Source organism: Sceloporus undulatus, chromosome 4 (assembly GCF_019175285.1).
Source record: "Sceloporus undulatus isolate JIND9_A2432 ecotype Alabama chromosome 4, SceUnd_v1.1, whole genome shotgun sequence".
NCBI classification, from domain to species: Eukaryota; Metazoa; Chordata; class Lepidosauria; order Squamata; family Phrynosomatidae; genus Sceloporus; species Sceloporus undulatus.
The window spans coordinates 62,156,552-62,267,952 of NC_056525.1; the positions used below are offsets into that span (position 1 = coordinate 62,156,552).

The following is a 111,401-nucleotide window of genomic DNA, read 5'->3' on the forward strand; positions in this document are numbered from 1 at the left end:
CCCCCCCGGCTTCGGCCCCCCGGTTGTCTGAGGGACACCAACCCGGCCCCCGGCTCAAAAAGGTTGCCTACCCCTGATATAGACATGCTGCATCATTATGTGAAAAGCACCACTGGCCACTAATCTTGCATGTCAGTTTGCACCAATGAGAGAATATGCAAACTAGAAAAGGACCCTGTACTATATAGCACCATCAGTGGTGATCAGAACATTGCCTGAATGAGCTGATTTATCCCCTCTACACTGCACCAGTGCACAGCACTGGCTGGTCCCTGGTGGCAAAACTTAAGAAAAGATCTTGGCATCAAAGTCTCTTATTTGGTCTGCACCTAGTACATTTTTTATATATACCTTAAAGATATGTGTTTTCATCAGCACAAATAATCTGTCCACTGATGAAAAATATACATTCATTCTGATCACAGTTGCTGTGGCCAGTTTGTCACATTCTGGTGGCAAGCCTCTCTGTACTTAGCTAGACCGGTCTTCAGATGGTGGGCATTAGTCCAACACCAGGTTCATACTTGAAGCTTGATCTGCCAAAGGTTGAGTCTGCCTGCATAGCCTTCAAAAGGCCAGGGTCATCTCATATCCACACCACAATTAGGTGGCAGAGTAGGACTTTGTAGAGGGTTACTGATGTAACTCTTTTTGTTATTGTGCGCCTTCAAGTCACTTCTGACTTATGGTAACCCTAAAATGAATCTTCTGTCTGTGAGCTGCTTTGGGTCCCCTTCCATGGTGGCCCATAGCCACCAATGATAATATTTTAAAGCTCTGTTAGTGACAGCACAAGCTTTGTGCAATATCTTATCTATTACGAACTGTTGTGCTTCTAGTTTTTGTTAACTCCTTTCTCTCTTTTTCAGGTTCAGTACATGAAAAATAACCATTTGGGAGGCATTATGATTTGGGCACTTGACCTAGATGATTTTTCAGGTTCTTTCTGCAATGAGGGAAAATACCCTCTTCTTGGAGCTGTAAAAAAAGAGCTGGATAAAGAAGAGCCCATTTCTGTAAAATAATAATCTTGAATATTAAGAGAACCTTCAGGATACAAGGAATCTTTATGTTTGTATTGTAGGAAATGAATAGAAATAACCAAATTGCCATATTGGAAGCATGATGACGGTTCCATGTTTCTTAAATGCTATAAAACAGACAACTATGGTTAATTTTGTGTGATTCTGTGATTAATATGGTTCTATCCTTACTCATTCGGTGTAATGGACTGAAGGCATTAATTCCTCCTACCACTTCCTGTGCTGCTGCATTCTTTTGTCTGGGTTTCTGGGTTTGGTTTATTATTATTATTATTATTATTATTATTATTATTGAAGATGTTTCATTGTGATCACACGCTAGATATTAGGCTGCATGTATTGGTTTTTAAATATATACCTAATGGTTTCAATGCCTTTTTGAAATGGGTTTTGTTTCCTTGACTGGGAAATTACATTTATGCATGTATGTTTTGTGGTGAGGGACTGAGCAGAGAAGTGGAGAAGAATGATTGCAGAAGCATGCATCACCAAATTGGCCTCATAGCATTACTGCAGTGAAGGTGTGATAGTAATTGTTTCCATGCTGGTATGATTCCACATGCTTAAATGATGTGATTGCTGCAAGACAACAAGCTGGTGTGATAAAGCCCTAATTATTTCCCTATGTAGATCATAGCAAGTTTTTATATGAAAAAAACTTCTAGAGAGGAGGACGTCGGTGCAGTTCTAGATCAAATAGTTAGATTTCCTACATGCCATTATCCTGTCATACTTTGGTGACATAATGAGAAGACACAACTCACTGGAAAAGTCAATAATGCAAGGAGAGGTGGAGGACAGCAGAAAGAAGGTTGCATACTAGATGGTTAGACAATCAAGGAGGCCACAGCTCTGAGCCTGCAGGGCCTAAACAGAGCAGATGAAGATAGTGAGGCCTGGAGATGTCTCACTCATGGAGTCACCATGAGTTGAAATCGACTTGAAGGCAGTTAACAGCAACACCTAAAACTTACCCTACAAATGCTTTAAAAAAAAAAAGCTCCACAGTGAGAGTTTTACATTTAACCCCAAGATAAATCCAACAAAAATGGTAACAAGATAATGTGTAGTTCAGCCAACCTGTTGGGTACAGAGCAAACCCATGTTGATGATCTTAAATACTCAGAGGAAGTTCATATAACAAAATCAAAACAGACAGACACTGGAAAGAGGTAAGAAAGCGGTTCTAACAAAATGCTTAAACAGCAGAATCATCACATAATGCCAACTAATCAGGCACCATACATATGAGACATAAAACCAAGGTCTTTGCTCTGAGTGATACAAAACCAGTTTTCCTAACTGGAAAGCCCCACAGGGCTAGTGCTATTTGATGTGGTAAAAAGGAATATTTTGTTTAAAAATGTAGTTAAAGATTTCCCATACCTTGGATGAAACATTGATCAAAACAGAGACTACAGTCAAGAAATCAAAAGAAGACTAGGAATGTGAAGGACAGCTATGAAAGAACTAGACAAGATCCTAAAATGTAAAGAAATACAGCTGAACACAAAGTTAGAATTCTCCAAGCAGGATTCCCCATCACTGTGTACAGATGTGAGAAGAATTTGTAAGTTCCTTTACAGAAGTGGCTGGATATTTTTGTCCATTGTGGCCATATTCAGTTTCCAAAGCAGAGTTGCACATGGCTGTGCATTGAGTGTAGCTGTGCATGCACCTTGCACATTGATGTGCAATATCTGTGCAAGCACATTAAGCATGGGTATGTGTTGTACATGCCTATCTAATTATATATTCAGTTGTGCAACATTTCCATTTCTTAAGGAGAACTAAAAACTGCTTACTAACTCTGTGAGCATAAAGTTATACTTCACCTCCTCAGTGTGTCATTTCAGCCATAACAGAGTGTGGTTTTAAGAGAGATCTCAGTTTAAAAATAACTTGCTTTATATATTCTGGACAATCATAGCATCTATCAAGGAATGACAAAGATGATGGGAGATTCCAACAAAGAAGGCATATAGAGAGGAAAAACTGCAGTAACCTACAATAAAACCTAACAAAAAAAAAAAACAACAACAATTTGACCTTTGGAATCCTGGGTACATGATAAAATGTATCATTTTTCTTTGGGAGAGAAGAGAAAATAGGATTAGGCTAAAGAATATGATAACTGCAGTCGTTTTAAAGCTTTCACAAACCAGAGCTCCACTTGAAAACCGATTATTGGAAACTATTTCCAGGCTTTAAAAAAAAATAGAAAACCAGTATTAAATCTTTTAATTAAAAGTAGTATATATTTGTCATAAAACATTCAGAAATTGTACAAAATTTTTCCTTTATTTGTATTTTACCTACATTCTATGTGAGTTTTACTCACATTTTTTTAATTCAAATTCTGCTTAGGATCTAGAAAAAATGATACCAAGAAATAGATTCACTCAAAGTAATTACAATGTGTGTACATGTACAGAGTGGCAATAGTGACTGCCAGAGAGCACAGGTGCTTGCCTAGCCAGAGGTGATGCTGAGGCAGCCCTGGAATAATTGGGCTGATACGGCTAAATTTCACAATAGGCAAAAAATAAAGAAACTACAGACTAGTCAGCCCAACCTCAATATCAGGAAAAATGTTAGAAGAGATTATACAAAAGTCTCCCTGCAAGTATCTTGATGAAAATGTAGGGATCAGTAGGAGACAACATGGGTTAGTCAAGAACAAATCCTGCTAAACTAGTCTTTCAAATGGGTCACTAGTTTATTAGTTAGTGGGGATGCCATAGATGTAATTTATCTGAATTTCAGCAAAGCATTTGACAACGTCCCCCATAATGTTTTGATTTGCAAGCTGATTAATGTGGCATAGATGGGAATTCTGTCAGATGGATCCATAACTGGTTAGAAAACCATACGCAATGAATCATCATCAAAGGCTGCACTTCAAATTTCAAGGAGGTCTAGAGTGGAGTGCCTCACATTCTATACTAGAGCCATTATTGTTCAACATTTTTATCAGTGACTTTGATGTCAGGCTGGAAGGAATCTAGCACACTTAAAGAAAGGAACAGAATTCAGAAGGACCTAGATAAACAAGAAACTTGGGTAGAAATTATTGAAATGAAAATGCAATAGAAACAACTTCAAAATTCTGCATTTAGACCACAAAACTACAAAAACCAAATCCACTGGTATTGGATGGGGCCAGGATCAGCTAAAAGGACCTTGGGATTATTGCTGAATATAAATTGAACATGAGCTGCAGCAGAAAAGGTGAATGCTATTTTAGCTTGCATTAATAGAAGCATAGTTTCCAAATCAAGAGAAATAATAGTCCCACTATATCAGGGGTAGGCAACCTTTTTAAGCCGGGGGCCAGGTTGGTGTCCCCAAGACAACGGGGGAGGGGGCAATAAATAAATAAATAAATAAATAAATAAATAAATAATATAGGACAACATTTTCAAATGTAGGACACATTTTTCTAAAATGGAGGACATGCCAAAAAAATTGATGATTTTTTTAAAATGTTAATATAAATGCATGTTTCTTAGGCATTATTCCTAGACAGATGGCAGAAATGTACTTCCCTTTCTGGCCAACCCCCCTCCTCCCATTCCAAACAGCACATTTCAGCATTGAACATGGCTTTACTTAACATGGCAATCTCTTGCATATTTCAGAGGCTTATTGCATAACCAAACTCTTTGGGTTTCACACTGAACATGGGTTCACATGGTTATGCATATTTAACATGTCAAGGTGGTCTCACAAGAAGTGATTTGCCCTCGGGTTCAAATGTACTTCTCAGAAGTGTGTACTTGGTCAAGGAACTGTGGTTTTTCTTTACTGCGCATGAGTTTGTAAAAATCATAGCAACTTACATTGACCGTGCCTCTGAAGCTGGCTCATATCAATATCACCATCACCATTCTCCTCCTCCTGCTCCTCTTCTTCTTCTTCTTCCTTCTCCTCTTCTTCCTCCGCCTTCCTCCCTCCTCCTCCTGCTCCTTCCTTCCTTCCTCCCTCCTCCTCCTCTTCCTTCCTTCCTCCCTCCTCCTCCCCGCACGCCTGCACGAGAGGCCCGAGGCCCCACGCGCCTGCGCACAGGGCCTTCGCCCCCCCTTGCCCGCTGCCAAAGGCCCCACACACTTCCGCGAGAGGCCAAAGGCCTTGCGGGGCCTTTGACGGCGGCAAATCAGCAACAGGACCGAGCAGATGCTGCGACCCGCATGCGACCCGCAGGCCATAGATTGCCGACTCCTGCACTATATTCTACATTGGTTAGGCCTCATCTGGAGTACTGCATTCAGGTCTGGGTTTCAAAAATGGATATGAACAAGCTGGAGCAGGTTCAGAAAAGGGCAACAAGGATAAAAAGAGGTACGGAGAAGAAAATATATAAAGAAAGGTTGAAGGAGTTATGTTTAGTTTGGTAAAGAGAAGACGGAAGGCTGACATGATGGCACTACAGAGAAGAGGCGGGAGGCCTGTTCTCTGCTGCCCTGGAGGACCAGCTCTAATGGTTTGAAGTTATAGGAGAGCAGATTTTGATTGAACATTAGAAGGAACTTCTTGACAGTAAAAGTGGTTCAGCAATGGAACCAGTTGACTACAAAGGTGGTGAAGTCTCCTCTGGATGTCTTCAAAAAGAGGCTGGACAGCGATCTGCTGAGGATACTTTAGCTGAAGATCCTGTATTGAGCAGGAGGTTGGACTATATGATGGCCTTTGAGGCCCCTTCCAACTCTATGATTCTATCTGTTTTATCCCACCAGCAGAGAAAACCAGGAAATGCCTGAAGTTTATCATACAACATTTCCTGGTTTTCTCTAGTTTAAGTCTCATTTAAATCCCGTTTGCCTGCTAGTGTGATAAAGCAGTATGTGTCTATGGGAGGTCACCCCTAATTCACAGTGGGAGTTCAGCATCCATCATTGCCTCAAAATCATTCTATTAATTCCTTAAATTGGTTGTCACAAACTTAAATAGTATATCAAGAAGGAGAATGAGAAAGCAAATTGACTTGAACAGATTATTAATATCTTTTCTAAATAGCTGTTATCTCTCATTTCCCAGTTTTGGCTCACATATCCATACATTTGCTTCCAATGTCATTTTTTCCCTGTCATTATAAGATACAGTTCCACCCCTGTAATTACATAATTAAACACCTTATGTTTGTCTTCCTTATCTAATGCCCAATATCTCTGGTAAATTTCAAGTGGGAGAGTATAACATTGATTTAGGAGCTGGGGTGCCTAAATCATGGGGGAGGGGGTCTACATGTGCCTGTTAGTCCCAAACTTCAGAAGACTAGGAAGGTATGAAGATCATATTTCAAGGTGAAGATGGCTGCCAGAGGAGATATCTATTTTAATTTTGTCTACATATTAACTTTCTATTTAACTTTTGGGATGAGGGCATTTGAAGTCACACTTCTTAAGCAGGAGGTGGGCTTAGAAGGAAACTTATAAAAGGGAAATAAAGAGTGAATCAAAGTAGTACACAGGTACCAAAATGGGCAAACTACTCCTTCTGACTGGTGAGTATGAAGGGTTCATCTATGCTGTGACAAGAACTTCTTGGACTTCCCTCTGTCCATATGTTGTCCTGTCACTTCTATTATAAGCTAGGTGGATCTCAGATTCTCTCATTTAAAAAAAAAAATTCTAAATATTTTTATTCTAAAAATAATTCTAAATGTTACTTGACTACAATGGGTCTCCAATGATAATGTCTCTAAAATCTGTGTGTCATTCCAGGCAAGGTTTTCATCACGTTGTCCTAGGAGTTTATCAAACGGGAGGAATTTCTCTTAAATTCGAATGAAAAGAAAGTGGCACCAGAACGCATTCACTTAAAGTCGCTAGTTTAGTGCAATTACGTGAATGCACATTGCATTTGAACCAGCTTCCCATTGCCAGAAAATAGCATGCCATGGCCTGAATTTGCATGTGGCATTCTATCACACAATAACATGAAACCACTTGATTGCGTTCGGACTGACTTCCCATTGCCTGAATTTGAATGTAGTGAGTTATCACGCAATAACGTTAAACCCCATGATTGCGTTCAGATTGCCATTGGATTATACCTCCAATTTCCCTTGTCTGATAAACTCCTTACTTTGTTCAAATGATGCCTTCTCACTGTTTCCTCTGTTCTTCTTTCCACATCAATGTGGAATTGCTGCAAAATGTCTCTTAATTGACAGTCCTTCAACAAATGGAATAGCCACACGTTGCTCTTACATAGCAAAGATAATAGTTTGGGCTTATTACAGTGTACACATTTTAATTTAGGCCAATGGAAGAGATGAGATGATAGATTCTGCCAGGCAACTTCTACCAGCAATCTGTTAATCACAGCAATAACTATTATGATAAATTAAGGCAATCCATGGATAATTTCAAACACTGAAGCGATCTATAGCAAAACATTATACACCTGAACTGGATTACTAAAAATTCTTTTCTCCAAAAGAACAGTTTACTTCTGTGACAAAGTCAATCCATTGTTTCTAGTTTGGATGACTGCAGAATGAAGACATTTGTTTATTTATTTATTTATGACTCATAATGGATTTTTCCCCCCACAGGTCTGGCTTTCCTGCTGCACCTGCAGCTGGGTAAGTTCTAGCCTAATCCCCCTTTTTATTATATTCCAAAAGAAAAAAAATAACACCTAACAGCTTCTTTTCTCAACACTAGTTCATTACAAGCTTGTGTTGACTGACGTTATACCTCCTCATATGCAGGTGCATCTACCAATATTGTCTGTTATTTCACCAACTGGTGCCAGTACAGACCTGGAATTGCGCGTTACATGCCTGAAGATCTTGACCCATGCCTATGTACTCACGTCATCTATGCATTTGCTGGCATGACTAACAACCAGATCCAGACCATTGAACCGAATGATGTGGCTCTCTATGATGGCATCAATGGACTCAAAAGCTAGTAAGAATATTCTGTGCATTTAGATGCGATATTGAAAACAATGCCAAAGTCCAGAGAACACTGGGCATTTCTTAAGTAGCCCTGAAAACAATGGGTGTTGTTTTAACTGTATGTTAAAATCTGAATGATTTTCATGAGACATAATAATAATAATAATAATAATAATAATAATAATAATAATAATTTATATTTCCCACCTCTCCCTGCAGATCGAGGCAGGATTACAACCAGATAAAATACAGTCATCAATACCAATAAGCAATACAATTATAATCAACAATAATAATTCAAACAAAAACCCTAACCCTCCCACAATACAATAATAAAATTAATAGTAAAAATTCTCATCTGATCGTGACTTAGGCCCATCTGATTTTTTTTATGGATTTTCCATTCTGTTTTAATATGCTTTGGTTTTCATCACACATTAAGAGCACTGAAACATATGTGATACAAGAAGTATATGAAATCAAAGTCACTTTCAGGTAGGCTTATATACATAGTTTCATTCTTGAGAGGACACCTTTTTAAAATATTCTAAAAAATTTGCAAGAGGTATGGTTGTTCCTCTAATTTCTGCCCTATTGTGCAACTCTGAAATTATATCAGACCTCCTTTAGTATTTGTCACTTTTAGCTAAAAGCCTAAAAATACTTTTAGGACAGACATTTTCATTATTTCATAAAAATAGATCAGTCACACATGGCAGTTTATAGATGACTCAGAGTTTTTAATGACATATCAAATTTTCTCCCCACAGCAATCCTGATCTAAAAACCTTGCTCTCTGTTGGAGGCTGGAACTTTGGTACCCAAAAGTAAGATTTTCTTTTACAAGCATTCTAAATGCCTTCCCATTTAGCATATTCTCTAAACTTGTCATCTTTCCATGTCCTATAATTTATGCATCAACCAAAGCAAGTTTCAATCTCTTTTACACCCTTGAATGGATCATGCTTCAAAATATAACTATATCTATATCTATATTTATCTTTCTATTTATCTCTCTATATATAAACAGGAGATAGATATATTTCATATATGTCATATATATGTCTCTCCAGATGTTGTCAGACTTTGGCTTCCATCAGCCCTAGACAACATAGCCAATTATGGGGAATTTGGGGAGTTGTGGTCCAACAACATCTGGAGGGCTGCAGCCCTAGAGTGGATCACGAAGTAGTAGAAAATCTGTAAACCACTCATTTCATCATTTCTGAGTCTCCACTTTGCTTTACCACATAGGTTTTCTAACATGGTTTCCAGTGCTCAGAACCGCCAGACCTTTATTCAGTCTGCCATCTCCTTCTTACGCAAATATGGCTTTGATGGGTTGGATATTGACTGGGAGTACCCTGGCAACCGTGGCAGCCCTGCTGATACCCAACAACTTTTCACTGTCTTGCTCCAGGTTGGCTTTGATAATATGCTCTCTAGATGACTGGTATAGTCTCCAAGCAATGGAGTGAGTTGTGCACCAGATTATTTCTAGGGTTTATAAAAGTTCCATTTGAGGAAGAACAATTTACAGCATTTCCCAGCTAGCACTGGCCGTAAGCCATGTTGACTTGAGGCAACAGAATCAACAGCACAAGTAAAATAAATACCCTGTGTCTTTAAAGATATTTCTTTTTTTCATTTCTCCCCAATTCCAATAACCTTAATCTCCCCTACTAGAAATGCCATAAAAATGGAGAGATTCATGGTTTGGAAAAATGATAGTGAAAGCTGCAAAATAATATAATTATTAGCAGGATTCCATCCATCCATTGTTTTGATGGCACTGTTTTTTCTTCTTGTGACAATTCACTGCTTCCAATAACAGGAGATGTATGAAGCTTTTGAACAGGAGGCTTCTCAAACCAACAAGCCCAGACTGTTGATCTCTGCAGCTGTGTCTGCTGGTGTGGGCACCATTGAAACTGCATACCAGATCCCACAGATGTCTAAGTAAGTTGTACATCAGCACTTTAGCCTTTTGGAAATAAGAGGTTATTCACATATAAAAAGACACTAGGACAAGATGGCTTATTATAGCAATTGCACTTTATAACATGGTACTTTTGCCACAGCTCTCCTCTCTCTGATATGAAATAAACTGAGAGCTCCTTAGTTTTGTCAGTGTGAGTTGTACAGCATATAAATTTAAAAATTACTATATACGAATGAGGAATAGAAGAGAAAAACCCTGATTCTCCTCTGAGAGAAGCAGCAATGTTAAGTCAACATACTAAATGCTTAAATATTAGAATGAAACTCAAAGTTCTTCTATTGAATAAGAAAAGAATTTGCCAGGATAATATATTTTATTGTTTTGGTTCATGACTTCCTCAGGTACATGGACCTGATTAATGTGATGACCTATGATCTCAGAGGATCCTGGGAAGGTTTCACTGGTGAAAACAGTCCTCTGTATGCAGGGCCTGAAGACCAGGGCTCCTATATTTATTTCAATGTGGTAAGTGACTATACAAAAGCAAAAGATTTGGGGGTTCTTTTGACCTTCAGCCATACACATTTGTTCAATTGGTGAATAGGTAGTTTAGAGCATTTTTCTGACCATTCCACTCATGTTCCTTCCTCCAGGACTATGCTATGAACTACTGGAAAAAGAATGGTGCACCAGCTGAAAAACTGATGGTAGGATTTGGAGCCTATGCCCGCACTTTCACCCTCAGCAACCCTTCGAACCATGGCCTGGATGCCCCAACTTCTGGACCAGGTCAAGCTGGTGCCTACACTCAAGCAGCTGGAACACTGGCATATTTTGAGGTAAAACTGGTTTTCTTGTCAATAAGATCCTAAACATATGCCTGTTCATATTGAGATCCTGACCATATAGATATATAGTTGCAATATATTGAACCTCTGGTATTTTCTAACTAACTTTCTATATACTGTTTTCTCCTAGAAATTATCATTATAATTCCAAATTCTTCTCTATTGTTTGAGGGTTTTTTTAAGGTGGGTATTTATTTTTCAATTAAAAATATACTTATTTGCATTCTCTGGTAGGAAGGAAAAATAGCCACTTTTGATATGTTGATATAAGTTGCTGCTTTTAGCTGATGGCTGGATAGGATTTGTGTGTTTGTGAATGTCTTTTTCCCCTCTAATACACTTCTTAAATTCTTTGTGGTTTGATGGTTCTTTGCCATCCACAGTAGGGTCATCCTGCCATTTTTAACAAGGGAGGTAAGATCAACAAACCAATAATCCAATTAGGTTTATCAAGCCTTATGTAGCCAGATCTTATATGTGTTCTTTCATTGGTTTAACAAGGTATATTCCCCCCCCCCATAGGTCTGTACCTTCTTGAAGGATGGTGCCACTGTAGTATGGAATGCTCCCCAAAAAGTGCCTTATGCCTATAAAGGAAATCAATGGATAGGCTATGACAACCCTAAGAGTTTTGCCATCAAGGTAAGCTTTTTTCTTGCCTCCCTTTTGTGTCTTTACTCATGGCTACAGCACCAGCACCAGGGATTACAGCACCAGCACAACAGAACTTCCCCATCTTCTCCTTCCCTCTTCCATGCAGTTCTTGGAGCTGCCCCAAAATCTGTTGCAGGCTATTTCTCAGCCCTCCTAAACAGGCTTTTTGGTGTACATGGAAGATCTGAAAGAATAGCTCTCCCACCTCTCACTTCCATTTAAGCATGCTGCCACAGATGAAAACATCCAGTATTGGTTGCTTCCCATGAAGGAAGGGTTCTTTTTAAGACTGAACTAATAGTGTGTGTATGTATATACATGCCTTCAAGTCACCTGCTGACTTATGGTGACTCCATGAATTCCATATGTTTTTCTTAGGCAAGGATTACTTAGAGATAGTTTTGCCAGTTCCTTTCTCCAAAATGTAGCCTACAGCATCTGGTATTTGTATTCACTGTTTTTTGTGTACATTTACAGTAGGGCCAACAAGGGAATACACAGATACATGTTGGGGAGGGGGATCTCCCATGGTGTATGTATGTATGAATGTATTTATTTATTACTTCTTTTGTCCATCCTTCCACTATCAAATGGTACTCAAGTAGCAGAGATAATATCCATTTATTGTGTTCTTGCATGCAAGAGGGAAGAATTTCATGTTTAAAATGTTCCCCACATGGGTGAGATTACATGAGGTTCTTTTATTTGCAAAAAAATGTTGTGGAGTCTGAGCAAAAAACATATTGTGGAGGGGGAAATCATGTGCATTGTACAGACGTCCCAGCACTTTTTGTGCAAAAATACCCTTACTTTTTTGTAAATGTCTTTTGCACACACACAAACATTCTAGAAATGAGAAAAATTGCATGAAGGTTGCCAGATTTATTTTTTGGTTGGGGGTCTCAGTGTGCCAAAACATTATTTTGTCTCTGGAACAATAATATTTGTGAGTATCACGACACAACTTCATTACACAACTTGAAAAACAAAGCCACTCACTTTAAATCTTTATAATAATCAAAACAATTTTAAAATTTCAAAGGCAAAAACTATATATTCACATCATCCTCCCTCTCTAATCACATACACACACATGCCGGGGTATGTATATGTGTCTGTGTGCTAATTGATCATAAATAAAACCACTAGTGTTTGCCATTTTTAACAGACTTTGTTTGACCTCAATAGTATCAACATACAGTAAACATCAATTGACTACTTGAAACCATCCTTCTGTCTCATTAATTTCTGGATTGGATTCCTGATCAGGTGGAATTGCAGCTATGATTAGATGGTGGGAAACACATTGTCTTAGTATGAAGAACAACAGCTCCGATATTTTTTTCTGGAATCTTTCACAATATTCTACTTTATTATTTAACTTTCAGGCTCAGTGGCTGCTGGAGAACAACTTTGGTGGAGCCATGGTATGGGCTATTGATTTGGATGATTTCACTGGCGCATTCTGTGGGGAAGGCAAATATCCTCTAATGAATTCCTTGAAATCTGCACTGGGAATTACCACACCAAGTAAGTAACACATTGCAGGTGGCCAGATGAAGCAAAGTACAGTATCTGACAAAGATGGAATATCTGACTCTTCATGACATAAATGAAATATATCCAGCCTCCTAGCTTGTGCACATTTTTACTCTTTCAGATGCACTTCTTTTGTGATAATTTTGTATCAAGGGGTAATTTATCCCAATACAAACACTAGTTTCAGATGGGAGACTTTCATCAGGAGTTCATTTCCTCACAACTACCTGCTACAATCCTACTAATTTTCTCACACACCCCTGCTAGTGATATTTGACTTTTTTTTATAAACCTGTATGTTAAATATGCACTAAATATCCCATTCAGATTGGTCCTAAGCATTAGTATGAGAAATCCCAACAGTTTAATTAAATACATTTTTATTTGGCATGTAAAAGAAAAAAAGGGGCGAGTCAAATGTACACACACAAACGCACACAAATACATCAAAATATACACAACACACACACAAAATTTAGTTTGGGACAACAAACTCCCCTACTGTCTCCCTCTCTCCTATTGAAAAGACTTCCCACTTCTCTCTAAATATGACTTACAACTATCTCTTATCTTCTCCTTGAATCTTCATTACATTCTCTTACTAATCAAAGTTAATCACTACCAATAATTTATATTTCATATATATATATATATATATATATATATGTTTAGTTTAACTTGGGTTGGCTCTACTTACTATCAAACTCCATAGTACTGATGACTCCCCTTGTTTATTTTATAGACTCCATGAAAGGTTTCCATATTTTCAGAAAGTATTCCATTGGGTTCCTTTTTATTAAATTTGTTAACTTGTCTAAATGAGCCAATCATCTCTAACCACTCAGCACATGTCAGAATGTTATTAGTTTTCCATAAATCCCACTAATTTTAAATTCAGCTCAAGCATAGATGTAATTAATGCTTGTCTCTTGCCACTTAATTCTTTGCTGCAATTCATTTTTCTCTGGGTTTGCACCTTCTGCTTTGCCAAGAATGATAACCCCCACTATCCATTTTCTCATTTTCTTACATTCTCATTACTGTGAGCCTCCCTGCAGAATATTCCAACAAACTACTACTTCAAGCACTGATTTCTAGAGGTGCATCCATCCTGCAGAAACAATCCAGTTTGACACTACTTTACAATCCACTTTGACACCATGGCCCAATGCTATAGAATTCTGGTAATTGTAGTTTATTGTGGCACCAGAGCATAGCAATTCCATATGAAGCAGCCATGTGAGGTAAGTGATGTCAGACTGCTACAATTGTGTAGTGTGGATACATCCCAAATACCAAAGTGAATCCACTGACTTTCTGACATGAGGGTCACCAGTCTTTGCCATTTCTGGAGCTGCATCCACACTGCAGAAATAATCCTGGTTGACATAACTTTAACTACCATGGCTCAATGCAGATACAACCACAGTCTTGTACCAGGTGGTGAGGCTTGGGTCCTCTCAGGAAAGCATAATCCTTATGAGAAAGGAAATGTTCTAACTATATTTTCTTCTTTCTTCCAGACTGCAAGGTGCCAACAACAACCCTTGGGACCAATGCTAATGGTCAGCCTGCCCAGGCTCCAACTGCAGCCCCATCTTCTGGTGGCAGTGGGAGCTCAGGTGGCAGTGGTGGCAGCAGTGGTGGCAACTTCTGCAATGGCAAATCCAGTGGCCTCTACTCAGATCCTACCAATAAGAATGCTTTCTACCACTGTGTGAATGGACAGACCTACCTCCAATACTGTCAGAGTGGCCTTGTATTCGACTCAAGCTGTTCCTGCTGCAACTGGGCATGAAGAAAACAGCCACCAAGTACACATGCATGTACTCCACTGGAGTAAAGGAGAAAGCAATTTTTCAGCATCATAAATAAAGTTGTGCTGCATTCAACCCAAGTCTCTCTGTGGGGTTTTTTCCCCCTATCTATCTGTCTGTCTATCTATCTATCTATCTACATTCGTCCCTCCACATTTGCTGGGATTAGGTGCACAGGTCCCCCATGAATGTGGAAAAACACAAATAACAAAAACACTATGTTTTTACTTGAGGGAACACCTCTCTGGGAATCTCTAGGTCCTCCAGTGCAACTCTGTGGTCAACAGCTGCCAGATATTGACCACAGAATTGCGCTGGAAGAGCTACAAATGCCAAGTGGCGTGTTCTCTCTAGGAATCACTGGGTCCTTCAGTGGGACTTTTAGTTAAAGTTTACCATAGAGTTGCGCTGGAGAACCTAAATATTCCTAGAGAGAACATATGAATAAAATCCATGAATAATCGAATCCGCAAAAGTCAAAGCCGCAAATGTAGAGGGATGAGTGTATCTATCTCAAGAAATTCTGTTCAGTATCTTTCATATTAAATTGAATTTCTCAGTCACCTTTTCTGGCTATAATATAAAAACCACACAGGTCTCCATTCACCCATCTCAGGGATATCCAGATCTAATCACTGTCATTGTTAAAACCATCAACCAGTCCAGAATCTCATTGCTAATTCCTGGACAGGTCATTCAGTCTTTGTTACCTGGCCAGATAGACCATCACCTAGGCTAGTTTTAAGGTATAAATACAGTTTCAGAACCTAACCTCTGTGCACACAATACACATACAGTTCTCCCACCAAAAAGACAAATATCTCCAAGAGCAAAAGCAGCCTAAAAACACACTAGAAGCTAATATAACTCCACTGAGGCTATTGTACTTCATATATTGCATGAGACAACATTTGATAATGGCTAATATCTTATATTGCTTCAACATAGTGAACATATCTGCTAGTGGAGTTATATTATGCCACTCTGATACTGAATACCAAGGTAACAAAAATATGTGGCTCAATCATCAGTGTGCATGCCTGACAATCCATTGTGTAATCGCAGTGCCCAATGTGCAAAGGCATAGAGGCAATGCACATTCACACACTGCCCAATGTACTTTAGTAATGCTCACATGCAAAAGCATGATCAATGCTTATGTATGCAGCTCTGCTTACATCACCATCAGAAGGATATAACTGTTGTGCACTGTCCCAAAACACAATATATGCCAGTATATGTCACAAACAGGATGCTGACCAATGGGAAGTAAAAAAGGGAGAAGGGAAAGAAGAAGCCACTACCCTGAGTTTTCAAGGTCTGAGCAGTGCTGTTAACAATAGGATATCTTGGAGAAATAATCCAGTCTGAGACCACTTTATCTGTCCTAGCTCAGTCCTAGGGAATCCTGGGAATTGTAGTTTATTGTGGCACCAGATCTCTCTGACAAAGAAGGCTAAATGTCTTGCAAAACTACAGTTTCCAGAATTCGCTAGCATTGAGTCAAGGCAGTTAAAGTGGTCTCAAGATGGATTTTTTCTGCAGTGCATTTTGGACCTCTGTTAATAGGATCAGCTTAACTCAAAGCCAACTTGACAGGACATGACAGCAACAAGGCCAACAAGTTGTGATAGCATCAAAAAGCCACAAAACAGAGATAGCTTTATTGGACCAACCAAAAATGCACAAAATACATTATGCAAGCTTTTGAGGCTCCACCAGCTTCTTCATCAGGCAAAGGTGTAAAATAATACAGAAGAAGAAAAAAATGAAAATGTTAGGGTCACGGGCCTACATTTTGTCAAGATGTCACTTTTGCTGTTGTCAGTTAAGATGGTCTGGTGGGGTATCAATGCAGGCAGAGACCACTCCTCTCTTGGGCCATGTGGTATCTGGGAGAAAAGAGTTGTAAAATTTCAACTCTATTAGCAAAAGGAAAAGTAACTTCCCTTAAGATCCATACTAGAGTTTCTGTCCTGGGTGAGGCTACACAGGATAATAAGTGTTAATGACAACATTGATAACAAGTGTTAATGACTATTCTTGTGTGAAGTGGAAAATGGATAAAAAGAAACAACAAACCAAGGAGAAATAATAACAGATGGAGGGGCTGAGCAGGAAGAAAAGGAAGAAGTGTATAAAACCTACAAAAACCTTGAAAATCCAATACAGAATCACTGTCTTCAAGAAAATAACACCTTTCTTATTTGTTTATTTTTGTTTGTTTGTTTGTTTGTTTGTTTGTTGTGTGCCTTCAAGTAATTTCTGATTTATGGCAACCCTAAGATGAACCTATCATAGGGATTTCATGGCAAGTTTCAAAATTCAAAACAGTTACAATCATCTAAAAAGAGCATTAAACCACATAAAATATACATAAGCTAAAAGGCATAACCATAAAAGCCACCCCCACAAAATCCATCCTGGTATAATGACATATAAATGCCTGTTTAAATAAAAATATCTTAGCTTACCAACAAAAAGCAAGCAGGAAGGGGGGCCCACCTAGCCTCCTGTGGAAGAGGGTTCCGGAGGGTGGGAGCAGCCACCAAGAAGGCTCTCTCTCATGTCCTTACCAAGGGAGCCTGTGATCTTGGCAGGACTGAAAGAAAGCCTTCCCTCAAAGTTCTTAGTGTTTTGGCAGGTTCATATGGAAAGATACTGTTCTTCAAATAATCTGAACCTAAGACATATAGGGCTTTATAGGTCATAACCAAAATTTTGAATTGTGCCCAGAAACAAACCGGTAGCCAGTAAAGCTGTTTCAACAAGAGAGTTATATGCTCCCTATAATTGGCATTGGTCAGCATTCTGGCCCCATTAAAGTTTCCGAACAGTTTCCAAAGGCAGTTGTACACAGAGTGTATTACAGTAGTCCAAACAAGATGCAATCAAGGCATGTATCACTGTAGCCAAATACAGTGGTTCCTCGGGATACGAAATACCCAGGTTACGAAATTTCCGGGATACGAAAAAATCCCATAGGAAATAATTGTTCCGGGTTACGAATGTTTTTTCGGGTTACGAAAAAAATTTTGGTGCTTTTCGGCGCTATTTCACACGAAATCGCAGCTTTTCCCCATTAGCGCCTATGGGTTTTCGGCTTACGAAGGCTTTTCGGGTTACGAAAGCGGCCGCGGAACGAATTAATTTCGTAACCCGAGGCACCACTGTATGACATCTCAAGAGATGAGCGCATCTGGCACACTAGTTTTAACTGTGCAAATGCACACCTGGCCACTGCTGAAACCACACTGGCTCTCCAGTGAGTGTTGGTGTATTTGAGTGTCTGACTAGGACACTGGGAGACCAGAGTTTGAATCTCTGCATGGCCATGGAAATCCACTGGGTGACCTTGGGCAAGTCACACTCTCAGCCTGAGAGGAAGGCAAAGATAAGTTAATAACACATAGGTAAATCCATGAAACTTACTGGGTGACCTTGGGAAAGTCACATGCTCTCAGCCCCAGGGGAAAGCAATGGCAAACCTATTCTAAAAAAATCTTGCCAAGAAAGCCCCATGATAGGTTCTCCTTAGGGGCGACATATGTTGGAAACAATTTGAAGGTACACAACAACAAAAATCCATTGATTCAATGGATTTACTCTAGTCAGAAATAATAGCAGGATTCAGGCTAGTGGAATTAATGTTGCTGTGTCAAATATCTCACATTTCTTCACCTTTTAGATTATAATCTTTTTACCTGTTTTTTTTAGATTGGGAGGGACAGATGGGGAAGTGCCCATATGGCCTAGCAAGGATAGGAATATGCACCTCTCCTTCTGCCTTTTTTCTTATCCCTTGAGCTCTCAGTGCCAGCCACTAAGCACATGTACAAGCTTCCAATTTACTACCAGGCACATTCACCATGGTAATAGTAGGTGCCCCCTATATGTCCTTATCTTATCCAGCCCTGTTGTCCTTCTTGCTCCATCACAACCCAGTGGCTGGCACTACATCTGAAAAACAAAAACATATATTTGAGAACTGATAGAATGGTAGTTGGCACTTGGAAGCTGCCAGTTTATGAGATTTCAAATTTGATACCTTTTAAAAATCAAATAAAGGCATGCTAATATACCTAAGAAATTAGAATTTCAAAAGTTGAGGCAAATATTTAATGAGAATTTCAATGGGAAATTAAACTGTGTGTCTAGGTTATAATTTATACATTTTGACTCAGCACATCCCACATGCAGATCAATTATTTACTTTTTGCTGAGCCTTGAACATTGCAATGGATAGGTCAGTGCTTTAATTATAAGAACCTGAAGCCAAATGATTGAAGAACAGGTATCTAAATGCTATTTACTAAGGCTAGACCAGAGAGGCACCCTGTATTCCAGACAAAAGATGCAGGATTTATTTTTATTTTTTTTAGAAATCAAGTAAATATTCATTCCAAATCTATGTTTTATTCTCTATAAATCAGAATAGGACTTAGGTCCAGAACGCACCACATAAATCATCCAGTTGGAGACTGCTTTAACTGCCCTGGCTCAGTGGTTAGGGAATCCTGAGAATTGTAGTTCTGTGAGACATTTTCTGTCAGAGTGTTCTGGTGCCACAATAAACAACATTTCCCAGGATTCCCTAGCACTGAGCCAGGGCAGTTAAAGTGGTCTCCAACTGGATTATTTATGCAATGTGTTTTGGACCTTAGTTGTCCATTGGGAACAGGTGTCAGCAACTTATGAGCTTCCAGATGCTGCTGAATTGTGGTTCCCTTCATTCTTCACCACTGGCTCTTCTGGCTAAGGGTGTCCAATAAGTTCCCCAGATCTTTTACTGTCCCTTCATGTCAAAGCCAGAAGAACATATATCCTCACTTCTTTCTGAACAATTCTAGTCTTTCAGAAAGCACAGATTGTTGGGAGAAATAACTGACGACCTAGCTAGATGGGTTATATAACAAATTATTTATTCTCCATCTGTAAGCATGATAAAAATGTGAATTGGTATGGCAAACACACTGTCCTGACTTCTATATGTCAGCACAGAATTAAAAGAGCAATAGAATTATAATCTATATTCACAATCTAGTCTGCCAGGAGTCTAACTCCACTGGTAAAACAAAAGTATTGATAAGAATGTTTTCTTGAGTTCAGGTTTTCCATGGCTCTGTACCTGTACTGGAATTCATTGTGTGCTGCTAATTTTAGGTGAATGTCACAACTATCAGATGTCTTTGGTCACAAGGCACCAAAATGGTAAAAGGGCAAATGTGGGGTATAAAAGTAACTTAGGAATAGTGTAGAATCAGTACAGAGGCAAAGATGGCCAAGTTGATCTTGCTTACCGGTAAGTATCAATATGATTCTCATATAATTGACTATGTTTCTTCTGTTGGTTCATTCTGCAATGTAGGGTCACTAGTATTTCATAAATGCTTTAGTATTTAAAAGAGAATTAGTCCTAATTAACTCAATGGAATAATCTCCCCCACCAAAAAAAGAGGGTGAAATCTGCTTTACCGTACAATCAACCACATTGGCTGGCAATGTTCTCTATAAATCAGAATAGGACAATGAAATTTATCCTCACTCTTTTATGGTTTTTGCTGATTGCATAATCTTATAAAACTAGTAACCTTGCTTCTTTCCTCTTGTTTTGTATTGCAGTAAGAAAATGTTTATTCTTTAAATTCTTTCAAAGGAAAGATTATTTCCAGTACTTTGAAAACTTAAAATCTTTTAGATTTGCATCTCACTGTACTGAACCTTTTCTCTTCAGCTCTCTGCTCAATGAATTTCAAGACTGTTGGGTTTTTTTAAAAATCCATTAATAATTCTTAGCAAAAAAAAAAGCCAGTGTGATCTATGGCTATCTTTAGCCATAGCACTGTAGAATCAAATAATTATTCCTGTTCCAAATAGAATCCACAAGCTACTTCTCAATTTCTTTTTTAAAAAATTCCTATTCTAGATGTTCATTCAAAATGCTTTCATCCAAAATCATGAGCAGTAAACCATGGTACATTTTTGCCAATGGTCATGGCAGGGAGCAATGCCTCTCCCCACTCCATCCTGCAGCCACCTGCACATATGAAAAACTTGTTCCAACAGGCTAGGAAATCCTCCAGAAGAGACTGTCAACACTACAGGGTTCCCAGTGCTACTGTTTTTCATGTGAGATTGAATGTAGACCCATGATTGAAATGAACCAGATAATTTAATGGGCCAATTTTAAGTGAATTTCTTTATACTTCCACTTTGCTATAACTTAGAGCCCATACATTAGGGCTGCATCTACACTGCAGAATTAAGGCAGTTTGACACTGCTTTAATTGTCATGACTCAATGCTATCGAATTCTGGGGTTTGTAGCTTTGTGAGATATTTAGCCTTCACCATCAGAGAGTTCTGATGCTACAACAAGCTACAAATCTCACAATTCCATTACAGTTAAAGCGGTATCTGCAGTGTAGCAGTAGCCTATGGCTGGCATCCTATCAGAATGGCACAGTACAGACCGCCAAAAAACAGCGGTCTGCTGGCACCTGTTTTTCCTCCGCAGGGAAGCTGCAGCCGCCAAACCACACGGCTACCCTGCAGAGGAAAAAGAACCCACAAAAAGCATGTTCTTCTTCCTCTGCGCCAGTTACATCGCTAGTGAGCCAATGGCATACTCATGACATAACTGGCAAGGTGCAACGTGTGGATGCTATGCGTCCATTACATCATAATGGCGGTGCCCGTGTACACAGGGCACCGCCATTATTGCGCTACCAGTATGTGCTAAGGTTAGTGACTGTGCGGTTGCCACGCGGTCCTGTAACCCTAGCATGGCACTTTAGCGCCATGTGTACTGCACCTTAGTTCCCAATTAGAGAAAACCTAACAATCAATTGTTGAATAGTAAGTAAACACATAGGTTAATCCCACCGGTTGAATAGATCTACTCCAGTCATAACAACCAGATGTAGGTTTGTGTTATTATTAATATGCCTACATAGATTAATGTACACATAACAGATTAAATTCAGTGGGCTTACTTCAAGAAGAGTGGACATACTGAATCAATTGCTGAATGTTTTAAGTTTACACTTAAATTCCATGACAGGAATAGATTTACTTTATTTCAGACTAGCAATTGGAATTAGGCCTATTCTATATTGTCAGGGGTGGGAACATTATTAACACAATTTACTAATAACATTCTTTTTCTTTATAGGTCTGGTACTCCTGCTCAATGCACAAATAGGTATGAAGTTCAGTTCTTAGAATATATGTAACTCTTTGGCCAAGTTTTGGGTGGGGGTGATATATCAGTCAAATATACTTGGTATTATTGCCTTTGCTTTGTAAGAAGGGGTGGAGTCATAGTGGTAGAGCAGATATTTTGTATGCAGAAGGTCTTCATCTAACTTAATCCCTGGTTTTAAAAATTCAGGTAGCAGCCACAGATGGGAATGGTACCTACTTGAAGCTAGGAAAGCCACTGCCAGTCAGAGTAGAGTGGTAATGCTGGTCAGAGCAGTGTAGTTAATGGTGGATTAGAAAGCTAACAGTAGCTTTCTGTGGGCCTGTAATAATAAATTGTAAAGTAATGGTTATAACAGGCATAAGTGTAGCTGTTATTCCTCTTTTTGCAATTCAAAATGCCTAACTATTCTTGATAAAACACAACTCTTAAATTGATTTCAAATTTTAATAAGCATCTATAACAGGAAATCAACAAAATAGTTAAAGTGGTATGTGTGTAAATATATTGGGAATATTAGTAAACATATTTATAAAATCAAGTGTAGTCATTTCTTTCAATATTGCAACATAGCCTCACTCAAAACAGTAAAATAAAGGTTTAGCTCTCCCCAAATTATTTGGGTAGTTGAGGCAGAAAATCTTGCAAGCACAATTTTTCCTCCCTGGCAGTCAAAAATACAACCTTGTTTTTTTCATGATATCCCAAAACCACTGCCTGAGGCTCTTCCATCCCTCTGTCTGATGTCAGGGCTGCATATATAAGAACACTGAAAGATACAGAAGTAATGATATTTTCAAGCATTCTGTGGCTTATGGGCCACAGCTACCTTCATTATTTTTGCAGCCTCTACCCCCACCCTACCAAACATGCCCCGATTTTTTCAAAAAAATATCAAAGGCCCGAGATAGATGGGCTGAAAGGGGCATGGCGGCGGCAATACTAGGGTTCCGGACCACACAGCAACCACACGGTCCAGAACCCTAGTATGTAATAGTGATGGCCTGATGGTGGGCATCCCGTCCGCACAGCCACTGCCATTTTTACATAACAGACGCATAGTGTCTGCACGTCATAGCGCGTCCATTATGTCACGAGTGAACCATTTGCTGCTAATTTTAGGTGAATGTCACAACCATCAGATGTCTTTGGCGCACTCATGACATAACCTGGGTGTGGTAAAAGAACCTGGAAAAACCGGGTTCTTTTAACTCCAGAGGGACGTTGCGTGGTCTAGCGGCTGCGGCATCCCTCTGGAGTTAGGGTCTTTTTTCTGCCCTGGAAGCTTCCAAGAATTGTGATTTTGTAATATAAGGCATCATCTCCCAAACCCTTATAAAATCTGGGAGTAAATTTCCAACTACTTCAGGATTTCACTATTCATCATTTTGGTACATTTCAGGGGCTACTGCAGTTCACAGTGCTTCTATAGGCAAAAAAAGGCCCTTGGACCTTCTGAAATTGTCCACCCCAATCTGAAATGGTTACTCTTCCTTCCATATATGCCAGAGATGGCTCTGCTTCTCTGCCTACTGTAATGCCTTACAAAATCTGCAGTACACATATAGGGGTAACTGTACTGGCCATACAACAAAACAAAACAGTGACATCTTTATTGGGCCACCCAAAATACACAAAGTACATGATGCAAGCTTTTGAAGCTCCACTGGGTTTTCATCAGGCAAAGGTGTTAAAAATCAAACAATTTTGGAGCCACAGGCCTACATTTTGTCAAGCTCTTGTTATAGCTGTTCTCTGTTAAGATGATACAGAGGGATATCCATGTAGGCAGAGGCCATTCCTCTTTTTTGGCCATGTGGGCTCTGGGAGACAAAGAGTTGTAAAGTCCAGGAAATAAAATTTAAACTACATTAACAACACAAAAAGGAGCCTCCTTTGAGATCCAGGTTGTCTCTGTCCTGTGCTAGGCTACCCATCCTCTTCTTTGGAGGAGAACATTGAATTTCTCAAAACATTTCTTCTACCATGTTTGCTAAGACTTGGTTTACACATTCACACTCTTCAAATAACTAAATAAAATACAGTATATTCCAAGATCTTCTACCAGCCCTTCTTCCTGGCCTAATTATATTTCAAGATTCATTATAAAGTCTCCATTGTCTTTTTTTCTTTTTTTCTTTTCTGCTTTCTTTTTATTTATTTTTTATTTTTATAGGTTCTGCCTATGTGCTATCATGCTACTTCACCAACTGGGGCCAATACAGACCAGGCCTTGGGCGCTATAAGCCTGACAATATTGACCCTTGCCTGTGTACTCACCTGATCTATGCCTTTGCTGGGATGCGTAACAATGAGATTGCAACCATTGAGTGGAATGATGTCACCCTCTACAAATCTTTCAATGGCTTGAAAAACCAGTAAGTGTCTATGAATAAGAGATACCCCTTTCTCCATTCTGTTTCTTCTAACATGCTAGTAAGTCACTTTTCAAAGCAAGTGTTCAGTTAAATCTATGCTCAGCCAAATTAATGGGAACAGGAACAATATTGCTCTCTGGACAGAAGCTGGGTAAAATTGCTCTTGAATTCCCATGATGACTATTCCAGAATTTTATAGTATGGGTTGTTGTGTTACTTGAATCCATATTTTCAATGTGCTTTGCTAGGAAAATAGATTTCATACTAGTCAGAGCTTGAAGGTTTAGGACTCATGACATATGTACAAAGTAATAAGGAAGCAGATTATCAGAAATGAGATACAGGTGGCTGTCCGTAGCGAGCCAGAAGTTGTTAATGAGAACTGAAGTCACTCAAATCTGATACCATTTTGACCAAAGGAATAAGAATTTCTTCATATCTGTGCAACTTGAACATTAGTTGCTCAAGACAGATTATCTGTTGGCCTTGAAAACCAGGAACAGGAAATAATTCATTCTTGAATAATTAATAAATTGCCATAGGAATATGCTTCAAGATTATGAAAGCAGTCATTATCTGATTTGCAGTTACATGTGCCATAGAGACTAGAATTCATCTGTGTAATCTCTTCCATTATAGGAACGGAGAACTGAAGACTCTTCTGGCAATTGGAGGCTGGAACTTTGGAACAGCACCGTAAGTTTGAAGCATTCCCTTAGTCCCCCATCCCATCATTACTAGCAAAAATGCAGGCAAAAAGTAGGCCACTCTCTTAAATCTACCCATTATAACCATATTTCAGATTCACCGCAATGGTTTCCACTCCTGAGAACCGCCAGACCTTCATCAATTCTGTCATCACATTCTTGCGTCAATATGGTTTTGATGGACTGGACTTTGACTGGGAGTACCCTGGCTCTAGAGGCAGCACTCCTCAAGATAAGTCCCTCTTTACAGTCCTGGTTAAGGTAAAGTAACTGTCTATTTCTTATTTCCCCCAGGGCCTGAGCTCCAGAGCCACTGAGAATGGGCTCAGGCCCTGTTTGAAAAACAAATGTCCTGGCAGCTGGTACCCACAACCAACACCTTCCCCCAAACATGTCAATTGTTGACCCACAATCAAAAGTTGCCCCCTTCCATGTCTGGTACCCCTTGATAGACCTATTTGGGCCAGCTGGAGACATAGGAGTTAGTAAAGAATTGGAAGAGCTACTCATCCAGGCCCTGGAGTTGGAGGAACTGCATGTATTTACATATGTATGCATATTCTTTGTACAGCCCCTTAAACAAGGCCATAAAATATCCATAAGCTGAATCTCAGTAGGGATTTACTCATTAACTCTGATTTTTCAGCATCTTGAGATGCTCACTGAGACTTGAATTGCCACTGCAGTTTTTGTTTTTTTTCCCCAAAAAAACTTCTGTGAACAGGTGACAGCCCTAAACATTATTTTGGAACTTATGGTTTAGGTTAGAGTTTTGCTGTCACAAAGAACTTTGCTTGTTTCCTTTGCTTGTTCTATAAAGGAGAGAGAAACAAAGGCAGGATCCAACATGGATCCCAATAACAGAATTGCTTCCACCAATGGAATTGTGGAGGGAGTAATCCTGCCTTCCCAGGTTCACACAGTGTGTGTGTGTGTGTGTGTGCGCGCGCACACACACACACACACACTCAACTCCTTTCCAGGCAAGCATTCTCTGAAGACAACAGCCAGAGATGCTGGCGAAACATCAGGAATAAACTCTTCTAGAACATGGCCACATAGCCTAAAAACCCCACCAAAAAAAAAAAAATCCCCCCTTTCCTTGCAGTCCCTTCTGCACTCTCAAACCTTGTTCTGGAGGGCTGGGTAATCCCCTGGAGGAAGTGACATGGAGGGCCGCTGGGGTGTGGGGAGAAAGTCTTATTGCATTAGTAGTCAGACACTATCAGAACATTGAATTCGGGGCAATGAAAACAGTACATAAACCTTTCACTTAAACTTAAGTAAGTACAGATCTATGTTAAACAGAAATAATTAAAAATAACTTAGTGTTGTTTTTATTTTACCATACAATAATCAAATATCACTGTATTTCTCAAATAAACAGGAATATTCTGAGTACGGTGGCACTTTTATTTTGCCTACAACTGATAGGGAGATCATCAGTAAAGGATCCTAGAGCAGTAAAACCAACTTGCTCAGAATATCGGCATTAACAAGAGTTCTGAGTTCTCCCTTATTATCTTGTAGGAAATGTTGGAAGCCTTTGAGCAGGAAGCCCAGAAAACAAACCAACCCAGGCTAATGGTCACTGCTGCTGTTGCTGCTGGACTTTCCAATATTGAGTCCGGCTACCAAATTCCTGAGCTTGGCCAGTAAGTACAGTGATTTCAAATTTTAAATGCTCTGCCTTTTAAATGTAACACTTGCCTTTTGTTATCTGCATGGATGAAGATCCAAAGACTCTGGGGATTAATGTACTATAAGACCACATAATGTATGCCATAATGGTTGCCAGTTGTACAATGTATGAGCAACAATGTAAAGCCAACCTGGTAAATCTGATCAATGTCTTGGTGAAATATTAAGTCAGCATTTGCATGGAGTCAGAAATAGTACTAGCACTAAGCTTTTCTTAAGAGTATAATTAAGGTTATAGTGTGCTTTGCAACCTGTGCCGATGTCCAGGGACACTGAAGGAAAGGATACAGGCACAACTACTATCTCCCATATTCACTAGTTTTAAAAGTCAGAGAAATATTGACAGTGCTATGGACATTAACTCTAAAGATGTAGAGTAAAAACTGTAGTGATCCCATGTGCAATACATAACCAAATATAGTCACAACAATCATCTCTGTTTTGATTAATAAGCTGAGCCTGTGAAAGACTTGCAGCGTGAAGCATGTATTTATGAGTCTAACTATACAGTAAGTCTAGAAACCAGGTCATGGCAGGATACGTTTTGGGGGGACATTGCAGAAGAGGAAATTCTGTACCTGCACATGTTGTCTCCTCATCCTGAATGCAAAACAGCAGCTGGAGAACTGAAAAGATGCAGCTGCATCCCCACCACCACCACTGATTGGCTACAGGAGTGCACTAGACATATTCCAGCTGCCCTTCTGCACATGAGGAAGAAGGAGCAGTCTTATACTAGGGGCAAAGATTGTTCCTCCATCATCAGTATACAGGAACAGCCAGAAAATGCCTAGGCACACTCCACATCTAGCAACCTGGGAGACAGCACTGCACCCTTTCAGTTCATCAGCTGCTATTCGACACATGGGGAGGATGTGGAGAAAATGAAAGGATCTCCTTTCCCTAGACAAAAGCATAAATAAACTGGCAGAGGCTTGACCAACATGCTTAGTGAATATCAGTCTAAATGATAATACAGTATGTATTGCCAGACTCAAAAGAGAATGTATGGTGGTTCTTTTTTTTTTAACAAATTTCGGGAGTTTGGTAAAAATAGTGGAAAAACAAAGAAGGATTACCCACTGAAGTTTGTTTCTGATCCCTGTATCTGCTATACAATTCCATGTATGAGACAGGGTGATTGCAATATATTTACTGCATGATCAGGCCTCATCTGGAACCACCTTTTGTAATGTGGGGTCTAAACAACTGGGTTTTCATACTAGCAGTCAAACAGTATGTAGGACACAAATGCATTTAATTGACCCACAGGTATTTGGACTATTTCCATGTGATGACCTATGACTTCCATGGATCCTGGGAAGGTTACACTGGAGAGAACAGCCCTCTGTACAGAGGTCCTGCTGATACTGGTGGCAATATCTACTTCAACATTGTAAGTATGAGGTGAAAGTATGCAACAGGATTCTTCAAAGCCTGTAATGATGTAACACTTGAAAAACTGAAGGCATTCAAAAATCAATATTCCACATAGGAAATAGAGTATAACACAAGTATGGCTTTTATAGGAGTATGCCATGAACTACTGGAAAAACCATGGTGCCCCAGCTGAGAAACTCATTGTTGGATTCCCAACTTATGGACACACCTTCATCCTCAGCAATCCATCCAATACTGCCATTGGTGCCCCCACATCTGGGCCTGGGCCTGCTGGACCTTACACAAGACAATCTGGCTTCTGGGCTTACTATGAGGTTAGTACATTTTTATTAATAATACAGAATCATATCTATTGAGACAACTAGCAATCAAAGTATTTTATTGATGATCCTTCAGAAACATTGTTTATTTTTGAGTGATTATTTATTAGTATATAAATCACTAATGAATTCCTCAGCATTGTTAAAGAAGATAAAATTGCTTTGCCACAGAAGATAACTTGATAAAGAGTTTTTGATTGAAAATTAGCCATCTGTGTCAACTGAGGATCATACATGGCATGGTAGAAATAGTATGCATCAGTTTCCTGTACACATGACAGCATGAAGGCAGTCCTTTGCACAGTTCAGAAAAGATGCAGTACAAGTGAATATCTGATGATTCCAAGATCAGCAGGTCAGCAGTTCAAGACCCAGGCACTGTGAGACAGAGTGAGCTCCCATCACTAGTCCCAGCTTCTGCCAACCTAGCAGTTTGAAAGCATGTAAAAGTGCAAGTAGATAAATAGGTACCACTTTGGTAGGAAGGTAACAGCGTTCTGTGCAGTCATACTAGCCACATGATGACAGAGTTGTCTTTGACAATGCTGGCTCTTCAGCTTAGTAATGGAGATGAGCACAGGCCCTACATCTGGACATGACTGGACAATCTTGGCAAGGGAAAACCTTTACCTTTTACCTTTAATATGGCTAATGCATGACAGTTTGGAGTAATGAGGAATTTAGAATAACTGAAGGTCACTACACAGTTAGCAAGGACTTGCTTGATTATAAAGCCCAGCCATATAACCATATAGACTTGTGCAGGAATATTTTTCAATTCACCCCATTGCACTACACAAATTGCATTATGAAATACTAACTGACAGGAGACCTTAGATGACTTAGAAGATCATCTTTTCATTTTGTTTTTGCCTCTTTCAGATCTGCACCTTCCTGAAAAATGGAGCTACACAAGCCTGGGATGGTCCTCAAGATGTGCCCTATGCCTACAAAGGGAATGAGTGGCTTGGGTATGACAACATCAAGAGTTTCAACATCAAGGTATGAGAGAAATGGTTGGTGAACTAACAATATGAAGTACTTTTCCCATTCTTCAGTGCAATATGGACTGAACTGAGCTTCTTTCTTTGCCTCTGCTAGGCTGAGTGGCTGAAGAAGAACAACTTTGCAGGTGCCATGGTTTGGTCCCTTGACTTGGATGACTTCACTGGCACTTTCTGCAACCAGGGCAAATACCCCCTGATCACCACCTTGAAGAATGCTCTTGGACTGCAGAGTGCAAGTAAGTAGCAGTGGTAGTGGTGGTGGTTGTCTCAGCAGCAGAAGCCCACAAAATGAGTATAATGACTAATATTTTAGAGATAAGTTTGTGGCTGGATAGACATCAGCATAAGCTTAGGCCACCTCTATTGCTTATTTTAAAATACATATTTCAACTCAAGGAAAAAGGTCAGTTGATGTTTAGCCTATTTAGACTATATCCATGTCAATGTGATACGTTTGAAGCTAATGTGGTATGTTTGAAACTGAACTTTAAAATAACTATTGAAGAAGTTGAACCTATTGCAGAGCTAGAGTTCAGCACTTTGGATAGATCCTTTAAAGTTTAAACTAAACCCTGAACTATTATGGCTACAGATGAGCTATGTTTGGCTGTGCAAAGATGGAATAGAATGACAAACCATAAGTCTTTGTAGTGAACAAAGTTAGAAATTCCCCATTCTGTATGTGTATGTATTTCAACTGAGTCGCAGCTGAGACCTTCGTCTATCTGCATAGAGGTGAATTAAGGTGGATTGTACTTTATGAAAAGGAGGAAAGCAAAATTAAGATAATCATGGTTGACCTTCTTTATAGCATGGTCCAAATACAAGCACTTAGAATTATCCATGTCAAGCCCAAAATGGCATAAAATCCTTATTTTAAAAGAAAAGAAAGGTCAAGTGCAACAGTGGTTATTTGAGAGAGGAATCATACTTTTCTGCTTCTCCGCCAGGTTGCAAAGCTCCTTCCCAGCCTTTTTCTCCACCATCCTCTGGAAGTGGCAGCGGAAGTTCTGGAGGTAGCCCAAGCAGCTCCGGAGGTAGCCCAAGCAGCTCCGGAGGTAGCCCAAGCAGCTCCGGTGGAAGCCCAAGCAGCTCTGGTGGGAGTGGATTCTGCGCTGGAAGAGCTGGAGGCCTTTATCCAGATCCAACCAATAAGAACAGCTTCTACCACTGTGTGAACGGAAGGACCTTCCTGCAGCATTGCCAGACCGGTCTTGTCTTTGACCCTAGCTGCGATTGTTGCAACTGGGCATGAAGAGATCAGGGTTAAATTCACTACCTACTCCTTCCTAATCTGACTCAAGATAACAAAATGAAATAAAATTAAGCAAAAAAAAAAACCAACCCTACATTTGTTTCCTCCATGTTCATGTACTTAGATAGCCTGAAGGCTTCTTGTCTGCCTTCCTTACCCATTGCTCCAATAGGTATTTATGATGTGGTTGGACATCTGATGACAAGACGGCTGTCCTACAATATTGCCCTGCACCTACAGTTTCCAGAAGCAGTCAAAAAAAGAGAATACACCATCCTGTGCAAGGTTAAACCAGCCCTGTAGTAATTTTCGTTTTTCTAGAGGACCACTAAGATAACATGGTCTTTAGCTTTAGGACCTCAGTGCAAGTCTACACTATATCATCTAGATTTAATGTGTTTTAATGAGACATCTTATACCTGTTGCCATTTTGTTTTCAGCACTACCACATCTTTATTAACACACATATACAGATACAAATATATACAGCTATAGGCTTAAATATCCTAAAGGCACCTGATCCTGTCTGATCTTGGAAGCTAAGCAGGTTCAAACCTGGTCAGTACTTGGATGGGAGACTATCAAAGAATGCCAGGTTCTGTAGGCTATATTTCAGAGGAAGGAACTAGCAAACCACTGAGTATTCCTTGCCTAAGAAAACCCTATGAAATTCATGGGGGTCATTGTAAGTCAACAATTTAAAGGTACATACACACCAAGAGAGATGTAACACATACCTTCCAACTGCCCCAGTTTGCCTTGTCCAATCCTCATTAATTCTCTGCCATCCAACTTTTTCAACAGATTTTAAAATGCCCCAGTTTCTCTCTCCTCCTCCCACTTTCCCTCTTTGTCCTCAGCTTACTCCAACTGCAGCAAACTGAATTAAAAATGCAAAAGTAATTTGAACTTAATTAAATCACTAGGAAGTAGAGAAGAGACAGGAGCAGAATCTTGCCCTTCCCAGTAGGCTCAGCAAAAGCAAACTACTGCAGCCTCTCCTAGCTTGTGAGTTCTTCCTCATTAATATATTTAGCCATCTTAACCACACTCTGATGTTGCTTGCCCAAACATATCCTGGTTTGCATGTGCAAAATGTTGGAGAGTAGGGTAACATACAAGGTAAAAGGACTTTTGTCAAATGTGCTTTGAAGCAGGGAAACTACTTTAAATACTCATCAAAAACTATAGGCTTTATTTTTACTGACTTTGTTGTTGATACACACACAAACACACATATGCAAAAAATATTACAAAAGAGAAAAACAGTTTGGTTTGTATGCCAGACATGGATCAGAACATTAGTTCTAACAGGCTGAACATGAAGATAAAGAAAGATGAAATTGGGTAAGTTAAGGGCTTGCTGTTATAATTACCTGGCTTCAGAATAAGAAGAACCCGAAGGACAACACTTCCTGATTGGTTACAAACAGTTAGATAAATGTTGGAAGCAGTGGATAACCTCAGATTTCACAACTTTAGTTCTAATAAATGGGGAGATAATCTCAAAACAATTAGGTACTACTGAAGATCAATTACCAAGAAGCAGCCCAAAAGATGTTATCCAGATGGTTCTGCTGGGCGTTTCATCTTTTACTCTTTGCGGCAATGATGGGAAGATCAAAGAGAATCTTGATTTTCATTAGGGACAAAGGAGCCACTTCAGCTGGGTTTCAAGGCTGAATTTAGAATGAGGAGCAATGATTTGGAGAGGGCATTTCCCCTCAGCTACCAGTTGAGAGCCATCTATCTTACTCGCCATTACCATGACCTCTAGTTAGCATTCAAACAATGTGTTGCCTCTTCTTTTGGTGGCAGGCAGGGAGTGTTAGAATGTCACAGCTATCACTGCAGTATTCCCTTGTACTTTCTTCCATACCTGGGAGAGTACAAAGCTGCTACCACTATGTCTGCCCACCACCCCCAAGTTAACTCTCTGTGCCTGTTTGTATTTCTTGCCACTATACACACTGACCCCAGAGAGAAAGCCATAAAAATCAGGCTTCTGCTAAAAAGTTTTTAAGAGGCCTCCTATATCTTTCTACTTGGTTTGGAAGTCTTGGCGGTAGCTTCATAATGTCTTGGGTTTTCCACTCAGCCCTCAAAGATGATAACTCATACAGAAATGACAAGCTCCCTGCACAGCCTCACAGGCCAAACCACTTGTCTGTAACATTGTGTTTTGATTCAACAGACACTTAACTAGAGGACATTTCTTTCTGGATACATAGGCCCTGTACAGACAGCCAAAATAAAGCTGCTTCTAGTCACTTTGGAGGTATGGTGTTTCAATTATGCATGCACCCTAAGAGTCTGGAAGCTGCACCAAAGCTGCACTCCAGTCCTTAGGACTGGAGCGTGGCTTTGGTTCGGCTGCCGGACTCTTAGGACGCATGTATCATTTAAACAGCATACCTCCAAAGTGACTTGAAGCAGCTTTATTTTGGCTGTCTGTAACAGGCCATAAAGCAAATGGTTGTCACTCGGAAAATAAGGGAGTCAGGTGATTTGAAGAAAGAAGTGGGGGACTGTCTCTTTAAAGATTGAATAAAACAAAAGATTACATAATAAAAATTTTGTTAAGGGCCACACATGATGTAATTGCATCATAGGAAATAAACAATGTGAAGTCGAAGGCTTTCATAGCCGGCACCCATAGTTTTTTGTGGATTTTTCGGGCTATGTGGCCATGTTCTAGAAGAGTTTCTTCCTGACGTTTCACTAGCATCTGTGGCTGGCATCTTCTGAGAATGCTTGCCTGGAAAAAGTGGGTATATATATACTGTGTGAGCCTGGGAATGCAAGTGATTTGCATGTGTATTGTTCTGTTGCTGATGGCAGGCCTCAGGCTGGGAGGCTAATGCAAAAGAGGATTAGTGTCTGCTAATTGGTGATCATTATCTGCTGGGAAAACCCCTGACTCTGAGTGGTTTCCAATTTGCATTTGCTGAGTCCTTATTTTGCTATTCCTCAGGACTGGTAGCCAATTTTTGTACACTTTAAGGGTTTCTTCTTTCTGGTTGAAATTATCCAGATGCTTGTGGATTTCAATGGCTTCCCTGGGCATCCTGACATGGTAGTTGTTGACATGGTCCAGAATTTCAGTGTTTTTAAACAGTATTTTATGCCCAGGATGGTTTGTGGCATGTTCTGCTACTGCTGATTTTTCTGGCTGACCCAGTCTGCAGTGTCTCTCGTGTTCCTTGATTCTTGTTTGCACACTGCGTTTGGTGGTCCCTATGTAGACTTGTCCTCAGCTGCATGGTATGCGGTAAACTACTGCGGCTGTGAGAGGGTCTCTCTGGTCCTTGGCTGAGCAAAGCATTTGCTGGATTTTCTTCATCAGTTTGTAAACCATTTAAAGGTTGTGCTTCCTCACCACTTTGCCTATTCTGTCTGTGACTCCTTTGATGTATGGTAAAAATACCTTCCCTTTTGGTGGCTACTTGTCTTCACTTCTCTGAGTTTTCCTGGGCCTGGCAGCCCTTCTGATGTCTGAGCTGGAATAACCATTAGCCTGAAGCACCAGTCCAGGTGCTTCAGTTTATCTTCTAAGAAGTGGGGTTCACAGATGCATTTTGCTCAGTCTACCAGTGTTTTGATTGTGCTTTTTTTTTTGTCCTGGGTGATGGTTGGAGTTCTTGTGCAGGTATCTGTCTGTATGTGTGGGTTTTTGGTATACTGTGTAACCCAAACATTGGTTCGGTTTGCAGATGACAAGGACATCCAAAAATGGCAGTGTTCCCCTTTTATGGCCCAACAGAAAAGCTGACCCCAAAGTCAGATTAAGACAGCTGGGGCCCTGGAGCAATTCCCCAAGTACCACACACCCCTGTTGCACATATGGGAGCTTCCTAGCAGTAGTGGTAGATAAATACAGAAATGAATAATAAAAATTAAAATGTTGTGCACAATAGTCAGGAACACAGAAAATCATCATGTGTAAACTTCCTTTTAGTACTTCAACTTCAGTGAAATTGATATCTTGATCCAATGCATGTGTACAAGAAACACATACTATAAAGAAACAGAAAATGATTGGAAAGGAAAATGAAGCAAGCTATACCTACATCAAGTGAGTGATCAGCCAATTGCATGAGCTTAGCCACTGATAATGTAGTTCTTGCTGGTACTCTTATCTCCACTTACTAAAGCTTCCCCCTTTTTAAAATTCTGTAAGATATTGATATGGACAGTGTGATGAAGTGTTATGAACTGTTTGTGAGAGTCATGTTACAAATAGCTGGAGTGATGACACAATCATATTCCTGCTTTTAGAATAATTTGGAAATAGCAAGCACAACATAGGGACCAGGCCATGCTGAATTATTCACCCCACTTGTTACATTCCCAAGATAAGAGAACTCAAAGGAACCTAGGAAAATAATTGACCTTCTCTCCACTTCTACCACTAAATCAACGGTTGGATAAATCATCCCCACCCCTACCCCACCCCCGCATATACACACAGAATTTTCTGGTACTTTCTAAAAGTATTAAGGGAAATAGATAAAGCATACAGCTAGGCAGCACTTCTCTGGCATTCACTCCAAGATAAAGAGCACACATGTCTAGAGACTATTATCCCATTGGAGTACAGCTGACATAGCTTAGGGAGCCCCTACAAAATAAGAGATGTCGTAAGCTTGCTCTCCCTTATTCTTTTTATTTATTCAACCCATCATAATCTACCATTGTATTGAATGAATGCTTGTGTTATTCTTACACACAAATGGTTTAGTTGCTTTCTTTTCACTTCAAATCTAGCTGGCAAGGCTCTGAGCATACCAAAAGATGGACATTACTCGTCATTTTTTACTTTTGAACAATACCTTGCTGGCTTCCTATATACTGAAAGACAAAACTTGTATTTCTTTCAGCCCTTATAATTCTAGATGTTGTTTGCTGAAAGAAAGAGATGAATAAATTATATCTTTTTAACTATTCCTCCAGTGTCAGTTAAAAACTCTCCACTCTGCCCCATGCATCTGAGGAAGTAGACCCAAGCCTATGAAAGCTCATCCTACCAGCTTCAACCTTTCATTTAGTCTCAAAGGTGCTATAAGATTCCTGTCAATGATTGACAGGCTGCACAGCATCAGTGGTTGTATCAGGTTGTGTTTTTACTACCCACTGTAAGTCCTGCCATTAGAGTGAGTGAAGCAGCTGCCTCACACTGGAGGACAGCAATGACACCCTACAGCTATTTCTCCAGAGACCTCTACCACACAAAAATGTCACTGTGCTCATATGACCAGTTCCCTAGCAAGAGACTAGTGCTACTCAGAGGTGAAAGGCCAATAGCTGGAAACAAAGAGAAAAAGGACTGAGAACCAATATCTGGTTTACAGTAACACACTATGTAAATGTTGGCATTTCAGCCTTACCTTATCTTAATGGGTGTGTATACAAACCATGATCTTGAAAACTGCAAGCACAGCAGAGGCCTATGTTGAAATTTATGGAGCCTTGAAAAGCAGATGCTTCTTGTTCACAATGAACTATTTGGTAGAGAGAGATGGGAATAGCTAGTATCAGGATAGAGTGCCCATATTTCTTCACCAGTTTTCCAACATAAATTTATACTTCTGGGTAGAGGAGTCCAGAAATCTCCTGTTCCTACACAATCTTGCAACCTTCATATTAAAGGCTTTTACAATCAGTCCAAGTGTACAGAAAGACAAGAGCATATGATATTGTCACCTGAGACTTTATTATTTTGGATAGCTGCAGATAAGGAAATCATATTTGTTTCTATTATTGTGTGCCTTGAAGTCATTTACAGTTTATGGCGACCTTAAGTCAAACCTGTTATGGGGTTTTCTTCAGAGGTGGTTTGCCATTGCCAAGTCCCATTAAAACAATGGGATAGTAAAATGGTGTCCATTACATAAAATGGCAAAATTAAGGAATTTGCTATTTGGAATTTATACTTCTAAAAAAATATTTTCAAGATGTACATGACACTCATAGCTTCCTCACACAGTAGTTTTCCCATCACATACAACCATAGTAAAATAAGTGAGTTCCCTGTATACAAAGGTCTGTCTTTTGTATATGTTTTATCTTCCTACACAATAATGACCAGAAAAGTTGTAGGAGTTCATCAGACCAGTCGATGTAGGTGCTGGTAATCTGAGAATTTATTAGAAGAGAGTATGGGGTGGGTATGGCAATATGAATCTGTTCTCCATCTCTTAATTGTATTGACATTCTGCTATTTCAATAAATAGCAGGACAACTAAGAGCCTTACTCTGAAGCAGTGCCACCTCATGGCATTAAAAGATCAGAGAACAAAAGGTTATCTCTTTTATTTTATTTTTTTTTTAATATGTAATAGCTTGATTTTAAATCAAAAGTTTAATTTGGGGATTAATTTATTTTTCCTTTAAATTAGCCACCTTGGTTTAATAAACTTGAATTAGAAAAAGAGACAAAATTGTATTACCAGGTTAAGAAATCTAATTACAATAACTTGGGATACATACAGATCTGGATCAAATTTCCCTTCTCTGATCATTTGCTAGGAATATATTTTTATTTGACTAATTTCCTTGGTAGATTTAGGTCCAAAACACACCACAGAAATAATCCAGTTTGAGGCCACGCTAACTGCTCTGGTTTAGTGCCAGGGAATTCTGGGAAATATGGTGTATTGTGACACCAGAGCTCTCTGACAGAGAAAGCTAAATGCCTCATAAAACTACAGTTCCCAGAATTCCCTAGCACTGAGCCAGGGCAGTTAAACTGGTTTCAAACTGGATTAGTTTTGTACCTTGGAAATCCAGCTCTTTTGTAAAGGAGACACAGGAAAGGGATTTTAGAGGAATTACCTTATTTCAGTATGTTTATATGCGCACGAGTGTAACACAGAGCTTAATCAGTAAACTTAATAAAAGATAAATTGTTCCCAAATGTCATTAAAAAATCTTCATAGTTTTAGCATAAAGATCTGCAAAGTTCAATATGGGTGCTACCTATAGGATGTGACTAGAGGACTTTTCAGATAATACTTGTTTTCTTAAGCCAGAGAATCAAAGAAGATCCATTTTAGAACATACATGTGGACATCTTATTTTGGGTGTTGTAAAAATGTGTCTGTCTCAGAACATCTGAACTGAGAGCAACTATCCAAAGTGCTGAAATGGTTCAGAGCCCTTCATAGCTCATTTTAAAATTTGGCTTAAAAAAACCCAGCAAATTCACTGTTCCACTGGTAAGAAAATCACCCACCACCACGGGATAGCACTGAATCACATGTTATTTGAGCACAGGACATTCTGTGATACAGTATACCATGATGCCCAAATGCCAGTGGTATTTTCTTGACTTTTCACATAAAACCATGCGACTACAGCTCCAGAAGAACATCTCTAGCAGATGGGAATGAACCATGGAATTACATTGTTTAGAATCCAAACCATGCTTGGCACACAGTCAAACTACTGTGGGGGGAAAACTACCTTAACTAACAGTTGAATATTATACCAGGTAATAAAATAATATTATTCCTTGAAAATCTTTTTCCTATATCTCTCTTAGCAGATTCTTTAGATTCACAAATTTAATAATCTCATAATTGATTGTGTATATACTTCTTGCCTATACTTCTCTCCTTTCTTTGTCTTTATTATTCAGATGCCAGCATCCCTTTGTATGAATTGTGTACGTACTCAAGACCACCACACACAGTTCAGCTATTGATTGTTTCTCTCACATCCCTCTGCAATCAAAAAAGCAAAAACAAGATGTATCCGTTCAAGTACCAGCTCATACAATATCTTCTGCCTTGTGTTTGAGACATGGACATGGAGACAGTGATCATTAGATTCAACATGATCAGATTAGCGTAGAAAACTGGATTTCCTAAAATTAGCAAAAATATCTCTTGCATTATTTTCAAGAACATTCCAGGGAAATGTTGTTATATTTTCAATTCTCATTAATCCCATGCATTTACCTGCAACATGAATTGGGTAAAAGTAAAGAGAAGACAACTGCAGGAGCATTGTCTGCTGAATGTGCTTGCAAAATCCTTTGCAGATCTTCATGCTAAAACTATTAAAGTTTTTAGGATATTTGAGTACAGGGCGAGAGTAAAGGGGCATACATTACATATTCATGACCTGTCCCAATATGCCAGACTTGTGTTTTTAGAACTGTTCAAATAACTTTATCAGAAGCACTTTTCTCCACTAACATACCTAATTCATATTCTTTGAAAAGCTATTTATATAGCAGTACAAATACTGTTAAAATAATTAGAAGCACAATAGACATTATCAGCTTCAGAAGGAACATGTACATTCCTAAAACAAATTTTATATTTATGAAGATATCATTTGAGCTGTATTATTTTCCATGGTGGGAAGCTTATACAGTATGAGAAAGAAAAAAATGTTATGGTACAAAAGCAAGGTGGAAATATCTATCTATTAATCCATTAACTACATTTGCTTTTCTTTTAATGTCTTATCTGCTTATCTTTTGAGATATGGAGCCATGTGGTTAAAGAAGGACATTCATTCTATAAAAGGCAGCAGATGACTGAGGAAGAACGGTACACGGATTAACCATGGCCAAGCTCATTCTCCTTACAGGTAAGTCTATAATACTTGATATTATTTGTTAATAATGTTCTAATTCATGTTTTTCATTAAGTGCTGCAATGAATATGCATGGCTTTGGATTTACCCAAAAAGGAAAAAAGTCCCTGGAAGTATCAAGACTTCCCAGTTCTTTTTGTTTTCATTTTACCTGCATATTCATGGCTTTGCATCTAAATACTTTCTTGAAATATCCTGGGTATGCTTCACCTCCACTCCCTCATATTCCCCCCCCTTTCCCAATAACATGTGTCATCTAGACTCTGGCAATGTTTCAGAATCTGACTTTTAACAATTTCCATTGAGACCTTCTTAATTATTATTCAAGAGTCATGGTGAGAGTGTTAAAGTGCTTTAGCAATATTACACTAGTTAAGCATTAGGATCTTTTTTTTCCCCCATTTATTTATTTATTTATTTGATATTGCAAGCATTCCTCTTTCCCTAGCTTGACATCTGTTGGTATCCTCAAAACAGTCACTATGTTTCTTGGTGGCAGCCATCTTAGCTAGTTCTGGAAGGCAGACATGGAGAGGCACATTTCATTTTGAGAAATATTGGGTTAATTTAAAGTGACATGGGGAGTGGGAATAACAAATCCTTGTAGATGCTGGGAGTTCCCTGGGGATACTTCAGGATGGCAAAAACATTGTGCATTTTATCAGAAAAAATAAAAATGAAATGAAAAGGATAACAACAAAAACAGAGACTTCTAGTTTTTACAGTCCATCGGGATGAGCCCTGAAAATTGTCTGAGACTGAGGCCACAATCTACAACCTTTAAATAAGTCCCAGTGAAACGTGCACAGAATTCTGATGTGAGTAAATATAAAAGGGTTTCCTAGATTCCCAAGAAGGTTCCACTGAGAGAAATAATTGATGCAGTCTTCCCAACTTGGTGCTCTCTAAAGGTGCCAGAATACTCCATTCATCTCCAGGTAGCACCAACATTGTTCATGCTGACTGGTGATGTTCCTGAACTTTTGTTCAATATATCTGAAGCTGGTTTAGAGAATGCAACTTGACAAAAGGACTATCAACAAATGAAGGGTCTAGAACTTGATTCTGAAGGGTTTGTCATGGAATCTTGCTCTATTTTAGTGTTTCCAGATCAAAATTCCAGAAGTCGGAGGGTCAGGTCAAGTTCTATTATCTAAAATAAGAAAATCCATTGTGTGGTATTATGTTCCTGGGTAACCATCAATTGTTTAAAATATGGAGCACCAGTAACTACAGTGGAGACTTACTTCTGAGTAAACACACACAGATTGGGCTGGGAACAAGTACTAAACTAGGAAGCACCAGTATGTCAGAAACATTTACCTACTAAAGTGGATGTTAGTTAGGGAAGCACTTCAAATAACTGAAACTTTCTTTTCTTTTATTTTATTCTCCCAGAGAGGACCCAAGGCAGCTCACAAATAAAATTCTAAAAATATATTACATACAATAAAACAGTTAAAATCTCATCTAAAAACAATATAGAATTACAAACATTAAAACCACACTAAAACCATGATACCCATCCTATATAGCAAATAGCCAAGCCACCCCATGATTCTACATTAAAAAATACAATTATACCTGGTTTCAGAACAAGTAAATGTTTCCTAAATTCTGCTACTTTAGACGATATATTACCGTATATACTCATGTATAAGTCAACCTCATGTATAAGTCAAGGACAATTTTTGAGGCCAAAATCATGGATTTTGATATGACCCATGGATAAATCGAGGGCATGTTACAAAAGATCTAAAGGGGGAAACAAAGCACCACTTCCCTCTCTACATCTCCCTCTTTGAACCTCTCTCAAGGGTCACAGTATCAGCATGGGGAAACAAGTCTGGGTGCATACATACATACACACACACACACACACACACACACACACACACACACACCTCTTTGCATCAGCATTTCCAGACCCATGGCTTGCAAAAAAAAGGGGCACCAACCTTGCTTTTTCCCTGCCTTTAGCCCCAGCATTTCCAGACTCATGGCTTGCAAAAAAAAAAGAGGACACCAGCCTTGCTTTCTCGCTGCCTCTAACCCCAGCATTTCCAGACTCATGGCTTGCAAAAAAAAGGGGCACCAACCTTGCTTTCTCCCTGCCTTCACCGCATTTCCACACTAGTGCTGGATGCTGGATTCTTTTTGCTTCAGTTTTTAGCCCTGGAGTCTGGCTTCATTTTGTTTCCCAACCTCTTTTGCCTTGTGCATCCTCTAAACCCCCTGCCCTCAAATTGTCAGGAAGCCACTTTATGCTGCCTGTGCGTTTCACCCCTCAGTCAATCTATTTTTTAAGTGCCTGTGTTTGTGTATTGTAATATATAGTACTTCTTAGATTCTGTGCTTCTGCTGATTTACATTGGGCTCAAGCAGATGAGTGGCTTTGAGCAGCCTCTGGCTGCTCCAGCCGTGAGCGGACCCCGATTGGCACAGGATCACAGCAGACAGATGTCGCAGTCCTGAGGCCAGCCGCTGCTGCAGTCCAGAATGGACTGCTGGCAAGGAGTGGTTTCTTTTCCATTCCTTTTGCAGCAGGGTTGGAGCCATGTTAGCCGGACTCAGCGCAGTTTCCAGCTGTTTCATGGGCATGTGTAATCTGCATGCCATGGCCTCAAATCAGCCCCAAAGCAGCACTTTTTGCCCATATGTTTCAGGCCTTAGTTTACACTGGTTTTATTTTCTTGTTCTTTAAAACTTCTTTTTTTAAAAAAAGGGTTTACATTATGTTTTATTGGATTTTTATATTGCACTGTTTTATTCTATGAGCAACCCAGAGAACATCAGCTTTTGGGTGGTACAAAAAAAGCTACACATAGTACATGTTGAGTCTCACGTATCTGAAATGCTTGGAACAGAAAGAGTTTGGGGTTTCAGACGGTCTATGAATACTAAACCCCAGTGGATATCAAGAGGCCACTGTCTGTATTGGGAATGTGTGGCAGCCAGAGTAGTGTAGTGGTCTGAGCACTGAACTCTGGAGTACAAAGCCAAAATATTCACTCAGTCATGGAAACCCACTGAATGACCTTGGGCAAGTCACAGTCTCTCAGCCTCAGAGGTAGGCAAAGGAAATTCTCTCTGTAAACAAATCTTGCCAAGAAAAGCAGATCACCATAAGTCAGAAACAACTTGAATGTACACAGTAACACATTTGGAACATATTATTTTTCTTGTGTAAAAATCTCAGGAATGTATTACAATCTTTCATAGATGATGTCTTTGAATATCATAATAATTCAAGACGATGCTAACTATTAAGTGTAAGCCATTTTGCTCATGCATGTGGGCCAATTCTTACTAGTTATACTACCAATTGCAGATCTATCTATAACCTATAATTCCTTCTAGGACAGAAATGAGCAACACATGGCCTTCCAGGTGCTATTGGGCTTAACCTCCTAACTCAATGGTGAGGCATGCTGGAAGTTGTAGTCCAATCACATCTAGAGTTCTAGGGTTATTTTTCCAGGTTGTCAGAGACAAGCATACCAGAAAAGGAGCTTCTGACAGATTTTTGTGTAGTAATATATGTCAAAGATCCATAATTTCCTTCACCATTCCCACTGCTGATGGAAACAATCAAGTAGCGCATACCAACACACTGCTTGGAATCACTGTAGAGCCCTGGCTTTCTGTAATGTCGGAAGTTGTCTGAACCTTGTTAGCATAAAACATACTTGGTTTCCAAATGTGTTTGTATGTCTTTCCCACTTAAGCCAACAGAACATGTATACTCTTTCCCATTTATTCAAAGGGTCATCTCCTTATGTATTTATTTATTTTTCTTTCTTTCTTTCTTTCTTTCTTTCTTTCATTTCATAGGTCTGGTGCTTTTGCTGAATGCTCAGCTGGGTAAGTAATGATTGGATAGATTATAAGCAAAGCAACTGGCTGATAAGGGAGGGTTGAGCACCTCCTATATAACTTTAAAGCTTCTATATAACTTTAATAGAGCTTTGTTGCTGGGAAGTAAACCAGAAGTCCTCAACCCCCCCCCCCCCAAATGATGATAATTGGTAAAATAATTCTGTACTGATTACTGGAAATATAGTACATAGATTATGCCAGCTCAGCCATGGAAACCAACTGGATGACCTTGAGTAAGTCACACACTCTCAGCCTCAGAAGATGGCAATGACAAACCCCCCCCAAAGAAACTTGCCAACACACCCTATGATAGGTTCACCTAAGGGTCACCATAAATCAGAAATGATTTGAAGGCACACAACAACAATCCTGCTGTTCCTTATGAGACTACTGACTAGTTAGTTGTATCATGTACTAAATTCGGTTAGCTCTTTCTGTCTGAATAAAAGCTATATCAAAATATATTGTTTCATTAACAAAGCTTGGTCTTCTATAGCTAGATTATATTATTATAGAATTTAGTCATCCGATCATACAATCTCCAGTCTGAGGATAATTGACAACAGCTCAGTGATTTCACATATAATGCTAAAGTAGTTGTGTGATTGCTTCACTACACAATTCAATCAACTTTGATGGAAGAAGCTTTTGTTAATATGCTTTTGATAGTTTTGCAGAAGTAATGAAAATATGAACTTGATTGAGAATTGAATACATGATAATTACTACTCCTTTCTATAGATCCAGAGAATCCATAGATCCACATTTCGGCACCCACATTTTACTTACTGAGCATGGCCATGTGCTATGTATCTGGAGCCATTTTGCTTAATCACTCTGGTTCACTGTAGAAACTAGAATCTTACTATTATCTTCACTTTTCTTTTGATCATAGGCTCTGCCTATCAGCTGACATGCTACTTTACCAACTGGGCCCAATATAGACCAGGCCTTGGACGCTTCAAGCCTGATAATATTGACCCATGCCTGTGTACACAACTAATCTATGCATTTGCTGGCATGAAGAATAATCAGATTGCCACCATTGAATGGAATGATGTGACCCTTTACCAATCTTTCAATGGACTGAAAAATCAGTAAGTACTTTGGTGACATTGAATTAGCCATGTTAGTCTGTAGAATAGTATGTAGAGAGATCTTGTAGCACCTTTGAGACTACCTAAAGAAAGAAGTTGGCAGCATGAGCTTTCATAGACTTAAGTCTACTTCCTCAGATGCATATGATGTTTAATGACAATTAGTTTCTGGTTTAGAATTCTTACAGCAATATCTGCAGGTCAGCTAACCAGAGTCTTTTAAAACTCCTTTACAGTTAGTAACTAAGGACTGTAGATTATATAGCAAGGCAGGCAACTATACAAACAAATCTGGAATGCATGAGGGAGCAAAAAAGGTTGTTCATATACGTCAAGACTGAAGAGGCATTGCGCCTTGAAACATTTTGGACTGCAATTCCCAACTATCCCTGCTGTTGTACCTATGTTTAAACTGACCCCAAAAGGGAGGGGGGACAAAATACATTGTAAATTGCCAGTGCCTGAGATAGAAATGCTTTTAATTTCTTATTAAGAAATTGAAAATGGAGGTGGTGGATAGGTCACTGTGAATAAAACCTTGCTGGAGATATCCATATAGAATATATGTGCTGGAATTCTCTTGATGACTTAAGTTTGCCTAATCAGTAATTGCATATGGGGTGGCAAATGTTTGTGTTACAGGGGTTATATATCTAAGTCCTTTTTGTACCACTGCACAAGAAGGTATACAGTACAGTACCTCCTTGCAACAGTGGGTTGTTTCCAATTACACAACAGAAGCCTGATGGCTCAAGTGTGCCTCTCACCCTTCTGCCTCAAACAGACACTTTGTGGCATTGGAAAAACTCCCTCTACATTTGTCATCCTCCTGGTAGCTCTTGCCCTTCCAGACCATTACTGTCCAGACCAAGACGATCAGCATAAGTACACTGGTAGAGCTTTATGCTCTGCCAGTATCAATGAGATAATTGACCATTGTGTGAAAAATGGCAGAATAAACATTTAAGAACCTGCTTCCCTTCCAAATCAAGGAGACATCATTATGAGGATGCTAAATCAAGAATTCAAAACTGAACTGAATCTCTTGTAATTTGATATTCACAGGAATGGACAACTAAAGACTCTCCTGGCTATCGGAGGATGGAATTTTGGAACAGCACCGTAAGCCTCATAACATTTTTCTTGGGAAGCCATCATAGAGGGCTTTGTCTCAAACTCTGGATCTGAATAATCATCACTGATGTTTGGGATTTGAAAGGAATGTTCTCAAAAGCCAGTTCAGTCATGGAAAAGGATGGTTTTCAGGTCCTGAATTTGTGGTTTGGCTCACTTCCTTGAAACTTGTAGAGCTATTAGCTCTTTGATATATGCATGTGGAAACTTGTATGCATAATTACCATTTTTAAGATAGTGAAGTCTCACTTTGGGACAGGGGGGGCTGAATCTGATGCTCCTTTGCAACCTATTGAGTGATGCATCATTTTTTCTTGGCGTGATATTTTACTGTTGCAGAGCAGAGTGGCATGAATGCTGTTTATAACTGTTTCTTCTAATTTTCCAATTCTCTCTGTTGTTTTGCCTAGATTCAACGCAATGGTTGCCACTTCTGCAACCCGCCAGACTTTTATCACCTCAGTCATCAAATTCCTTCGCGAGTATGAATTTGATGGTCTGGATTTTGACTGGGAGTATCCTGGTTCTCGAGGCAGCACTGCTCAGGATAGGGATCTCTTTACTGTTCTCGTTAAGGTAAACTGGTTAATCTGTCATCATAATTTTATACAGCATTACCATAAACTTAATAGCAGAAAAGTTTTAGACTAACCAAGTGCAAATAAATGCTTGTTACTTGCACCACATTAATTTACTTCCAGCAGCATTATTAAGTACAATGCATACATATGACAAGATGCATCAATAGATATTTAGATCAATGGATTCCAAGTTTTCCTGGAAAGACTCAGTTCTTCTCAGGCAGAATAGTAAGGATGAAGAATATGTGGCCCTCCAGAAATTGTACTGCAACTTTCATAGTCCCCATGATCTTAACATATAAGATCATAAAATGTAAACCTCTACCAACATTCACTATTGAATTTGTATTCAGGTAATACACAATCTTCATCTGTTCTGCTGCTATGAGATTTGCTGTATCATACATAAACAGGGGTTTCCACTCTCTAAACTGAGAGCAGGAAGATGGTATATGGTGGTACTGAGATATTTTATCCTTTACTACTTCTCTTTCATAGGAAATGCGGGAAGCTTTTGAACAGGAGGCCCAACAAACTAACAGACCCAGGTTGATGGTCACTGCTGCTGTGGCTGCTGGACTGTCCAACATTGAATCAGGCTATCAGATTCCACAGCTTGGCCAGTGAGTACTGTGACATCAGACAGACTTGGTTTTTATCAGTTGCTTAGAGCTCCTTTCCCCCTGCATCATAGGGGGAAATGGTTTTGCTGCAACAAAAATGAAATGGGACTTTCTTTCTTGCCTACACCTCTGCTGGTCAGAAAGAAACAAACCACTTTGAAGGAGATCTGAAAATAGTGTTTACTGAGAAGGAAGGAGGTGCTATAATAGCAGGCTTTACTTCTGCCTTTCTGCCTACTTATGTTTTTGTGGTTTTCTAACTTCCTAGGAGGTCTCCATAACAGTGTTGCTAAAACTCCCAGAAACCATAGCCATGATCACCACTTTTGAGAGTTGTAGTCCAAAAAAGCTTTTTTTTTCCAAGCGTAGCATAGGAGAGATGACCTATGAGACAGAACTTGGCATGAGGACAGTCCTAAAACAGCTATAGCCAACATATCCACAGAACTAAGATGAAAAGGAGTTCTAAGATGTGCTATTATTTTTATCGTTGCTATTACAACCCTTCCAAAACACTTCCTGACAGGCTATATTGCACAACACAGAATTTTACTAGCGGCCCAGAAATTTACTTTGTTCTAAGGATAACTCTCTCTTCTTAGCACTGCTTTGTGGGTAAGGGGGGGGGGTCTTGCTCCAAAAAAATGCATTAAGGATGGAAAGATAGGATATCTGTATAATGTATTCTGAACTGGCAGGAGCTATGCTTCTGGAAATATCTGTCCAGTCAGCAAGACCAGCCTTTTCCAGACTGACATTCTTGATTTGAGTTGGAGTTTGACAACCATCAACCTAGACAGTGTGGCCACATGGTGATGTGAACTGTCATCCAACATATCTGAAGGGTGCCAGATTGGAGAAATGCTGTAATAGACCCTCAGTGTTCCAGGCATTTCAGAGAACAAATTGCTCAGAAGTATGAGACAGAGGGAGAAGAGACATTTAAAACTATTCCCTGTAGAAGTGGAGGGCAACTGTTCCCAGGAGCACTGAAGAGTTCTACTTAATCTTTCCCTAGGAGACATGACACTAATAGAAGGCCTATTGCCTTCTGAATTGCACAGATATATTGACAAAATAAAAAAGGACATCTTCACCAGGGCTTGACAAGCTGTTTTAAAATTGCATAAACTATGCAATTGATCATCCCTTCTTTAAAGCAAGTACAGACTCCTTTATTGTGCAATTCTTTATGTAGGGTTGGAACAAACATGCCAATAACATTACCAGTTGATTGCACAGTTCCTTAACATGTGATACTCCTCTGAATACCTTGCTAAATATATTATTTCATTCACAACTGTTTATCAATAAATATGAAAAAAGAACATATTATATGTATGTAATGAGTGAGCAAAGAATGGGGAGGGGGTCAGTATCTCGTTTCACCATTGTATTTAAAAGAACTGCTTCAGAGATTACAACAGATACTCTTGTTCAAAACTGTGTGCTTGTCAAATTAGCAAACCTGGCATATATGAAGCAAACACTAAATCCCATCGTATCCCCCTATTATCCACAGGTATCTGGACTATTTCCATGTGATGACCTATGATTTCCATGGTTCTTGGGAGGGATACACAGGAGAGAACAGCCCCCTATACAAGGGTCCTGCTGACACTGGTGGCAACATCTACTTCAATGTTGTAAGTATATTTTTGATACTTGATCACTTATAGATGAATGAACATGCCTCAGAAAAGTGTAAGAACATAAGAGTCTTGCTGGATTAGACCAAATATCTCTCCAGTCCAGCATCCAGTTTCCCAAGTGGTCAACCAGATATCTTCCATCCATAGGTCCATGAAAAAATCCTTGTCACACTCTTTCATTTTCCTTATAGGACTATGCCATGAACTACTGGAAAAATAATGGTGCTCCAGCTGAAAAACTCATTGTTGGATTCCCAACATATGGACACACTTTCATCCTCAGTAACCCATCCAATACTGCTGTTGGTGCTCCAACATCTGGCCCTGGGCCTGCTGGACCTTACACAAGACAGTCTGGATTCTGGGCTTATTATGAGGTATGTGTTACATAGATATTATCATAATGTGTACTAAATTAGAAAAATTATAAACAAAATAAGGAATTGCAGCAATTATTAGCTGTCTCTGGCTTATAGTGTACATTGTAATAGGTTAACTATTATTAACTTTTACTATGGTGCAGTATTAGGTGTAAGAACTGTGGACAATATAAATCTTAGAAAAGTCCATATTTTTTCTATTTAGAGGCATCATATGAAATCTAAATCCATAGTGAAAAGTTTTAAAATTCCTCCCTGTAAAATAAAACCAATCTCACTACATATTTCTGATGCAGTCATTTCTGCATAGTCAATTACAGGTTCAAACAACAAATCATGGAACATTACTGGAATCTTTTGGTAGATATGAGCAGTTTAATTGAAAACTGAGCAGTTTTCACATTTAAAGGTTTAAGATGAATATATACATTCAAAAGAATGCAATTTCATGCCATTTTTGTTATTGAAAACCATTTCTAAATGGGTTTTGCCCTATCTCTGTGTTGGCTTGCCTAGCCACATGATGTATCTTAGTTACCATAAGAATAACTGTATGCCCTTCCTATTCTAGATCTGCACCTTCCTGAAGAATGGAGCCACCCAGGCTTGGGATGGTCCTCAAGATGTCCCTTATGCTTACCAAGGGAATGAGTGGCTTGGCTATGACAACATCAAGAGCTTCCAGATCAAGGTATGAAGAACATAGATACAAACTCAAGTATGCTTGCCTCTGTTTTTGCGGACTTGGAGTCTGCGTCCCACACCCATTTGTGGACGGCAAACAAAAGAGGATAAAATGGGGTGCGCACCACAAGGGTGCACCCCATTATTTTCAATGGGACTTAGATATCTGCGGGTCACCATTTTTGCAGGGGGCGGGGGAGGGGGACTGGAACAGATCCCCTGCAAATTGGGAGGGGCTACTGTTTATATACAACAATTAATTTTGGTGCACCAGAAATTCTTTTCCTGTTTCTTGGAGACTGATATTATTGTTTCTTCCTTCAAAGGCTGAATGGCTGAAACAGAACAACTTTGGAGGTGCTATGGTCTGGGCCCTTGACTTGGATGACTTCACTGGAACATTCTGCAACCAAGGCAAATACCCCTTGATCACCACCCTGAAGAATGCTCTTGGACTAGAAAGTACCAGTAAGTAGCAACAACAAAGAGTTTTCTTAAGCAAACTGCCATCATCCAATTGTAGTTTAACATGTGTATATGCTATGACAGTACAGCATGAACATTTCAAAACTTGATCATGTACAAATAACTCAAGCATGCAAACAGTGTCAAATACATCATGGGTTGCATTCTTCCCGTGGCATTTTCTCATTTATCAGTACATTGCTGACATCCTCTGAATCACAGTAGCTTGAATGTTGAGTCTGGATATAGATGCAGAAAATTTAATTTTGGCTTTAAATTCCCCAAATCCCCCAGACTGGATGGAGGGAAGGTCTGGGATCAGTAATGCAAAAAAGTAACTTCTTCAAACTCTGTACAGAAGCCTATGCTTAGTTATAAAAGTTACCGATTGATTTGGGATAGTAAGTATTTCCCTATATAATTTTTCATACCTAATTAATGAAGAGATAATAGTACCAAGAAATATTAAAACACTCTGGCTGGAATCCTGCATCAGGAGATGGGCTTATATCACATAGCTATGTCTCTGTAAGCATAGTAGGCTAAATCTGCTAAAGCTTGATTCCAGGAACCCATGGATACCAAAATCCATGAAAGCTCAATTTCCATTATATACAAGGGCATATTAAAATAGTGTCCCATATATAAAATGGCAAAATCAAGTTTTGCCTTTTGGATTTTATATATATATATATTCAAGTCATGAGTGGTTGAATCCATGGATACAGAGGTTGAACCATATGAAGTCAAGTGTAAGCTAACACAGGATTCTGACCTATACTTTTTGGTTTATTTAGTGAGATTTTAGTGAGAATTTTGGTTTTTAGAATTTAACATTTAATGATGGGCAGGTTTTTATAGTTTCATAGGGTTGTGACCTAAATAAGGAACAAAGAATTAGGCTCAAAGAATGAACACATGCTGATCATATTGGGACATAGACTGATCTAAATGTGTGATGCTCTTTTCTGTTTCAGGCTGCACTGCTCCTGCCCAGCCCAACCCTCCAATCACGGCTGCTCCCAGTAGTGGAGGAAGTGGAAGTGGCAGTTCTGGCAGTGGTGGCAGCTCCAGTGGTGGCAGTGGTTTCTGTGCTGGCAAAGCCAATGGTCTATACCCTGTGGCCAGCAACAAGAATGCTTTCTGGCACTGCCTGGATGGAACCACTTATGAGCAGTATTGCCAGTCTGGCCTAGTCTTTGACACAAGCTGCAGCTGTTGCAACTGGGCCTAAAATCATATGTTACTTGTGTACAGTCCCAATGAAAATTCTTTTTTCAGGCCAAACCCATGACAGCAAATATTAAAGAAAGTATGCAAAATAACCTCTAATGTGTTGGTCTACTTCATTACAATAGTTCAGCATTACATAGGCTAAGACCCTCTTTGTGGAAGGGAGCAATGATGGTAACAGCAATGGGAGGGGAGATGGTGTGGCCGGGTGCATCCTACCCATTCTGGAGAATATCCCAGGGATGTTCTGGTAGATATTCAATTATGGAGGGGTGGAACTGTGCCCGTATGCTGTTACACTGTGGGTGAAAGGAGAATAACTTGAAGCACTCGTACTGTATATCTTCTCACGCAAATGTCTAAATGGAACAATTCTGGTGTAACTAGAAGTCATGTCAATGCAACACATACTCCCAACTGGATTCTAGTCACTGGTATATATTGCAATTCATTTCAAACAATGTTTTGATGAAAAATACATTTAATTATTAATAATATATTACTTCAGGAGCAATGGAGGTATACACAGTTGTCATCTGCTCATATTTTCAATTTGACAACTATGTAGAATCTAGATAGCAGATAGCAGTATGGTATCTATTGCATTATATCCCTTACAAACATAAATTGCTACCTGAGGGTTGGTTTAGCAGGAAGGTGAATGTCAGCAATGTGGAATCACATTCCAGGTCCCCATGAACTGGACTTCTGGAGGGAGATCTTGGAAGCCCCAGAAAAGATTTGTAGAGATGTTTTTTTTCCATAGGAAATGAAATGTTAGAGACCTCTGCTGGTGGGCAGTGAATTAACAGTTGCTGCACATAGCACATGATGGGGGTGGAGACTAGGTAAGCTTATGCAAATATCCCACCAATAGCCCTCTGAACAATCAGAGTGACAACTGAGAAATAAGCAAGACTGAGGGAACCCACAGGTTTTTTTTTTTCAGATTAGTGTCTGTCAGAGACTGTTTTCCCACACGGTTCAAACATCAACATTTTCAGAGTACATCTTGTGGAATTACAAACGGCTGATTCTGATGTGGCACTGAGCACTTTGAAACATCAGTTTTACTCATGGTCGCCTCAGATGTCACTGGAGAATCTCCCAAGCATGTCTTCAAATGCATTTGTTATCGCTTCTCGGCCTTTCGGCTAAGATCAAGTGTAGTATCTGTTCTTATCAGTTTAATATCTGATATGTTCTCTAGTTGAGAACTCTATATTAAGTGGATTTTTGGAAATAGGAGATGGAACAAGAGCTTGCTCTATCCACTCCCTGCATCAGCCTGGTATTGCAGTGCCTCTAGGAATGGTGCACCTCCCACTTGGGAGAATAATTTTGGTTGAAAAAACAGATAAAGCAATGATGAAAAAGTAATTTCCAGTTTTCTTTTTTGAAGATACCTTCCTTAGATGGAGCCTTTTGTGTGATGTTGTACTGGGATTTAGGAGATCTAAAATCAGGTGTGTACTGAGCCAAGAAATACATTGGATGACCTTGGTCCACTCATCTTCTATTTCCCAGACCTTTTCCAAAGACTGTTGTGAGAATGAAATGGAGAGCTGTGTGTGCCACCTCATAAGAGAAAATGTGGTAACCAAAATTATAATAACAAAATGAAGACAGCAGCTCCATCTGAGTTCCCTTGGATCCTCTTGTTATGGGATCATCCAGCCCCAGAATCTTATCTTTTCCTGGGACTTCCAAGCTCTCCCTCCGGATTCCCTGTGCCACCCAAGGGAGCTCACCTCACACCTTGAGACTCATTGTTCCAGGTTCAAGATGGATGATTAGGCTGGTCCTACCATTGGGCAGTGTGAGGTAGCCACCTTTGGTGGCAGATGCCCAGGGAGTATAACTTGAAGCACACAATAACAACATACAGTATATACCACTCATCTTGTAGTAGATAAATGGAGGTAGGTAGCAGAACTGGTCAAAGGTGTTTTGACACCTTAGAGCAAGGACACGATGGAACCTAATCTTCTGTATATAGCAGCCATTTATTCTGACAGCTAAATCTTATTGCAATATGGGGTGGGCAGTCAAAAAGCCAGACCAAACATTAGGTGTGGGCAGTCAAAAGAGCACATTGGGTTGGCTTGTCCTAAAATGTAGCAAAAAGTAGCAAGAAATGTTGCTTGTTTACTTTCTTTCCATTGTATTTTACTGCCAGTATATGCAGTCAGCCCTCCATAGCCACACATTCAGCATCCCTAGATTTAACCATCCGTAGCTTGAAAAGATTTTTAAAAAACATATGCTGTATTCCTAAAAGCAAACTTTCATTTTACCATTTTATATAAGGGACACCATTTTACTATGCCACTGTATTTCATGGGACTTGAAAATCCACTGTATCCACGGGGGGTCCTGGAACCAAATTCTCGTGGTCAGTAAGGGCCCAATGTATCTGAGATTTTCTGCCTCTGATGGCAAAGGAATATGATTAATAATAAGAAGAATGGCTTTGAATACTATGCACCTTGACAAAGGAAGCAATATTTGCTGTTCTGCCATCAGACAGCATAATTCTTAGGACAGCCCACCATAAACATAATATAAAATTGATGAGTGAGTTTTGAAAACTGATAAAAGAGTTTAACAAAGGCTGTGCTGTTTTATAAATATGATGTCAACTGTGTGTCACAATCAGACCAAAGCAATCCCAGAATGACAGCTCTACAACTTCTATGATGTCAAGAGGCTGTAAGATCATCTTCTGGAGAATGACTACCGGGGTATTTGAGGCAGAAAGAGGATTGGAGCAGTCACTATTCTGATCTGTCCTTAAATAGTGTTCAGCTGCAGATAATCTGAAACACATTTTCTACTATGACAAATCGCCAAAAACCAGGTAAGCCTGTAGACTTTGGTCTAAAACACACTGCAGAAATAATCCAGTCTGAGACTTCTTTAATTGCCCTGGCTCAGTGCTAAGGAATCCTGGGAACTGTAGTTTGAACTTGTGGCATCAGAGCTCTCTGATAAAGAACTATACATGTCTCACAAAACTACAGTTCCCAGGATTCCCTAGCACTGAGTCAGGGAAGTTAAAGCGGTCTTTTAACATTATTGCTATTTGTGTGGGGTTTGGGTTGTTTGCTTCTAATATAACATTTTCACCAACTCCTATTTTAAATTCTTATTAGCCACTTTGACAGATAATACAAACAGCACTGAGTGAGGTTACACTACAACTACAAATAAACCCTCAATAGCAGAAAATAAGAGAAATAAAAAATCCCTTTTAACCATCTGCTTTTGATATTATTAGTACTTAATTGTGTTTGTGTTTTGATTTGTAATATAACATTTCCACCGACACCTATTTTAAATTCTCATAGGCTGCCTTGGTGGATCCCTTGGCAGATATAAATTAGATAAGTAAAGAAACAAAACACTTCAGATTCACCCTTATTCAAGTACAAGAGAAAAATGGACAGATGTGTCTGAGAGCCAGTGTGGTTTCGGTATTAGACCGCAACTCTGGAGATCAGGGTTCAGTTCCCAGCTAAGCCATGCAAACCCACTGGGTGGCCTTGGGCAAGTCACACTCTCTCAGCCTCAGAGGAAGGCAATGGCAAACCTCCTCTGAACAAATCTTGCCAAGTTCACCTTGTGATAAGTACACTAGGGCCAAGTGTGCACTTGAAGACACACAACAAATACAGGGAGGCTGTTTACCACAGTCTATGGTGCAGCATCTACATTGTAAAAATAATAGTTTGACAGTACTTTAAGTGCTGTCACTCCATCCTATGGAACCTTGGGATTTGTAGTTTCACACGGTTGTTAGCCTTCTCTGCCAAAGTGTGCCAGTGCTTGACACAACCCAAATCCCAGGATTACGTAGGGCGGGGCCATGGCATAGGGGGCATGTGGCCACTCACAAAACTAGAAATCCCAAGATTCCCTACGATGGAGCTGCAACGCTTAATTGCTGTTTACTTGTTATTTTTTTAATCATTACATTTTTTAAATGGTTTTATTTGTGGGTCCCTTTCTGGGAGCAATGGAAAGCATCCATCGAAAAACAAACTAAAGGGGTGTCAAAAGGCATTCTTTCTACAAGTGTAAACGCACCACCCGTAGTCATGTATCTGCAGACTGCAGTGGCTTGATGTATTTAACAACTAGTTTCAAAGGTGTTGGGTGTAGCAGTTTGCGTGTTAGACTAAGGTCCAAAACACACTGCAACGACCATCCAGTCTGAGACCGCTTTAACTGCCCTGGCTCAGTGCTGGGGAATCCTGGGAATTGTAGTTCATTGTGGCACCAGAGCTCTCTCTCTCTCTCTCTCTCAGAGAAGGCTAAATGTCTCACAAAACTAGTTCTCAGAATTCCCTAGCATTGAGCCAGGGCAGTTAAAGCGGTCTCAAACTGGATTATTTCTGCAGTGTGTTTCGGACCTAAGATTCTAGAGGCCAGGGTTTGAGTCCCTGCTAGGCCATGTAAGCCCAGCTGGGGCAAGTCACACTCTCTCAGCCTCAAGCCATGGCAAACCTCCTCTGAACAAATCTTGCCAAGAAACCCCTATGATAGGTTTGCCTTAGGTGGCCATATGTTACAAATGATTTGAAGGAAGGCACACCACCACCACAAGAATAACAACAGTCTGTGCTGGAAATCAGGGCGAGGAGGAGGAGAAGGAGGAGGCAGGGGAAGCCCCCAGCCGTTCCTTTCTGAGGATTAAATCACTACTGTCTGCTTTTCTCTCTCCCTTCCGCAGGGCGCCATCCCTCAAGCAGCTCCCCTGGGCATCCTTCTCTGCCCAGGCCCCAGGAGACTAGCAGCGACCAGGCCTTGGGCGCTGTGTTTCCATGGCAACTCCAAGACCCAGCAACACCCATGAAGAGCGCCATGATTTCCGCCCAGCGCCAGCTGGCCTGGGAGCTCACTGGTAAGGCCTTGCCTGCTCTGAGGGGGATATAGAGTAGTCAGGCCCTTGAACCCTTTCTGGCTGCATCGCAGCAGTAATTTGCCACCATTTTAACTGCCATGACTCCAGGCTATGGAATTCTGGGAAGTGTAGTTACAACAAACTACACTTCCCAGAATTCCATAGCCTGGAGCCATGGCAGTTAAAATGGTGTCAAACCGGATTGTTTGCTCTGGTGTCACAAGCTTCGCTCTGGTGCCACAGCAAACAACACTTCCCAGGATTCCATAGCACTGAGCCATGGTTGTCAAAGTGGTGTCAAACCAGATTGTTTTTCTCGTGTGGATGCAGCCTAAGAAAGCAGGGTTTGAATCCCACCTTGACCATGGAAACTCCCTGGGCAAGTCATACTCTCTCAACCTCAGAGGATGGCGATGGGAAACATCCTCTGAATAGAATCCAAAATCCACAAAACACTGATGCCTTTAATGGACCAACTAACACACACAACATAAATCTGGCCAAGAAAATCCCTTATAGCTCTATGGAGCTTTATATAATTTTATGAGGCCTCTTTCAACACATGGAAACTATTTTCATTAATGGAAAATAAGGGATTATTTCAGAACAATATATAAAGCAAATATGGCTACAGAGTGGTTTAACATCGGGGCTCAGTCTGAATAGAAAATGCATAGAATAGCAAATGTTTTTCAGAAATGTTGGGTATTACATTGCAGAAACCACCTGAAATGTATTTACTGAATATGTTTAATGATGCGTTGGAGAAAGAATGCGGTAAAACCCTCTTTTATGCGACCACTTTGGCAAGAATAACCTTAGTGCAAAATTGGAAAACAGGAGAGATTCCCGATAAGAAAGAATGGTTAATAAAATTATACAAGGCTATAGAGATGGATAAGTTAACATTAATACTAAGGGGAGATACAACAAATGAGGTTAACCAAACATGGAAAAAAGTGACAGAATATTTAGAAAAGATCTGGTGCAAATAATACAATATAAGGAGAAATGAATGTAAATATATAATGGATTGAACATATATCCAGAATCGTTAAAGGAAAAGTAGATTTAATTAAGTTTCACCATCAAGAACTGGGATAATTATACATAGTCAAAGAATGCAGAAACGTAAATAAAGGGAGGTAGAACTAGTGGAAGAAAGTCAGATCTAAAAAGAAGCAAAGCAATCAGTGCTTAAAGGAGGTGGAAGTTGATTGGATGAACATAAGGAAATTTAAGAATGTTGCAGATGGTTAGAGTAAGTGGAAGAAAGTTTGATTATGTGTGAAGGATAGAAGGTGGTACTGTATATTATAGAATGGAGAGGGAAGATAGAAGTATAGAGAAGGAAGGAGGAAGAGAACAATTGAGTGGTTGAAGGAATAAGGTAGGAAGAAGATATTGACAAGGAAGGTTAAAGATAGGTAGATGGGAAGAAGAATGAAGTCAAGAATGCTATGGAAATAAGAAATGGGATATTATTCTTGAAGTAATGTTTGAGCGCTGTATGTTTGATTAGCTGATGTCTGGGGGTTTTTTGTATGTACGTTTTAATGTGTATGCTTGTTTTTAATTCAATAAACTGTATTAAAACAAAAGAATAGCAAATGTGTTTTTTTTCAATGATAGATTGCACAAAATACTTAAATTCAGGGTAAAACCAGGAGGTTGTAAATGAGGAAGTTAAGGATGTGTTTTATTATGAATGATAGTTATAATACAAAAAATTTAAAGTCATATGAATGTTTATACATCTCAAAACAAAATTTTGGTTTTTGGGTGAATGTTAATTTAGTTAAATTGAAATTGAAATGAGTGTATATGTGATTTAGCCTTTGTTTGTGTTTGTCCTTTTTTTTAACTGTTTTTAGGATCAATAATATGATTTTTAAAAAAAAGCATTGAGCAGGGGTAGGACCCCTCCAGATATTGAACTACAACTCCTAGCATTCTTCCCATTAGCTATGCTGGCTATTGCTGCTGGGAGTCACAGACCAGCAACATCTGGAGAACTGCATGGTTGTCACAACTGACATAAAGTAATGGCTACCTCTGGGCCTACACAGATTCCTTTTCCTTCACTTTTTGGGTTACCCCAGAGAGCACCTATCTGCACCATTATAGCACTATGATCCCACTTTAACTACCATAGCTGTATCCTGTGGAGTCCTGAGGTTTGCAGTTTAGTGAGACACCAGGGCTTAATTCTGACTGAGATTTCCAAAGCCTCTCTACTGAGCAAATCCCAGACTTCCATAGGATGTTGCCATGGCAATTAAAATGGAATCGGAGCGCTATAACTGTGTACAAGCCCAAGGATGTGGTTAACAGACTTGAGTCACTTTACCTAGAGTCAGATAATCTTCCGGTTTCTCTCTTCTACATGGGAGTGAAAATTCTGGGAATTGGAAGACGTTTTAAAATGGTGAAAGGAACATATCCCCCCCAATATCTCTTCCCTCCCCTTTAATGTCTGTTTAATATTAATTGGTATTCTTTGGGCTTTGCAGCTGCACAGAAACGAAACTCATTTGGATCATGTCAAGAGAAGAAAATATTCCCCTGTTTTCATGCTGCAGACCGTTTAGGCAATGAGTATGTACCAATTAAAGGTGATCCTGATCGTGGACCTGGAGCTTATAACCATGCAGAGGTGAGTTATACTTTCTTTAATCTACCATAGCTGTATTTTCTCTCTGGAGCTTTCTTTTTGAAATAAGGGAAGAGAACTGGGTATTCATATTATCAATTGGAAGCATTCCAAAAATGATCTCTTCCATCCCCAGTTACATTTCATGTACTCTACTTAATAGCGATTGGCCCTGCTTTGAAAATGTTGTTTTAAAATAGCTGGTGTGGTATTGGTGTAGGGAATGCTAGACGAGGACCCGAGAGACCAAAGTTCAAACTGCAATCTTGCAACTGCAATTTAAAAAAAACAACATATTAGCATTAGTTTGTAAGAAACTAAATTGTTACTTTTTATTTGTCAACTAATGGACTAATGGCATGTTATTAATACAATACTTCCCCTTTTCTGTGATTATTGTAAGAAAAATTAAATTGATCCAAATGACTTCTCAGAAGCAAAAAATTTAGAATTTAACAAGTAAATATTATTCATTGCCTTCACTTGTGGCTGTTTTGTAACTCCAGAAAAGCCCCAAAGGCAGTTGCTTTGTGCATGCTCAGATTACCTTTTGCCTTTGTTAGAACCAACTACAGTGAGACCACGCACTTCTTGCTTTAGTCATGGAACATACAGCCTGAGAATGTACCATGTAGATTGATTTGACCCCTAGAACCTATAGGAGTATTTTTTAAAAATATATTACTGTATGTTGAAATAATCTGTGTGGTGTTTTTAACACAGAGAAACACTCTTCTATATCATCTGGTTAACAAACCAGAGAGTACTAAAGGTTACACCATGGGAGCAAGAACAGCCCCACGTTTTGGACTCATTAAAAAGGTAAAAGCAGTTTTCTTCTCTTTTACATGTACTGTACTTATCTCACAGATTATAAAAATGGACTGTAATACAGACAATCTAATACATAGCATTAATCTATATTAATGCAGAATTCTCCATACATGCATCAAAAAGTTATGAATGAACATTTAATGCTAAGGCAATGCTTCCTATGACACCTGCATGCATAATCTTATATGGGTAGGGGTGCAGTCCTTCAGAATCTATAAAGGGGGTTTTAGATAGATAAGTAGAGCATATACTAGGAGTGGTAACAGATCCCTAGCTCAGACCTTAGAGACTTACTGCGAGTTAGCATAGAGAATCTCTTCCCTGTCTGAAGATAAGGCAGTTTCATGTGTTCATCATATCATCTGCTTTTAGTTCTAACCCTTTTAATTTAATATTATCCAAACATGCTTCTTTAGTTCAGCAAAGAAAAATAAGGCTGCTAACTAGGGCAGGGATGAGGAATCTATGGTCTTTCAAAGATAATTGAAATGCAGTGGCCACCATCTCTGATCAGTAGCTTTTGCTAATGGGACTTCAGCAAGACCTGGGACAGTGCTTCTCAGGTTATTTGATATGGGGAACCAGCTTTTTCTCTCTCTCTAATGTGTCAGAGACTGGTACCATATTTGTATCAATTGGCTACAAGTTGCAGCTTTTTTTTTTCTTTTTTCTTTATTATTTTTTTTTTTTTTGGTGGAAACTCATTGTGGACCAGCAGACAATGGCCACAATACACTATTTTGACTAGCCACAAGTTCCCTACCCCTGTACTAGGAAATAAGCCTCACTGAATGCAGTAGAATGTGCATGTAGATGTGCATAGTATTATCATACATTTTTTTTTAAAAAAAAAACTCCTCGTTAATTAGAAATGAGTGTAAAACCATCTTCTAACCCTGTCTCGCATTGAAGGTTGAAGTGAAACTACTGTATGTAATATACTGTATTGCTGTTGCTCATCTGTACCCAAAGTATTCATAAAAGAGATAGAAAGGAATTGGCAGCATCATTGCTGGTTATTTCGAGAATATCAATAACTGATAATGTTTAGTAAGAGACAGGGATTTGCTTGCTTATGTTAAAATTATAGGGTTGTTGTGGGATTTAATGATTTCAATAAATGATTTATCTCATCATTTCATTTTATATGCTCAATTTGTAGCCTGTGGTTCCTGACCCTGCAGAGTACCAGGCAGCATGGATCAAACAGCACAAGCACAGGCCTGCATTTGCTCCATTTAGCAGCCACTCACCACGATTTTCAGATAAGCTTCTGGATAAAGACTTTTTCCCCGGGTATCATTTTTCATATATTCAATTAGAAAGTTGCCCACTAGGACTAGGAACCTAAAAAATACACAAAGGTCTTTACACAATTCTAATATTACTGAGCATGAAGGTAAATGCTATGGAGTGGTTGGGAGATGTGTTGACAGGACAACAGTCACATTTTAAAGTCTTGCTCTCTATGGTCAAGACAAGAGGTTGTGAAGTTGGTGTTTCTTTCTTTTTCCCCATTGAAATCAATGGGGGAAAAACAACACCAGGTCTAGCACTGTATGTACAGCGCTGTGCAAATCTACAGCGCTATATAAATAAAGCATAATAATAATAATAATAATAATAATAATAATAATAATAATAATAGCACTGACATAATTTAGGGCCTATGCAGGGTGAGGGGAACAAGAGGGCTTACTGTATATACTCGTGTACAAAGTTGACCTCGTATAAGTCGAGGGAAGGTTTCAGGGTCAAAACTCTGGATTTTGAAATGACCTGTGGATAAGTCTAGGGTAAAACTTTGGGGGCTGTTAGGAAGGATAGAAAGGAGAAAATGCCACTTCCGTCTCTCCTTCTCTGGACTGCTCCCAACCGATTCCCAGATGCTGAAGGAGAGGTTTTAACATCAGATTGAGAAAGAAGCAAGTGTTTTTCAATGGGGAATTTTTCTGATAGGAAGCAAAGGCTTGCAAAATGGACTGGAAAGGGAAAGAATTGGTGTTCAATGGAGATTGGGGTGTCAGACTTGCTTGCTTTAGGACCCTTCTAAGCACTACTGGTGTATTGACCCTTATATAAGTCTACGCAACATTTTAGGGGCAATTTTTGGGGCATAAATTTCTCAACTTATAGTCGAGGCTGTGTGGAGCCATACTCATCATTAGCATGCCCCCCAAGTAACTTTTTCTGGCTTCCACATTAACAAAACCCTGACTTGGAGGTCAGTGGAATAGAGGGTGAAATGCCTCAGGCTAGGAGTCAGATATTAATGTGACATTGGTTTCAGGCTTTTATAAACAAATGTATCTTAAGAGACTGTTCTTCTTCTCCTCCTCCTCCTCCTCCTTCTTGTTAGCTGCCTTCAAGTCAATCTCGATTTAACTCTGTAAATGAGACGTCTCCAACTTGTGCCTTTAAATCAACTCCAACTTATAGCAAGACTATCCTAGGTTTTCTTGGCAAGATTTATTCAGAGGAGGTTTGCCTTTTAGTAGGCAAGAGTTTGATGTGCCTGAAGTCATTTGTTAAATAGTTAAATTCTGATCCTAGTCCAGTACTCTACCCAGTATATCAGATCCCAAATGACTGCATTTATATTACTTCACTGTCAATGTGATAAATAATTTGAAGGACCTCCCTCCCTCTCTCTATAGACCTGGAACTTATGATCCAAACAAGATACCACACAGGCATGTCACTTGGCCAGGGAGATTTGGGTCCCCAGACTGGGATTTAGTACCAATGCCAGAAAAAAGAACCTTCAAAGCTGAGGTAAGAAATTCAAGTACAGTGCCTAATGGCCATTATTGTGACTTTACTTGGGTTAAAAATGTCAAACCTAGCCCCAAAATATTTGTTTCCTTAATAGGAAGTAGGTTTTTAAATACTAAATATATTAATGTTTGTATTTATTTTAGCTGCTTACAGACAAAGAATTCAAGAAGCATCGGAACCTAGTGGCATACCTGAGCATATATTACAGTGACTGATTCTTCTGACTGGAGTCTTTCCTGTTCTGTATACTGTTAGACAAATCTGGAGCAATGACTACTTTTGTTCTTAATTTCATTTAATAACTAGGCTGCTTCATAAACAGCTGGTTTGTTACTCTTCTAAATGCTTCATATCTTCCTAATTTGATTGTCTGGTAAAAAGTATTATGTCAGCTCTCCTCTTCCACAGATTGAAACATCTATGGATGGCACCGCCTGGTTGTTCCCAGTGGTGGTGCGTGCACACTGCCACACCAACATGGTTGTGTGCACAGCACATGCCGTTGAAATAAACAGGATTTTAGGATCTATGAATATTGCTATCTGCTGGGGCTCTGGAACAGAACCCCTCATTGATAGAAAGAGCCAACTGTAATTCATTTTATACAAAATATTCACAGCCGTGAAGCTTTTAAAGAGGCTTCAAAAGCCAGGGTACTGGTGATTTGTAGTTGCCATGCCAGACCTTCAGTTTCTCTTCCCCAAGCCACATGAGTCAATCCTCCTATTTGCAGTCAGGGTACACAAACACTAATCAATACTCAAATACTGTATGCACTTTCTCATTCTTACTCTGTGTGCCAGCTTTAAAATACCTTGCCAACACTTTGAAGCTAGAAATTGAGGTCACAGTGCCCATAAATTATGTGACAGAGTTCTTACCGAAACAACACAACCTGGTAAAATACCAGGATCCAGAATCTCTTTCACTACTCACCTGCTGCACCTCCCAATGCTCCTTTGAGCACAGAGAAGTAATCTACCTTGTCTGTCCTCAATGTGGCTGAGGGCAGAACTAAAGCCTAGTTCCATTGTGTTCAATTATTTTCTGGCAATATAATATCAGTTACACTCACAAACACACAGAGAGAGATTGTTTCTTCCTTTGTTGCCAAAATGACATGGGATGGTTTCATATCTAAAAAATAAACCATTGTTTCCCACTGCAAGAGGGCTTCTGCTGTTTCCTCCTTCTCCTTTCCCACTCATGAAGAGGCTCTTTTGACTTGAAAGTAATCAGTTTCTGATGATGTCAAAACATAAATTACAAACAAGCCAGGAAACCATGGTTTAATCCTACCTTACTGTGATTAGCCACAGTTCAAAGAAAGCATAGTTACCCCAATTGTGACATCACAATTCATTTAAAGTCAAAAACAGAGCTTTCAGTCTTCTTGTAACACAACAGAGGGGGAAAGGGGAATTGGAAAGTATATGATTGAGCATAAAAGGCCAAGACTCTCCATGGCTTGTTTTCATATGAGGAACACATGGTTTTATGTTATACCTGACTTGAGCCAAAAGTACTGTACTAGGAGCATAAGTTTGCAATCCCCCCTCTTGCCCCAGAAACTATACAGCATAAGAGGATTGTAATATGAACACCTGCAAACCTACCCATACAATTTGTACCTTGTGCTAATACACTACCATCATACCACACTGTTTGATGCTTAGAATATTTCAGTGTGTTAGCTAGAAATACTTCCACATTAAAAAATCTCTCCAAAACCACCCTATAAATGGCTCTTACAGGTTTCCTTAAATATTCTTGATGCTTTGAAATAATTGGTTTTCACTTGAAACATTTCTCACAAAGGCTTTGTTATTCCAGAGGGGCCACATTCCCATTTTTCTTATATGTTGCCTTGTACATCTTGCAAAACAGTGGATTCAGATTAGACAGCCCATAGAATCATCTGCCTCAAGAAAGTAAACATATTTTGTCAGTTACCAAAAAAACAACCTTAAAGTCAAATAATTTCAGACTTTACAGCATAAAGCCTGTGTCTCCCTATTTTATTCATTCATGTCCCTTCTTATTATTGTAATTATTCATTGACTGTTAATGACCAATTTCTTTGTCTTGCTTCACTAAAATATAATAAAGGTGATATCAGAAAGTCAGTGTGATATAGTGGTTTGACTCTAGGGACCAGAGTCCAATCCCTACTCCACCATGGAAACCCACTGTGTGACAATGGGTAAGTCTCTCACTCTCAATCTTGCCCTGAAAATCCCATGATAAATTCATTTTAGGACCACTAGAAGTCAGATTTGACTTGAAGACACAGAACAAAAACAACAAGATGTGTCACTCAAATAGCAGGATTTTGATAGGCAGTTCATATGATGCTAAAGTGTGATGGTTTTATGCCCATGCTGTCATCATAGGATTGATCCTATCCAGAAAGCATGAGATGTTCCTAGTCAAACATTTCCCTTTCATGACATATTGTTGGGCAGGATTATATTTTCAAAATAAGAAATCTATCAATTCCAAGCAGCAATTGAACTTTACATGTTTATAAATAGAAGGTCAAGCATTGTTTTTCTGCATTCCTCGAGCAAGTTCCAGATGTAAACTGAATTAATCATATTATTTGATAGAAACTAATTTTAATGTTAATTCCCCATAACATCACAAGATTTTGAAACTGCAGACTTTAGCATCACATTAACTCACCCCATATCACATGGAAATACCCATACTGTAATTTATAACCTATTACTGTCTGAAGAGATCTAGTGATCTCAAAGGTTTGCACATTTTTGTGATCTTGGGTTGGCCTAATAAAAGTATTGCCCTAACATGGATTTCATAATTTTCTCCCTGGTCAAAACAGCTGTTTTTGCTGTTTATGTTTTGTCAGTCTTTTGTTCAAGTCAAAAATATTAGATGCAGAAAAGAAATAACTAGCAATATTTTTGTGCTAATATTTGAAAATAATTTATTGTGGAAATGAATGCAGTATTGATAATCCGGTCCATTAAAATAGATTCCTTTATATTTTTCAGAGCAAAGTTCATAATCAAAACAGTCACATGAAACCATGTACTTTTCAAGTTCTACAGACTCATAGTCTTGATAATCTGACTAGAAGTAAAAGAATAAAAACAGAATATGCAGCTAACTCAAGCAGAGGAACATTGTATGTGGAGAAGGGCATATGCTGGAGACCTCAGACCTAAATTACTATATCCCCATAGGCCATGCTAGTATCCTCATCTAGCCATTCCTTGATAGTAACAGGTAATATGTGGTGCAACAGAGATGAACGGGTCTTGGTTTCAGATCTTATACTGTAGTACTTAAAATGCATGCAAAATCCCAAAATGCAAGATGTTTGAATCGGCTCAAGATTCACTCAGTTCGTCAGGTTGCTTGTCAGGATTCTTCATGAACTGTGAGTGGAGAACAAGCAGATCAAGTACATGTCAGGTATGTGCTGGTCTAGACTTCATGTTTATAGATTATACAGCAAGCAACCAAAACAATGACAAAAACTACTAAACAATCATTTAGCCCAAGAAAGTCCTGTGACAACTTCAAGATCAGCAAATTCATTTTGAGTTAGATTTTTATGGACTACTGGACACTACAACAAAACAACATGGTCTTTATTAATTAATTCAACTATGTATTACACTTCCTCAAATGATCCATCAAATATGACTTGATGGATGTTATTGGCCCATGAATGCCTCACCCCACTCCACACCACATATACATCATCTATATGAGCAAGAATGTGATCTGGATTTGGTCGCAGTATGGGATTTCATCTTTTGCCACTACCACTGGACTTGCTTCTCCTTAAACATCTTCTCTTTGTCCCTTCATCCCAAATCAGGACAACTGAGCTAATCACTGTTGTCCTTTGTTTCTCCCTTTTCCGCTTCTTTATCTCTTTCTTTAACATTTTAATGTTCTGTTTCATAAGCTTGGGAGCCTGGCTAATGGTCAGTTAAAAAAATGTTATGACCTAAATCCAATTGCTACCCTCAACTAAATTAATCCTGAAACATTTGCTGGAGAGCAAATAGGACTTTATTGCACTGCCTCCGGTGCCAGGTTTACCTCTTCCTAATTGGGCTCAAATTCAGAAATTACGCTGATTTTATTGCACTGACATTTTTCTCAAAATGGCTTCCCGTTCCCTCCAGTGTTGAATTTGGGCCTCGTAAGTCACTTCAGCAGCCATTTTTTCCAATTTTGAAGCTTTCGATTTTGAGGTAAATGTCCATGCAATAAAATCAGCGTAACTTCCGAATTTGAGCCCAATTCAGAAGAGGTAAATTGGGCACCAGCGGCGGTGCGATAAAGTCCAATATTTATGTAAATCCTATTGATTCAGTAGCTCTATACTAGTTAGGATTCTGGCCTACATTGATTTGTCAAATAAATTTGGGTGAAAATATATTTTTTTGATGGACAAAAAAGTAAAAACAGTCCCATTTATTTAAAATCTAGAACCCAAAGTGACTGGAAGAAGGCCATACTGAGATCAATCCTGATTAAACATTGGCTGGACATGGTACAGTCGTCTCTTCATATCCATGGATTCTTTATCCATGGATTCAAGCATCCACAACTTGAAAATGTGTGTGTGTGTGTGTGTGTGTGTGTGTATTCCAAAAAGCAAATCTTGATTTTGTTATTTTATATAAAGGACACCATTTTACTACACTATTGTATTTAATGGGCCTTGAACACCCATGGATTGGAACCAAATCCCAACAGATATCAAGCACTCACTGTACTTACAAATAAGTTGGTATTTTTGCATTATTTTATTGTTGCCATTTTAAACTAGTTTCTGCTGCAATCTTACTTCAGTTTCAAATTTATTTCAGCATTTATTCATATTATTATTATTATTATTTTATTCAGGTTGAGAGCCAATTTTGGTAACCGTAACTAAGAGACAGGATGCAGATATTTAAAAAAGCACTTTAAATGCTTTTGTCTTACTTGGTTTGTTATATAAATACACCATACTAATCCCAGAGATTAAAAGAGATCTTTCTTTCTTTCTTTCTTTGCATCCATACTGATTAAAAAGTCTGAAAGTCCCTGATTTTGTTCCTGTTCTTTCTGATTTTATTTTGGAGATATTTTGTTTATCACAGAACATTTTCTTTCAGCCACAGTACAATCAAAAAATTTTTATCCCTGCTACCCATGTTGTCTTATTTTAAGCCAGTATAAAATCTGAAAGAACACAAACAAAATTAGGTATGTTTCAATCAGTTTGGGCATGTCCTTTGTTATATTTCATCTTTCTTCCAGCGAATTCAAGGGAGCATCCATGGCTATCCTCTCTGCTTTCTTCTTACAGCAACCTTGATGAGTAAGACTAGCCCAGGAACACCTAGGCTCAATGGGGACTTTAACTCAGTTTACAAGATCTTGTTCAACATTCTTAACTATGGCAGGAGATTAAACTTTAATGCAGTTAGTCTTTCACTAGACATTGGATTGATGACTTCATGGTACACATGACTTATTTGCAACCCTAATTTGTTAGTACCTCAGTTTCCTAGGACTTCCTTTAGTTTATTAACAAGGACATTGGCTCCTTGACCACAGAAAGTGCCTGAGAAATCATCCATGCCAAGAGTCCAAACCATAGCACCTCCATAATGTTCCCGTTTCAAGAATTCAGCCTGCAAGGAGGTTTTTTAAAAGAAAAAAGAGAGAAAAAAAGAAAAAACTCTAAGCAGTCAATAAGCCAACATTTACCTAATGGTTCTTGTATAACATGTCTCTTGTTTGGGAGAGTGGGTTGTTTGTTTTCTTCCTTTTGCTAGTGAAAATAAATTACATATTTCTTGCAGACACTGACTGTTAAGCAGCACATTCACAATAGCCATAAACTTAAGAATAAAATGTAAAGAAACTGATCACTGTACACTCCTTCATTAATGTATTTTCTGTGTATCTACAATGCACTACTTCCTAGTACAGTAAATAAGATCCTCTCTCTTGCCTGCTTGGGGACCTCAATGGCTGATCAAAGGTCACTCAAAACTGCTAACTGCATAATATTATATTGAAACAACTTAATCTCTCTTTCCACTCTGTCCCACTCCAGGTGAAATAAAATAAGCAATTCTCTTTTAGTCTTCTGTACTGTATGAGGAGCACTCTTTCTTAGTCAATTCAGCTGGTGAATGCCAACAAGCCTGTACTCAAAACAAGGCCAGTGAGAAACAATGGGGAGGTACTGACACACTCCAGGGAACTCCCAACTTTTGTAGAAGTACAGAAAAACCTACTGAAATCACAACAAGAAAACTGAGATGGGAATTGGAAAAGGAAATAGAAAATCCTGGAAAACAGCATGATTAGTTGACTGAGGTTCTTTCATGTTAACTGCTATAGTTATAACCTAATTGGCCCTTGAGGTTTGTAGTTTGGGGAGGCACAAAAGAAGCTTTCTGGCTGAGAATTCTAAATGCTCTTCTCTAAACTGCAAATCCCAAGATTCCATAGGATATAAACAGTATTAACAGTGATACAATTCTAGAGTGTGATGAGGTACCAGAATTCTGAAGAGGAGGCACTCCTCAATGCAGCATTTTGCTGCAAGTCCCAGTGCTTTTATTTCTGAACAGGCAGCTTGCAAAAGTAAGTGTTTTGAGCCACAAGTGATACATCTGGCTTGCTGCATCCATATATGCATCTGAAATGCATAATTTAGTACTGCAGTTCTCAGCTTTTGGTGCTCCAGATGCTTTTGACTTCACCTCCCAGAATCCTTTACCTTTGGCTATACAGGATAAGGCAGTCTAGAAATTGAAGTCTGAAACATCTGGAGGATCAAAGGTCGAAAATAATTGATTCAGTAGGTTTAGTTAGTAGCCAGAAGCATCTAAGTACTAAAGCAGAGTAGGCAACTGTGACTGTCCAAATGTTTTTGGGCTGGAAGCTTCCATCAGCCTTTGTCAATACATCCATCCTTTCTTCTAAGACTTAAAATCTAAGTGATTTTCTAACTCACAGAATATGAAATTTGGATCCAGATGTAGTCACTTTTAGACATGTGTAACTTAATTCCCATTGACTGGACCCAGTCCAAAAACCATAGCATGAAAATGATGAGAACATACTTTTAACTGAAAGCTCTTTTCATCATCATATCCAGCCCATTCTCCATTTTTGAAAGCATAAGGAACTTTCTGTTCTTCAATCCACCCTTTGGTAGCTCCTGATAAAAATGTACACACCTGTCAAAATGATTGGAGAACAAAACAGAAACTGGAGAATAAAAACAAAAAATATTTCATTCAAAGTTTCCCAACTTTAATAGCTAGCTCATGTTCAGTCAGATTCATTCCAATGTTTTGCCATCATCATTCAAGTTTCTATCTCACTTGTGCCATCATTAGCATCAGGGGGATGCTTAGGTGCAATTGTGCCCACTGCCCTGGCCATTTCCCCTTTCCAGAGATCAACCAAGATTCTGATAGGATCGCCTGCCATGGCAACAGGGAACTCTCCAGGAGCCATCAGGAAGCCATTTGGATCCATAAGCCTCCTGGGGTGGACAATCTTAATTGTCCTCCAACTCCTACAGATGTTCTAAGTCCCAGTGAGTCTAAACCCCATCAAGTAATGATCAGTCCATGACAATTGAACTACAGAAAGTTCCTCCATTCCCAGATCATTTTCATCCTGCCCAGCATATGTCTTGCAGTTCAGGCGGTGTCAGACCCATGGTTGTAATGGTAAACATGAAGTCCTGAGCTGCTCCTGACCAAGCAGTCTCTGCACAGATGTTGAAGTCCTCCAGTACAACAAACTGAGAGGACTCCAACACCACCTCTGAGACCAACTCAACCAGCTCAGAAAAGGAGACTGTTTTGCAATGGGGTGGGTGGAACATCAACAATCTCTATTGTATCCCAGCCACCCACAGTCAGAAACAGACACTAAAACCTGGTAAACAATGGGACAGAACACCTGGTGAGGGAGATGGAATCCCAAAAGACCACTGCAGCTCTACCTCTCGATCCCCCAGACTTTGCCTACAACTACACAAAGAACTGAAGTGAACAAAGCTGGGAGAGGTTAAATATCTCCCCCGCATCCCCCATTTCATCTAGCCAAGTCCATGTAATACAGGCCAGGTCAGCATGCTCACCCAGGATCAAGGCTTGGATCAAGGATGTTGTTCTATTCGCCAACCTGACATTGAGCAGCAGCATTTTCAGCTCAAGGTCTGTTGCCGAGGCTATTTAGTTGGAGACATTTTAGAGGTAACCAGGCTTTCCCTTCTACCATGATAATACCATGTCTCCCTGCAGTATATCTTCTTCTGCCTTTTATAGTCATAATGGCAGCTCCCTGGGTTGTTGTGAACAGTGTGAGCCAATGTTTCCTCAGAAGTAAATCCTACTGAGTTCAGTGATACTCCCAAAATTATAGTGCTCAGGATTGCAACTATATAATCTGGTTCCAGATTATAATTTGGTTGAGTAAAGATGATTTGAGAGCCAGTATGGTGTAGTGGATTGTGTGTTGGACTATGCCTTTGGAGATCAGAGTTCTGTTCCCCATTCAGTGATGGAAATCCACTGAATGACCTTAGGTAAGTCACACACTCTCAGGCCCATAAAAACCCCATTACAGGTTTGCCTGAGGGTAGCCATAAATTGGAAATGACCTGAAGGTACACAACAACAAAAAATTATTTTCCCAATCTTCGTAACTGTTGGAATATGAACCACTGTCTTGCCCAACCCACAGCTACACATTTTTTCTACTAGCTCTTTGACTCCAGTATTTTACTAAATATTTGTCATAATTTTCTGTAGAAACATTTACCTCGTAATATGCCAAGATACCAGATTCTTTAGTGTAGACACCAGGAGAGCCCCCACCAGAGGCTGGAGCACCAATTCCAGTATTTGAACCAGATAGTTTGAAAGTTCGTCCGTATGTTGGAAATCCCATCATGAGTTTTTCAGGTGGGGCTCCATTGTCCTTCCAATATTTCATGGCATATTCCTGCAGCACAGAAAAATAGACATTATTTTTATTATGCATCTTTCCTCTTTGCGGCATGTGCCTTAGGGGAGGTGTTAAACTTAATATAGCCTGGGCAAGCTGTAAATGAAAGCAGAAGAAAGTCAGGTAGAAGGAGGCTGGCTTCTTAACTCTTTCCTGATTGGTAGGGTGCTATGGGATCTCTACATCTTTCACAACTCTTTGGACCTGTGGGCAAAGAAAAGCGGATTGGTAGATTTTTCTACTGTAATTGGGCTGGTGTGAAAAGAGCATAACAGCCCCTAAATACCCTCTCTTCTTCCACTTAGACTAGGAACAGAGAAAGTTTGGCCTCTCACAGGACTACAGCTCTGACAATCCTTTACCACTGGCCATATTGAGTGGGATTAATGGGAATTGTGGCTAAAACATTTTGGAGATGGGAACATAGCATCCCTACCCATAATGTGGGCACTGCCCATTCAGGCTGGTTTCACTATTAAAAATACGGAAGGTAGATTAATGAAAGTCTACAATAAGACATTTTGTGTCCTTCCCATGGTTGGGCTTAATCTGGTTTACACTGAATCCTATAGAAAAGTTAACACTATAATTTACATATGACTTTAGGTTATGATTTCATGTTGTTATTTCTTCTTACACAGTTGTAGAAAGGAACTGGGTCATAGCTTTGGGAGCCCTTATGGAGGGGGCTGTTGTGTCCTGTTACAGGTGCCCAACTTCCATGGAAATCATAGGTCATCACATTGATAAAATCAAGACTCCTAAATGAAAAAAATAAATAAATGACATGAGCAAGGAACAATTTCTTCTAACATTATGAATCCTATAATCTAGCAGACACATTGGTAATAATAAGAATTATGTTGGTTCATAGACATAGACTCATAAGGGGGGCACAGACCGCCAGAAAGAGGTGGCTGGAAGCTGCCTCTCTTTTCCGCGTAGCTGAGCCGCAGCAACCAAATTGCATGGCACGGCTACACGAAAAGCAAAGGAGTGCTGAAAAGCGGCTCCTTTTAGCGCCACCACAAACTGCCTGCGGCGCTGTGAGCATATCGCTGCTGCACGCGCCCATCGATGACGTCCTGGTGACGTCCTAGGGTTGTGGGGCATCTGGAAACAGCACCCCGAGGCAACCCTAGCACGTCGCCAGGACGTGCTAAAGGGCCCGTCTGTACAGGGCCATAGAATCATAGAGTTGGAAGATACCACAAGGGCCATCCAGTCCAACCTTCTTCCACGCACGAACTCTCAGTCAAACTGCATCCTTGACAGATGGCCATCCAACTTTTGTTAAAAGATCTCCAAGGAAGGAGTCTCCACCACATTCCGAAGTAGTATGTTCCACTGTCAAACAGCGCTTACTGTCAGGAAGTTCCTCCTAATGTTGATGTAGAATCTCTTTTCCTGTAGCTTCAGCTATCAGAAGGTTTTTGCCATTGAATTTGCCACCCGAATACAGCCTGGGTGCATTCCCGCTTCCAGGAGCACTCTGGCAGCCATTTTCTTAACTCGGAAAACTCCTGGATCCAAAAAGAGCTGCAAAGAGCTCTCTTGGAAGCAGGAATGGACCCAGGCTGTATTCAAGTGGTAAAATTTGGTGGCAAAAACCTTCTGATAACATTGGGATGTCACCCAAATTAAGCTTTACAATGGATAAAGATAAATCAGTTTAGTAAGCCATAGGATAAGCTCCCAAGACACTATACTTCTACTGATGCAGCCCAAAATCGCATTTGCCTTTTTAGCTGTCGCATCACACTGTTGAGTATTGTTCAACTTGTGGTCTACTTGGACTCCAAGATCCCTTTCACACATAGTCTTGTTAAGCCAGGTGTCCTCCTTCCTATATCTGTGTATTTTATTTTTCGGCCCTAAGTGCATTACCTTACATTTCTCCGTAACCCGAGGCACCACTGTATTCGGGTCATTTTGAATTTTGATCCTGTCCTCTAGGGTATTATCTACTCATCCTAATTTGATGTCATCTGCAAATTTCATAAGTATGCCCCCAATTCTGTCATCCAAGTCATTCATAAAGATGTTGAATAGCACTGGGCCCAGGACAGACCCCTGTAGGACTCCACTGGTCACTTCTCTCCAGGGTGAAAAGAAGCCATTGTTGAGCACCCTTTGGGTTCAGCCGGTCAACCAATTACAAATCCATGTAACAGTTACCTTGTCTAGCCCACATTTTACTAGCTTGTTTGCAAGAATGTCATGGGAAACTTTGTCAAAGGCCTTACTGAAATCAAGATATAATATATCCCCAGCATTCCCTTCATCTACCAAGCTGGTAATTTTATCCAAAAAAAAAAGGAGATCAGATTTCTCTGGCATGACTTGTTTCTCTGAAACCCATGTTGACTTTTTGTGATTATGGCATTGCCTTCTAGATGTTCACAGACTCTCTGTTTAATGATCTGCTCCAGAATCTTTCCTGGTATTGATGTGAGACTAACTAGACGATAATTGTTGATGGGGACAACGTTTGCCCTCCTCCAGTCTGCTGGGATTTCTCCTGTTCTTTGGGAGTTCTCAAAGATTATTGCCAATGGCTCTGATATTACATTTGCCAGTTCTTTTAATACCCTTGGATGTAGTTCATCTGGTCCTGGAGACTTATATTCGTTTAGATTAACTAGGTATACTATCACTTTACTCATTCTGTGCTGAATTTCCCCTATTCTGTTCTCTGCTCCTTTTTCCTCAGGCTGAGCACCCTTTTCCTTTTCTGAGAAGACCGAAGCAAAGAAGGTGTTGAGTAATTCTGCCTTTTCTCTGTCCCCTGTTAGCATTTTGCCATCTTCTCTGTGCAGTGGTTCTATCATTTCCTTCTTCCTCCTTTTGCTGTAAACATACCCAAAAAAGACCTTTTTATTGTTCTTAATTTTTGTTATAGACATGGTTGAGAATTATTTTCACTGTAATTGCTGTTCCACTTTAAAATACCGTAGTTTAAATTTAGTTTAAATGGAATTATCTAATCAAGGCTTTTAGTGCAGTGCAGGTCCATAGGCATAATGGTAAACAAATGCTACCATAAAATTACACGCCTGGGAGGAGCTACCAAAAAAAAAAGTATTAAAGCCTCACTGGATTCCTCTTCAAAATTAGCAAAGCAGTTTAGAATCTTCAGACCTCTTTAGCACAGTACTTCTCTGAAAACCAAACACATTATCAGCACATAACCACTTGAAGGATCTTTTGAACTGCCTGGTTGTTGGGGGGTTGTAAGAACTTTCATAAATTTGCAAAATTCTTCATACATTTGGCATTTTTTAAAAAAATATTTTTAAAAAATTATAAGTAGAAAAAAAGAAAAAATAGAGAAAGTGGAAAAATACACAAGATTCTGAAGATATAATCACTAAGTATGTGTACTAATATTCAATCACCATGAATCCAGGGGGGGAAAAACAGCTTGAAATCCATTGGGGATATAAAGTACACATTCATATGTAGCTAAAGGTTTAACAGTCTCTACTGAATGATGAATACTAAATGTTTAGTATCAGCCTTGGAATATAACCCTTTTTGGTATAATAAAGACATGTAGGAGCTGAAGACACTGACTATCGTTTAAGAGTCTGCACTTAAAGCTACTCAAGTGTCAAAAATATCAAAGGTTTTTCTAAAGTAATATTAACACCCTACAGTACCTCCAGTCAGGTTTTTTGGAAAGGAGGAAGGCAGTAGAAAGAGAGGAAGATGGCTAGACTCTATTAGGGAGGTCACAGGCCTGAATCTACAGGACTTAAGCAGAGAAGTGGAGAATAAGGGTGCTTGGAGATGTCTCATCCACAGGTCAACATGAGGGCACTTAAGAACAACGACAACAACAAATTCAACAGAGAAATTACTGCATGATGGGTCACAGCTAGAAATCATGACAAACTTACTTCCCAAGGGCTGCAACTTCATATCCAGCATCCATGGTGTGTTTGCTGGAAGATACGGCTGCAGAAAGCAGCAGCCGTGGACGACTGGTTCTTTCCCCCTCTTCCTTAAAAGCTGCTGACAATTCCTTCAGAGGGAAAGAGCAGAAATATCAGTCCTATAGTCATCTCCAGTCAAGGTTGGCAGATGCCAAAGGAAGATAGAACACCTGGACCTTTATCATTAGATAAGGACATCTTTGCAGGAGTGGGCTTTTGTCATGCAAGCAACACCTGCTGAAATTCCTACCTCTATGCAGTATCAAGTAGTGTAAGAAAAAAACACATTTGAAAAGAAAGGCATTGTATTTTTACTGTCAGGAAGACAGGGAGAGGTGCTTGTGAGATTTTCTGCCTGAAGTGTCAAAATGAACATTAGGAGTGGGGAGAACAAAGATGCCATTTGCTTCCAGCAGGACTAACACCTCATTTTTCAGTAAAGTCATTCTGCTACAATAACAATTCAGGAATTCCTGAAAATCCCCAATGGATTTCAAAATCCACTGCAGAAGCTTTGATGAAAACTGGCCAGCTGCCAGTGTCTCACCTCGGTCAAGATTGTGAAGTGATGCTTATCCTCTGGGGGGCTACCTTTGGAACCTGGATATTCCCAATCAAGATCTAGACCATCAAAGCCATAGTTGCGGAGGAAGGTTATTGCTGATGTGGTGAATGCCTGGCGATTTGTCGGAGATGACACCATAGTGGTGAACCTAGAAGAAATACATTCTTCAGGGCAGAACTGAGATTTTTTTAAAATGGGGGGAAATTCATCAGCACACATTTTGCTCTTAGTTTTAGAGATCATCAGAAACAGCAAAGCTCTGATATCAGTGAGGTGATGCCAACTTGTATCACAGTACTCTCCCAATCCTTCTGCTTATCAAGAATTAATAAAAATAAAATAAAAATAAAAATAAAAATTACATTTATTACTGGTTCAGACAAAGTGGAGGCTAAAATGAAAAGAAAGAAGTACAATGTTTGGGGAGGGGACAGGAAGACTTGCTATTGTTTAGGGGCTTCACCCCTACTTTTCTTTCTTTCTTTTAATTTGCTTAACTTTCCCCTCCCATTTTAAAATTTCTTGCTAAATGCACCACTTTTCCAAAGGTTTCAGCTCTTGCAGCAGCAGCAGCTGAGTTTTGGCTGGTGGCCACACCATGCATCCTGTCCAGAGTGCTCCTAGGAAGAACACAAGCTACTACTGAGAAACAATATAATTTTTTTTTAAAAGAAGCATAGCATAAATGATTAATCTTTGCAGCACTTTGTAGCACTACATTCTAGAAATGAGACTTATCCCCCACACCAAACTTATGCTTTCCCCAAGTGCCTTAACCTGGACCTTTGAAATTTCTAACACAGCAACTGTAATGAGCGTCTGTGGGGAGTGAAGCAGCAGATCTGTGGTATTTGTGAAGGCCTGTGGGCTTTTGAGATGAAGGGGGACTATTTCCAAGCATTTCAGCTGGACCTTTCTTTCTGCCTCCCACTCTGGCAAAGGTAGGCAAATTAATTATGCCAGCTCTAAATTGGCATAGTTGAGCAGTCCAAATAGGTTTCTATTAAGACCACAGTGAAGTGAGTAAGTTCTGCCCCACTTCCAAAAAACCCCATTCTGGGGCCTTCTACCACCAAAAAATACAAAATCTATACCTGAAAAGTTTTTGTTGTGTATAAATGGGCCTCTAGAGAGCAAGCATGCCACAAAAGCGCCTGAGTCCGTGTTTAGTAGCTGTCTAATACACTCAGAATCAGGCTTATCTGAGACATTGGTCTAGTATGCACTGCAGAAATAATGCAGTTTCACATTGCTTTAACTGCCATGACTCAATGCTATGGAATTCTGGGATTTGTGGCTGAGATATTTAGCCACCAGAGAGTTCTGGTGCCACAACCAACTACAAATCCCAGAATTCCATAGCATTGGGCCATGGCAGTTAAAGCAGTGTGAAACTGCATTATTTCTGCAGTGCGCCTTAGACCATTATGCTGTATTGCTGCTAGAAGAAGAGCAATAAATGGCAGACACCTAGATACCCATTCATTCATCAAAGCACATAATAATCTCAGCCAGGGATGTTAAGATCAAACTATATAAGGCAGTTAGTTCTAGCATGAGTGTTCTCCTCCATGTTTTGCAATTTAGCTTGCTTTATTTGGTGATCATTGAGACATGAACACAGGTTTCATTTGCAAGTGTGATTGCTCAGGCATAAAGCTCTGAAAAACTCACATTGCTGAAGAGAAATTGTGCTACCACCTTCTAACTATGAGGTGAGTTGTTTCCCATATAGTTTGGCACTTATTCTGGCATATGAAGCAAAAAATATCACAAGTGTCTCTTCTGATCTTTGGCAGTGAAGAAACAAAACAACAATTTACTAACTGTCTGTGATACCCCAATTTTGCTGGCTCAGGTGCTCTTCTCATTCAGCCAATCATAGGGCCAGCTCTGGTTAGCACTATTCTATAACTACTTAGAAAAAGATAGCCCTTACACAGACTCTTTCTATTCAAAGAATAGTGATAAATTTCTCACTTCTGATTCTCAAAGGTTCCCCCTCCAATAGCCAGCAATGTCAACAGCTTGCTGTTTCTAGAAAATGAGAAAAGAGGGGGAGAATTGGAATTAATATATATAAATATATATCTTGTGAAAATAAAGACAGAATTAAATTTTCTATACCTAAAGAAAAGACATACAAACCCATCCTATGACCACTTTCTCTTTGTAAATATTCATTGCAGCTATCAGAACCAAACAGCCTTTGGGAAATACTCATGCAGTAGGCATTTAGCCTGGAATCACAGCATTCAGAAACAAAAAGGTTTTTCCCTGTTCTTGGGCCTCCTAGTTCTTCAACACTGGAACAAAGAAGGATCCTTCCCTTTCTCATTTCTCACAGGACTTTATCACACAGGAGAAATTTCTCTTAATTTTGAATGAAAAGAAAGTAGGGCCAGAACGCATTTACGTGAATTTGCTAGTTCAGCGAATTTACGTGAATGTGAATTGTGTTCGAACTGGTTTCCCATTGCCCAAAAATAGCATGCCATTGCCCAAATTTGCGTGTAGTAGTCTATCACACAATAACGTTAAACCCCATGATTGCGTTTGGATTGCCATTGGATTATACTTCCAATTTCCCTTGTCTGATAACGTCCACATACTATCCTGAAAGCCCATACCTTCAGGCAGTGCTTTTTTGTATGATGGTTTACATAACTGATTTGTATTTTATTTTGTTTCTTTTTACTACTATGGCTGGTTTAAGATATATTCTCTGTTAATCTATTCTTCATTATAAACTACCTTGGGTCCCACACTGGGAGAACTACTGAATACAAACTAAAGAAGAAGAAAGCTTTCCTCAATCTGGTTCCCTCTAGTTATGTTAGATAAGTTAACCTTCTGATATGTTAGACTAAATATGTGAGACTATCTGATGTGGGAAATTGTGAGTGGCAACTATTTTTTCCGCAGAATGCTAAGGGTCAGTACTGCATTTGTACCTATTGGCTACAATTATTTCTTTCCTCAAAACCCACCAGGGACTGGAACTGATCCAGGAACTACCACTTTGAGAAGCACTGTATTAGATGACAACTGACAGCATCTCCAACTACCAAGGTCAATAACTATGGTGGCTGGGAATGCTGGCAAGGCATGATCCAAAACATCTGGAGGGCTCCAGATTGGGGAAAGGTTATCTTAAAGCATGTACAAACAATATTTGTAAAGGCTATACAGATGTTTCACTGCAAAGAGTTACCTGTACAGTCTGGTCTTGCAGGCCCATTACAGATGGGCCCTTCCGGAGCCCCCGTCACATGCTAGGGGTTGGCCGAGGACCTAGCATCCACACCGGCCTCACCCCTAGCATGTGACGAGGGCGTAAAGATAGCGGCGCCCTATACACACGGGTGCCACCATCTTTACATGCTGGATGCTTAGCGTCCGCACGTTGCACCCCGCATGTGACGCCGCGAGTGCGCGAGTAGCACCTCGCGGCATCCCATCCGGGGCGCAAGAAGAAGCGCCATTTTGGCACTTCTTTGCTGCATCCAGGAACTGCATGGTTTGGCTGCTGCGGTTCCCGGACACAGCAACCGGTGGCGGTGGCAGAGCACTGCTTTTCGGCGGTCTGTAACCCACCTCAGATAACTTCAGAAGAGAACAAACAAACATACGTATGTTCCCAACAGAATTGCATTTTCTATTCCTTTTATAGCCTAAAAATTAACATGACCCCTTATTTTAAACTAAGGCGAACACTGCACAAGGTTTAGGCCATGAAAGTACTGTACTGCGTGACATTCTCTAACACCATATAACAGCTTTTTTCTAATCCGATAATTTCTTTCCAGGATCAAGCCTAATACCCAAGGAAGTATAAATTAAGAAATCATTTCTCAAACCACTTAGAATCATAGAATCATAGAACTGGAAGAGACCACAAGGGCCATCAAGTCCAAATCCCTGCCACTCGGGAACACAGGATTAAAGCACTCCTGACAGATGGCCACCCAGCCTCTATTTAAATATCTCCAAAGAAGGAGAGTCCACCACACTCCAAGGCAATGTGTTCCTCTGTTGAACAGCTCTGACTTGCATTGTTACTGACCATGCTAAGGGATTGTGGATGCAATAGTCTTCAAAGGATAACTGATCAAACTTTGGATGTTAGGGCACAATTCTTGCATTATTCAAAGGTTTTCACAGTGCTTCAAAGCCCTCCAAAAGCTTTAGGGCTAGGAACTGTAGTAGAAAAGGGGGCAGGGAGAATATGTGTAGCATGTCACTTTCAAGTCACTGGAAAAATGTAACCCATACATGGCCCTCAGTGTTGTTGGACTAAAACACACATCATTTCTGACCATTTGCCATCTAACTGAAGCTAAAGGGGACCAAAATCTGACAACATCTAAAGATCCTGCCATAGCTTGTGTGAATGTGTTGTGTCACCTGTTGACTAATGGCAGCCCCATGACTTTGATAGAATTTTCTTTGGCAAGGAATACTCAGAGGTGTTTTGCTATTGCCTTCCTCTAAAATATTCCTTAGTATTGCTTGGCAGTTCCGCACCTGAATACTAAGTGCCTGACCTTGCTTAGTTTCCAAGATCAAGTCAGATCTGATGTTCTCAGGTTATTTAGACCTCCACCAGAGCCCGTACATATTGCCAATGCATTAGTGGTAATCTGCACAGGAGTGTAGCACCTTTAGTCCAAACCAGCCATGGCTGGTCTAACCACTTTGGTCTATGGTCAATGTGATTTTTTTCACTTTGGTCTGGTCTAACCGAGTTCTCACTTTGGGCAGCAACAAGTATATATTTGCCACCACAAGTACATTCAGGAAAGGCATTTATTGTACAATTGTCCTAACTTATTTATGGACATTTAAAAGGGATCCCCAGCTGATAATATGTTTTCCCGTTGTAAATTTTTCTAACTATAAAAATCCATTACAGAAGAGAAAGCAGAGTACAGTGCCTCTTAACTGGTAGCACCACTGGGACCTATCTGAAAGAATCCTAGGAGCCACAGTCAAACCTAATGTTCTGATAGGTACTCTACAAAACACATGTCTTCAAACTTCTGATTGCCACATTCACAATTAAGCATTTATGGGTGTACATTTTGAAATCTTCATGGCATAGCTAAAATATGCAATGCTCCTGCATTTGATGCAACTGTCACTCAAGTAGGCAGGGTCAGTATTATAAGAATATTCTTATTTAGATTGTTACTTGCCTGTGCTTTAAAGCATTAAGCTGTCCGTAGAGTGTTTCATCATTCCACTCTTTAGTGATAATTTGGTTGTTGTCCATCCCAGCAAAAGCAAATATCACATGGGTACACAGGAATGGGTCGATATTTTCTGGTGTGAATTTGGCTGGTTTTTCCCTGTACTGATCCCAGTTAGTGACATAACACACAATTTTGTAGGCAGAAACTGGAAAGAGAAAGCAGATGCAAGAGGACAAAACTGGCTTCGTTTCAACCCTCATCACTAGAGTTGCCGTCATCCCTGGCAGATACACCTTCTTTATACAGAATAGGGGGTGCAGAGACAACAGATAGCAGTACCATATTTTGAGCACTGGGAAAATACGTGATATAAATAACATAACACAAATTGCCCAAAACCTTTGAAAGGCTATATTTAAAAAAAAAAAAAAAGAACAACCTAAGAACATGATGAACATGAATTTGTTCTTCCTGTTATATGTGGTAATGCCAAATTAAAGGGTTCCTGTATTGTTATAACATTTGGAGCTATGATGTCATTACAGCATTTCATTCCAACATTGGTCCTATTTAATGCTTTAAATATAAACAGATAAAAATAAGGATACCTAAAAAAAATCAACATTACCAAAAACAATGCTCATACACCACAATCAAATGTCAACTGTGAGCTAAGAATGACAGGTTCCTCCTGAGGTAGGGAGGATTTGGCCATTTAGTATGGATAAACTCTTGAAATCCTCCTTATATCTTCTGCCTTCTCTAGCAGAAAACAGTGGACTTATATTTGTGTGACAGCAGAATTGTGCCAAAGAGCCACAGTGGACATGTGTTTCAACTGGGCTTGAGGAAATGACCAAAACGCAATCTATACACTGAGCTGATAGTTCCTGGCTTGTCCATAGAAATGAAAATATTCATACCAAGCTGCAGATTCAGCAAAATGGTGAGCCCTGGAAAGAAAAAAGAAAAGAAATATTCAGTAGAGGATGGGTTTAAACTATTTTCTGTTCTATCTAAAATGCTGAGAGATGACACCCTGCCTGAAGGACTGTGAGGCTATAAAAAGTACTTGTGAGTTATGGAAGAAAAGGTAATGCTTTCCTCTCCGCTACCAATGGTGAATGAGAACCAGTGTGGTGTAGTGATTTGAGTGATTTGACTCTGGAGACCAGGGTTTGAATCCTCACTCAGCCATGGAAAGCCACTGGATGGTCATGGGCAAGTCACACTCTCTCAGCTTCAGAAGAAGCCAAAGCAAAAACTCCTCTGAACAAATCTTGTCAAGAAAACCCCATAGTAGAGTTGACTTAAGGTTGACATAAATTGGAAGCAACTTGAAGGCACAGAGCAACAACAAACAGTAGTGAAGCTATTACCCTCTGAAATGGAAATCCTCCATTGACATAGAAAAGAGGAGGTTTCCTCAGGACTGCAACAGGAAATGAAATTGTTTCATTATGTCTGCTCTGAGCTTGTGAACTACAGTGGTACCCCGGGATACGAATGCGCCGGGTTACGAATTTTTCGGGATACGAAAAAATCCCATAGGGATTTATTGCTTCGGCTTACGAAGGTTTCTTCGGGTTACGAAAAAACCGCGGCGCTATTTTCCGCCACCGGAGGGCAGCAGAGAGCTATTTTTCCATTAGCGCCTATGGGAATTCGGCTTACGAAGGTATTTCGGGTTACGAAATTAACCGCGGAACGAATTAATTTCGTAACCCGGGGTACCACTGTATCAGCCACCCAGCTGATGTAATTTTCTTTTTAATGATAAATTTAACATCAGTTTTTATTTGCTTATTAATTATGTTTTCTTCTTGTTGTGTGCCTTCAAGTTGTTTCTGACTTATGGTGACCCTAAAGTGAACCTCTCATGGGGTTTCCTTGGGGATATTTCAGAGAAGGTTTGCCATTGCCTTCCTCTGAGGCTGAGAGAGTGTGACTTGCCCAAGCTGACCCAGTGGGTTTCATAGCTAAGCTGGGAATCGAACCCTGGTCTCCATTGTTGTAGTCCAATACTCAAACCACTATGCTACTAGTATTAATTATACTGAAATTCAAATAATAATTCAGGTTACTCACCTGCCCACAGTATCTTCCTCATAGTTACACCTAGACAAAATGGGGCAGAGGATGAGAAAACATATCAGTGGATACAAAACATGTGCAAACCTCCTAAATTAATAATGCATTCCCAAATGATGGAGGAATTGAGTAAATATTCATGTTTAGTTCTGTTTGCACCATAGAAACATGTTTTCACCTGCATTAGAAGACAACATCCTAGCAAATTAAAAGGAGGATTCTTGTGGAATGACTCATATATTTAAATATGTCTACATGAATCTGCAGGGAACTTTCTCTGAATAGTCTGTTTATTCTGATTCTGGTTTTATATTCCTTATGAATCCCATCTCGTGTGTGTGTGTGTGTGTGTGTCTTTGTCTTTGACTTGTTTGCATGAAGAAAGGTTAATATCTTATCTGATGTTTCTAAGATTCATAACCAATTCCATCCTCATTCTAGGCAGCAGATTCTGTTTCTAGTTCCATTCTACATAATCTGTGAACTCTCATCAACACCACTTTCACCCAAAGAAAATGAAACTCAAACACTCAAATCAATCTATTTTTCTACAGTTCTTAATGTCATCACAGACCTGCCAAAATCCTACAGTTCAAACAGCAAGGCTCTCTCTGAAGTGCTGTTCCTCTCTCACATGAACCAGAATGCCTTTGTCCATCCCCACCTCTGTATAAATTGTGCTTCCTCACAGTCCACGCCCTGCACTTTCCTCTTCCAAGAAGGAACTGTTTATATCCTGTGGCAATCCCTGACAAGAAAAGAAAGAAAGAGTAGGTTAAGACAGGAAGTATGGGATGAAACTGATTATGAAAGACCTGTCAGCAGCAGACACCTTGATGTGCTACGGTTGCCAGGTCAGGACTATCCCAGGGCCCTGAGATTTTGGGGCACAAATCCAAAATCTAAGGGATAATGTCCCTTATATAAAATGGAAAATCAAAGTTTGCTATTTGGAATGTATACTTTTTAATAAATATTGTCAAGCCATAGATGCTTGAATCCATGGATAAAAAATCTGTGGATAAGGAGAGCTAACTGTATTCACACATATTTCACCCTGTCCAGTTTCCTCTGTCCAGTGGTGTCATGGGTTGGCACCACCCAATGCAGTAACTCATGTCACAAGTCACCATTGATCTCCTCCCATACCACACCATATAGAATCCTTAGTAATGTTTTCTGTACAAATGCTACTTGTCAATCGCAATTTTCATATATCACTGAATGTAATAGCAATAGTTGTGACTCAGTTCCAGCATTTTAAAGGGAAACAGGTGAATGCCACACAGCCCATTTATGCCAAAAGGCAGATGTCTGGGAAGCAGTGGTGTCACAAACACCCTTAGGGTGTCACCTTCTGTGGCCTGCACACACACAGATCACACCCACCTAGTGACATGCCTGCCTCTGTCTCACCCAGAGAACTAGAAAAGAGGCCAAAGCCGAGATCTAGCAAACACCTCTTCCTTTCAGTCCAGAAGAGATCTGGACATTTCCCCACAATATTTGTTTTTTGTTTTTTGCAAAATACGCTAAGCTTCAGCTATGAAGATGTGACATTGTTCTATGTGATAATGCTCTTGAAATAAATTCTAGCATTATCTAGTCTAGTAGTAGCAATCAGGGGCTCTAGCCTCATCCTTAACTTTAATATCTTAAAGATGGGATTCACTTTTAATTTGGAAACCATACATGTTCCTGGATAGAAGAGGGAATTTTAATTAATACAGTTTGTCATGACAGCAGAGCCATACATGCTGGAAATTGCCTCTTTTGTGTATATATTTAAAGTATAAGACATCTTTGAATTTTCTGTTTGTGTTTAAACCTAAACAAATAACAGACTTGACCACAGCAACTGGCTTAATGGGGGGAGGGGGCAGCTGCAAAAAGGATCGTTCATATTTGCTTAACTTTTTTTATTATTAACAGGGCTTGGTTGGTAGGTTGGCACTGTACTGCTGCTCCTGCTTTCTTTTGTCAGACAGACTGAGAGAAGAGGAAGTAATGGTTTTTTTTGGGGGGGGGGGGGTGACATGAAGCTGTGGAGAAGTCACACATCTCCCCCCTTCTGGGGGAAGGAAAGAGTGGGCTATCTGGGATTGACTCTTCTTAAGATTCCTTCACTTCTCTCAGATTGAGAGTCCTTCCTTGATGGGGAGAAGTTTCTCCCTTTGCACCTGGTCATCCTGAGGGCAGCAACCAACCAGTCAGTCCAGCAGCAACTGAAAAGCCTTTCAACTACACCAGCCTTTGCTATCAGACCAGCATGGGCAAGAGGCTTCTTGGCCACTGTTCAGCCAGCTGCTTGGTTGCTGCTCCCAAGGTAACTGGCTGCCCAATTGCTGCTTGACTGGTTCCTTGACTGGCTCCCAGTCACTCTAGGAGCAGCAACTGAGCAGCTGGCCAGCCAGCCTTCCTTTTGCTGTAAGATTTGTGTAGGTGAGAGGGAGAAGCAGGTCTGGCCCACTGCTGCTACTGCTTCTATATTCACACTTAAAAGACCGAGGAGATTGTGGCAGTGGTGACCTGGGCACAACTGAGGTAGATGCCACTGGCCAGCAGACTGCTGCACAAAGGTAGACATAGTAACCAAGAAACAGGTGTTGGGGCTGCTAGGGTTGTCACCCAAAAGGAAAGGGGGCAGTAGCCCAAAAATATTTGGGGACCACTGATGTAAATAATAGCTTTTTAGGGAAGGGTTCTGCAAACATCTTTTGCTTATTATGCATTTCATCAGCAATAACAGTTGCAGCCAGTTTATTCATAAAGCAGATTCTATATGCATCCCCTTTGCAATGAGTGTTCAAAAAATCATTCTTGGTAGTGAACTAGTCATATCACACGTATCTGAAAGTTCACACTTCAGTGCCTCAGTCAAGATGACCTTTCAGCTTTCTGGCTCCCTAAATGAAAGGTGGCAGGTAGAACAAGTTCTTTCCCCATCTTCATTTTGCTTTACTTACTGCAAAGCACAAAATGACCTATTGTATTCAAGACTGGATTCAATCTCTGGGAACTGATATGCATCTGGTATTTATTGTCTTCTGTGTTGTGAAACACCAAAGGAAGATGTCTTTCCCAATATGTTATTCCCAGACTGAAGACAATCTTCAGGTGACTGAAGAAATTTTAACAAACATATTACATAATAAGAGCAATGACCTAGATGCTGTGAAAGGGCATAGTTCTGTGGTCAAGCATGGGGGTTTGTATACCTATGGGGTAGATTTCCAGTTTAAAAAGGGGTAAGGCACCAGGTCCATGATTCAAATCCCTGCTTGGCCATGGAAACCCACTGGGTGACATTGGGCAAGTCACAGTCTCTCAGTCTCAAAAGAATGGCAATGGCAAACCCCTCTGAAGAAACTTACCTGTGATAGGTTAACCTAAGTGTGAAATGACTTTAAAGCAAATAAAACTACCACAGTTCAGAAAACTTCTGCCAGGGGGCTAACTGACATGGTACACTAAATGCATGTGACCCAATGTGATGTAATGGTTTGAGTGCTCGACCTATGAGACCAGGGTCCAAAACCCCACACAGTCATGAAATCCACTGGGCAGCATTGGGCACATCGCACACTCTCAGCCTGAAAGTAAGACAATGACAAAGCTCCTCTGAATAAATCTGGTCAAGAAAACCTTATGATACGATTGCCATAAATCAGAGACAACCTGAAGGCATATAACAACAACAAACATTAAGTACATAATATGTAGTTTAAGATAATTTTCTGTTTTACTCTTCTGTACCCATATGAGGCCTTTATCAAGGTCAGAACCAATGTGCATGTAAGTAGTAGATTTAACACTCTACTAACAGGTAAGTCATTTAAAGAGAAAGACACAGAGAGAGAGAGAGAAAGAGAGAGAGAGAGCGCTCAGGTTGTGACAGTGAAGCCTTTTTAGCCCCCTGCTGCCTGGAATTTGTGAATATTAAAGCACCACCTATATGCACTGTCACCTATATTATTCACTGGCCCTGATCAGAATTAAAGCTTGCTAAAATGTAGATTGGAAAAAAATGGATAGAAAATCCTCATCCAGTGTAGTGCAATCAATTCCATGTATTTGTACATATCATTTGTCTGTATGGTTCTTAACTGCTTCATTTTGCTGGGGGTGGTCTTTAATATAATACAAGTTATTGCTTATTATTTCTTGTGCCATTGTTTCCATGGAAATGGAATATATAGGATTAAGAAAAAGGAAGCAGTCATTGCCAGCTTAGTCAATAACTGCCAGATTTTGCTTGGCAATGGCATAAACTTCAGTTCAACTACTAAATCTAGACAGCCTTTTTTTTGTTCTGTTTCTTGGCAAATGACCATCAATTTATTATGTAATACTGGTTAAATAACCAAATATGTGCTAACATTAGAAGAGCAGGACAGCACTCATTCAGTGTACTGGACCTGCTCCCTATGCACATTTGGTATAACTTCAGAAATCCCAAAGATATGTCCATACAAACAGAGGAAAACATGAATAAGAGTTCCCCAGTCTTGTAGACTGTACCTAGATATTTGCTTGTATGCACAAAGGCTGTCCCAGACAGTACACTGAATGCTCATAAAAAAGAGACAGTAAGTGAAAACCCACCTAGTGCCTCCTCTGTGGCAGAGACAAATGTGTTAACTATGCTTGTTTGAATTATGCAGATACAGTGCTCCCAATGTTTCAAAATCTACAAAAAATCTAATTCTGTGTGCACTGCATTATGAAATCTTACATTCAGCTTAAAAGCACATTGCACATTTATAATAATATTTCATGATCTTTATTATTTTTAAAGCATCTCAAAAGTTGGGTTCTATACAATGGCTGAATACTGAGCAATCATTTGTTTTCCTTCTAAATCCAACACTATGATTGCTTTGTGGAGGAAAAGAAGGGAATTCCTCAGCACTGTTTCATTGTAATGTTTCATTTTAAATGGTATGTGGGTAGTCACAGCACTTGCAGCTATCATTGAAGACTAAGCCAGCTGCACAACTGAACTGAAATGTGCGGTCTCCTACACACATGTAGAATTTTGTCCTGTCTTTGGGATCTGGATGGATTCCATCGACTTTCCCAATACAAAATGCTGGATCTCCTGAATCCACTGGAGGAGTAACTGGAGGATCAACTGGAGGTTCAACTGGAGGAGTAACTGGAGGATCAATTGGAGGTTCAACTGGAGGAGTAACTGGAGGATCAACTGGAGGTTCAACTGGAGGGGTAACTGGAGGATCAACTGGAGGTTCAACTGGAGGATCAACTGATGGTGTAACTGGAGGATCAACTGGAGGTTTAACTGGAGGGCAGTCTGGCACAATAGTATCTGAAACAAAATCAAGCAATGCTTTAAAATGCAAACTTATGCTAACAGATGTGTAATTATCATTTTTCTCTGTTCTCTTAAGGCAGGGTGAGCAAATGGAGTAGGAACACATGCATGCACACAAACAGGCACATAGCAGGCTAAATGTATCACTTCCAGTTTTTATTTACACATTTAGTTTTCATCCCTTTTTTTTTTTTACTAATTAAATAATATGAGAGGTACTGGGGGTATTTAAATGCACAATGGTGTTCCAAGTGATGCTTTAGAGAGATTTATTGTGGCAACAGAGCTCTCTTCTTTTACTCTTTTTTATTTGAATGCCAACAAAACATATTTATAAAATACATGTTCTAAATAACAAATAACAAATACATACTCTGACAGACAAAAATAAAAGAAACATACATATTTTTACATTACATCTTACATACATTCCACTGAATCATGCTTCTACTCATTACCTTCCATTTTCCAGTTTCACTAAGACATTATGAGACATACACATAACATCATCATTTCCTTGATCATTTCCATAAAGGATTATAGATTACATGTTTGATTATGACCATCGTTTAATCTCACATAGAATAAGTATACTTTGTCAGAACTCACACATAAGCACTGAAGTTTACCTTTATTAACCATTTTGCTTAGAATTTATCTATTTAAGTTTTTCTTAATACAATTCTTAAACCATTTGGATCATGTTTAAGCATTTAAATTGGAAGATAAACTTAATCTACACATTTACTCTATATTTTTAACTGTAATGTCCAGTTTTACCCAATTCTGAAATGAGTAATCTAGTACAATTTGCCAGTCCTCTAAATATTGGTCTGGTAATTTATTTTGAAGATTTCTAATCAACCTATCCTTTTCAATTACCTTTATAATTTTCAATAACCTTTCTTCTATTGGGGGGTGTATTTTGTTGTTTCCAATATCTAGCATAGACCATTTTTTGCTGCCAAAAGCATATAAAATATTTCTCTGCCATGCTTTTGTTCCAGTTGATTGTCTATCATATTTAATATAAACTTCAGGCTTAAGAGGAATATTTATCTGCAAAATTTCCTTCATGATCTGATATCTCAGCCCAATTTTTTTTTTTTTTTTTTGTCACAGGTCCACCAAATGTGGAATAATGTTTCTTTTTCTTTGGAACACTTCCAACACTTATTACTAGAACAGAGCTCTCTGACAGAGAAGACTAAATGTCTCACAAAACTACAGTTCTCAGGATTCCCTAGCATTGAGCCAGGACAGTTGAAACAGTCTCAAACTGGATTATTTCTGCAGTGTATTTTCAACCTAAAGCCTCTAATACAAAGTTGTTTGTAGTATTGATTTCCCATAATGAAATGACAGTTCTGCCAATCAACAACCAGAAAATACCATCATCAAAGAATTTTTGAAAAGGTGAAATGTATCATAGGCCCGGGACAGATGGGCCAAAAGCAGCGTGCCACTGCTGATCCTATAGTTCAGGAGTGTGCAGTAACTGCATGCTTCCGAACCCTAGTGTGCAACGACAGTTGCATCATGGCGGCAGTCCATCCACATGGGTGCCGCCATGATGACATAAGTGAAGTGTAGCATACAGAAGTTGCTGTATGTCGCTTACGTCACCAGTGCGCCAGTGGTACATTCGTGACGTGTGTCTGGTGCCTTAAAAAGAACCTGGTTTTTTTTTCCAGGTTCTTTTTACTGTGAAGGGACGCGTACCTCCAGAGTTAAAACAGATGCCTCCAGCCCACCGTTTTGGAGCGGTATGTACCATGCCATATTACAAGAGTTGGGCTATATTGCTTTCAAGCTGTCTAGCACCTTATTGTGTGCATCCTTACTAGTCTAGGGACACAGAAGGCATGGCAGAGCAGAGAGGTCAAACATCTATGACTTCATTCTCCCTCCACCCCCAGCCTACTGTGTTTCCTTGCTTCTCTTGGAACACCTAACAAAGCAAAACAAAACAAAACAAAGGTAAGGATGGAATGATTAGAGTCTATATATCACAACCTGTCAAGCTGAGGCTGAACTATAGCAGGTGTATCTCTCTAGCAATATACCACATGTATTTCCCTGACAATAGGTCTACTATGAGTAACTTTAGTTATTTTGGTTTCAGTGGTTCGGCCCCAAGTATGTGCCAATAAGAGAACAAATCCACCAACAATTTGCTAACTTTTTGTGGCACCAAAAGTCTGCTGCATTGAAACAGTGTCATTCTGTTGAGTAGCTGTCTATTAAGGGGGGGGCACTGAGTTCAGCTGAAGACAGTCCCAGTAAAATCAATATTGGATGATCCCTTCATTTTCCAAAATTATTTAAAATACAGCTTTCTGCTGTGCTCTCTTACCATTTGTTTCAAGCAATCTCTTCAGTTCATTTACCAAAGGGTATTTTCCTTGATTACAAAATGTCCCTAGGAAGTCATCCAAATCAATGGCCCAAACCATCGCACCTCCAAACTTGTTCTCTTTCACGTACTTTGCCTTAAAAATACAATTTTAAAGGTATTTTAGTTGAGATCTTCCCCTGATTTGTCAAATGTAAATACATACAATACAGCATAGTTTCTGGAATACATGGCCAGCTGTCCAGTAGCATGGAATCGGCTATTTACTTGCTGTAGACCTCACGGTATCTCATCTGGGCTATCCATATGGTAAGAGCAAAAGATTATTTCATGTATTTGAGAATATCACAGCCAACATAGTCCCACCTTCAGCCTATCTGAAAGTGATGTGGAGGAGGGAATCTTTCATTAGCTGTCTGTTTTGAGGGGAAAATGTTCGCTTGTTTGTTTTTTGCTTGCAAAAGCCTATAGAATGTAGAAATAGGCCACACCTGCACAAAAGTATCCTTTTGTTGTTTAGAATTCCACTATTTAAAAGCTTTGGCCTTAAAATCACCTTTCTGTCTCACTCTGGAGGGTCAGGCAGTGGCCTTGGGATAGTCTGGGTGGGATCTGTTCCTCACCACCTACTCCAAGAAGTTGCAGATCTCCATCAGGAAAAAGACTCATAGACACTTTCCCCTGTTACAAGATAGCGATTCCACCCATAAATCAATAATAAAGCTTCCTTTGTACCTGTGTACAAATTTGTCAAATTCAGCACTGAGGAAATGTTTCAACAAGTTTGGGAGTCACTACAGCCTCAGACCAGAGCAGTATTATTTTTCAAGCCATGACTTGTAAGCCATGCTCCACAGCAGGGGTGGGCAAGTGTGGGAGGCTAGGAGGCTGCATTAGTTCCCAAGAGACCATGAATGTCTGCACTCCCCATTCTCCATCCACTCCTGCAAAATTTAAAAAAAATGTCCCCAACCTTCTTCACACAAAGGATGAAAAGAACTTGAGATTAGAAAAATTCAAATGTGGAATACACCAAAACTGAAAATTCCAAGCATTTGTTATCGTATTAAACTTTTCAAGTTTAAATTGTTTAGTTCAGAATTATGCCAGGAACACAGTACAGCTGTTTTAAATGCAAGAAATTTAAATCAACTGTGTTCCCCGATAGTGCTATTCTACTGCCATTTTGTGTATCCCTAACGGGAATCTTGGCAAAAAATAAAGAAATAATTCTGAAGGCTGAGGATATCTAGAAAATTAAAGTGCAGAAGAAAATGCTCTGTTGACAAAGTTGCTTCAAGAAGCTCCCCATCACCATCTCAATATCTTTGGATCCAAGGAAGGGATGATCTCTCTCCATGCCTCCTCTCATTCCACACTCTGCTTGTTGTGGGAAGGAAAGCAAAGAGCAAAAGCGAGAGAAGCCAGTCCTGTGGTCATTACTACTATGTGTATACAACAGTGCACAACACATATGAAAAGGCAAGGAAAGAGGTCATCTTTTTGACTCCATAGGCATAATGGGAGGCTTTCCAAAGGACAAGGTCTCTTTCCCCCTGTGGGGAGGTCTCTTTCCCCCTGTAGCAACAGCAACAGAACTGGTTTTACAAGTGGAAGCAAGAGGCCCCCTTTTACTATCACTATACTATGGGAAAAGAGTGGCTTGGAGAGGAAAGGGACTTTCTTTCCTTAATCTCTAAAAGTAATCTTTACTTTTAATGATTTGTTGTTGTTGTTGTTGTTGTGTGCCTCCATGTTGTTTCTGATTTACGGCAATCCTATCATGGGAATTTCTTGGCAGGTTTCTTCAGAAGGAGTTTGCCATTGCTATCCTATGAGGCTGAGAGAGTGTGACTTGCCTAAGGTTACCCAATGGGGTTCCATGGCTCAGCCAGGATTCATTGTCCAATGCTCAAACCACTACACCACATTCAGTGCACTTCTAATGGTACTAAATATTTTAAAATGTAAGGGGCCATTGCAGGGAATGGTGGCTGAGATAGCAAAGGAGAGGGGTGGGGAAATTAGGCACACCCACTTCCACTGTCACAACCCACACAATAAGCAGGCCCACAAAGCACCCTAGAAAGTGACTGTCACAGGGTGGCAAGTGACAAAAAGTATCAACTGTCAAGAAATAATATGAAATGGTACAGCACAAATGGTACAAATCACCTGTTTGGCAGAGCCTTTTCTCTCTCTTGGACAGCCTTCAACTGTTAATTGTTCACCTTCCATACTGTTATATTTACCTCCATTTTGGATCTTGTCTCTATTGATCCTGAGTATCTTACAAGAATACTTCTGTCACCCAGACATCAACCCCAAATTACTCATGTTATATTCCTGTATATTCAGAACAATACTAGTTTCTGGACCAGCTCTACCACCCAGAGAGTAACCTGTTGTGAAGTGAAACAGAGCTGGGATTGGTTCCTAGGGCATATTTAAGTAGATTGTTTGCCATCAATTCCTGCTCCAGAGGGCCTTATTTCCTAGAAATGGACAAAGGGTTTGCAGATCATACACAGACGGGGTAAGGATGAAATTGCTCCCGTGTCTTTATCCTGTCCGTGACAGTGATCACATGAAAGCTTTTCATAACGTAGCGCTGATCCTGTCATTATCATGCCATTGAAGTGGCATTGCCTTAACATGAACTCCCATTAATGCAAAATGCCTGGCAATGCCACTTCCAGTGATGGGACAATGACAGGATCAGCACAACATCATATGAAAGGCTTTCACGTAATTGCTGTCATTCACGCTTTCTGCATGGGATAATGTCCAGATAAGTGCAATGTCGTCAGAAAGTCCTTCCCGCAATCATGTGGGAAGCACGGGATGGGAACAGGACAATGACATCCCATCCCCTGTATGTTAATCTCCAGAGACATGTGATCCAAGCAAACCCATATCAGATGCTACACAGTAGTGGAAATAAGAGTATTAATGATAGAAATAAAAAGGTAAGCTTTAAAACTACAAGAGTCTTACTTTGTGTCTGAAGCTACAAATGTCATCATAAGTAACCCAAACATTATCTTTAAAGGCATATGGAACTTTCTGGGCATCCAGCCATCGCACTTCCGCATCCTTTATGAAATCGCAAACCTATCAAAAAAGACATGACTACTAGAGTCAAGATGTACCTTGAAACAAATGAGCACTAATATTCTCATTATGATTTTATTAAACCATGACACTAATCCTCCCCTAATGTTTTGGCATATCCAGGCAGATGAAAAGTTCCTCCACAAGGTCAAAGCTCACACCGCACCCCTCTGTGTCGCTGTTTTGGCCCGGACAAGAGATTACACACTTGAATGTGTTGGCATAGCAGAGAAGGAATAGATATGGTTCAATTCTGACGCATCATCATGAGATGGCACAGAAGGTATGGTTGCTTCACAAGCAGCCGTTGTAGCATTATGGTTTGTTTGGGGGGGGGGGGAGTGGAGTCCCCAAGTTGTTACTTTTGACCATGGTATAACAACTGTAACTGAAGACTTTGACCCATAACTGTAACTATTTACGTTTAAACTTTCGGCAGCTCTCTGATCGACATGATATTTTCCTTTAACACAGCAGATTCTCAACGTTCAGGCTGTCATGTGGTTTTAGTCAGCGCCAGTTTAGTTGTGGCCCTCCATAGGCGTGCTGGAAGATTGTTCGGGGAGGTTGGACATTTCCGCTCTGTTTAGGCCGAGAGATTAGTTGCCCAAGAGCATCGAGGGTTGTCCATGGCGAAGCAGAATTGAACGCGAGGGTCTCCGGGAGTCCCCTAGTCGAACACTCAATGGCTTGCCACGGGTTCATAGACGTCAATATGCTCAGACCTCAAGTTAAGCCCAGTAATCCAGCCTCTTCTGTATATGGGCCAGCTGGGCCGCCCCGAGATGAAGTACAGAGTCCTGGCCTCACCCCACTGCGCCAGAAGCCCAAGGCGCCCATGGTGGGGAACCCCATGAGCAGTTTTCCAGCAGGAGTGCCTTGGTCCCTCCCAGTACTCCGATAGCATTGTCTGTCAACACAGCAGAAGAGGTTGAATATAGTCTCAGCCTTGTAAAAGTGTAAGGGAAAATAGGAAGGAGGGCTATTAGACTCTTTACTCACACAGTTGAAAATGGCAACTCACACCATCAGGGCCTGCAGAAGGCGGACTATTGGCATCCGGTGTGTAGAGGCACCAGAGAAAATCCAAGGACAGGCCAGGCAGGGAGCCAACAAGGAGAGGGAGTCCCAGCCAAAGGCCAGCCAGGAGGCAGATGCACCCCACCAGAGGGCCAAGAGGCAGGCCAGCCAAAGAAGGAAAGGGGAGAGAGGAAGGGAAGGAAGAAGGGTCCCAGGAACCCACAAAAAGGCCACAGAAGGAACCAAAGGCAGCCCAGAGGACAAAGAAGCCAGAGATTCCCAAGGACCAACCAGCAGGTCCCAAGTTCCAAGTGGATCCAGAATTCCGCATAAGTAGGCCACCACAGAGTAAGTTTGTACTCACGGCCCATACCAAGGTGGGTCTGGACCAAGATAGCGCCCCAGGGAGGAAATAGCACCAGGCCATGGATTGATGTCCCACATGGTAGAGCATCAAGACGGAGGATTTAAGGTTAGAAGTCCCGGGGGCATCCCAGAAAGTTGGGGGGGCCAGCACACCATGAAGGGTGACATGGAGAGATATTTAGCCAGAGAGAAGATAGGACCAGGCAGAAGGTAAAGAAGGGGCAGGTGGGGGAGCATAACAGCCAGGGGCACAGCCAAGGTCCCAGGGGGTGAAGTAGAGAGCAAGGATGATAGGGCCAGGTAGAGGAGGTGAAATTGGTCAGGGAGGCCAGCAGGCAACGAAAGGGCTAGATGGTCAGACCACCATGCCAGAAGTTTTAAGATAAAAGGCAAGGTATATACTATCAATACAGTATGGCGCAGCCATGGGTTTCACGGGAGCATAGGTGCTCCATATATACCAGATTATAATCAATTAATTACCCGCGAAGTCAGCCATAGTTGATAGTGATGAATAGTGTCCAGGGAGTGGTCCAGGTGATTAAGGTTTCCCAGTAGATAAGATGCCAGGAGTAGAGTGTATGTTGAGTCCCAAAGAGTGAAGCCAGCGAGTGGAAGAGCCCAGTCCCAGGGTGGAGATGCGCAGGAGGGGGGAGCCATGTAAGTAGGATTCCCATGATGCCAATGTAATGAGCCAGTCCAGGGTCCCCAGCAAAGGCAGTCCAGAGAGAGGAAGCAGGGTGGAGGGGAAGGGGAAGAGGCCAAGGAGCCACCACCAACAGAGTGTCCCAAGCCAGGTCCCAAAGAAAAAAGGCAGGGAGCCAGGGTCCAGTCAGGTCAGTGGAAGCATAGCCAAGGCCGGGAACCAAGAGTCCCGCCCACCATGGAAGTCATGGCATTACACTGATGAATCAACAGTCTGATGCAAATCACGAAAAATCAGTTAGGAAGCAATGGCTCATCAGGACATTAATCCAACCTACCTCATTTATGTCTGATTGTAGAAAAGTAAACTAAATTGCTACAATGAGATATGGTTTCACTTTATACTACTCCATCTGAGGGCATATCTACACAAGCCAAAAACAAAAACAAAAAAACCAGTTTCACTTAGTTTTCACTGCAAAGCTGTCCAAACGATTGTATGGGATGATTGGGCCCAAATCGGGCCTTTTAATCACATCAGGGCTTAAATCCAGAGGAAACAAAGTGGGGATTTATCTTGGTTTGAGGGAAAATCGGATATTTTGTGTGTGTAGACTGCAGTCCAAAAGACATCAGTGTGGGCCAAAACTGTTAGACGGATCAATTGAGTCGGTAAGTACTGGAGGATTGGACAAGCTCTCTGTAGTTTGAAAAAGCCGACTTGCCCTCTCAGCCCTTGCCAACACTGGCTGGCTATCAGGGGGGAGAAAAAATCATGGAGAGCTAAAAATATAATTAAGCTCCCTCAAGGAGGGTCCCGGCCTCCCTGCTCAAGGAGGCAGTAGTTAAACCACTCTTAAAAAACACCTCCTGGACCCCTGGATAGAAATAACTACAGACCAGTCTCATTACTACCATTTTTGAGCAAGGTGATCGAGAGAGCGGTCGCCAATCAACTACAAGCAGTCTTGGATGAAATGGATTTTCTGGATCCATTTCAAACCGGATTCAGGACGGGATATGGAGTTGAGACTGCCATGGTCGCCTTAGTTTATGATCTCCATCTGGGCATCGACAGGGGAAGTGTGACCTGCTGGTGCTCTTGGACATCTCAGCGGCCTTCGATACCATGACCACGGTATCCTTCTGGAACACCTGAGAGAGCTGGGTATTGGAGGCACTGCATTGCAGTGGTTCCGATCCTACCTCTCGGGCAGTTCCAATGGTGTCGCTTGGGGACAGCTGTTCGGCCAAGAGGGAGTCAATCGGGGGCCTCAAGGTGCGATTCTGTCCCCCATGCTATCAACATTTACATGAAGCAGCTGGGAGAGATCACCGGAACATGGGGCGGGGTGTTATCAGTAAGCGGATGACACCCAAAATATACTTCTCTATGTCTCGACTGAAGCAGTGACTAAGGATGGCATCTCTCCTCTGAATGCTGTCTTGGGCGGTAATGGATTTTTTAACTCTATTGTAATTTGTTGTATTTTATTGTTGTAACCCGCCCAGATTCTTCGTGATTGGGCGGGCTAGAAATAAATCTATTAGTAGTAGTTAGTAGTAGTAGTAGTAAAAGGGAAGTTCAGAAATACATACATTTGAAGCATGGAGTGAAGGGAAAAACCCATAGCAGCTATGGCTGTGTGGCCTCACATACTGTGATTTATTGGACCAGAGTAAGTTTGAAAGTGAGAATTGTGTGTGTTCAATGCTCTGCCTGAACTTGCTCAGTGTGGGACAATCAGGAAGATAAGCACATGGTCACTGAGAGGAGTAACCCAAAGGTAAATGGATTTTCCAGTCAGTGAAGATTCCCCTGAATCTTAACATGCGTGACTGGCCTCTGACTTTGTAGATTTTACAATGAGGATGTGAAAACACATGGCTCTTCAGGCTCTGTCAGACTTCAGCTTATAATCCCAGTCAGTATAGGCAGTGTTGGAGGATCATGGGACCTAGAGTCCAAAAATGTCTGAAGAACCAAATGTTGCCCACTCCTGGCTGAAAGATGTAGTTCAACACTAGCATCAGATGTAAGTATGCAAAGGACTGCAGCATGCCAACCCATTCTAGTGTTGTCTTGGAGGAAGCCGATTATCTGGACCCATTTCAAACTGCCTTTACGGCAGGATACAAAGTTGAAGTTGCCTTGGTTGTCTTAGTTGATGATCTCCTCTGGGCATCAACAGGGAAAGTGTGTGACCCTGTTGGTGCTCTTGGACATCTCAGCAGCTTCGATACCATTGACCACGGTATCCTTCTGGAACCCCTCAGGGAGTTGGAAATGGAGGCGACCGCACTCCTGACTCCAGCCTACCTCTCGGCAAAGTCCAGATAGTGATGCTGGGGAACAGCTGCTCTCTAAAAGAGAGCTGCTCGGCTCTTTAGGGTGCATTCTGTCCCCATGCTGTTTAACATTTACAGAAGCCGCTGGGAGAGATCATCGGAGACATGGAGCGGGGTGTTATCAATACGCTGATGACACCAATATGGTTCTCTATCTCTCTGACTGTTGCAGTGACTAAGGATGGCATCTCCCTGGATGCCTGCCGTGGGTCCAGTATGGGTTGGAGGAGGGAAAACAAACTCAAATTGAATCCAGAGAAAATGGAGGTACTTACAATAGGTACCTTAAGTCCGGGGAAGAAGATTTGTCAATCAGTCCTGGATGGGGTCACACTTCCCCTAAAGGATGGAGTTTGCAGCTTGGGAATACTCCTGGACTCGTCCCTACTGTTATCATCTCTAGTGGATGCAATGGCCAGGAGTCCTTGGTACCAACTTCGGTTGATACACCAGCTGCACCTCTACCTGGACCAAAGGGACCTTAAAGCAGTGGTGCATGCATTGGTAATCTCTTGTCTTGATTTCTGTAATGAGCTCTACATGGGGCTACCCTTGTATCAAGTTTGGAAGCTCCAATTGGTTCAAAATGTGGCAGCTAGATTGGTCACTGGTTCTTCCAGGTCTGACCACATAACCCCAGTTTTGAAGTCTCTCCACTGGCTACCTATTAGCTTCCGGGCGCAATACAAGTTGTTGGTTATTACCTTTAAAGCCCTACATGGCTTGGGCCTGAGTTACTTGCGGGAACGCCTCTCCCTACATAATCTGCCCCACACTCTCAGAACAACTGGGAAGAATCTGCTAGAATATCAATCAACCAGACTTGTATCGACTTCTCAAAGAGCTTTTACTGTAGCTGCTCCAAGTCTTCCAGAAGAGATCTGCCTTATTACTTCCTTGGAGGCATTTAAGAAGGCACTTAAGACGGATCTCTTCCGGCGAGCTTACCCACCTGACCTTGTGTAGAAGATATCGCTCCACTTCTCTGACCATTGCATAATTTTATTCCTATTGTTATTTGACAATGAGTTAATTTTCAATGGTATTATTATTGTTATTGTATTTTATTGATGCGTTTTCTATGTGTTTTTATTGGTTTGTAATGCCACCTTAATCCATCTGGGAGAGGCAGGAAAATATAAAATTATTATTATTATTATTATTATTATTATTATTATTCTTTTTATTTGAAAATCGACCAATTTCCAATGCACATTCCTACAATGTATTGAATAAAATTAGGAAATATTGAATTTCTCTGATGCTTTTTCCCCATCAAAATATCCATCCCAGAACAAAATGTTTAGGACTGTAAGGGGCTATTTGATTCCAAGCATCAAATTCATAAAAACACGTACCTGGAAATCCCTTACTCCAAGGGTCTTTTTTAGAGACAAAGGGTGGTTTTAAATACTTTTTCAAGTAAATAACTTTTTCATGTTTAGCAAATTATTATTTTAAATACTTTCTGTGTTCATAAGGATATAAATGTCTCAGAATTTTGCTGAACCAGAGAGAGGCCATGCATTCTCTATACAATTATTGTTAAAAGTCACAGTAAATTTGACCAATAGTGATGGAGAATTCTACTTACTGCCCTATCTTAGCAATTTCATATCCAGCATTAATAGTTTCTACGCCAGCAGACACTGCAGCTGTGACCAGTAGTCTGGGCTGTCCACCTTCTTTTATAAAGGCATCTCTCATTTCCTACAAAGTAAAATAAAAATGGTGAATAACACTCTTTCAAATATTAAATGGATTAATCAATATGCTAACTGGCCAATTACTAATTGTTAATTTGAAATATTTAATTTGTTTATTTTTCATAAGCACACTCCCTTTGTTCCAAAAAACTGAATTCAAGTTGGGCTACATGTTCTTAGTAAATCATAAATATATGCAGATATGTAAACTCATGATATCAAACAGTATTTGCAAAAACAATAACTGTAGAAGAACAATGTTAACACAACAAGCCAAAGAAAAATTAACCAACAAACGATTCATAAAACAGCAACAATTTATAAGGGGCCACGGCATATCATTGCCATGGCCCTGATCTGATGATCAAAGGTGCAGTGTCATGCCGTCCCTTTAGGGCCGTCTGTTCCACCCCATAGTTCATTTCAGTTCCTGGGTTGATGGACAGCAAAACGCACATTTCTTCAGCCTTCTTACATAATGGGGCAGTGGCATCACTAAGGGGTGCGGGGTGTGTGGACTTCACCATGTGACACCCTTAGGGGGGGTGACACCACTGCTCCTCAAACATCAGCCTTTGGGCAGAAACAGGCTGTGGCATTTGCCTGCTTCCCTTTAAAATGTTTTAAGAAATGGTGGGAGTGGGGTTAGATCAGTGGGAGGAGGAAGGAGAGACTCCAGTATTTTCTTTAATTAAAATTTCACATTTCAAAATTTGTAATTTTTTAAAATATATATATTTAATTTATTTTCTAAAAATTATTTTAAAGTTTTCTTTAAAAACATCACATTTTACCAATGTGAATGTTTTTAAAGTGTTGGTTATTACCTTTAAAGGCCTACATGGCTTGGGTTCAAGTTACTTGAGGGAACGCCTCTCCCTACAAAATCCACCTCGCACCCTCAGGACAACAGTGAAGAATCTGTTAGACTACCCAAAGGTCAGACTAACAGTTACTTCCAAAAGAGCATATACTGCTATGGCCCCCAGGTTATGGAACAATCTGCCGGAGGAGATCCGTCTCATCACGACCCTGGATTCCTTTAAGAAGGCACTAAAGACGGATCTCTTCCAGCGGGCATAACCACCTGACCTTCTATAAAGAACTTTAGGAAACCCCACTTCCGGTCATAACAGCATAACTGCCCGCTGCCCTGCGATTACTGAAATTGAAATGTTTATACTTTGTGCTGTTTTTATGATATGTATTTTACACACGATTGCCTGTATGGAGATTTTTATTTAGGTTGCGCATTTGATATTGTAATTTGAAAGTATAATTTTAATTTTGCTAGTTGTTTGTGTCACAATTATTAGCATTACATTCAGTGATCAATGGGAATTACATTGCAAGTAACATTAGTACAAAAAACATTACTAAGGATTCTGTATGGTGTGGTATGGAAGGAGGTCAATGGTGGGGTGACACCATGAGTGACATCAACTTTAGTGACGTCACTGTAATAGGATACATGGATAAAAGCACTTTTTCCTGCTCCTCTGTATTCATGCAAAAAAAATATAAAAACATAAACTGGTAAAATAGCCATAAAAATATCTGCAGATGGTAAAAGTGGATAAGATAAATAGCTTACATAAAGTAGATTGTGTACTCAGTTATTACCTGAATCAATGTAGTAAATCGAGCTTTGTCCTCAGGGGGACTTCCTCTAGAGCCTGGGTACTCGAAGTCTAGGTCAATCCCATCAAATTTAAATTTACGGAGGTACGCAATCACTGAATTGATGAAGGTCTCACGGTTTTGGGGTGTGGATACCATAATGGTGAACCTATGGAGAAATTCACTCTTAAATATCTTTCTACTGCCAGTATACACAGCTGCACACTTTAGGACACATTCAAGCCAAGATTAAATCTCATATTTCAGTGGGAGAACGGAACATTTTAAAATAATTTGGACTAGAAAGTGCTTCATTTTGCCTGGACCATACCTTTTGAGATTGTTTGCTTTAAATGCTTAATAATGCTGTATGTTCACATTCTACGTAAGTGATGTCCTTTCCAAAAATCCTTTTTCTTTTTTTTTTTTTACATCATCCCTGGTTTTTGGTGTTATATTGTATTAGCCTATTTTTACTGCATTTAGCCAAATGTGATTACATTTTAGGATTTGCTGTAAAAAAATAATCCATATTAATCCAAAGGGAATTAAAAATTAACAACTGAGAATTTTTAAAATCACCCACAAGATATGTACACCAGTCCTTGGCTACAATAAATAATGTTACCATATAAATTCTGTAAGGTTGAGTATCTCCCAGTTATTCCACCGTTGTATTAATTACACTAATGCATTAACTACTGTCAATGTTAAGAAGTCTTCAAGACCCAATCATGCAAACTGTTACAATTATAGGTACATGCCCCACTGAGCATGTGCAAGGGGGCCGATTCGAATCGTTGACCCATCAAAGTATGCTCTGGTGTGGTAATACAATGTTCATTCACTCCCCTTTGCTTGAATCCGCATCACATGACTTGCTTGGAATCAAACTGACTTCTCTTCTCCCTCACTTCGGAAGTACAACAGCAAGGTAACAAGATGTGGTAAAACAACACGTTTTAACGTGAATTCGCATTGCTAGAGAGGAGTGACTCTGGATCTGGTGTGGAAAAACATCATGCTTTGCATTGCTAGAATAGGAGTGACTGCGGATCTGAGCTGCACCCCCCCCCTCCATGTGTGATAAGGTCCTCTGAATCCAAACCCAATCTAGTTACCAAATTATTCTCACCATCAATGAAACTAGCATAAAATGAGTAAGGGGCAAACTCACAATTCAGTGCCAAAGTTCCATCCACCAATTGACAGCAATGTAACCAGTTTGGGATTGCTGTGAGAAAACAGGACAAACAGCACAATTACAATTCCCTGAAAGTAGAGGTGTGCACCAACCACAAGATCTGGACCAGTCCCAATCTGACATTTCAGAAAGCAGACAAATTCAGCTCAGGCTGATTTGAGGAATCTTCAATTTGACATGGGTTCTCAACTTGAGCTGAAATTCATAGCCTGTCTATCCCCCACTGAATATCACTAGAAAACAAAATAACTTTTCCAAACTCCTTAAGCTTTTTCACTCTCCATGATTATAGTGTTATGATCCCACTTGAGCTGCCATTGCTACACTATGGAATCAAGGACATGCAGTTGAGAGACAGACATTTCAAATTCTCAACCAGAGAGCTCTAATTTCTCACCAAAGCCCAGGATTTTATAGGATGTACACATGGCAGTCTGACAAGAGCACTTATCAGAAATGGAGGACACTAGGAGATAACATAGTCCCTTGAAAGAGATTTGTTTCTATAAAATATTAAACTAATTTATAACTCCTTAAATTATTTAAAAAGGGAACTGCCAATCATTTTTATATTTTACTCAAGATTGGAAGAATTCTGCAAATATAGCATAGTTTCCGCTTCTAAGGGAACAGAAACATCAGATTACAGGTTAGTACTTTCATAGATTTTTGTAGAAAGCAGCATTTTCCATTTGGAGGATGTTGTTTTTTTAAAGGATGTGCTTATTCTTCCCACCACCAACCCATGTTCCTTGTGGCTTATGGTTCCAGATAATGGTAGATTTACATTACAAATCTACAAAGCTTTAGAACTATAGGTGTAGTGGATCGTGTGATAGTGAAGCCCACCGAATGAGATATATATGAAGCAGATAAAGGAATGTGGAAGCTACTGTAGGTTTGCCTGGTATCAAGAACAGTGATTGATGTCCTTTGGGGGAAATGTTCCCTATTGTTAGAGGATGGAGCTGTCAGTCTCCCAACCCCACTCTCTCCCTTGTCCTTTTCCTCCATCCTCAGCATTTTCACACAAACAAAACTAATGATCGCAATTTTCAGTTTATTTTTAGTGATATTGTTAGGCAACATGGATGCTATTGTTTGTGGAGAGCTGAAAAATAAATGCAATTAATCAATCAATATTGTTTCTTGAAACAAGGTGTCTGCCTTTTTGACATATAAAGTGCAAATGAGATTTGTATCTAGCATTGGACCTTACATAATATTAGAAACTGGGGTCATCAAAAAGTGGACGAATTAGGATAAGAAATGCATGCTGGGGAATTTTGGGATCTGTAGTCCAAGACAGCAATTTTTCCAGGTTCCACTGTGGAAACAGGATACTGGACTAGATGCTATTCTTTGCCTGATCCAGCTGGACTCATCTTACAATTTCATACTGACAGACAGACAGACAAAAAAAGTTCATTCAATGATTAATAGAGGCAAAATGCTACTAGACACAGAGCACTTTTATAAGTGGACTTTGAATAAGTTCCACTTACACAATTTAATAATTCTTACCTCTTTTTCAGTGCTTGGAATGGAACAAAGAGCTCTTCATCATTCCATTCATAAGGTGCTATCTGGTTGTTTTTCATAGTAACAAAGGCATAAGCCAAATGTGTGCAAAGATGTGGATCAATATTTTCTGGAAAATACTGGGCAGGAGGTGGCCTATATTGAGACCAGTTAGTGAAATAGCACAGAAGTTTATAAGCAGAGCCTGGATGGAAGAGAAAACCAAAGTTAATTTAATTTAAGAAATTTAAGAATCCTGGCTCTTTTTGTGCCTGTCTCCAAAATTTCTAATACTAGTTACACAGAGTATAAGCTCACCTGTCTTGAGCAAGAGTGCATGTAACAATCCATGCACATTTATCATTACTATGAGTTGATTGGTGGTAAAGACATTAAAATTAAAGATTTGCTGCACCTTGGCTCAGTCATCAATCAAAATGGAAACTGCAGTCAAGAATTCTGGTTAAGAGTTGGAATGGCACTAATGAAAGAACTAGACAATATCTCCAAGTGTAAAGATGCATCACTAAACACCAAAGTCAGGATCATCCACCATGATATTTCCAATTTCTGTGTATAGATGTGAAAGCGGCTAATAAAGAAGCCAGGCCAGGGGTCGGGTGGGGAATCAACTTTTTTGAAATATGATATTGAAGAATAATTTTATGGGTACCATGAACTGAAAAAAAGGCAAATAAATGGGTCCTAGAACAAATCAAACCTGAATTCTCACTAGAATCAAAGATGACTAAATCCAGACAATCATATTTTAGACACTCTTTAGAAGTAAAAAGAGAGAGACTAACTGAAGGCTACCATTTTTCAGCAATATCTTGAGAAGCATGAGCCACTGGAAAATAAAATAATGTTGAGGAAAATTGAAGGCAGTACGAAAAAACAAAAACCTCATTACAGATGGATTGATTCAAGGAAGGAAGCCCCTTCACTGAGACATTTACCACCATCTTCATATGGAAACTATGTTGGGTAACCTTCAACTAGTACTTGAATGTGATATAGACTGTTGCATTTAGCACAGTTGTTTCTATACAGCAGGATAGGGCTTTTTAAAAACAAAACATTAAAATTACAATTCAACATTAAAATTAAAATATTAAAAATTACAACTAAATTTATTTTTAAAATTAATAAAACATTTTCTTTCTCCTATCTCCAAGACACAAGAAAGATACTTACCCAGCTGCAAGTGCAGCAAAATTGCCAGACCTAGCAAGAAAAGAACAGAATTAGAATAATTCAAAAAGCATATCTTGGAACCATAACTAACATTTCTTCAAAGATTAGTACTTTCTTCAGAGTTTAAATGGAGCTTAAATTTTATTTCTTGGACTTTACAACTCTTTGTCTCCCAGAACCCAAGTGGCCAGATGGAGGAGTGTTCTTGCTACATGAATATCCCTCCCATTACCATCTTAACTGAGAACAACATTTTGACAAAATGTAGGCCTGTGACTCTAACATTGTCATAATTTTCTTTTCCCTATATGATTTTGAACACCTTTGGCTGATGATGAGCCAGTGGAGCTTTGAAAATTTGTGACATATATTTTGTTCATTTTGGTTGGTCTAATAAAGGTATCACTGTTTTGTGGATTTGGCATGGTACTGTACTTTACTCTATGGCCACCACAGCTATCTCTGTGTATAATTATGCCATAGTAATAGATAACAAGCATATACCAAACAGGGCATCCTGTCTAAGATGATACCCCTGAAAAAGCTTTCTACTAATAGATCTCTTAATGTTTAATGCACACTACAGAAGCAGAAAACAAAGAAACAAAGCAGAAAACAGCTCTAACTAGAAATGAGGCTGAGTGAAGCTGATGACCTGGAGGATGACAGGTTCCTTATCCTTGAACTAAAGAGGTAGCTAAATTGTTTGAAGATATTCAGAGATATAGCCATGTTAATCTGTAGAATCAGTATGTAGAGATCTTGTAGCACCTTTGAGACTAACTAAAGAAAGAAGTTAGCAGCATGAGCTTTCATAGACTTAAGTCTACTTCCGTTGCTGGAAGAATCCCTGAGGTACAGTTGGTCTTTCTGGATTTCTGATGCAGCACTGCCTGGTAAAAATGTCAGTTTGCTTCCATCATGCTCTGCACATATATTTGTAAACAAAATAAAGATTATTTTTTTAAAAGTGTTTTCTCATTCAAAGCAAATGGAATCTTTTCCCCCCGGACTTGCTACCACTTGGAAAATATGTAACTAGTAACAATACTTTTCTGATTCCAAATGTAGCTATCAAATGTGGCCTGATCATAATGGAAATGGCCATCAACCTGAGTTGCCCATAACAGAAATGTTCAGTAATACTGTTATTAGTATCATGTATTATTGAAAAATTCATTAGGGAAAATGCAATCTATATTTCATTTTTGAGGGATGTTTCAATCTGCCTTCCGTAAATAAATAGTCAAGAAGACTAAAGATGCCAAAAATGCTCACCAGTCCATAGTAGCACGTTCCCCATTTTTCCTTTGTCTCTGAATGATCATCCAGATCAGAAGATGGGTGTAGCTTTATATTAAGGAAAAAACACCTGCTATCACTGTGGAACCCACACACCTGCAAAACACAGTATCCACCAGATGATATAATACCCAGCCAACTAGAACAAAAATCTTCTCCATTCAAGGACAACAGCAGCTTGGACGTCTGACTGTTTTTTTCAAAAATCTCTCACCAAGGCTGAAAGAGTTACCATGTGTAGTTAGAGCAGTAGACCATGGCTGGCAAAATCCATGTTCAGGTCCATGGTAATTATGAAGGGTGAATATGGGACAATCAAGATACTTCAAATTAACCTAGAAAACAGAATTTATGTGAGTTGAAACAAAGGGGAAGAGCCATGGTGATCATTGAGGAAAGGTTGAATCATAGAATCATAGAATCATAGAATCGTAGAGTTGGAAGAGACCACTAGGCCATCCAGTCCAACCCCCTGCCATGCAGGAAATCCAAATCAAAGCATCCCTGACAGATGGCCATCCAGCCTCTGTTTAAAGACCTCCAAGGAAGGAGACTCTATCACCCTCCGAGGGAGTGCATTCCACTGTCGAACAGCCCTTACTGTCAGGAAGTTCCTCCTAATGTTCAGGTGGAATCTCTTTTCCTGTAGCTTGCATCCATTGTTCCAGGTCCTGTTCTCTGGAGCAGCAGAAAACAAGCTTGCTCCCTCTTCAACATGACATCCTTTCAAATATTTAAACAGGGCTATCATATCACCTCTTAACCTTCTTTTCTCCAGGCTAAACATCCCCAGCTCCCTAAGTCATTCCTCATAGGGCATGGCTTCCAGACCCTTCAACATTTTTGTCGCCCTCCTTTGGACACGCTCCAGTTTCTCAATGTCCTTTCTGAATTGTGGCGCCCAGAACTGGACACAATATTCTAGGTGGGGCCTGACCAAAGCAGAATACAGTGGCACTATTACTTCTCTTGATCTAGACACTATACTTTTATTGATGCAGCCTAAAATAGCATTGGCCTTTTTAGCTGCCGCATCACATTGTTCACTCATGTTCAACTTGTGGTCTACTTGGACTCCTAGATCCCTTTCACACGTAGTTTCATTCAGCCAGGTGTCACCCATCCTATATCTGTGCATTTTATTTTTCCGCCCTAAGTGCAATACCTTACATTTCTCCGTGTTGAATTTCATTTTGTTAGCTTTGGCCCAGCTTTCTAGTCTATTCAGGTCATTTTGGATCTTGATCCTGTCCTCTGGGGTATTAGCTATTCCTCCTAATTTGGTGTCATCTGCAAATTTGATAAGTATGCTCCCAATTCTGAAGGCACAGGTGATAAGTAGGAAACAAATAAAACTGCAGCTGGGTGCTTTCACCTCGCACTGAATAGAAGAAATTATGGACTCTATAGGGGGAAATGTGTCTGCATTTCAGCCAAGTGCAACCCCTCTTATTGTTTGCAATTACTTTCATGTAACAAACATACATTACAAGACAGTAAAGGACAGTAGCCAACATCCTGCATTGTCAGATGGAGTCATGATGATCAGGTTTCTTCATCATGCTACAGTTGCTGATATTGCCCCGTCAAAAACCTATGTCTCAAGCCACACAGCACCTTGACCAAAGGGTTTCTGATGCTCTGCATATTGGGGAACTGGGGAATTATAACCACCACCCCAGTAGAGTGACTTGTTAAGACAGGCTGAGACACACACACCTTAGGTCCTTGTCTCAATGCACTCTACAGTCAAAAGAGCACTGCAGTTATTATTTCCCAGCTCCCCAATCTGCAGCACGTTGGAAATCCTTCAGTCCTTCTGCTTGACTTATGAGGTAGGCTTTTGGGGGGCCCTTAGAATTCATGAATCTCAAAACTCATGTGATCATAAGTCTGACCTCATAAATATTGAATAGGATGCCAACCATTTTTTTAAATGGTATGGTACATAATGTCATTGTTTTCCACATTTATGTGTATTCAGTATATAATTTATTACAGTTTCTAGTCCAATGTTTGTGCTGAACCTTCATGCATTCCAGAATTGTGTCTGCTGTTTGCAATCAGATTTGAGCCAATAGATCAGGGATGGCCAAACTGTTTTGAACTGAAATTCTCATTATCTCTAACTAATGCACCTTTTTTTTCCTGGGAAATGTTGTCTAGCAACATCTGGAGAACCACAGTTTCCCCTGCAGCAAATAATGCTCTACATGTCCAAAGGAGACTGGAAACAATATACAACACTAATATTAGAAGACCAGTGGAACCAGTGCCCAAGATTTAATAGAAAGATTCCTTTCATTTTGATATTTATTGATCTAAGAATACCATAACTCATATACAACTGCTTCTGCACTAGTAACATTACAGGCCCTAATAATGTCATGCACAACATGAGAGGTGCCTTCACTTACTCATTTGTTAGTGTGATATATGCCTTCCTATATCAACAATGCCCCTCTGCACTCTACATTGAACAGTCTCTATGCCAGAGGATAAATGAACACAAATCTGACACAATGGTGTCCTCACCCCTTGTGTCACCTCATCCAGGGGGCCTTCGGGGGGTGGCCAGCCAAAAAGACACACTTGGCCCTCTCCTTTGCCATCACAGTAAGCTGGGAGGGCTTGATCAAGGGTCACCCCACTTCTGAAAAAGGAAATACCCAAAAACCAATTGCAGAGCACTTTCTGCACATTCTGTTAGATCTCCAAGTAGCAGTTCTTGAAGGGAAAAAAAGTTTTAAAGAGAGATTTTGGAAAGAGAAACAGCTGAATTTGGATAAATCCACAAATTCCAGTTCATTAACACTGGTTTAAATAGTGTGTGCGAAGTGTGTGTGATTCTTTTTACGCCTGCTCTACAACAATATTTTACTGGTCCTGTCCCCACACCAAAACACTTTATAAAAAGACTTCTGTACTATATGTAAGTTTATCTGTTTATCTACCCTTGTATCCAAAATCTGTCCCCCACATTTGTTCTCATAATATCACCACTCCAACACTTTTTGCATTTCCATTAAAGATATGCAAATGATGGACTGCAGTTGAATGACAGGGAAATGGAAATGCCAGAAAAATAGTCAGCTCTTTGTTTCCACAGGGTTCCGTTCTGGAAACCCCCCCCCCCACACACACACACACACAGATGTCAAATTCTACTGGACCCCAAGATCTACTATACTAAATGGCAGTGCGACATGCACACAACCACGTTTCACAGCTGTGTGCCTGTGCCACCACTGAGGAGAACGGGGCAGGGCCATCTGTGGATGCTCTAATCCCCAGAAGGCAAGTGTGCCAATACAGAGGGTTAGCTGTACCAGCAAGTAATACCAAACATTCAGCAGTTGTATGATTAAAACATATTGTAACGTATGCTAGTGGTTCAGATAATTGCCACATGTCATTTTTGTCTCTGAGTTTCTCAGGTTGGCTAACTTAGATGTAGTGTATTAACAAGTGCAATGACTCAGTCCTTCTCCAATATCCTTGTTCAACTTGGCATCTGTCTGCTGAATTAGCCTTGAACAAAGAGAAAGCATTGATAAAAGGGGAATAAACATTTGATCAATCTGAGCAAACTCTTAGAACATTGTGCCTGAGCATTATTATGTCATCTGTCAAAGTTACCTTCAGAATGTGACAAATAGCCTAATCGACTGGTCTTGATTGGCCTTCATTTAACAACTAAAATAAGTCAAGGTTATTTACACTCACCTCATCAGCAATTTTGCTCTATTTGCTGTCTGCCAGACACACCCACAATTTGATTTTTTATTTAAAATGTAATCTGTCATTCATATAAGCAAATAAAGGTAGTCCCTTGGAATGAACATCTAGCCATAACCAACTGTAGAGGGTGGTGCTCATCTCCGTTATTAAGCCAAAGAGCCAGAGTTGTCCAAAGATTACTCTGGTGGTCATGTGGCCAGCATAACTGCACCGAATGCTGTTACCTTCCCACCATTCCTTGAGATGTCAGATCAGAGAAGCTGCTCCACTTACTTACATGGAAGCAGAAAAATACTGGCTGGTAGCAAAAGCCTAGTGGTCACGGCATGGCAAAATATCCCCAGGAACCATGTTGGCTTTTGCAAGAGCATTTCACCTGAAATAGATTCTTCCCTCTGTCTGAAATATAAGCAGAACTTCATGTTAGTACACTCATCCCCCAAAGAAAGAGAGAGAAAATAGAGGGGGAGAAGTTGGCCCACTTATTTGCATGGAAGGAGGAAGATGCTGGCTAGTAGCAAAAGCCTAGTGGTCACAGCATGGCACAGCCTCCTCAGAGACTATGTTGGCTTTTGCAAGAGCATTTCACTTGGAATTGGTTCTTCCCTCTGTGTGAAGTATAAGCAGAACTTATACAGTTACAGTTACAGAGAGCATGTAACTCCCTTGTTAAAAGAGATCCACTGGCCACCATATCTCTCCATATGAACCTGCAAGAGCCCCAAGATCTGCGGGAGAAGGCTTTCTCTCAGTCCCTTCAAGACCAGAGGCTCACCTAGTGAGGAGGCAAGAGAGAGCCTTCTCAGGGGCTGCTCCCATCCTCTGAAATAAGAGGCTCAGCTGGATCGCTCCCTGTTGGCCTTTCACCACCAAGGAAAAATGGTTTT

At 40.0% G+C, this 111,401-nt stretch overlaps 5 protein-coding genes, 1 non-coding gene and 1 pseudogene across 11 annotated transcripts in view; 5 read left to right on the forward strand and 2 right to left on the reverse strand.

Moving 5' to 3' along the window:
- The window catches only part of LOC121928692 (acidic mammalian chitinase-like), a 37,659-nt gene extending 22,868 nt beyond the window's left edge, over positions 1-14,791 (forward strand). The window contains exons 4-11 of one of the 2 annotated variants that reach the window (XM_042463764.1): positions 8,724-8,780; positions 9,208-9,373; positions 9,788-9,912; positions 10,297-10,420; positions 10,549-10,734; positions 11,266-11,385; positions 12,786-12,927; positions 14,460-14,791. In XM_042463764.1, coding sequence (XP_042319698.1) covers positions 8,724-8,780; positions 9,208-9,373; positions 9,788-9,912; positions 10,297-10,420; positions 10,549-10,734; positions 11,266-11,385; positions 12,786-12,927; positions 14,460-14,734 — 1,195 coding nt within the window. In that variant the 3' untranslated portion in view covers positions 14,735-14,791. Of the gene's footprint in view, positions 1-869; positions 1,415-8,723; positions 8,781-9,207; positions 9,374-9,787; positions 9,913-10,296; positions 10,421-10,548; positions 10,735-11,265; positions 11,386-12,785; positions 12,928-14,459 lie in introns of those variants that run through there. The other variant, XM_042463765.1, reaches the window with a different exon arrangement.
- A 5,239-nt stretch (positions 14,792-20,030) lies between these two features.
- On the forward strand, positions 20,031-30,725 carry LOC121928693 (acidic mammalian chitinase-like). 4 transcript variants are annotated; one of them, XM_042463767.1, is made up of 12 exons: positions 20,031-20,055; positions 21,927-21,956; positions 24,133-24,334; positions 24,974-25,030; positions 25,137-25,302; positions 26,572-26,696; positions 28,015-28,138; positions 28,272-28,457; positions 29,346-29,465; positions 29,565-29,706; positions 30,421-30,486; positions 30,529-30,725. In XM_042463767.1, exons 1-12 carry the CDS (start codon positions 20,031-20,033, stop codon positions 30,723-30,725), a joined length of 1,440 nt encoding a protein of 479 aa, XP_042319701.1. The 4 variants fall into 4 exon arrangements, with proteins under 4 accessions (XP_042319701.1, XP_042319703.1, XP_042319702.1 ...); XM_042463769.1 differs by having other exon boundaries at positions 30,421-30,477; XM_042463768.1 differs by lacking the exon at positions 30,421-30,486 and having other exon boundaries at positions 29,565-29,710; positions 30,491-30,725.
- Positions 30,726-39,284: 8,559 nt separating this feature from the next.
- LOC121928583 (acidic mammalian chitinase-like) lies at positions 39,285-51,061 on the forward strand. Its single transcript, XM_042463495.1, has 11 exons — positions 39,285-39,326; positions 43,167-43,196; positions 44,107-44,308; positions 45,374-45,430; positions 45,853-46,018; positions 46,522-46,646; positions 48,169-48,292; positions 48,490-48,675; positions 49,250-49,369; positions 49,689-49,830; positions 50,805-51,061. The coding sequence occupies exons 1-11, from the start codon at positions 39,302-39,304 to the stop codon at positions 51,059-51,061; spliced, it is 1,434 nt and encodes a 477-aa protein (XP_042319429.1). The 5' UTR covers positions 39,285-39,301.
- A 1,133-nt stretch (positions 51,062-52,194) lies between these two features.
- On the forward strand, positions 52,195-52,385 carry LOC121930186. Its single transcript, XR_006103849.1, has one exon. It is a non-coding gene; the product is annotated as a U2 spliceosomal RNA (small nuclear RNA).
- A 1,498-nt stretch (positions 52,386-53,883) lies between these two features.
- Positions 53,884-64,363, forward strand: PIFO (primary cilia formation). Its single transcript, XM_042461457.1, has 7 exons — positions 53,884-53,920; positions 55,796-55,966; positions 58,480-58,622; positions 59,343-59,441; positions 60,616-60,749; positions 62,111-62,228; positions 62,375-64,363. The coding sequence occupies exons 1-7, from the start codon at positions 53,899-53,901 to the stop codon at positions 62,444-62,446; spliced, it is 759 nt and encodes a 252-aa protein (XP_042317391.1). The 5' UTR covers positions 53,884-53,898; the 3' UTR covers positions 62,447-64,363.
- Positions 64,364-65,192: 829 nt separating this feature from the next.
- LOC121929562 (acidic mammalian chitinase-like) lies at positions 65,193-83,721 on the reverse strand. 2 transcript variants are annotated; one of them, XM_042465237.1, is made up of 12 exons: positions 83,613-83,717; positions 83,036-83,065; positions 81,871-81,900; positions 80,951-81,152; positions 77,733-77,789; positions 75,735-75,900; positions 75,152-75,276; positions 71,887-72,010; positions 71,064-71,246; positions 69,347-69,463; positions 67,765-67,900; positions 65,193-65,635 (listed from the first exon to the last, which is right to left on the reverse strand). In XM_042465237.1, exons 2-11 carry the CDS (start codon positions 83,055-83,057, stop codon positions 67,766-67,768), a joined length of 1,161 nt encoding a protein of 386 aa, XP_042321171.1. In that variant the 5' UTR covers positions 83,058-83,065; positions 83,613-83,717; the 3' UTR covers positions 65,193-65,635; position 67,765. The 2 variants fall into 2 exon arrangements, with proteins under 2 accessions (XP_042321171.1, XP_042321172.1); XM_042465238.1 differs by lacking the exon at positions 65,193-65,635 and having other exon boundaries at positions 67,767-67,900; positions 69,347-69,444; positions 83,613-83,721.
- A 4,251-nt stretch (positions 83,722-87,972) lies between these two features.
- Positions 87,973-110,504, reverse strand: LOC121928970 (annotated as a pseudogene).
- Positions 110,505-111,401: the final 897 nt, after the last annotated feature.

Coding starts and splice junctions, on each gene's coding strand:
- LOC121928693 (XM_042463766.1), top strand. CDS start 20,031: ATGGCCAAGTTGATCTTGCTTACCG. Junction 25,031..25,136: donor TGGAACTTTGGAACAGCACC/GTAAGTTTGAAG, acceptor ACCATATTTCAG/ATTCACCGCAATGGTTTCCA. Junction 25,303..26,571: donor TCTTTACAGTCCTGGTTAAG/GTAAAGTAACTG, acceptor ATTATCTTGTAG/GAAATGTTGGAAGCCTTTGA.
- PIFO (XM_042461457.1), top strand. CDS start 53,899: ATGACAAATCGCCAAAAACCAG. Junction 53,921..55,795: donor GACAAATCGCCAAAAACCAG/GTAAGCCTGTAG, acceptor TCCCTTCCGCAG/GGCGCCATCCCTCAAGCAGC. Junction 59,442..60,615: donor GTTTTGGACTCATTAAAAAG/GTAAAAGCAGTT, acceptor CTCAATTTGTAG/CCTGTGGTTCCTGACCCTGC.
- LOC121928583 (XM_042463495.1), top strand. CDS start 39,302: ATGGCCAAGCTCATTCTCCTTACAG. Junction 39,327..43,166: donor CAAGCTCATTCTCCTTACAG/GTAAGTCTATAA, acceptor TTCATTTCATAG/GTCTGGTGCTTTTGCTGAAT. Junction 48,293..48,489: donor GCAACATCTACTTCAATGTT/GTAAGTATATTT, acceptor TTTTCCTTATAG/GACTATGCCATGAACTACTG.
- LOC121929562 (XM_042465237.1), bottom strand. CDS start 83,057: ATGAGGAAGATACTGTGGGCAG. Junction 81,153..81,870: donor TTTGCTGAATCTGCAGCTTG/GTATGAATATTT, acceptor TTCTCTTTCCAG/TTTCTGCCTACAAAATTGTG. Junction 67,901..69,346: donor AAAAGAGCTTTCAGTTAAAA/GTATGTTCTCAT, acceptor ACCTCCTTGCAG/GCTGAATTCTTGAAACGGGA.